The sequence below is a fragment of the Capsella rubella genome, unplaced genomic scaffold (assembly GCF_000375325.1).
Source record: "Capsella rubella cultivar Monte Gargano unplaced genomic scaffold, Caprub1_0 scaffold_4, whole genome shotgun sequence".
Lineage (NCBI taxonomy): Eukaryota > Viridiplantae > Streptophyta > Magnoliopsida > Brassicales > Brassicaceae > Capsella > Capsella rubella.
The window spans coordinates 515,500-649,341 of NW_006238920.1; the positions used below are offsets into that span (position 1 = coordinate 515,500).

Sequence of the window (133,842 nt, forward strand, 5' to 3'; positions counted from 1 at the left end):
AGACGCCATTGGAGAAATGGGTTGGTGAGAAAGAGAGATAAAGACTCGACCTTTGAGGTGGGAATTTGTATACGACAGAGGCGAAGACAAGAAGGTGGGAGGAGTTGGTGGGTGCGAAGTTAAGAAAATGAAATATAAATAAAAAACAAATTTTAAGTTAAATAAAAATGAGAAATTGCCACCAAACCCTTTATGAATCTGCAAACAAGAGTATCGAAAGCTAGTCGCCGGCGGCTGATGATGTCACCGGGAAATCGAACTAAACCGGAAATACACAGATATATTGGTTTGTTCAATCCGGTTTATTTCGATTTGAATTTTTTTCCTTTACCGTTTTTGCTTAGAATCAATCAGAATTGAAAAAGAAAAGATAAATTAGAGAGAGACATGACGAGTCCGCCGCATAACTCCACCGCCGATAACCAGGTTTGTTTTCCGGCCATTACTCAATGGTGATGTTTATGTTTCCCGTTCTGATTTATCCATTTTCCTCAGCCGTCCGATGGAACCGGCAAGGTACTCAGTGACGGTCAAATGACGGCTAATGAGGAAGCTGAATCGTTTAATGAGAAGTAACGATTTCGTCTCTTTCATAAATCATAATCTATGTTTATTTACTTGGGAAGAAGCAATCTTGAACCGGATTTGCCTGATTTTTAGGGTTTTGTCTGATTAGTGTGGTTCTTGAATGTTTATTATTACAGCAAGAACTGTTCAGGGCACAAGCTAGAAGAAATGACTGATAAAGATGATTCAAATTACAAGACAGGACTCCATTACCATCAAGATAAGGTACTTGTCTTATCCATTACTCCAATAGAATAAATTATATATGAGCTTTTAGAGATCCTCATGTTATGTTTTGTATGTTTGATGTGTAGGGGAGGATGAGTTTGACATCTATTGTGGCGGTGAAGTCTCCTTCATCTAGTGACGCTCCCATTAGGAGAACCATTGATCTTGGCCATGGAAGTGATCTCATATACATTCAGAGGTTTCTTCCCTTTCAACAATCTTGGACTTTCTTTGATTATCTCGACAAGCATATTCCTTGGACCAGGCCTACCATTCGCGTCTTTGGTCGATCTTGCCTCCAGGTTTTCCCCACTTCGTATGATCCTGCTGGATTCTATCTGTGTATAATTTTGGTTTGTGGCCTTTTGATCCATATGCATTTGCCCACCTGTAGCCTAGAGATACTTGTTATGTTGCAAGTAGCGGATTGACTGCGCTGGTGTACAGTGGATATCGACCTAATGCCTACTCGTGGGATGATTTTCCACCTCTTAAGGAGATTTTGGATGCTGTAAGATTGAAACCACTGTGATTTGTCCACTATGTTCTACTGGTTGTTGGAACTAAAAGTTTCTCTTTTGTTATGTCAGATTTTCAAAGCGCTTCCTGGAAGCAGATTCAACAGCTTGCTGTTAAATAGGTACAAAGGTGCCAGTGACTACGTTTCTTGGCATGCAGATGATGAGAAAATTTATGGCCCAACTCCCGAAATTGCTTCAGTCTCGTTTGGATGCGAACGTGATTTTGTGTTGAAGAAAAAGAAACATGAAGAATCTTCACAAGGTAATAATGGGACCTTTGAGTCAGGACATCAACAGAGTATTTATTTCTTGCAAACCAGGAACAGACATTTATTTATTTAGTACTGTGTGAACCTGCAGAGAAAAGAGGAGAAGGTGGACCGGCGTTGAAGAGGTTAAAGAAAAGCAGCAGAGAGAATCAACAAAGTTTGGCATTGAAGCATGGGTCGTTGCTAGTGATGAGGGGATACACTCAAAGGGACTGGATTCATTCCGTGCCAAAGCGTGCAAAGGCAGAAGGCACTCGTATCAACCTCACCTTCAGGCTGGTTTTGTAATTACGAGGTATCATAGACAAGAAGGTGGGCTTGTGTTAAATCTCCATTGACTAGGCTTCTCTCATTACTTATGTATAAAGACTAATCTGTGTAGACATTTCAAGAAGCTGTACAAAATTGAAGGGGGGGGAAAGAATGATAAAGAAGAGTGGCAAGATCTTGTCTTGTGCCTGCCCCTCTCTGTTAAGCAACATGACTGTTCAATATCTAAAGTAAGCCATGTCTCTGCCTTTATCTCCTTGTTATTTTCTTGAGGCGGGGCTAACAAGTCGGTTTTGTGTTTTTGCAAAGACATAACCATTTTTGGTCAAAAGGGAGACAAGGCTTGAGAATTCGCTATGTAAACTCCTTTGTGGAGTTACATCTATATGGATTAAACTCGTTTACTCTTGCATAATTGTCTCCGTTTGATACATTCGTTGTTAACAACATCAGGAGAGGCAAGTTGATTGGTCATAATAATGATTGTTATTCTGAGTCTGGTGTTTGCGTTGTTCTATCTTCTTCAATAGTCCTCTAATTTTATGGCAATTAGGTCTCTTGTGCCATGCACAAAGTTGTAACATATTTTTTGGTCTAAACCGAAACGTTTTGGATTAAACCATTGGTTCGGTCGGATATAACCGAGATGGTCTTCTATTACTCCCATGATCTCTCCCCGGCCCTATTTAAAACGTTTCAATTCCAATCTTTTTTACTAGATTGGACAACTTTGATTAGGGTTAGAGGTTAGGTTAAGTCGAATATTGGGATGCATTGTTCGTTTCTCTGAAACGTGTGTTTTCAAATTCTGTGATACAGAAGAAAGGACATGAAGGAAGATAGAATAAGCCAATTACCAGATGATTTGATCAGTCAGATACTTTCTCATCTACCCACAAAGGATGCTGTCCAGACAAGCGTTTTGTCCACCAGATGGACAAGTCTCTGGCTTTGGCTTCCTCGTTTGGAGTTGTCGTCTTGGAACATCCCAGATTACAATGCCATGAGAAGTTCTGGTGACAGATTTTTTGATTCCAATAGGGTTACATCCATAGACGTGCTCAAGTTAAGTATTGTTTCCGGTGAATATAGAAACATAGTTAACGATGTCTCTTATCTTACGTCATGGATTGCTGCTGCGATTAAGCGTAGGATCCAACATCTAGAAGTTAAGCGTGAACCATATAATTCTACGTATCTTTATGAGATCCCTTTAAGCCTTTATAATTGTGACAGACTGGTATCCTTGAAGCTTGAGAGAGCGGCATTGGCTAGTGCCGAGTTTGTTTCCTTACCTTGTTTGAAGACTATGCATTTACGCAACAATAGATTTCCTAATGAAACCACTTTCGAGGCACTTGTTTCATGTTGTCCTGTCTTAGAAGAGTTAGAGATTTTCGATTTTTTTGATCTTCTTAAAGTCTATCGGGTGCATTCTCAGTCACTGAAGAGGTTTGCTTTCAGACGGTTACGTTCAAAGAAGTTTTATTTTGTTCCTGGACTTGTCATTGATGCTCCTCGGCTATGCGGTTTGGAAATATTGGATAGAGTATCGAATATTTGGAATATCATTATAACAAACAGTCTTGGGTCCATTGCCAAGTTACATATTACTCTCAGCTTTGGATTGGGGGTTGACAACGAAGAAAGTGATTCATCGTGGAGTAGTCGCATCCGCAGTTTTTTGTCCAAGATCTCGAGGGTAATGGATATGACCATATCTGCAGAAACTTTCAAGGTATATATATTTACTGGATATGCACATTTAATCCCAATGAAAAGTTTGTAACCCACTAATCACTATACGTTTTTGTCTTGTTTCAGGTCATTCATCAGTATTCCAAATTAGAACCGCTGCCACCATTTGGTTACATGACACGCCTGTGCCTTCGTCTCCGTACATCCGAAGTGAAATGGTTGCCAACATTCCTTGAGAGCTGCCCGAATCTGAAATCTCTCGTCTTGGTAACTTATCTTTGTTGCCATTTTTCTCATCCCTATCAAGTTAGTATCATATTATGTCATTGTGTTTTCTCCTTTCCTTTTTTCCTCAGGAACGGGATGATAGTATGTTAAGGGGAAGTGAACATCTGCCATGCGAAGAGATGAATCAAATCAGTTTTGCATCTGTGCCGGAGTGTTTGCGATCATCTCTCGAGTTTGTTGTATTCGAATTCCTAGGAGCTGTTGCTGATTTTAAGCTAGGAAAGTACTTCCTAGAGAATTCGGCAGTCCTCAAGAAGCTCACTCTACTTTCGTATTCATATAATGCAACTAAAGCTGAACTCTTCAAGAAATTCCTCAGATTGCCAAGACGCTCTCATAAATGTGAAGTCGTCACAATTTGATTGGTAAAGGTTTTATGATATTTAGTGTAGAGATAACTAAAATATGAGTAGTACTTGCTATTTCCTAATAATTGGTTTCTAAATTTCAATGATCAAACTATACTTGTGAAGTTTCAATCATCAATCTAATTTACTACTCACACGATTGAAAATCATGTGAAACAGAAATAAAATTAGCACAAGAATTTGCTTAGTTCACGGTTCGATTTGAAGTGCTTCGTCTCGCCAGACGTAAGATCCCAAATCATATTCTAGAGAGTACTCAAAGAGTGAGAAACAAAGCATAGACACTTGATACACTAAAAAGTTTCACCAAACAGAGCATATTCTAAACAGAGGACACAACTTCCTCTGTTTACATAAAACAAAAGATGGATTTTATAACAGCAAATCTGACAAGAACTCTCAGACATAAGCTTCTCTAAGAATCAGATGTAAAACTACACAGAAAAAAAACTCATTGCACCAAATCATTTTAAACCAGTCAGAGAAGACTCGATTGTTGCACACAACTTCCTCTGTTTACATAACAAAGATGGATTGCATCGCGACAAACCTAACAAAATCTCTCAGACATAATCAGCTATAAACTACAAGAATCAGTGGTGTGAACACCAAATATAGTAAGACCTTCCAGAACAAAATTTAGCTGTCACGTAGTTTACCTACATGAGAACACTTCGAAAACACACAATACAATTATACTAATAACACTTGAATGTCACAAATAAATAATTCAATGCAGTTTTCTGATATTCAAAAGTTTACAATTTAAATGGAAGATGATGTTATACAAAGAATCACATCATGTGTAAGCATGCGTTGCAACAAGGCTTTTATTCTCACCACATCAGTCCTTCGTAGAACTTACAAACAAAACTAAACCCAAAACAATTTGTATCGCAAGCTAAACAAAAAACATTAAACTTAGCAATCTGCTCTAAATGATATGAGCACAAACATTAGAAACAGAGTCATAACACTCATAAAATGAGTTAAGACAAACATTATACATGATAACAACATCTAACATTTCATCCAACTGTGGCTGAATCCCAATAACATAGAACATAACAAGAATAGCAACAAGAAAGCATAAAACTATAAAAGTAACATGAAAAATATTGTAAAGAGGCCATAATATTTACAAAGTAATGAGAACTGATGTACATGCTAGTCAGCCTCAACAGTAAGAAGTGATCAGTTCTATATATACATATATAATAATCCATCATCAATCATATGAAACAATGTAAGAGGAAACAATATAACCATTTAAGAAAGAAAAAAAACATGTCATCAGTGAGAAATCTCAACAAACAAGGGGCATAAGTTTATAACAAGAATACAGAGAAGGGCATACAATATATTTCCAGAGAGAAGAGAACCGAGAAGTAACAAACAACAAGGTCTAGTCACCTTATTTTACTCTCACCAATTCACTCTCCACAGAACTTTGACGAAAACAAGATAAAGATACTATTAGAAACAAAGTCATAAGACTCAGAAACTGAGTAAATGCAAACTATATATGATCATGATCGTAACATGAATAATAACCGAAGGAAAGCCATAACAAGAATATCAAGAAGAAATAATATAACTACAAATGAAACAAACATATTCAAAATCAGATACAAAAGATTTAAAAAGCAAAGACATCCATGTGTTATTCAACTTCAACCGTAAAAAGTGGTCAATTTAATAGACCAAGTGTAACAAATCATCATCAATCATAGGAAAGAAAGTTAGAAGGAAATCATAAAATAAGTATTTAAACTGAAAGAAGCATCAAGCTGAATAGTATTTAAACTGAAAGAAGCATCAAGCACCAAGAAGCATCAAGCTGAATAACTTAAAACAGAATAGTTTGATTTGGATTAGAAATCAAACTTAACAGTAACAGCTTATAGGAATTCAATCTTCCTTCATGGAGAAAGTATGCTAATAAGGATATATACATACAAGAAAGAAAGAAACTTAAGCAGAGGCAATATGCATGATTTTGAAAGATATTCCAGTTCTTATAATGGAAATATGAGGAAGAGTAACCTGAAAGTCTTATGCTGATTTTTAAGAGCTGAAGAACAGCCACCTGCAAAGAATATGTGATGTTAGAAGATGTATGTAAGTAGTTCAATACTCCTAATGTTTACACAACATGAAATTATTAAACGACGAAAAACCAAAAAAGAAGAAGATTAAGCTTAAAAGCAATAGTACAATGAAACATAAGATATAGAAGAAATAGAACTTCACATACCTTATCTCTCATATGCAGAATATAAATTAAAAAATCCACATGCTCCATGTATGTCATACTTCTACATATTGATCCTGAAAAGATATTTTAAGCAAGTCAGAAGGTTAAGTAGTTACCTGGTTTACGTCAATAGAGTGCGTCAAGCTAATTACTTTTGGGTCAGATGACTAAACCCCGAAATCAATGGGAATCTCATTTGACATAAATTACTAGGAACCCAAGAATTTCAAAATCCGGGACTGTCTCATTTTTCTTCTTCCACCAGGGACATGGACATCGAGACGAGGCATTTATTTCAGCTCGGTATCAAGAAACCCGAGACTTGACAGAACAGGAACTGTCTCATTTTCATTCCAACTTCAGGGACATATAGAGAGGTAATTTAGATTACCTTAACCGAGACGAGGCATTTGTTTTCAGCTCGGGGACTAGAAACCCGAGACTTGACAGAATGGGAACTGTCTCATTTTCATTCCAACTTTAGGGACTGGGACATATAGAGAGGTAATTTAGATTACCTTGACCGAGGCATTTGTTTTCAGCTCAAGGACTAGAAACCCGAGACTTGAGAGAATGGGAACTGTCTCATTATCATTCCAACTTCAGGGATAGGGACATATAGAGAGGTAATTTAGATTACCTTGACCGAGGCATTTGTTTTCAGCTCGGGGACTAGAAACCCGAGCCTTGACTGAATGGAAATTGTCTCATTTTTTTTTCCAACTTCAGGGACAGGGAACTATAGAGAGGTAATTTAGATTACCTTGACCGAGGCATTTGTTTTCAGCTCGGGGACTAGAAACCCGAGCCTTGACAGAATGGGAACTGTATCATTTTCATTACAACTTCAGGGACATGGACATTAAGAGAGGTAATTTTGATTACCTCGAATGGGATGAGGCATTTGTTTTCAGCTCAAGGACTAGAAACCCGAGACTTGACAGAATGGGAACTGTCTCATTTTCTTTCCAACTTCAGGGACAGGGACATATAGAGAGGTAATTTAGATTACCTTGACCGAGGCATTTGTTTTCAGCTCGGGAACTAGAAACCCGAGCCTTAATAGAATGGGAACTGTCTCATTTTCATTCCAACTTCAGGGACAGGGACAAATAGAAAGGTAATTTAGATTACCTTGACCGAGGCATTTGTTTTTCAGCTCGGGGACTAGAAACCCGAGCCTTGACAGAATGGAAACTGTCTCATTTTCTTTCCAACTTCAGGGACAGGGACATATAGAGAGGTAATTTAGATTACCTCGAATGGGACGAGGCATTTGTTTTCAGCTCAAGGAGATAAGGACTAGAAACCCGAGACTTGACAGAATGGAAGCTGTATCATTTTCATTCCAACTTCAGGGACAGGGACATATAGAGAGGTAATTTAGATTACCTTGACCGAGGCATTTGTTTTTAGCTCGGGGACTAGAAACCCGAGCCTTGACAGAATGGGAACTGTCTCATTTTCTTTCCAACTTCAGGGAGAGGGACATATAGAGAGGTAATTTAGATTACCTTGACCGAGGCATTTGTTTTCAGCTCGGGGACTAGAAAACCGAGCCTTGACAGAATGGGAACTGTCTCATTTTCATTCCAACTTCAGGGACAGGGACATATAGAGAGGTAATTTAGATTACCTTGACCGAGGCATTTGTTTTCAGCTCAGGGACTAGAAACCCGAGACTTGACAGAATGGGAACTGTCTCATTTTCATTCTAACATCAGGGAAAGGGACATTCAGAGAGGTAATTTAGATTACCTCGAATGGGACGAGGCATTTGTTTATAACGAGATTACTATGAACTCAAATTGGGACTGTGATGTTTTCATTCAAAGGGACAAGGACAGTGAGACATGTAAGTTTTATTACCTCGAGACCATGCTTTTTCAGCTTGATGAATATGAGCGTCGAGAATTTAAAAATCTGGGCATCCTCACTTCTATTATACCAGTCTCACTTCCGTTATACCATCAGGAACATAGTCATTCCAAGCCAATTAACCAGCCTGATATAGAACATTAAGTGAAAATTCAGAATCCAAACTAAATTCAAGTAACATGTCCCAAATCAAAAGCATGATTTTAAGCTTTTTAAGGAATGGTTAAAACTATTGGTAATGAGATTCACCTCATAAACTTCAAATTCCACAGAAGAAGTCTCTGGTTTGTAGAATGTTCAAGCTGAGAGGTCCATAGTCTCTATCTTGAATGATCCTTTGCTTAAATTTCAGGAACTGGAACTGCATCCAAGAGAACTTAAAGTCACAAAGACGAAAAAATATTGTAATCTTTTGAAGACTAAATATTTTAAACAGAGAGATTACAAGCATCGCAAAAACAAAATTTAGAGATCTGAAACAAGCCGAGATTGTATTGAAAAACTCCCAAATCGACAATGTAAAAACAAAGAGAAATAATCGGTAAACGATGAAATTGAGGATCTGTAAACAAAAACCCTAAAAATTGATAATGCAATTCCTAAATCTAACACTTTGCTTCTCAGATCAGAGAATCAGTAAACCCTAAAACTATGTCTTCTTATGGAAATCCACGAATTTGAAATCAATTTCATAGACAGAATCTAAAATAAAACGATGAAATAATGGGAAGAAGAGTAAAGGAACCTACCGATTCAATCCAAAACTCCGCTCATCCTCCATCTCTCCGTTAATGAAGTCGAACCATCGCAATCGCTAAGAATCCATAAAAAAAGTCAACCATCATCCCCACAACACTACTGATTGATTCATCCAATATTGATTCCGCTACAGAACTAGCGGTGAACGTGAGCGAGAGAGAGAAGGAGAATGAAAATTAGGGTTTTGTCTCTTTGGTTCTTTCGATTAATAGAGAAAGAATATTGTGCATACTTGAAATTAGAATAAATAAGAAAAATATCACAACGGTCATAAAAATGTGTGTGTGCTTAAATGACGTGGCAGTCTAAAACGGTCCAAAAATATTTCATGTTTAAATGCGGTTAATCTTTTAAATTAATTAAAATTTTCATATGATTGCTTCGTAAGATATGAACATAATGTCCTTTTGTCGTCGTATTAGTTTAATTAAACTTCAAGTAATAATTTTATTTTTTACTTAATACTAATATTAACTAATTATTTCAGTTTGTAAAATAAGTATATAAACACCATTGTAAAACATCTCGAGAAGATAATTTATTTGTATACGTTTTATTCAATTCATCAATACACATTCAGTTTTTTTTTTAAAAAAAATTTACGATCTCAAAAATCATCTTAGAATTTTCCTAATTTTGTCGTTTTTGTAAACTAACTCTGTTTCAAAAGAAATTTAAAGATAGACGTTACGAAACAAAACAAAAAAAAAAAAGCAACGTCCACTAAAAAATTTAAAACGAAAATAAATTATTTGACAGAACATAAAGCGAATAAAATAGAAAATAAAAAGCTTTCTCACTCCCAAACGATATTTTCAGTTTCAGAATTTTGAAAAACTTTTTGATCAAATCAAAGAGTTATGGAAGAGGAGAGAAACAACAACGTCACGGCTTTGAACAATCCGCATCATTCCACCGCCGATCTTCTTTCTTGGTCTGAGATCCGCCGTCCTGACTATTCCACCGCCGCTAACCGCTCTAACCAGGTTTGTTTTTTTCCGGCGAGAAATAATTGTTTCGTGTGATTCCGTTTCCGTTTATGTTTCCGACGAGTGCGGTTTTTATTCTGATTGTTCCTTTTTTTTTTTTTGTTTCTCAGCCGTCTGATGGAATGAGCGAGGTACTTGGCGGCGGCGGTAGGATCACCAACGCGGAATCCGAATCGCTTAATAAGAAGTAATCGATTTCCACATGCAAATTGGTTCAATGTTTCTTCTCCATTTTGTTGAATTTATCAGATTTGTTTGATTTAGGGTTTTGGTTTGATTAGTTGATGAAATTAGGTTTTTAATCTGCTTATTGAGAAAATGGTTATAAAATCGGAGTTGTTGTTTAGTGTTTCGTATAGGAAGAACTGTTCTGGGCATAAGTTGAAAGAAATGACTGGTAGTGACATATTCTCTGATAATGGTAAAGATGATCCAAATCATCAGACAAGGATCCATTACCATCAGGATCAGGTACTTGTCTCATCCTCCTTTGTACTCGTTTTAACGATTCAGTTGATGGGGAAACTGGGAATGATGTAATGTGTAATTGGTTTTGTAGCAAAGCCAGATATCTTTCAGCGGTGAAGAGAATGTGACTCCTAAGAAACCAGTTACTTTAAACGAGGCTGCAAAGCAAAAGGAGTTGAGTAGGACTGTAGAGACGGAAGCTGATTCAAAGAGCAAGAAGAAGCAGGTATCAAACACCAAGAGCAGAGCAATGAGTGGTCACGACATCTTTGCATCTCCTGAAAAGCAACCTCGCCGCTTGTTAGCTGTGACGCAATCGGAAGTTAAAGGAAATAGGAACACGGAGGAATCTGCACCGAGGAGCTCGCGTGCATCTGTTAAAGTCTCTACCGTAAGTCTGTCCTTGACTCCTTGTACTGTGATGATATTAGGATGGCTTGAGAACTGACCTGCTTCATGTTCTTTTTGTTAACAAGGGGCAAAGCGGCAACAAAATGTTTAGTGAAGAACATGTTGTGAAGTCATCAAAGAAGATACATAACCAGAAGTTTCAAGAACTGACAAGCAATGGTATCTTCAAATGTGACAAAATCCCTCCTGGTTACTCTGAAAAGATGCAAAGCTCGGCTAAAAAGCGGGAAATGAGCGGCCACAATATATTTGCGGACGGGAAGTCGGAATATCGCGATTACTATGGTGGCGCAAGGAGACCTCCCGGTGGTGAAAGCAGTATTTCATTGGTCTAAATGAAACCTCAGACACTCTTACTAAGTTTATGTTTAGGATCTTAGGATTTTAGTTTTCTTAAGTTTGTCTACCCAAAAGTGGTTTGTGTTCGTGTGGTCTTCTCTTTTGTCTAATGCTCTTCATTCATAATAAATATTAACTTCAACACGGACTTGTGTGTTCTGTTATCTATCTTTTCATTTCTCTATCAATGAAGCGTGTGTACGACGTCGTTTCTCATGAGAGAAAGATTATATTAAAAAATAGTTAACAACGACTCCACCACTGGGGATCGAACCCAGAATCTCTGGTTTCGTAGACCAGCGCCTTATCCATTGGGCCATGGAGTCATCTTTGGTTTATAAGATTAAATTAAGTTGAAGAACAAACTATGATAAGTGAATGCTTCTGGATTGAGTTCTCTCAAGTGCCTATTTTTAACAGATAATGGAAAATCTATTGTGTAAACATAGTGTACATACAACTATATAACTCTATATTTATATAAACAATTGTCACTTGGCCGACAATTTATTAAAAAAATAATGTCACTTGTGGGTTATATAAAGGACAATGCTGTTTAGTGTGTTATCTTGTCTTGTTCAATCCAATCCAAAAGTTTCATATGTTTGGTTTTTAGATTTTTATAGATACGGATCCACTTGTCCTCAAATTTCCTTACAAATAATTTAGGTGGCATTTCAAAGAAGAGTTCACGTAAGTCTTTTTGTGGTGTATAAAACACGGTCATACATATATACCATGATGTGGTATTATTGACTTACACAAGCACAAAAGATAAATAACTTGTTATGTTAATTAGTTAATAGGTCCGGTCCATTAGCAAAAATAACGCAGTGCCGTGGAGGAGACTCGAGAGGCTTCGTTCTTGGTTCTTTTGGTGTCAACGGACGTGTATATAAATAGAGAAAAGGGATTAATATGGAGACATTTTCAGAAGCCGTCCTAGTCGTCGTCGTCGTCGTGCTAGGCGGTTTCTTTACTTTCCAAGAATAGGCTCTTCTTCTTCTCTCTATCGAATACGTTCAAACATTTTCTCCCAAGAATTCAAAGAAGAATAATGGCATCGGTGTCACCATTGGCGAAATATAAACTAGTGTTCTTAGGAGATCAATCTGTTGGTAAAACCAGCATCATCACTCGTTTCATGTATGATAAGTTCGACACAACCTACCAGGTACATCATATATCAACACGGTCATTGCATTGATTCTCTGTTCTATATGGTTCTGTCTTCTTTTTTTTTGTCATTGAAGTATTTGATTTGACTCAAATGTCAAATAAAGATTAAGAAATACTAATTAATTATCACATTACCATCTATTGTAATTAATCACGTATATATATAGGATCAATGTGATCATGTTCGTGTTGATACAATGCTGAATGTAAAATAATTTCATTGTTTCATTCGCAGGCTACTATTGGAATTGATTTCTTATCGAAGACTATGTAGCTTGAAGATAGAACTGTGCGTCTACAGCTAGCTATGGTAAATAAATTTGTAAAAAGATCGGTTTTTCGCAACGTAAAAGCTAATATATATTTTGTTATGTTTAATTAGGGATACTGCAGGACAAGAAAGATTCAGGAGTCTGATACCAAGTTACATTAGAGATTCTTCTGTTGCTGTAGTTGTTTATGATGTAGCTAATAGGCTCTCATTTCTCAACACATCCAAGTGGATCGAAGAAGTCCGCACCGAAAGAGCTGGTGATGTTATCATTGTTCTTGTTGGAAACAAGACCGATCTTGTTGAAAAAAGGTAAAGCATTACAACTTCTCTGTTTTCACTTGAACATATAATCATGTTTTGTAATTGTTATTGTGTGTGTGTCTCTCTCTTTGTGAAATTGGTTAGGCAAGTCTCAATTGAAGAAGGAGATAGCAAAGGTCGTGAATACGGAGTTATCTTTATTGAGACAAGCGCGAAAGCAGGATTCAATATTAAGCCTTTGTTTAGAAAAATAGCTGCGGCTTTACCGGGAATGGAATCGTATTCAAACACTAAAACTGATGATATGGTTGATGTGAACCTAAAACCGACTTCTAATTCATCCCAAGGCGATCAACAAGGAAGAGGTTGTTCGTGTTGATCATGATCAGAAGAAAGATATTATTAAGAGATATATATTTGATATGATGATCAAGAAGAACCTTAATTAGAGATCTCAGACTAGTTCCATCAAGTATCATTGTGATCTGTCCAAATTGCTATATTTGGCATGTTAGTTGTGAAATGTTAGTTTTTTGAGTTGTGTACCAAGACTCTCTCTACATGTGAGTGTATTTTCACTTCAATACACTTTTAATTTAGCTAAGATTTTCTCAAATGATTACAAATATCATCTCAACTGATTGTTCAATTAATATGTCGAGTTCATTCATATATCCAAAACCATGTAACGTTGTAACGCATGCTATATATACACATGTGGTTAAATTCGTATAAATTTGTCTTGGTAGTGTTCAATGCGTTCGAAGATACATGGCAACATCTCGTAGGGCAATGGACCACATGTCTTATCGTCTCAATGATCATGTTCAGCAATGATCATGATCATTGGTGGTTTTCTTATTATCAAATCAGGGGTGGGTTACATAGGTGGTCACAAGCTCTCTTAATAGGAGTTGTGTACTGAGACTCACGAAACTTAATCCTAAATAAAAGAAGATAAAACCAAACTGAAACAAAACATTACCCTATTTAAACTAGAAATCGAACAATAAAAACCAAACACCGACTCTATCTTGATGTGCACCAACCATAGGCTAATATGCATGGCTCACTTTTAATTGGCTCTATTATTTTATGCATACATGTTAGGCTTTTCTTGCGAAACTTCCACACCTAACTTCTCCATAAACTCCCATAAACTCTTATCCGATGATCCTCCAGGAGCCACCGCGGCTTCTGCCTTGGCCTTCCATTGCAAAGCATTCTTCCTCAACTCCTCGGCTTTCTCCCCAACTGTCGCTTCCAAAAGCTTCTCCGTCATTTCCTCCCTCAGGACAACCCTATCCTCCATCGCTCCACGACCAAGCCTAACTCCCATCTTGAAAACATCAATGAGATAAACCGCGTTGGTGACTTGATCTCCCCATTGCGGTAAACAAACCACCGGAACTCCAAAAGACAAAGCCTCCATTGTGGAGTTCCATCCACAATGAGTGACGAAGCACGATACTGAAAGATGAGCCAAGACTTGCTCTTGTGGACACCAATCCACAATCTTTCCTTTACCTCTTCTAGTCGCCTCTAGTAGTTCTTGAGGCAAGACATTAGTAGTGACATTTAGTGCTTTCACTGGAGGTCTAATCACCCACAAGAAGGATAAACCCGATTTCAAAACTCCGTGAACGAACTCTTCCATTTGTTCTTGCTTGAAGTATGCAATCGTCCCGAAAGAAATGTAGACAACAGATGATTTTGGTCTTGAGTCTAACCACTCGAGACATTGATCCGACGGCTTGCACATGTCAGCACTTACATCAGAGGTCACCTCCTTATAAGCGAATAGAGAAAGCGGTCCGATAGTTTTGATTGGACATAAATTAGACATGTACTCCAGCAATTCTTGTTCCAAGGCATCAAAGGAATTGATTAGAACACAAAAGGGCTTCTTCAAGTTCTTGAACTGTCCAAGAATCGCTTGTCGAAACCCGGAAAATTTAGAAGACGGATGGAGAAAGTTAGGGATCTCGTCGTGTTTCAAGATAGGAAGGCAAGGGAGCTTAACATCAAGCCGAGGCTCAGTTTCTGTCGGGAAAGAAACAGAACCATTTTGGTAATGGTAATAAGCAGAGAAACAAGCACAAGACTGAACCCAAAGAAGTGCACAAGGAATGTTTAACTCTTCGGCCGCATCACAGACCCATGGAATGAAAGGATGATTGATCAGACACGAGACAGGCTCCTTCTTTTCCTCGTATCTTGTCACGAGTTTGCACACTTCACTTTTCCCCATATCTTCTAGATGTGACATGTACAAAGAGAAATCACCTTTGCGGTCATCTTCCTCTTTCCATTTTTTGTCGAAAGACTCGAATCGGATTGCACCGGAACCAACCGGTTTAAGCTCACTGTCGACGATCTTGTTGGCTTGTCTCATTTTACTCGCCCAATACTCTGGAGTGACGAAGGTAACGAGTGTTCCCTTTGAAGCCATTAGCTTGCCAAGACAAAGAAGAGGAGAGACGCTGCCTTGTCCTATAAATGAAACGAGCATTACATGAACTGGACTTGAAGGTGAAGATGATTCAGAAGCCATCTTGTCTAAGTACAGTATATGATAACAAGAATGATATCTTTATTCACACTTCACTAACTCACTCACTCTCTCTAGCTAGTCTCTACCACACATTTTACTTGTTCACTCTCGTCATCTCTTCAATTATTATAAAGTTTTAATTAAGGTTAGGTAAGATCCAAATTTATTATTGTCGTGTCCCCAACTAAAAATAGTCCCAGATAATTTATTATTTGTCATATCCTTTGTCCCAATACAATACTCAATTCAACAAAATGTTTCCCACGTTTTGATATATCGTCGTCGGTTTAATTGTATGTATGTAAGTATGATATAATAAAAATAATTTCATTTTAAGTATTATTTTGCATATTGATGAAGTTATAGAAATGTGATAATTGTATATGTTTTTGAAGATGAAAAAGATATTTATATTTATAGCTTCTAAATATATACACAATGTTGCGTCGTTTGATATATATGTGAAAAAGCTGTGGAACATATTAATGTGGTCATTTGTTTCGCTTCACTCTCACCGTTAGGTCAAACATTTGATCATTGCCGCACTTGTTAACGAGTCTAATAAACCGTCGTGACGCGGTCTAAAAACCAAAAAAACCGCTGTAGATCAAGTGCAGTTTGTTTAATATACAAATAAAGTTGGACCATGGCGTTTTGTTATCCGCCCTAAAAATAGAGTGAACTAAATCGCTGACAGTCCATCTCTATCGCTGTAACCATTTATACCCAAATTCAATTGTGCTTGGTCCACGAGCTTCGTTTCAGATTGATGAAATCTAATTTAAGGTAGTTTTAATTATGTTCAGCAATAATCAATTTGAAATTAGAAGAGGAATTGAATTTTGGAAGAAAAAAAGAAGAAGGAAATCACATTAATAACAAATGTCATTTTTATTTCTTTGCTCAGTCTTACAAGTGTGAAAATTTTCATCACCTTTATATGCATAATTATAAATTTATGTTTATCTTTTTATTTTGGTGACAGTTTGTGCTTATCTCTCTATAAACAATAATTGTAACTATAACCATTTATAGTTAAATGTATTATAGATTTTACATTATTATATCTTTAGTTAAATTAAAAAATATTAAAGTTGAGTTCTAATTTTAACTATAATATTAATTAGTATAATTTTTATAATTAAGATGAAAAAATAATCTAATTTAATTTAATAAAATTAGAAAAGGATTTGATATTCCGTATTCCTAATTGGATGGATATATGTACTTTTTCATCCATAAAAGGGTTATTTTTAATTTTTTGAAAAGGGCTTCAAATTCTTAAAAGTTATTAGTAATATAAGATAACTTTTTGTTTTGATTGGTCAACAAAAATATAATAATTTCTTAATATATTGTTTTCTTATCCATAAAATATTTAAATCACATAAATACTTTACCTTACTAGGAAAAATTAATTTGCTAAGTTTAATAACTTAACATAATAACTTCATTGGAAAAGGTTGAAAATGATAGATTTCATAAGCTTTTTGTTCTATTATATATACATATACAAACTCATATGAAAACATCTCTTCTCATTTCTAACTTCACTCAAAAACTTAACAAGGTATTCTTATTATTATGGGTTACTCGGCAGGTGTAAATCAAATAAGCTTTTTCACAGATGTATGTGGCTTCTGCAAGAAAAAGATTTACCCAAAGCTTGATGACATCTACATGTACAAGTACGTTTTTTTTTCTTCTTCTTCTAAGCATTTGATTTAGTTTATTATATCGTGTAATAATATATCTAAATTGTATCCTCTTGTCGTCAAAATATAGTGACACTCCCTTTTGTTCGGAAGAATGTCGAGAAAAACAACAAGATGCTGACAAAGAGAAAACAAAAGTGGAGAACATGGAAGTGATAAAGAGAGATGAAGCTTGAAAAATCAGATTCATAACAATGTAGATGTGAAAAATTCATAAAATAACATCATCCTAGTTTATGTTCTTATCCAGAAATTAGGAATGACAGTAGTTTTCTTATATGTATTAATAATAGTCAGTATTTCCATTTTCAATAGTCAAAATTCATCATGTATTATTATCTACTATATTGTAAGAGATAAGATATGGTGAAAATTTATTGACATATGTACCAAATTCCTATATAGTAAAAAATCTCATATAATGTTTGGGTTAAGTGTCTTTGTTGCATGCATTTTTTATTTGTTGTGAAAATACTTATCTAAAGAATGATGCGTTGCATCAACAAATATGTCGATCGAACGAAAAAAAAGAAGAAGAAAGAGTTCTTATAATCGTCGTGAATCAGTACTATGCAAGGTTTGCTTTAAACGTAATCGTCTTGGCTCATAAAGATTCGGGTATGGTAAGTAATATACTTCTCAAGTGAATTTAACGTAGTGCCTATTGATAGGATTGGATTTCATATCTTGATGAAAAATATCTAAGCTCATTTTACGTGATAATCTTGATTCCAATATCTCATTATTCACACGTTGAAAGGAAATATCTTAAATATTCTAGTCTCTAAATGAGGAATATTGCTCGTATTCATGGATGTTTCGAAAGATCTTGAAACTTTGTCGTAAGCTTTCTCTCTTCTCAAAAACAGGATTGAGAATGGAGAAGAAACGTTCTTTGGTGGGATACATGGACTCCGTTTGGTCCACTAATCCACTTCTTGGATCCGCAAGGCCCAACAAATCTGGCATCCCTCTCTTCTCACTCTTTAAGTTATACCGTCTCTTCCTTCAGGTTGCTCTGACCTTGAACTGCAGCTGCTTTCCTACATTACAACTATTCCTATATCTTCTGCAAATGATGTTCCAATCTGGCAAGTTGGTGATTCTGAAAGCAGACTATTCGTTTCTAAAGATATTTGGAATAGCATTAGAGACCTCAAGCCAATAGTATCATGGCATCCATTGGTTTGGCACAAGGCTTTGATTCCTAAACACTTTACCACTTCGTGGTTGTTTACTTGTCTTATGTGTGGTACTTGCTTCATGGAGGTTAGATATTGAGAGTACTTGTATTATGTGTGGTAAATTTGAAGAATCTCGGAACCAACTCTTCTTCGAATGCATTTTCTTCTTAGAGATTTGGACTGGAATTACCTAAATGCTCCTTCTTGGTGGCAACAAATTCTCTCTTGGTTTCCTAATGCATCTTCTTCTCGTCATATTATCCATAACTTTGCTTCAAGGTTGGCGTGTTCACGATGGTGTCACTCTCCCTCCTCACCTTATTCTTCTAAGGATTCTAAGAGAGGTAAAGTACAAAGCCACGGCTTTGCATCTTGGTGCTGCACTTCTTACAATATGGTCTGTCTGATGACTCTCTTCTCCTTTCACCTTGTATTTCATTATGAGTTTGTGATTTTTCCCTTCTCTCCTCTTCACCTCTTCTTTTGCCTGCTTGTTATCTTTGTTTAGTTGTATCTAGTTCATTTTGTATCTCCCAGTATCTCTTTAATTAATGAAACCCCTTTAACAAAAACAAAAAAATCCAAAAACTATGTGAACCGAATTTGAATCGATTCTTAAAAATACTTAAATATGTACGTTTTAAACCCAAAAATATTGTTATCTCTTTAAACCGAAACATTCAGAACCAAAACCGAATCGAATCTGATATCCCCAACCGAATCGAATCTGATAACTCATATGTAAACCGAATTTATCTTAAATACAAATAAACATCTAAATATTTATATTTTCTACTCATAACTCAGATATCCAAATTTTATATTATAAATCCGAATATATTAGTTGCTTTTGAGTAATTCGTATATATTTGTGTTAAAAGTAACAAATTTTTTTCCTGATAATTTAGGTACTTTTTGTTTACATATGGGTAAAAAATAACCAATGTTTTTTTACGGATATTTTGAATATTTTCATATAAATTTAAGAAAATTTGAGTAAAAACCCAAACTCGACCTAAAACCAAAAAAAAATAGGGTATTTTCCGTTTTCAACGTAATTACCTGATTTGAACTGAGTTTTCTAAATACCCAAACGGATTTAGAACCCTCTACCCAAACATACCCTATATTCGAAAAATACCCAAAGCTAGAAATTTTTTGCATACCCTTTTTTTTTTTTTGAATGCAATGTTAAATTATATTCAAAAGAAAAAATAAACGTTTTTACATCAATTGCATCGTTTTTGGACTAAAAATCGAAAAGATTAAGAATAGACGACAAAATTATGTTCTAGTTTGAAGCCACAATTGGAAGCCCACTGCAAACCGGAGATCCCCCATTTTCCGAAGTGAAGAAAGTTGATCTCGAACTTGTTTATCAATCTTTTTCGTGAGCAGAGGTGGTGGTATTAGTGCGTTGCCATGTCTCCTACAATTCCGCTCTCTCCAAATTCCATAGACAACAGCTTGAAAAGCATACCGTAGCAGGAAAGTATGAACCCGATCTTGTTGAGGTGTAGAGATTAATGCGAGGAGTCTTGTCCAATCTGTTGTATAATGCGAAAGGAGGAGTCCCTTATCAGTTGAATGCCAAATTTCAGAAGCATATGAGCAAGCAAAAAACAAATGGTCCCTTGTTTCCACAGCTTGTTGACATAACTCACAAGTTCCCGAGAGACCCCGAGACCACTTAACCATCTTTTCACCCGTTGGTAGCCGGTCATGGACTGCCAGCCACACACAAAAGGTGAACTTCGGAGTAGCATGAGGAAAAATGAATAACTTCGGAGTTGCAGACCCTTTTATCAAACAAAAAAAAATGAATAACTTGGTAGATCATGTATGGAGGAGAAACAATGAATTTGAAAATCTTGGATGAAACAAAGACTATATATGAAGATGCTGCAACTAGTACATACCCTCCAAGCTATATATTGCCTTCAACCTAAGCTCTCACTGATATCAAGATTAAGTTGTCGGCCAATTGCTTCATAGAATAAGCAAAACACTTGAAATGCTTCTTACTTACCCGTTTGGACGGATCCTTACTTAGCTTGACTCGATACACTAACACGTGACGTACGTACGGACCAATTATTCTATATAAAACACTACGTCATTTCTATCTTTGAGAAAAAAAAGATTCATAACCTTCTCAATCTCATGCTCATGCTCTTAAAACATTAAGTGTTAGAGAATAATCAAAAACATCCTTTGTACTTTTGGAGACACAATCTCATTTATTTTCTTGACCACTCTTACGATCACATCTTCACAAAAATGATCCTAATTCTTTTTTTCTTTTTCAAGCAAGTCTTGTGGTCTGTTTTTTACTTTACAAATTTTAAATGTAAGAGAATTAATACTCACAAGTACTTTTCGGATTACCACATGTTTGTTTTGTTCTTGTAGAACACTTACCTCTAGTGGCTGAAGTGTTCATTCGTACATTAGCTTATTTTCTTTGTACCATATTGACGATACAAAACAAACCATTATGTTTCGACCGACGAACGAAACCACGACACATAGTTCGATAAGACTTATTCCATTAATCTGCAATAATTCATTCATAATCTATGAAAACAAAACCCAAATCTAGTGTATATAATTAAACCTTAGTCAAGAGACAAGAAGCTTCACAAAACTATACATATTACCAAATCAATATAATTTCCCTTGTGTTACCGTTTAAGTTTTCACTTTTTCTGTCATTTTTTATTGATAATTTATATAATTTTATGTTTATTTTTCATTCAAAAATTCAGAAATATTCGAAATATCAAGAACTTTTTTTTGGAAGTAAACTAGATCATGAAACGTTTTTTTTTCAATGAATATAAAATTTATTCAACCAAAAAAAAAAACATTTGTTTACAATATATCCATCTTATGCTTGAAAGGATTTTAAACAAAGAACAACTTAGAAGAATGAGAAAAAAAAACTGTGAAGAGTTTAAAAAAGTTACAAAATCATAAAATTAGATACTCTATAGTTACAAAAAGATTCCGTAAGCAAATCTAACACCAAATAAAAATTTCAAGTTTCATTTAGGAAAAAAAAAAACAGAAAAAACAATCATAAACAAGAAGAATATATTTGTCAACACGTGATAAAATAACCCAATTGATAATTTAATACTACAGAGTACAGAGAACCCAAAAAAACAATTAGATGATGATAAAATTAACAAAGATTGGGATTCCTTATTTCGATTTAAGAACATACGAATAGTTCCGCGAGAGTCCCGGAACTTGCGTCAGAAGAATTTGACTAAGAAAGAAAATAAATTCAATTACGACGGCCATTTTTATTTTCCTCACCGTACGGATTCATTCCTATCTCTCTCTCTCTCTCTTTCTCACTACTCAGATGCTTCCTTCTTCACTTTTCTCTTCTTGATTGATTGATTCATACCTCCTCTGTTTCACCCACACGACGAAGAAGAATAAGAAAGCTTTCACCTTTACTCTTAAAGCTTTCACTTTTTCTTTTTACTATCATATCCAGCTTTCATGTCTGCTTGGATGCTCTGAGATCGGAGAAACGAATCCATGGCGGAAGCAAGACGATTCAGCCCTGTTAGTGAATTAGGTGAAGTGAAAAGTTTTGTTCTTTTCTTTTTTATGTATTTGGTTTTGCTTTGGTCATATCTTTATCCGATTATATCTTTTTTTCGATCTATTTTGGTGTCACTCATAGTCATCAAAGTTTCAATCTTTATCTGTGTGGAGTCTATTCAATAAGAGCTTTTTTGTGAAAGATAAAGAAAAATCTATTATTGGTGTGAGTGATGATGATTTGTTCTTGTGGGAATCATATTTTATCTGAATATTCTTATAATTTGATTTGGTTAATTAAGTTCATCACTTACTTACTAATTAGTCTTTGACTGTGCTTATAATACTTAACTTAGTTGATAACGAATCTAATCTATATCTTTGTTTTGGTCTTGATCATCATTTTAACTAGTTTACTCTTTTATTCTATATGCATAATTTATGATATGTTTAGGCTGGTTTCAGTATGTTGTGTTGTGTTTTGTTGTACTTTAAATTAGCTGCTTCTTACTTAATAGGGAGTTGACTTTTTAGCTACTAGATCTGCACCTACTTACTGAGTGTACTGTAGAGTCTCTTAAAGGTTTCTTGTTGAAGGATACCTCAATTGTACTAAGTTTTGTGTCTTCTAATTTCAATGCTTTTGTCCACAGATGTTGGCCAAATACTCTCAGAAGCACGACATCGATGGCTTCGTCCACCTGAAATATGTGAAATTTTACAGAATTACCAAAGGTTTCAAATTTCTACCGAGCCACCTACTACACCATCAAGTAAGTTTCATTTATAAACATTCAGTGTAGTGGGAAACTCAGGAGTTTGAAGACTGATGTTCATGCTAAATATCTGTCTCATTTTCAGGTGGGTCTGTTTTTATGTTTGATCGAAAGGTGCTCAGATACTTCAGGAAAGACGGGCACAATTGGAGGAAGAAAAAAGATGGAAAGACAGTGAAAGAAGCTCATGAGAGGTTGAAGGTAGTAAATGAGACATGTTTCTTTTACGTCGTTGTTCTTTGAGATGTATGGTCAAAATGACCCAAAATGATTGATATATTAATATCATCAAGATTTTGGTAGGTGCTTATTAGTGATTTCTCTAGCTCATGACTATCCATGCAGGCGGGAAGTGTTGATGTTCTACATTGTTACTATGCGCATGGACAGGACAATGAAAACTTTCAAAGACGCAGTTATTGGTTGCTTCAAGAGTAAGCTTATTATTATAGCATTACAACTTTTGCATCATTTGCTTGTGATCTTAAACTATTTTCATAGATTCCCGCTCTCTCTTTCTCTCATCTTATATGTTATGCAACTTGAAGTATATTACCTGGAGGTTAATATGTCTTCGAAGTTAACGAGAATACAACACCTTTTCTAAGTTTCTTGTTGTTTTTTTGTTGGTGAATAATACAGAGAGCTTTCCCACATAGTTTTTGTTCACTATCTCGAAGTTAAGGTTTGACCCCATCCTGTTATTTGCTAATAACTCTACCTCATTTATTTTCTTTTCACGGAATTAGAGTATAGTTGAGCATGAGTGTGATATTTGTACGTGAATCAGGGTAGTAGAGTTTCTACTTCTGTTAACCGGATGCAAAGGAGTGGAGATGCTGCTCGGTCTCCTCAAGAAGCTGGGGAAGCCTTGACCAGTGAACACGATGGTTATGCTTCTTGCAGCTTCAATCAAAATGATCATAGCAATTTTTCACAAACTACTGACTCAGCAAGTGTCAATGGTTTTCACACTCCAGAACTTGAAGATGCTGAATCAGGTGCTTCTTCTTTCACACATGATGTCATATCTGCATTTTAAGGACTAGTTTCCGTTTTAGTCTCTTATCTTATGCATATTGCGTACGTGTATTTTGTAGCATACAATCAGCATGGAAGCTCCATAGTTTACTCTCATCAAAAACTTCAGCAGCCTGCAACTGGAGGAAACCTTACTGGTTATAATCCTTACTATCAAGTATCTTTGACGCGTAAGCTCCTGGTGACCTGGTTAATGCTCTTTTTCTATCATTAGAAGCATAAGTTCTAGTAACTACCATCTGATAATTAGGAATGACTTATTTAATTTTATTTAATAGCAGCCAGGGATAGTTATCAGAAAGAGTTTCGCACAATCCCCATAACAGATTCTTTGGTTATGGTAGACAAGAGCAAGAATATAAACAGTCCTGGAGTAACAAATGGGCTAAAAAACAGAAAATCCATTGATTCCCAAACGTGGGAAGAGATTCTGGGAAATTGTGGTTCTGGAGCTGAAGGCATACCTTTGCAGCCTAATAGTGAGCATGAAGTGCTGGACCAAATACTCCAAAGCTCTTCTTTTACTATGCAAGATTTTGCCTCTTTACAAGAGTCCATGATCAAAAGCCGGGTATACACATTTCTGATTGTATCTGGGTCAATTTCTACATTCCTCTTGCTCAGTTTGTATTGCTGTATGTTTGCTATGCTCCTTTGATAGGCTATGTAATCATTTGAGTGTCTGAATTTTACTTTCTTTTCTAAACGTCTACAGAATCAGCAGTTTAATTCAGGAGTTACATCTGCGAATGCTATGTGGTTCCAAGGACAAGGTTTACACTGCAATTAGCTTGTTGTTTTAATACATGGTTTGAATTTACTTTGTCTTTAAAAGCTAACCTTCAACATTTTTGTATCAACTGCAGATATAGAGCCAAATGCTATAAGCAATCTAGCTTCGAATGAAAAAGCTCCATATCTATCCACGATGAAACAGCATCTGTTAGACGGTGCGTTGGGCGAAGCAGGTCTGAAAAAGATGGACAGTTTCAATCGCTGGATGAGCAAAGAACTAGGTGATGTTGGTGTTATAGCTGATGCAAACGAGTCCTTTACGCAATCAAGTTCAAGAACTTACTGGGAAGAAGTTGAGAGTGAGGATGGGTCCAATGGTCACAACTCTAGGAGGGACTTGGATGGATATATTATGAGTCCTTCCCTCTCAAAGGAACAACTCTTTAGCATCAATGAATTCTCTCCAAGCTGGGCGTATGTGGGTTGTGAAGTGGTGGTAAGCACTATTGATCAATTTAACTTTTCGGGGAGTCATAAGATAGGTTTTTGCTTATTTTCTTTTGCAAAAATTTTAGGTTTTTGTCACTGGAAAATTCTTAAAGACTCGGGAGGAGGCTGAAATTGGCGAGTGGTCTTGCATGTTTGGACAAACAGAAGTTCCAGCAGATGTTATAGCTAATGGTGTTCTCCAATGTGTTGCTCCTATGCATGAGGCTGGAAGAGTTCCGTTTTATGTAACATGTTCCAACAGATTGGCATGCAGTGAAGTGCGTGAATTTGAGTACAAGGTTGTGGAGTCTCAAATATATGATAAAGAAACAGATGATGAGTCCACTATTGAAATTCTGGAGGCAAGATTTGTTAAACTATTGTGCTCAAAATCTGAAAGCTCAACCCCTGTTTCCGGGAATGACAGTGATTTGTCCCAAGTGAGCGAGAAGATTAGTTTACTACTTTTCGAGAATGATGACCAGTTGGATCAGATGCTCATGAATGAAATCTCCCAAGAAAATATGAAAAAAAGTCTTTTGCAGGACGTTCTGAAAGAAAGTTTACACTCATGGCTTTTACAAAAGATAGCAGAAGGTGGAAAAGGTCCCAGTGTTTTGGATGAAGGTGGCCAAGGTGTATTACACTTTGCAGCTTCTCTTGGTTACAACTGGGCCTTAGAACCAACAATACTTGCCGGTGTAAGCGTTGATTTTCGTGATGTAAATGGTTGGACTGCACTTCATTGGGCAGCTTTCTTTGGCAGGTGAGTTACTTCTAAAAATTTCACTATTTCATCTTCTCTTTCTATGATATTGTATTTGAAACAAGGGTAATTTCATATTCAGGGAGCGGATAATTGGTTCACTCATAGCTCTTGGTGCTGCTCCTGGAACTTTAACTGACCCAAATCCAGATTTCCCATCAGGAAGCACACCTTCTGATCTAGCCTATGCTAACGGTCACAAAGGAATTGCTGGTTATCTCTCAGAATATGCCTTAAGGGCCCATGTTTCTTTGCTCAGTCTGAATGATAAAAATGCGGAAACTGTTGAGAGTGCTCCTAGCCCATCCAGCTCATCATTAACAGACTCGTTGACAGCTGTACGTAACGCTACTCAGGCAGCAGCTCGGATTCATCAGGTTTTCAGGGCTCAGTCTTTCCAGAAGAAGCAATTAAAAGAATTTGGAGATAGAAAGCTTGGAATGTCGGAGGAGCGTGCTCTTTCAATGCTAGCTCCTAAAACACACAAATCAGGACGGGCCCATAGTGATGATTCTGTGCAAGCTGCTGCTATCCGGATTCAGAACAAGTTCCGTGGTTACAAGGGAAGAAAAGACTATTTGATTACAAGACAAAGAATCATCAAAATACAGGTTTGTAATGTTTTGATAAAACCAAGTCAAGTTCTTGATTCGTTTAATGTATATCTGAAATTCTTAACTGTTTTAACTGGCAATGGTGCAGGCTCATGTGAGAGGTTATCAGGTTAGGAAAAACTACAGAAAGATAATTTGGTCAGTGGGGATTTTAGAGAAGGTGATATTGCGTTGGAGAAGGAAAGGAGCTGGTTTGCGCGGGTTTAAGTCAGATGCACTTGTTGATAAGATGCAAGATGGAACAGAGAAAGAAGAAGATGACGATTTTTTCAAACAAGGAAGAAAGCAAACAGAGGAAAGGCTACAAAAGGCTCTTGCAAGAGTGAAATCAATGGTTCAATATCCTGAAGCTAGAGATCAATACCGTAGATTGCTAAATGTGGTCAACGATATCCAAGAAAGCAAGGTAACTTATAATTAGAAGAAGAAAAAGAAAACTTTACTCATATTCTTAGAAATCAAACAAACCTGAAAAATCTTGATTCTAAATCTATGGTTTTAGGTGGAGAAAGCTCTTGAAAATTCAGAAGGAGCAACATGTTTTGATGATGATCTGATAGATATCGAAGCATTGTTGGGAGACGATGACACATTGATGTTGCCTATGTCCTCATCTTTGTGGAGCAATTAAACCACTCTCAAGCTTTATGTCACAGTATTATTGACTCATTAAACTTGTATATTCTTATGTAATCCCCTTCTCATATTCTGTAACTGCATTCATTACTCTAATTTAAATGATAATATTTGAACATTAACTAAAACAGACTTATATAATAACTTAGATTGTAAACCTTCCTTGTCATTAAACTGTACATGGCTTGGTTTCCATTAGTATACAAACTTTGTGTCTTTCTGAGTTAAGAGAAAATTGAATTTGTAAGAGAGATAGAGAGAGATTATGTTCTTGTCAAATGACTAAAAAAGCTCTTTTCCTCTATCTTGTTCCGAGGCTCTCATATAACAAGATGTAGCCATGATCAGTATTGCTCGAGTACTCTTGTGATGAGCCAAAGAATGTCTGAACAGCAGATTCTTCAATCATTTCGACAGTTTCATCATCAAAGAAGAGCCAATGGTTATGAGATTTCACGAGGCTAACATAGTGACCATGGTTGGGTCCACTTCCGACATGAACCACAACTGCGAAGAGAGAGTACTCGATGTCCACATACTCTTCCACTGTGTTGCTGAGTTTCAGTTCCAGCGGGAAGACGACTCTGTAAGATAACTTCTTGTAGCGGCCCAATTGTTCGATGTATTTAAACCTTTTCAGATGTATAACTAAGATGTGTGGCGGTTTCTTGATCTTCATCCTCTTCTGCGCTTCTTGTAAGCTGCACAAGTAATCATAAAACTGTTTCAGTCATGAAATCAATTAAAAAACTTTTGGGAGTCTTGCACAGTGAAGAATGAACAACAAGGACTTGAGTTGTGTAACATTATTGAAACAGACTATATTCGAATACCTAACCAAAAAACTTAAGGGAGCAGTGAAGAACTAGTCATAACATTTTGGGTTGTGCTTTATAATATGATGCAGGTTATATAGTAAATGCAAGCCCAATGATCAAGGAACATGAGGCTGTAAGGAAGAGGATTTTTTACCTGCAGCACTTGTCACAGAAGAATTTGTCTTCAGCGTGTAGAGTCTCTGTGGAGCTGAAGTTTTTCAAACAGCTAGTTATCGAACTGTTCTGTTCAATATCAAGGCTCAGGTCTAGGAAAGTTTCATCTCTTGCTGTTACAGTCTCACACCGCAGACACCTTGTCTCGTTGGTAAGTATACCCTGTAACAGGTTTGCACATGCTTAATCACTTGAGATAACTGGAAAAGACTTTACAATATATGATGTTCACTTTAGTGATTGGGCTCGCTTTGGGGACTAGAGAGAATGCAGGAAATTACGTATTGCCCTGGAATGTTACTGATGCTTACTGCATCTATGCTGAAGGAAGCTATGTAGGTCTATGACTAAATACTTTTTTGCTTATGAAAATCCGGCATCTAAACAAAGTCGAAAATGAACTGATCCTACCGTAGAAGAAAGATATGCAATTTATTAAGAAGCACCTTACCTGAAAAATCTTGTGCACCCATGTAACAATAGGTTCTTTATGAACACCGTTTTCCTGAGGAGCTTTCGATCCATTTGAGATCTTTTCAGGAGATGATAAAGTTTCATGGTCTGTTTTTGTAACTTTTGCCTCTTTCTCTAAGATGTCAACAAGTTCATTTAGCAAATAATTCAAGAACTCATGTGCATCCTACATGAAAAGAGTAAACAAAATCTAATCAAACGCTGTGTTTATAGATTTAGATTGCTTCTCCCACAATTTAATTATCGTCACATAAAAGAAATATTGAGAAGATAGGCAGTTATGCAGAGTACCTGATGCATATAACTCCGGAAAAGCTCATTTTGTTTTTTCAGTCTCTGTACAAAACGCTTCGGAGCAATAACTCCTGTTTTCTTCTTTTGGGAAGTTATCTATGGGAAAAGGTTAATTAAGATAGCAGACTTAAAAGCAGTGATCACCACCACAATCATGAAAACAGTGAACACCACCACAATTATCTAAGTAAATGATGACAAGAAATATTAAAGGCTACACGAAGCAAACACATCAATACATCTGCAATGTGAACCTTTAAAAAAAAAAAAACCAGAAAGTGTACCAATAACCAAGCAGTATAGACTACTCAAACGAAAACTGTTAAGTGTTTCCACCAATCAAAACGTGTTTTGCAGTATTAGAAGAACATATCCATCAAAACATAAGTCAACTCAAGCAGTGATTGCTACACCAAAATGTTGACGAGCTGTAATAAACGAATCAATATTCAATTTACCTGCGAAAACAAGTCCTCCAAGCAGGTCAAGAGATTCTCCTCAGAATCAGCTCTACTATTTGCAGAGTGTTCAAGCAATTGTTCACGAAAGGGAGCACAAAAATAAAGCGCCTGCACAAATGAAAGGGTTCATATAACAAACGCTTAGTTCATGAACACAGACTCTGGCTCAGCCTTCTTCTAGTCTTGAAATTTGTGAACAAACATAGAATACAAACAGACCTAAAGAACTGATCCACATATCAACCAAACGTTTCTCAAACATATTCTCGAATTCGATGTGATTCGTAAGGTAATGATCATTCATTCTTCAGATACGCATCAGAAATTTCAAAATCCTAGATGAAATCTACCAAAAGCAAAAACGATTCGTACAGATGAAACTCAAAATGAGGAATCGATAGAGAGAGAGAGAGAAAGAGACCTGTAAGACACTGTTACAGTAACAAGTGTTGCCGAAATTTTCGAATCCGAAGTAGCGTTCTCCTTCAGGGAACTGGTCGCCGAGAGCTTTCTCGAGTTTGGACCCCGCGGCGCCCATCAGACCTAGCCTCCGACCTTCCGAAACACCGTGGTTTCGTTTTTCCTGAACTCGTTCTGATTTGACTCGGAGATCTCTACAAAGGAACAGAGTCGAATCAGTGACGGATGATGATGGTGATGATTCAGTGTGGAGATTTTTCAGATTTCGAAGATGTTAAAGAAGAGGGATCGAAATTGAAATTTTCTGTTTTACGCGACTATTATAATGTCAATTAAAAAAAATTAAAATCATTTATAAATTTGTTTGGAAACATTTATAAATTTCTATATTTTAGCCATTTTATTATTTTTATATCATAAAATCATATATTAAGTGTACTCACTTTCAGATTGTTGCATTTGACTTAAAATAAAGTAATATAAAAATAATTATGGTTTTCTTTTTTCCAACTTAAAATATGTGTGGCTTTTATGAATTTACTAAAATAAATTGAAATTGGAAGATATATAAAAGCTGCCTAATTGCCAAGTTAATTTTATTTCATTTAGCTCAAATTATTATTTATTATTTTCTGGTCAAAACCACAAATTTATATATTATGCAGATATGTGCTGAATATTGACAAGTCTTAAGATTGACTTTGACTGTACTAACCTTAGGGGGTTTTGGGATTGACATAATTTACACATGAAATCAGTTTCAGATTCACTCAAAGCTTTTCAAATGAAATCATTTGTGAAAATCCACCAAACTTGAATAACATAAGACTTTAGTTAATAATTGTAAGTATAAGAACCAATAACACTAGATTTTAAACTCTTTTAATGAAGATTTTGCAAATATAAGAATCAATAACACTACATTTTAAACTCTTTTAATGAAGATTTTGCAAATATAAGAACCAATAACACTTGATTTGAGTAAAGTATTTAAAATCATTGATTAAATAACATTAGACTTGGGTTAGAGTTAGACTCTATTAAAATCCATTATCCAATAACACCCACTTAGTTTATCTACATGTCTTTTTGAAAATCAGATATTTTTGTCTTTATGTGTTTTTGGATTGTAATGTTATGGAATAATAATAAACTTTTCCTAACCCACAGCTAAATAAAATTAGATAACAAAACAAATACCCACTAAAACTATAATTTAGTTACAAAGAATTTTAGAGGGGGCAAAAAGTCATGAATTAAACTTTTATGGTGTATAACATAGTATAAATGTAGATAATGTATGTGTACATTTCACATAATTGGAGGACAAAATTACAAATGTTTCTTTTTTGTTCTTTTTCATGCACATTTAACAGTTTTTTTTGCATGTGTAGTGTTCATTATATAATCGAGTGAGATCAATTTGTGTGTAATGTTGTTGATACAAATAGGTTAATAGATATCATCACTACGATGAGTAGATGACGAGGGCTATAGAAGATTAGTATTACTACACTTTCAAAATGCAAATGGTCTTCAACTTCGAGAGAGAGTATCACGAGAATGTTGTTGTTCATATTGTTTACGTTCAAAGTCTTTGATATTGCATTTTTCTTTCTTGTCAACCAAAGTATTTGACATTCATTTAAAATTCAATTCAAGTGGTTTAGTTTTAAAAATTATTTCACGTGATCTTTCAAGGGAGATACCCGCACGTCCATATATGCCTATATATAGTAAGTTCATTAGCCACACGTACGTACTCATCCTCAAACAAGACCAAGAAGTAGTACAACTCAAAAGCAAACTATACATTTTACTACTTTCTAGTTTCATATGGGTTCAATGGAGGCTTTAGCAATGGCAGGAGTGGATTATCAAGAATGGGGACTTAGTATTGATGAATGGGAGCTTCAAGAATCTTTAGTACCGCCCCATTTGCTTGCTGATGATTCTGACGAAGAAGAAGAAGAAGAAGATCATCGTCGATACAACGATGATTCTGAAGTAGAAGATCATCTTCGAGATGACGATGATGATAGAGTTTTAGATGGCTTGGCAGTTAAACAAGTTGTCCCTTGTGACATTAGAGCTTCGGTTGAGAAATTGATTGAGAAATCTGTCTCATCTATGATTGTTCCCTTCAAACAGCTTAAGTTCTTAACACTTCTTGTTGAGAACTTTTTATTTAATTCAGCCATGTTCTTTATTTTCTTTTGTAACATATCGTTTTAAGAGGTCTCTTTTTTTTTGGTCGACTATTTTTTAAAGGTTTTGTTTTCTTACAAGATTGAGTTATAGTGTACTAGTGACAAAAAGTGTATTAATTATAAGTACTTGTATTTAGTTTTGATAAGTTGAGTAGATTCAAGCTAAGTAAACCTAACTTATAAATCTTCTTTGACATTCTTTTTCTGTATATATATATTGTGAAAGCTCAAACTCAATACCAAAACAAAAGAAAACAAAATATCAATTCTGAAATGTCTTTCGATATATATGTATATATATATATATATATTGTGATAGAATAGTGATTCCCAAAACAGAAAGGTTTCCGAAACTATACAAAAAAAAATCAAACCAAAATCAATATAAGCCTTTGTTATATCGTTTTAACATATGTCGCACATTTTCTTTTATAATTATACCATTCTTTTCTAAGCAAAATATATCTAAGAACGAAATTTAAATTAATATGGAAAGAACATTGAACTCTGTTGAGGGTTTTGTTACCGGTGGTAGCTAGCTCCCCTCTCCTTTTGAGAACTCTGTTTGTATTTCAATCCTTTGGTTTAGTTCAAGGCATGTTCTTTGTTGTTACTCCCTGTTGTTCTGCTTTTGTTTGAAAATTGCGTTGCTTTGCGTTCTCGCCTCTTGCTTGCGTCTTCTTGTGCTGTAGAGGAGCTAGTAGGGCTAATGGCTTTTGGTGTGGTTGTAAAATGTGTTATTTTGCTCTGCTGACTTTGGGGAATGAACTTGGTAGAGGGAGCTTGCACCACTTGCTTAACTTGGCTTGTGAGGTTCCGTTTCTGAGAAAGCTCATGGATCGAAACAAAGAATTAATCTCACATGATGCAGAGAGAGTATGTGATCGATGATTTGGAGTTCTCACCGTTGACGGCTCGATCTCGGACCTCCTGCGAAAGGCTTCTACAGCAAATTTTTGTCGTATCAAGGTGTTTACAATTTGCAATTGCCCTTCTTCTTCTGCAACTCATCTGGGGAGGACAACAAAAAACGTCATCGCTTCATCTTGTTACCATAGCTTCATTGCTTGGTTAAGCAAATGGACCGAAATCTTGGTTTAATTACCGTCTTATGCTTGCATGTTTTTATTTTTTTTTTGCCATGGAACCATGTGTATAGGTTTCTAATCTTTTGATTGTAACCTAAACTATTTTCATTTTCAATGAAATATTTACCATTTAGCAAAAAAAAAAAAAAAAAAACATTGAACTTTCCTAAAATTGCAAGTATTTGGATGGATATGTTCTGAATCATATAGAATGGTACATACGTACGTGTGTAATATGCCTCCACGTTTAATTATTTCTGTTAATAGCACAAAAGGGGAAAGTCTCGTTGTCACGTTCCATCTTTCAAATGAAAGGAAAAGAAGAAAAAAAAACTTTGTATTATCTTTGAAAAAAATTCACGAGCATCTCGAACACACACCATGACGTTTGCATCAATGCGTAATATCTTACGCATATGAATTGGTGCCACTATACACTTGAAATCTCGTGTTTCCCACATATCGTTTTCTGATCGGATTCAAATTCATCATCTAGGACGATAGATCAATCTTTGACTTCAATTAATATATCTGTGATACAAGAGACTATATAAAAGTTACTCATCAAGTTGTATTCAATGTAAGCAAGTAATATCCCTACTATAGTAAAAGAGAAGTACACAAGGGATTTGAGTCGGTTTTTTTAAAGAATTCCGGGTTAAATTTTCAATCGGATACTTACCATTATTGCACTAAGAAAAAGACAGCTTATTTTAAGTAATTATGGTAAAATTTATCTAAAATAGATCTCAATCTTTAGAAAAATATTTAAATATGTAAATTATACCACAATCTTGTGATTTTATTGTTAATCGATTCAAAATTTTATTAAATATCATAACCATAAAATCTTAATAGTTACGATTTAGTTATTTAAATATAGAATATGAATTTTTGAAAAAATTTTAAATAGAATATGCATGATTCAAATAATAAAATTACATATTCGTTAAAAATAGGGTGGTGTATAAAAAATCTAAGTGTGAACATTTATTTACCTAAATATATGAAGATTTTAAAAATATATATATAACCAAAAAAGAGATTGCTATATATAAAAAAAAAACGTATTTACTATTTTAAAATTAAGTGTATATATAGCAAAATCTAACACCATTTTAAAGATGACAAAAAAAACTCTGCTTTACCGACTATATAACACCATTTTAACGCCATTTTAATATAGTTTCTAAATTATTTTTCGAATTTATAAGGAAAAACATTAATACATAAATGTAACCATAGATCCTAATTATTAAAAAAATCCATATACTAATTAATCAATTTTTATTCAACTCTAGGTTATTTTAATACACTTTGCCAAAAATTTGACACCAAATAAACAAAATAATAACAAATACTATATAACACGTTAAATAAAAACCCAAAATCATTCCCCCGCGCTATAGCGCGGATCCGATAATAAACCTATATTAATAATAGCTCGATAACTCTCCGCCACCCTATAGCGCGGGTTCGATAACAAAATTCTGATACACAAAATAACAAAAACCGACACTTTTCCTCCGCGTTGTAGCGCGGGTCCGGACCTAGTATCTCATAAAATAGCTGACAAAAAAAATTTCATTATAGTAAGAGCTTTGTGTAATTGTATTCAATCAACTTCTTCTACATCTATGATTCTATGAATGTGTTGTTGTGTTCTTCCTCGTCGACCATAAAGACCCTTGGCGTCTTGGCTAATCAATTGTTTCTTAATTAACCCAATTTACCCACAAGGCATTTCTAGTTGAAACGAGGCTAGCTAGCTCCATATCAGTTTTAAAGACTGACATTATTTTCCTCGTCAATCAATTTAGGTCTACAATTCTCTCGCCAAGCTATTTTCAAATTTTTGGGGGTTTAAATCTAGGCCCGACCATAGAAAAGCTGAGCTTAACTTTTCGATCTCATTGATGCATGCACTAACTAGTTAGTGAAACTAGTAAGATCACAAAAGAGAGTACTTTGTAGTCTTCCCGCAAATGAAAGAAACCGATTTTTCCAAGAACCAATGCGATCAAAGGCAGCCCCAAGTATATTAATGACAAAGTATGTACCAGTATCAAAGGACATCAGTTGATATATACCGCCATACCGGTCATGAACAATCTTGTTGTTTTCTCCAATATATTGTTGATAGATCGTATTTTTATTTTCATCTGCAAAGACCACTATGTTCTGAATCCTTAGTTATCATCTATATAACAAATTTCTCAAAATCATTCGCCTTTAATTAGTCCATTACTCGAAACTGCCACCAATGCGATCATGTGTCAGACTTTAGTATCCTCTAATCTTTTTTCTTTTTGTAATATAATAACCTTATATTTTCGTTTATTAAAATAGTTTTCAGATCTTGTAGAGCTGCCCTTATGGATGCGGTCAGTACATGAGTCTAAAACTGCATGTTTGAATCTAACTGCCAGCAACTGGTCATGGCTTTACGCACTCGGACAGTTCTCTCGGCTATTCACGACATTTTATCGGATATTTTTATTTGTATTAACCATTTCTCCTCTTTTTTTTTGTCGTTCTATCCCTAGATCAGCTAGTGGTGTAGTGGACTCGCTTGCAAAACATTGCTTTAGTTTGTATGGTCTGAATTTTTAATATAATTTATTTTACGGTGCACAAAAAAAAATAGTTTTCAAATAAATCTAGTTATCAAGAAAACAAAAAGAAACTAATCACGTGCCGTATCTTTGAACTTTGGTAGGTTGGCATTTGGTTGGTACGTAAAAAGACCTCGAATAAGCAACCATCTTATTTAATTTCCCATAATTTAATTAACTAATAATTAAATTTATTTTCTTTGCTTTTATAAACCTCTTTTTGCTGATTGCTCAATGTTTTTAAACGAAAGATATCGTGTTACAGTTTACAATAGTAATATTTGAATATATATATATATATATATATATATGGCAGATCAAAAATTTGTGACAGTGTACGTAGATGGGAACATCACAACAAAAGTTGTTGAAATTACTGAAATTAATATTAATAGACTTTATATTATATAATGTATATCTCAATTAATTCGGCCTACATATTATATATATATCAGATCAGTTGTTGTTTTATTTTTTAGAAGTCCTTTAGACTGATCAAAATTGTGTTTTATATTTTAAGTGATTGATTATCAAACTAGATTAGCAAGGCCGTTTAATTATATTAAGCCAATTCATAACATTCCTATTCGTTTTAATTTTTCTTACTTAAACATACACTCGCCAAGATTTTGCTTTTTAATACTAAACATGCACCACCAAATATTTAGGTATATATGTACGTAAGCATGCACATATGTATCATGTATGATGTATGGACCATGACATTTACTCGATTTTGGGTATTCTTCTACCAATGTATAGACAAGCATATATGCACGCATGAAGTTAGGTTTTTCTAATTGAAACGGTTTAGTATTTTTTTTTTTTTGCTTTTGTTTTTTTTTTTCTTTTTGTGCAAATTTAATTGCTGCAAAAAAAATAAAATAATAATAATTGCTACGGTTTGGTCAACGTAAAACTACCTTTAAAATAAGATAGTAACCCTAACTCACCAATCCTTCCAAAATTTTCATTTTCTCAATAGATATTGTATTAAAAATATATATTGTTTGCAAAAACAAGAAAAAAAAACACTTTATTCATGTATTACCTTGTACATCGATGTGCCCCTGGGATCATATATCGAAAACTAAAAAAAAAAAATAAGTATGATCGATATATATACATGCATGGGTTATTCACTTGCTTTGAAATAGGTTAAGTTGAAAGCTTACCAAATGATTTAAATGATAGAAATCTGAAAGAATATATATGATTAACATTGATAAGATATATATGTCGTTTGAGTTGAAAGATCACCAAAACATGTAACTTTTCTAAAGATTTCTGTTTTTCACTCTGAAAAACATAAATCTTAAGAGCATTTTTATCCATTGAGTATCTATAAACTAAATGAGTTGCTTTTTTTTTTTGTCATCAACTAAATGAGTTGTTTCACATTATAATATTAGTAATTAAAAAATAATTTTGTTATATAATTAATTTTAATTTTTTTTTAAAAAAAAATCGCTTGTGGAAAGCTGTCTGTAATTAGAATTTCTTATGAATATTTCAAAGTATCTGAAATGAGAGACTTATTTCACTAACTCTTTTTCTGTATTATTATTAATATATTGGGAAATTTTTCAAATAATTTTTTTTTTCAAATACCACTTTTCAAAAATAAATATTTTTCAAACTTTATCAAAAACTTATGTGAAAAACCTTGATGCATGGAAGAACTCTAAATTATATATAACAAAAATCATATAAACGTAATAACATTAGATGCATTTTTGTTTTAGGAAGACTTACAAAAATTATCCGAGTGATTATTAATTTATTATTTATTAACCACGTGAATCTCATGTTTTCTTCATGCATGATCTTTTTCGTATCCATGTCCGACCTTTTTACTGTCTAGCCGTCGCGTAAAGCCACTCTGACTCGGAGACTTCAAAACAACGACGTAGGCAAGACACATGTATATGGCCGATGACCACTATTACAATTTGACCAATGACAAAGTTAGTAACTTGCCTTCTCCAACGACCAAAACATCAATTCCACGAGGCATTTTGGCAGGTGAGGAGAGGTGAGCTATACCAATATTTTCCTTTACTAACCAGTTTTGTTTTAACTATTTCACTCAAGAGAATGATACGTAGCCAAAAAAAAAAAGAATGCCGCATATGTTTATATATATATATATATATATACATATTCGCATTATATATAGTTTACAAATTAAACAAAAAAATAAACATGAAATAACAAGAAGCATCGTATAACTTCATTTCATTCGTTCTATAGTTTTGTATACATCAATGTAACTAATTTTGATCATTTTCATGATTTTTTACAGCTTTTACGTTACCTCGGTTTTCAAAATTGACATACCAAAATAGACATTAGAAAAATTAGTCAACTATAAATATATATTGAGTTTGTATAGAAAAATACTGATATCTCTAGTGTCATATATATATATATATATATATATATATATATATATATATATATATATATATATATATAATTTCGATTTCACACATATTATATGACAATACGGATTATATTGATAAGAATTATAAGATATTTCTCCTACCAAAAAAAAAGAATCATAAGATATTTTCATATATATATTTGTTCACATCACGGAAAAAAACTAATCGACACATAAGAAACTCTTGTCTATAATTGCAAAAAGAGGAAGAGACATTTATTAATGCATGTTGTTCTCCAAAAAAAGACATCTATGGATGTTGATATTGAAAATGACATACTACAGATTATATAATCAAAAGACCTACCAAAAAAAATAATACATATATAATCACATTATAAGTATAGTTTTGTGCTTACAAATGATCATTTACGCTTATGTGAATCCCTCTTAACTTATAGCTAATGTTTTTTAAAAGATGCATTATATAAATTAGAATTTGGACGGTGACGACGTTGTGACAACAAACCTATATGACCTAGTTATCAACATAAAATTTTGAATCCCAAAATTGTGAAACTTGACGACTATATATTATATCTAAAGAATATGCAAGTAGAGAGAAACCACCGTTTACGGTAGAATAAAAACACTTACGTACACACAGTTTTGTTAGATTGGATCAGTGCATACAGCATATATAACACGAGGATTTTTGGCAGGTCACCAACAAAATCAATTTTAAAGTATGAATAAATTATTATAATACTGTTATCTTCTAACAATACTTTTTTCTTTTTTGGTGAATGTTCGTCCCTGAAAAATTCAATATTCAATATGGTGACACTCATTCTCAGTAGAGACCAAGTCGGTCCAAGTCTAGCTTTACCTTCCACACTGCTTCCTCTCAGCAACAAAAGGGATACTATCGTCATTTAATATGCACCTACCTATGTTTATACGTGACATTATAAATAACAAGGTGAAAGAAAGATCCATGCAGAAACAAACACATATTAAATGGATACTTCAGCTTCAAACTCCTCGGATCATCTCAAGATCAAGTCTAGTCCCGGATCGTTGTTTAGCATCAACATGTATCTCCTCACGACACTTCAAGTCCTTGTGGCCATTTCTGTCTTGATGATACTCAAGAAAGTAAAGTCATCTTCAAGAAACAAGAAGTTGCATCCTCTCCCACCAGGTCCTATGGGTTTCCCGATCGTCGGAATGATCCCGGCGATGCTCAAGAACCGTCCAGTTTTCCGGTGGATTCATAGCCTCATGAAAGAGCTTAACACGGAGATACTTTGTCTACGTCTAGGAAACACTCACGTGATCTCCGTTACGTGTCCTAAGATCGCACGTGAGATTTTCAAGCAACAAGACGCACTCTTCGCGTCAAGACCACTCACTTATGCTCAAAAGATCCTCTCCAACGGCTACAAGACCTGCGTGATCACACCGTTCGGCGAACAATTCAAGAAGATGAGGAAAGTGATCATGACGGAGATTGTTTGTCCCGCAAGACACCGATGGCTACACGACAACAGAGCCGAGGAAACAGATCACTTGACCGCTTGGCTTTACAACATGGTTAAAACCTCCGAGCCAGTCGATCTCCGGTTTGTCACGAGACATTACTGTGGTAATGCAATCAAGAGGCTTATGTTCGGGACGAGGACGTTCTCTGAGAAAACCGAAGCCAACGGTGGACCGACCGTGGAAGATATCGAGCATATGGATGCTATGTTCGAGGGTTTAGGGTTTACGTTTGCCTTTTGCGTATCGGATTACCTACCGATGCTTACGGGATTGGATCTAAACGGACATGAAAAGATCATGAGAGAAGCTAGTGCTATTATGGATAAATATCACGATCCTATTATTAAAGAGAGGATTAAGATGTGGAGAGAAGGTAAAAGAACTCAGATCCAAGATTTTCTCGACATTTTCATCTCTATTAAGGACGAAAGTGGCCAGCCGTTACTTACCGCTGATGAAATCAAACCAACCATTAAGGTAACTATCTATCTATTTTTCACATGCTTTTTCGTATATACAAATTAAAAATTTCAACTAGTTATTACTATAAAGTTTAAACAGATATTAATATTACATATTATATAATCTCGGCGAAACATGTAGTTAGATATTTCTTTAAGTTGAACGTGGAAATTTCAGTTCTTTAAAATAAAAATAAAATTGTTGAAAAAAAAAGTAATTGTTCCATGTTTTGGCACATAAAATGCCAAAATGTCTATTACAAAAGAAAAATATATATATATATATATATATATATATATATATATATTGTAATACATAAAGGTAATAATCATTTTGGTTATAAAATTAGAATTGTTTATTATTTGTCAACTTGCATAAATTTATAATAAAAAAATATATTAATTTTATAGGAACTTGTAATGGCGGCGCCGGACAACCCATCAAACGCCGTGGAATGGGCCATGGCGGAGATGATAAACAAACCGGAGATCCTCCACAAAGCTATGGAAGAGATTGACAGAGTCGTCGGCAAAGAAAGATTAGTACAAGAATCAGATATTTCAAAACTTAACTACGTCAAAGCTATTATCCGAGAAGCTTTCCGTCTTCATCCCGTCGCCGCCTTCAATCTCCCACACGTGGCACTCTCCGACACAACCGTCGCAGGTTACCATATACCTAAGGGAAGTCAAGTTTTACTAAGCCGTTACGGTCTTGGACGTAACCCAAAGGTTTGGTCTGATCCACTTAGCTTTAAACCGGAGAGGCATCTAAATGAGTGTTCGGAAGTGACATTGACGGAGAATGATCTCCGGTTTATCTCGTTTAGTACTGGAAAGAGAGGATGTGCTGCTCCGGCGTTAGGTACGGCTATAACCACCATGATGCTCGCGAGGCTTTTGCAAGGGTTTAGATGGAAACTAGCCGGGAGTGAGACACGTGTAGAGCTTATGGAATCGAGTCATGATATGTTTCTTTCGAAACCTTTGGTTATGGTCGGAGAATTAAGATTGTCGGAGGATCTTTACCCAAGAGTGAAGTGAGAACAAGTACGGTGACGTTCGGCGAGGAGATTTTTGTATGTATTATGAATAAGTTAATAACCAAAAGTGTTGTGAATCATGCATGCACCTTTGCTTTACCAAAATTTGTTCGGTTTTGGTCTTTTGGGGAACACTTAAACTGTGTTTCCTTTAGCGTTTTCTATATATTTTAAGTTTTGTATTGTTGCTTGATACCTCAGCAAAAATAGTTTCCAACACTTCTCTGCTGAGTAAAGATTCTATATGACAAGCGAACATTAACATTATCAGTATGTTTGTATCACTAAAATGGTTATTGACCATGCGAAAATGGTTACCTGCAAGCGTAAAGTGTAAAAGCATCTTTTCTTCAAAAACTTAGTTAGTACTTTAAAAAAATGATTGGTAAAAATACCATCTAGTTTAAAGGAACAACTCACAAACATGTTTTCTTAATTAATGTGGATTAGTTAATTAATTGGAAAGGTTACAAACAAAGATGAGACTCGTGTCATCGAGCACAAGACTATTAATCCCAAATCGTAAAAGCCTTTCTAATGGACTTGAATCACTTGATAAGCCAGAGAATTCAAACATTATTAAAAAAAACCGTATGTGCATGTCACGGTTAGATCAAAAAGTGATAGAATTAAAATATTTTTCTCCCAATATATATTCAATTTTTTTTAAAAAACTGTAACCAAAATCTATATTTAATGTATCAGTTTTAAATATTTTATACAAATAGCTAATAGTTTATCCAAGTAGAAAATAATAACAAGACAAATATTTATATTTCGATGCTGTTAAATTAAGTGTGATATATTGTGTTATACTAGAAATGATAACATTCGTTATAGCTTTAACTTTATAAATAAACTTCCATAAAATCCATTTGGAGTTATAACATTGCCACATTGGTATCATCTAATAAAATTTATATTTCATAAATGTATCTCTAAATTAGTTGCCATCAAAAAGTCTTTCACCATATTCCAAAGTTCATGCATGCAAATATGCTACTTTTGACTCAAAATAACAATATACACTGAATACTATAAATATAATTGTCATTCCAACTTTTCTAACATTAATTTCAAATTTGTTAATATATTGTATATATAATTAATGTCATATACAAAACTTCATATATAGGTCTTGATTGGTTGTGACTTTAGAATCTTTCCACAACCAAATTTTAGTCTACAACACTAAATTCAAAGCAATCAAACTTTAGAAAATCTTGATTTCTGTTTTTGATTTACAGTCAAAATATTTTCTTAATTATATTTTTTTGGCGGTACAAAACACTTTTTTCTAAAGCACATAATTTTCATCTTTCCAAAATTTTAAATTCTACAACCAAAACTAAAGCAATAGAACTTACAGTTACAGTAAAATAAATCTACAGTTTAAAATCTACAATAAAAAATCTAAAGTTACAACCGTAATGTATTACTAAATTTGTTATGAACAAAAAAAATCTTTGACCATATTCCAAAGCTAGATTAGGCATGCTACTTTTGACTCAAAAATATTTATTGATGAAAATCTTATCTCTTCACCATCGACCGTAAGAGTCACCTATAAATATAAAGCATTGCAGAGACTCCTTATTTTAACAACAAAATTTTACAATAAGAAATCAGAAATAACAAAAAATGAACATGACAAAAGCTTTTCTTGTTTTTGTTCTTGCAGTAGTACTAGCATCGTCGTTTTCAGACTCCAACGTTGTAGCCTCATCATCATCATGTATGTTGTTATATGTTTTTCTTCCTCTATCTTTGATCATTTTATAAAATCATTTTTGATTTTTTTTTTTGAAAAAAAGAATTAAGTAAAACCATTTTATAATATGTATATGTGTGCGTATATATTTCTTTTTCTTTTCTTATACTTTGTTGTGTTTATGAATTGCAGCTGTCAATGGATTTGGATATAATCATTGCATCAAACTATGTTTCCCAAACAGTTATACAGACGCTGACTGCAAGTTTGAGTGTACAAAGTTATTGGGTTACTCGGATGGAGGCTGTATGGGTTTAGCACCCAAATTTAAGTGTTGTTGTAAGAAATGATAGAAATCGATAAATTTTTATAAAAAACTGGTGATTTAATATCTTGTAATGCTCAAATTACTCTTATTGTACTTTGATAAGCTCTAAAGTCTTAGGGTCCGAATGGTAACTGCGGTTTTCACTGCGGGAGAAATGCGGTGCGGTTCAAATAGTAGCAAAAATATATAGATATATATGTATATGTAGATATTTTGACACTGTTACAGCACTGTTGCGGTGCGGTTTTGTAGTGCGGTATGGTTACCATTCGGAGCCTTAATAATTTCACAAACCTTAACAGAATATTCTAGAGATAAGAGAGAGTAAAATTCAGTGAGCCAAGCAATGCAATGTTGGGTTTTGCATCTATTTAGATAAAGAATAATATGTAGCTAACAATAGATGTCTAATGTCGTGTAAAAATCCATGAATCTCCATCGACTAAAGCATTGATAAGAACTTGGGAATCCGATTCAACATGGGGGGAGATATATCATATCCTCTTAGTTGGGCAGAGATCAATGATTCATATAGTGCCAAAGCTTCTCCTACTAAGGGGGATGAAACAAAATCATAGGTCTTTGTTTCCTTTTGTTTCCACTAAAGCTTTTGTGAGAACCTCAACTTCAAAGAAATAGTCGAAGACACGGTGAGACACTAACTCATTCCAGCCATCTAGCTAAAAGACTAGACCAACATGTCCGAAACAGAATTTCGTCAATTCAAGAACAAGGGGACGACAAGTTTAGTGGGTGTATGATCACTTGGTTTGCATCTAGATAACTTCGATGTCTATTTAGTCTACTATTATTTTTATTATAGACCGTTAAAGAAAACGTTGCACTAGATATACAAAAGTATTATTTTCGAATAAATTTTACATTTTATTCCAAAAAAAAACTTCAAAAAATTGCGATTAGCAAAAAAAAAAAAAAAATCATTTCTCGATGTCCATATATATTCGAAAGGATCCACGGATATAGGTACGTCACAAACAGTCTAGATAGCGGAAGGTTTACGTTTAGCTAGTGCTGCTTGCATAGTGACCGAGTGTTGGTCCCGTGGAGCGTGGCAATGTGACTTGTTTGTAAGTTGTTGTCAGTCGTTAGCTAGCTAGCTCTTCGAACTGCTTTCCAAAGTAAATGTTTATTAATGTTTGGAGAAGTTTTCGCGTTCCAATTAAACATTTGTATTTCAGTTGTAGAATTAACACATGTAAACATATTATCGATATATTTTGCATATGTCACGATAGTAGGCATGCAAAATATATATATGTCGCCAGTTTAAAAGAACAATTTTTTTTTTTTTTGTTATCGACTCAAAAGAACATATACTGTATACTCTCTCCGTTTTTGATTAGTTGTCGTTCTATTGTTTGAATTTTGTTTCAAAAAACTTGTCTTCAACTTTTCTAACTTTACTTTTTACAGTCAAATATTGCATTTAATCTATTAAAATTTGATGATATTTATTGTAACATTTATGTCTATTTAATGAGAATCTCATATCTTTACAAGTGTAAGCTGGATGCTCTATTTTTCTCATCTCCTTGACTTTAAAACCTTGGACAGTAGAGTCACTATAAATAAAGCAATTAGGAGACTTCTTATTTTAACAACAAAATAAACAACAGTAAGAAATAGAATAATGAACATGACAAAAGCTTTTCTTGTTTCTGTTCTTGCAGTACTACTAGCAACTTCGTTTTTAAACTCCAACGCTTTAGCCTCATCATGTATGTTGTTATTGTTCCTCTATCTTTAATCAATGTTAATTTTTAATATTTTATTTAAAAGATATATATTAGTAAAACCAATTTATATGTAATATGTGTGCGTATATAAATTCTTGTTCTTTAACTTGGTTGTATTTATGCAGCTGTCAATGGATTTGGATATGATCATTGCATCAAACTATGTTACCCAAACCATTATACAGACGCTGACTGCAAATTTGAGTGTACAAAGTTATTGGGTTACTCGGATGGAGGCTGTATGGGTTTAGCACCAAAGTTTAAGTGTTGTTGTAAGAAATGATAGAAATCGATAAATTTTTATAATAAACTGGTGATTTAATATCTTGTAATGCTCAAATTACTCTTATTATACTTTGATAAGCTCTAAAAGTCTTGATAATTTCACAAACCTTAGCAGAATATTCTATAGATAAGAGAGAGTAATGTTTAGTGAACCAAGCAATGCAATTTTGAGTTTTAGTTTCTTTTTAGATAAAGAAGAATATGTAGAAAACTCAAACTAAACAAAATCCAATTACATTGTGCATATTGCCTCATGCACATGTTATGCCACTACACTTTTTGGAGCTTTTTACAACTGCATTTCTTCTAATTACAATTTTTAATTAAAAAATATGTATTTTTTTTTTCTGTAAAAATCAAATGTTAGTTTTGAGAAAGTATGACAATATATAATTTCGATGACAAGAAGGAGATGAACTGGAAATGTGACAAGAAATGTTACATTTTTTTCTTTAAAATTTACATTTTTATTATATTTCTATCAGTTTTTAGGGATTTTTAGTCGAACAGTCCATAAACTTTTCGTGTACGACAATTTAACTTAATTTTGCCTTTTGCTAGGGTTTTCGATTCCCTATTGTTTCAAGATCTTCTGGTTTCCTGACTTGTTACGGAAGCTTCCACTCTCTATCACCATTGATTACAGTACATAAATCTCTGTGTTTCGCCTCTTCTCTATATCCCTCTCTGTTTTAGTTTGTTTTTGTGTCTCTTCTCTATATCTTGATTCATTTGGAGGGGTTTGATTTAGTCCTTATGATTAGTCTGCGTTGATGAGTATTACTTGGAAGAGTTATATATCTGAATCAGATAGCATTAAGAGGTTGTCCTTTTTCACAACTTAGCAGTTCCATGAACCAAGTAAATTGTTTGGGAGCTTCAAGGTCGAGTATGTTCTCACATGGGTCCTTGCCCTTCTTGTCCAGAAATATTCAGAGCCGCAGAGGATCTCGCTTCACTGTTAGAGCAGATGCAGTATGTGTTCTTGTTCTACATCCTTTGCAGAATGTGACTTATGCTTAGATCACTACTGTGTTAATGATCTTGATTGCTTATGGGTGGTTTTGTGCAATTCTAGGTTTATTCAACCTTATCTCAGATTAAAAGCGGTATGTTTTTTTCCTTTTTGTGAGAGAATCCATGTTTATAAATGGTTTTCATATCTTGACATTCATGATCAAACCTCGGATTTGGATGCTTTGTGCTTTTGTTGTGACTTGTACTTTTAGGAATGCTATTGATTCGCTCTTTTTTCTTCAGCATATCGGAGACTGGCTTTGAGTTACCATCCTGATGTGAATAAGTAAGTGAAAAACCTCATTCATCTTATAAAGATTGGTGTTGTATATGTATTATCTTGAGTAGGAGTGATGATTGTCATCTTCTTGTTTAAACTAACAGGAGTCCTGAAGCAGAAAAGAGATTCATAGAAATAAGTAATGCATATGAGGTGAAACTTGTTGACATACATACTTTTTTTATAAGCCTTTTTGGGGTTTCTCTTGACTAAAGAAGAAACGTTCTTTGTTCTGCAGGTCTTATCAGATGAGATGAAAGATAGGTGTGTTGAAGACTCTGGAATGGGAGACATGGGGACATGGTATCCAAACAAAGAGTTTGAGTTTCATTCTTTAAGGACTCTTAAAGCCAAATGTACCACGTGTGGCGGACTAGGTCAAGTGATTTCATCAGCAGAAGCTCCTCTTGACGTGAACCAACAAGTCATGATTTGCTCTTCCTGTAATGGCACTGGAGTGATGCGTGCTCTTGGATGATGACCGGGTGATCTGTTTGTTGTTATAACGTACCTGGTACCAATATAGCTTGCTAGATATCTCCTATATCGACAATGACAGTAGCAGGGACAGAACCTAGCACAAAACGCCTGGTGATGGCGAAAAAGGGTGTGTTGGTTTTGAACAAAGAGTGATATGAATGGATCAGTTGGTGAAAATGCAAGTGGATTTACCTAAGAGATTGAGCAAAGAGAAGAAACTTATTGAGGAGCTTGATGATATGAGAATGAACAAGACTGCTAAATTGCTAGTGTAGTACCAAAACATGATTAGCAAGAACAAGGTATTGACATTGGAAATGTGATCTAACAAAAAGACTACTAAAAGCTGTGGACACAATGCTCGCAAACCAAATCTACAAACCATTCAATCTTTGTACTATTGACAAAAATAAAACACAATGTATTACCTCAATGTTGTTGATGAGAGAAGAACAAAAGTCTTATGCAAGTTTTGATTTTTTCAACAATAATAATGATAAATTGATAATATGATAAAATAAGCAAAAAAAATTTAAAAAAAAATTTAAAATTAAAAATAAGAAAAGGAAAAAGGGAATACGTTCTTCTAGCGAACTCCTTTCATTCGTTTCTCTTCTTCTTCTAACTTCATCGTCATCAGCTTTCTTATCTCTCTCTCCTCTCCTCTTCTCTTCCTTCTTCCGTCGTCCTCCATTGATTACGGTAAGTTTCACCTTCTCCACTTGATAGAGAGAACTCATTCTCTGTCTTCTCATAGTTTCCTTTTGCTTTGGCCTGGAGTGGGCTAAATTGGCGGCGTGTGGAATTCGCCATAGAAACTTTCCGCCGCTTAATTACCCGACAAGTTTGTGTTTTTCGAACAACCCACATCGGATTTTGATTGAAATGTTTTGTCTTTCCTTATTATTTTTTGGTTTAGTCGATGAAGAATTCATATGTGTTCTCAACTTCTGATTAGTATTGCTGCTTTGTTTGAAGTCTGTGTCAAAGTGGAATTGATGTTTGTTTTTTGAATTTTTGAAATCTGTTTGTTTTGCTCAAGGGTTGGGTTTATCGTATTGATTAATACATGATTGTTTCTATAGTTTATAGAGTAAGAAAGCTTAGATTTTTGATACTGAAAGCTCTCTACCTAATTGTGTTGCAGGGAGTGTATTGAGCTAAATATGGCTTCAATACAATTTGGAAGTACTTGCGTTGCTCAGTGGAGTATTCGTCCTCAATTTGCAGTCAGAGCTTATTACCCCAGCAGAGTCCAATCAAGTCGCCAACAAAAGTATGCTTTTTGTTTTTGGTTCTGTTTTAAGTCTCTGGATTTGCATAGTAGTATTGAAACTAGTTTGGTTTAAAGATTTTTAAGGATTTTGCTTTGTTCACTTTGCAAATCTTAAGGTTAGTCTTGGTATAATTGTTATTAAAGCTAATGTTATGTGATATCTAGACTGAGAGTTTTACTGCTCTGATGAGTGTAAAAGGAGGGAACTTTTAGGAAGACATAACTGAAATAACATTAAAGGTTTTCCTTTTCACGACCTTGCAGTTCCATGAACCAAATAAATTGTTTGGGAGCTTCAAAGTCGAGTATGTTCTCACATGGGTCCTTGCCCTTCTTGTCAATGACGGGAATGTCCAGAAATATGCATCCTCGAAGAGGATCTCGTTTCACTGTTAGAGCTGATGCAGTATGTGTTCCTATTTTCTTCCCTTTGCAGACTTCATATATATCAGCTTCACTACTTACTATGATCTTGATTGCTTTTGGGTGACTGTGTGCTCTTTTAGGATTACTATTCGGTACTCGGAGTTTCGAAAAATGCAACCAAACCTGAGATTAAAAGTGGTATGTTTCGGTTTTTCTGAATGTGAGACATTCCCTTGTATATGGATGGTTTGCATATATATTTCAATGCATGATCAAACCCGTGATTATAATTCTTCTCTTTGTATATATATTAACTTGTACTATCCGGTTACACTCTGATTTTTCTTTCTTGTTTCAGCTTATCGGAAGCTGGCTAGGAATTACCATCCAGATGTGAACAAGTAAGTAAAAAACTTCATTTGATGAAGATTGGTGCTGTATATCTTGATAAAAAGAGGATAGGATCGATACTTAAGTACAAGATAAGAACCTTGACCTCTGTTAGCAAAATGTAAGATATGCCAAAAAATCAGAATTCAGGTTAAGCTGTTCCACAGATTGGGAAAACCAGCTACCTTCAAAAATCAAAACTCATAGGCATTAGTGAAATATAGACTGGGAAATATGAAATGTCAGAAATTGAAATATAGAAGTATCAGTCTTGTTTGCCTTCTTGACTAATGCTTCTAAGTTAGAAAACTGTTACCATCTTGTTTACATGTTTATTATGTGCTTACAGGGAGCCTGGCGCAGAAGAGAAATTCAAAGAGATAAGTAATGCATATGAGGTGAAATGAAACCCAACTTCTCCTTTGTTTCTGTTATGCAATTTCAGACTTCTAGATATGTTTTTTAAACTTTTTAGGTTTCTGTTGACTAAAGAATTTTTTTTTGTTCTGCAGGTTTTATCAGATGATGAAAAGAAATCTCTTTACGACAGATATGGTGAGGCCGGAGTTAAAGGCGCTGGTGGGATGGGAGGCATGGGGGTATGTTGTTCAAAATTTACTGATTTATCTTTAGACACTCGAATACAACGCTCTGATCACTTCTTGGTTTGGTTTTTGATATCAACATTCAATAGGATTTCAGTAATCCGTTCGATCTATTCGAATCTCTATTTGAAGGCATGGGAGGGATGGGAGGAGGTGGAATGGGTAGAGGTGCAAGAAGCAGAGCCGTGGATGGTCAAGACGAGTATTACTCGCTAATCTTGAACTTCAAAGAAGCGGTTTTCGGGATGGAGAAAGAGATAGAGATATCTCGGCTCGAGAGCTGTGGGACTTGTGATGGTTCAGGTGCAAAACCGGGAACCACACCAACCAAATGCACCACGTGTGGTGGACAAGGTCAAGTGGTTTCATCAGCAAGAACTCCTCTCGGTGTGTTCCAACAAGTCATGACTTGTTCTTCATGTAACGGTACTGGAGAGATCTCGACACCGTGTGGTACTTGTTCTGGAGACGGACGCGTGAGAAAGACGAAACGAATAAGTCTCAAAGTACCAGCCGGGGTTGATTCGGGTAGCCGGTTAAGAGTGAGAGGAGAAGGCAACGCAGGGAAGAAAGGCGGGTCACCGGGAGATCTGTTTGTTGTTATAGAAGTTATACCAGACCCGGTTTTGAAGCGGGACGATACAAATATTCTCTACACTTGCAAGATATCGTATATTGATGCGATTTTAGGGACAACACTGAAAGTGCCAACAGTGGATGGGACGGTAGATTTGAAAGTACCAGCAGGAACACAACCTAGCACCACGCTTGTGATGGCGAAAAAGGGAGTTCCAGTATTGAACAAGAGTAATATGAGAGGGGATCAGTTGGTGAGAGTTCAAGTGGAGATACCTAAGAGATTGAGCAAAGAGGAGAAGAAACTTATTGAAGAGCTTGCTGATATGAGTAAAAACAAGACTGCTAATAGCACCAGTAGATGATTAGAAACACAAATTTTTTGACATTTGACAATGTGAATCTCTATGTATAATTATATATACATTGTTCTACTACCCCTTGGCTTGTGATATTTGGAATGGCTCTTGAAGAAAAGGAAGCATTAAAGAAGCTGATTGTTGTTGTAGTACTAGTGAAGGGGAAAGGAAGAACTTTTTAGAATTCATTTTTTGTGGTTCGAATTTTTTCATTCTAGTGTATCAACAAAGCTGTTCGGGTTCAAAAGGCTTTTTAGTTGGAATTTATTAGTGATTGGATGATTAATGGGTTTCAGTTCCAAAAGTCGAAGAACTATGAATGAATTGTGACTGAGACATCAACAAAAATAATAGAATGGGGTGAGAGAGGCTCGAACTCTCGACCTCAGGATTACTCAGTAGCTATGAGACCTACGCGCTAGCCAACTGCGCCACCACCCCTGTTTGAAGAACCTTCAAAGCCAGTACCTCATGACAATGTTTTATAAAAACTAAACTTCTAAAGATTAAAATTAGCTAAAAGAATGATCAATATGGTTTGGTCTCACATTCATGAAAGACATTGATTCTAATCATGTTCGAAACTTCTACAAAATACACATATTGATAAGCCGGTGGACACAATACTCTGAAATACAAATTCTTAAGCTTTTGTCAAAAACACACATTTTGTTAAGCTTGTCGACACAATACTGTTGAAATTAAAGCTTCGAAATCTTTTAGTCTACTAACAACAATGGAAACATTTTGTTACCAAAAGGTTGAGAGAAGAACAAAAAATCTTCTGCAACTTGTCATTTTTAAAGATCCCTAACTCATCACATATTCAACTCTAAAATGATTCACAAGATTTCACAGCCATCGTGTGATCTGAAAGAAATTCGACTACAACAGACCTAAAGATCTAACAAGATAGAACACAAAGAGCCAACTGCTTACAATGTAGTACCTCCTCCATCCGACATAAGAGATGCGGCAGCTGCAGCAGCGGTTGGCACAACTCCCGTGGAGATAAATGGTTTCGACAAGTGAACAAGCCTGAAATAAAAGCATTGTATATCATTGTTGAATTAAATCATCAAAGATCAGACAATTTCAAAATATATTATATTTGTTAAATGACAAATGATCTTACGGGGCGAGAAATTCACAGAAAGATGAAACAGCAGCTGCGACTTCGCTGTAATTCTCAGGTGTTGCTGGAGCTGTTACATCAACAATCTGCATCCCATGCGTTACAGGGACAGCCTCATCTATAGCATGGACTTTGGGCATCTTATTAACCGAAGATACAGAGACACTTATGTGGGCAGTCCGTTGGAAATGAAAGGCGAACCCGACTTTGAGAAGCTCGTGATCAAGTTTATAACCGAGTGCGTAGAACATACGCAAAGAGTTCTTGCTTACTTTACTTTCAATCATAGTTCTTACCATCACTGAGATTTGATCAGCTCCAGCACCTCTCATTGCACCTCCAACATGTTTAACAGTCCTACAATTCATAAATTAGATTCCTTTGAACGAAGCAAGAACAAATAACAACGAGGAGAAGAAGTCCTAGGATTCAAGATTCATAAATGAGATTCCTTTGAACGAAGCAAGAACAAATAACATACAAGGAGAAGAAGTCCTAGGATTCAAGATTCATAAATGAGATTCCTTTGAAAGAAACAAGAACAAATAACAACAAGGAGAAGAAGTCCTAGGATTCAAGATTCATAAATGAGATTCCTTTGAACGAAGCAAGAACAAATAACAACAAGGAGAAGAAGTCCTAGGATTCAAGATTCATAAATGAGATTCCTTTGAACGAAGCAAGAACAAATAACATACAAGGAGAAGAAGTCCTAGGATTCAAGATTCATAAATTAGATTCCTTTGAATGAAACAAGAACAAATAACAACAAGGAGAAGAAGTTCTAGGATTCAAGATTCATAAATTAGATTCCTTTGAACGAAGCAAGAACAAATAACAACAAGGAGAAGAAGTCCTAGGATCCAAGATTCATAAAGTAGATTCCTTTGAATGAAACAAGAACATATAACAACAAGGAGATGAAGAAGAAGAAGCTGTACCATGTTGGGTCTGGTTGATCAAGATCACATAAAAGCCTAACATCTGAGGTTACAACTCCTGATAAAAGGGGAAGATTCACAATGTGGGTTATGTATGATTCATAAAAATGCTTCAATGTGGAGAATGTGAATATAAGGGTTTTACCAAGATTTGGGCCGCTTTTTAAACACAACTCATGAACTCTCAAACGTTCGCGTTGAACACCACAAAGACCTTGAAGAAGAATCTCAAGAGCTTCAACATGCTGCAAATATTGAGTTCAAAAATCTAATCAAATTCTAAATTTTGCAAACTAGGGTTTTTCAATTGCCATCAAAGAAGCTAAAAAAACTGCTTCTTGAACTCGAAAACTTCGATTTTTTCTAAAAACCCAGAAAAAATAAAATAATAGAAATGCACTTGTGTCTCAATGATTCCTTGAACTACACACTCCATTGAATTGTATTCTTCAGTTCAGACAAAAACCTTCTGCAAAAACCCAATAAACATTGATCGATCACAAAATCTCCGATTAAAAATCGAAAAATATGAAATTCTCAACAAGACCAAATCCGAAGACGAAATTGTATAAAAATGAACGAAAACTTACTGTAAAATCGATAATAATCGTCCTCGGAAACGAATCAAAACAGAATAAAAAAAAACTACAAATTTGAAATAATCATAAATAATTAACATACTCTAAATAAATGTTAAATAGTGTTAGAACAAGATGGCCTATTAGCTCAGTTGGTTAGAGCGTCGTGCTAATAACGCGAAGGTCACAGGTTCGATCCCTGTATAGGCCATTTCCTTTTCTTTTTTTACACATTTTTCTACTTAAAAAGATTTGTTTTTATATCTTCTCTTCTCTTATCATTGAGGTAAGTTAAAATACACACAGCTGAAATGATTCGTGGTCAAGGCATCTCGGGCCCATTTGTTCTTTGGCCATATTGTATTGTAGTGTAGTGACATTCTTGTTCTTTTTCTTTAAATAGGTACAGAGTTGTTACAAGTGTGTATTACAGAGGTGATGTTGGTGAAATGTTGGTTTACGACATGACAAAACGAGAAAGCTTTAAGCACATTCCTTGATGGTCGGTCAGAAGAACCGTGAGCACACACACCGACATGAACATTGTCATCATCCTGATTGGTAACAAGACGGATTTAGAAAATCAGATATTAGTTTCTGTGGAAGATGGCAAAGAATTTGCACTAAGAGCAACATGTGTTGCAGTCTTCTCCAGTGATTAGCATTACAGTTAAAAGAAGAAAATCAACTTTTTCGGATTCTCAAAATATATTTTCTTTGATTAAACATTCTTAACTAGCCTAGTTCTTTCAGATTCTGAATATATGGAAAGGTTTTAGAACAAAATATTTCGTTTTTGTATGTCTTTCCATCAAAAGTCATCATACGATAATGCTTATATGAAAAAGAATTTGAAGGCAGCAAGTAACTTATCAAAAAAAGGACAACAAAACAGGTACAACTGAACTTGGTTTTAAGCTGTTTCCATAGCTTGAGGACCGTCTGAATCACCATTGCTTCCATTTACTGAAGCACCTTCGGTTTTTGGTGTTTTCTCGGCAAGTCTCTCTAGCAGCTCCTGGCAATCTGCAGCAGTGGCCATAACAGCCAAACTAGCCTTCCCTCTCCAGCAACTTATGGCTATTGTTGACGCATTCACTTTCGCGGGTTCTTCACCTGACGTTACCAGCAAAACCATAAAAATCACACCCTACATGATCAAAAATATTAGCTACTAGAGAACCAATCAATACGCACCATCGTGGAGAATCACCACGCAGCTTCCCATGACAAGGTCAGTTGCTTTCTGGGCCAACTGTGGATTGACAAAATCCATAAACTTGATCGATTTGTCTTGCAAAAGAAGTTTGAAGTCTGCCATTGGAGTGTAAAGTGCTTGCTTGGTGATGTATGGAAGGATCACAGGTAGTCCCTCAGATGATATACGGAATGGGCACAGAGTGCTTGAACCTTCTTTTGCCGATTGTCTCTCCTGTGTTTCAATAAGTTGCAAATAATCTTAAGTTCCACTTCTGCAGCTTACACTTAATCAACCGAAATGACAAGTGGAGAAAAGAATGTTGTACTTACAAACATCTTGAGGCCAACAGAAGCGATCTTAAGCTGCTGTCCGACTGCAAAATTCAACTGAAGAACTTCCTTAACCGATTTTGAAACATAGTAAATCCTCTTAACACTGCTTGTGTCATTATTTCTTGCCACGAGATGACCATGCAACGGAAATGATTCATCTTTGATACCATAGAATTCCTTGATGCCATTGATTACTGTTTCATCTTTCACGAAAACAACTGGGTCAAAGCCTTTCCACTTCCCTTGCATCGGTACTTTTCGCTTGCCTCCCACATTACTCGAATTGGCTTCTTTCTCTTCTGTGATGCTTTCTCCTTCTGTTATATTCATCTCAGGCTCCAAATCATCTTTCTCATTGATTGGGTCTGCTTCAATAACTTTTTCCGCTGCACTCTCATCTGGTACAGTATCCACTGTAACAATAGCTTCTGTACTTGGAGAGTTTTCTGTAGAGTCCACAGGCTTAGTAGATGAGTTCCTTTTTGGATTTGGTTTTTCCTGAAATTCTGTGAGAAAACTATCGATAAGTTATACAGAACCATAGGTAACAAACCAGAAGTTCTTCAACAAAAGAGAAAGTTCACCTGGTAAGGGAGAAACTTTGTGAAGGACTGCGATAAAAAAGGCTCCAGTGTTCTGGTCATGAGGGATTATCCTCATGCAACGTTCAAGTGGAAGATCAGAGACTTCCTCGGCTACTTCATCAGGAGTAACATCCACCGCAGAACTATCTGTTTCTTTGCATCCATCAGTTGAGTCCTTGAGGTTTTTCCCAGAAGGAAACATGCTAACAAGAACTCCCCCTCTCCGGTTTTGTGGAACATCTTTGTAAGAAGTAAACCACACACCTTTATCACGCACCTGGATGAAACAAAGACAAAGCGAACAAAGAGAGTATCCCATTAGATTCTTGAGATGAGAGTTTGTTCAATTGTTAGTGAAGTAGAAACTGACCTTCCATTTCTTAAGACCTGGTCTTCGTATAAGACCAGGAAGCTTATCGGAAACATCTAAAAGCTCAACAGTCTCTCCACATCTCCTTAGAATCTGAATTCAAAGCAACGGTTATTATGAAGTCACAGCTATAACAGGATTATAATCAAACATAAAGAAGCTGTTTAAAATATTACCTCAGCAACAACAGCTTCATCCTCCACTGGGTTCATTGAGCAAGTTGAGTAAATCATCTTCCCACCAACTTTCAACAGAGATAAACCTGAACAATAACAAGCAGACATGTTTACAATAGGCTGGTCATTCTACAATCAATTCAATTAAAATTAGTTAAGACATGTAAAAAAATAAAACAATTACCTCTCATAGCAAGAATAATCTGAAGGCTGTGAAGTCCATTGCCCATTCCAGAGTTCCTGTACAGCAACCAAAAGCAATAAGAAATTCAAGAACCAATGCCACATATTGCTTCGTAACATTGCCATCGGCGAAGAAATGGCAAAGGTGAAGATACCATTTCCGCCAGATATCTGGAGCCTTGCGCAGTGTACCATCACCACTGCACGGAACATCACATAGAACACGGTCAAAGGCAAGTTGATTAATGGGCATATCTTCACTAATTCCTTTCTCGGAAGCTCGGGATTTGTTCAAACGGCAGCCAGGAAACTGTTGCCCTTCATGATTTGTCACCATCAAGTTGGCTGTGCACATCCTCTTTGTTTGGTGAATTAGAAGGTTAGATCTTTTAAAATCAACATCATTAGCCACCACCTGATTATTAAGGGAAGAACAATCAAATAATCTACCTAAAACCAGATATAGAAAATAAAAGATATGTTTAGCAACACAAACCAGTCCATTAGGTAGAGATCCTGGTTCTGATGCTTCATGTATAATCTCAAGCAGCTGAAATGTTTTGGAACCCGGTGCAGCACACACTGTTAAAGATCAAAATAATAGATCAGTAGCCATTGACTTCATACCTTCATGGTCATTTCTTCTTTTCCCAAGGCAGATACTTCTTTGACTCTTTCGAAAACTTTTAGGTCTCAAAACAATATCAAATGAAATTCACTCACTGTCAAGTACAAAATGATCTGGATGTACGTCTAGGAAAAGAGGAGGTACCTGCAAGATTAAAATTAAACAAAACTTTGTAAATATTTGTAACTAAAGAGCAATATTAATGGTAAAATAGAGTATTAAGCTATCTTACCATGCTAACAGCTTCCTGCCTAGTCATGTTACCAACTTCATTTTCTAACTTCAGAAATTCATGAAACCTGAAAAGACCACAATAAAGAACCCATCATGTATATGTGTATAGCAAAACAAACACACTAGTTCTTTCACCATAAACAAAGTAACTAGAATCTATTTTTTTTTTATAGTAACTAGAAGTAATCTTAAAAGGTCATTCTAATAATATCAAGTGACTAGAAGCATTCATATGTTAGTGACAACGTACCTCTCAAGTGTCTGATTTTTTCTAATCTCCTTTCGAGAAAAATTAGAATGCCAAGCAAGATTCTTTGGATACCACGGCAAGGGCTTAATAGCCTCCAATTCACCACCTTCTATGGCCTTAACAAGCAAAACCAATATGTGAGTTATTACGTTCTCGAGTATATCATAGATAAACAGTACAAATTGCCAATTACAAACACTCCATTTACCTCTGCCTGAAGTGATTTCATAAAGTCATTCTCCAAGATCGATATAATTTCATCGCGAAATTGGCTACTGCGATTCGTAAAAGTGGGAAACAAAGAAAAGAAGCATTTCGTTAGCAATTGCAATCGTGAACCAATCCAAGTCCCAGCTATAAACTTAACATTGGAAACTCAACCCTAAAACCCTAAACCTCACTGAGACTATGAACAGATAACAAAGTGAAGAGAAAAAGGATTACTTGGAGTTAACCCTAAACGCAGCAGGTAAAGGCTTACGAAGAATCTCCATGAACAAATCCCACTCTTCTTCTTTCACTATCCCTTGTTCCTACAACACAACACACAAGAGTTAAAAACCACAACAAAATCAAATACAGAATCGAGCGAATATGTTTGTTAAACCTTGTAATATTCCTCGAAATTAGGGTTAACAGTGACGATAGGTTCCCAAGTTGGTTTTTGTTCCGGCGCGGCGTTATCGGAGCCATCAACGGTAGCATCGGATTTAGAGCGTTTCCAAACATTCTCTCTGTTTTCTTTGAAATCTTTTCTCTGGGAACGACCTCTGTGTCTTCCTCCTCTTCCCATTGCCGCAGCTTCCGATGGAGAAAACAAAAAAAAAAGTTCGATTTCCGCCGCCGGATTCAAAAATAAAAATCTCCGAGAAAAAATCTACAAGAACTGAAGAAGAAGAGAAGTGTGTTTGATCCTTCTTATTTTTTCCCGGGCTTTGTTAATGGGCTTTAGGGTTTTAGTTTAAGGGCCCATATTATTCTTAAGATTTCGGTTCAGTTTCAGCTTAATTAATTTCGGTTCGGTTTTAGACAAAAAACAATTCGGTTCAGTAATTTTGCTTAGCAATTAGCAAATCTAAATTCTTCTGAAGCTTCTACCGGCGAAATCGCCGACGACAATTAACGGCGGATGAACATATCGAATGTGAGTAAAGCCAAGCTTCTTCTTCATCCTCTCATACCAAAACCTAGTCGTTCGTTATACTCTTATTCACAGCGTCGTACACGATCCCTTCCTCATCACAGAGAAAAACCCATAAACTGGAACTCCACTCACAGTTTCGTTCTCCACAACCCTCTTCTTTCATTGCTCGAAAAATGCAAACTTTTGTTCCATTTGAAGCAAATTCAAGCTCAGATGGTAATCACTGGCTTGATTCTAGACCCATTTGCTTCAAGCCGGTTAATTGCTTTCTGCGCGTTGTCAGAATCAAAGTTTCTCGATTACTGTGTGAAGCTTCTGAAAGGTGTTGAGAACCCTAACGCTTTCTCTTGGAATGTAACGATTCGAGGATTCTCTGAGAGCGAGGATCCTAAAGAATCGATTTTGGTATACAAGCAGATGCTGAGACATGGTTGCTGTGAGTGTGAGTCTAGACCTGATCATTTCACTTACCCTGTTTTATTTAAGGTTTGTTCTGATCTTGGGTTGAATAGTTTAGGCCACATGATTCTTGGGCATGTTCTTAAGCTTAGATTGGAATTGGTTAGTCATGTGCATAATGCGTCGATTCATATGTTTGCTTCTTGTGGTGAAATGGGAAATGCGAGGAAGGTGTTCGATGAAAGTCCTGTGAGGGATTTGGTTTCTTGGAATTGCTTGATTAATGGGTATAAGAAGATTGGGGAGGCAGAGAAGGCAATACAGGTTTATAAGAAAATGGAATCTGAAGGAGTTAAGCCGGATGATGTTACGATGATTGGGTTGGTTTCTTCGTGTGCAATGTTGGGGAATTTGAAACTTGGGAAAGAGTTTTACGAATACGTTAAAGAAAATGGACTGAGGATGACAATTCCTCTCGCAAATGCTCTGATGGATATGTTCTCAAAATGTGGAGATATTCACGAGGCGCGAAGAATATTTGATAACTTGGAAAAGAAAACAATTGTGTCGTGGACGACAATGGTTTCAGGCTATGCTAGATGTGGTTTGCTTGATGTTTCAAGGAAGCTTTTCGATGATATGGGAGAAAAAGATGTTGTGCTGTGGAATGCAATGATCGGTGGATCTGTCCAAGCCAAACGTGCTCAAGACGCTTTGGCATTGTTCCAGGAGATGCAAACAAGTAACACTAAGCCTGACGAAATCACCATGATCCATTGCCTCTCTGCGTGTTCGCAGCTTGGTGCTCTTGATGTAGGCATTTGGATTCATCGTTATATCGATAAACATAATCTTAGTCTTAACGTTGCACTAGGAACTTCACTGGTCGACATGTACACCAAATGTGGTAACATATCAGAAGCTCTCAAAGTTTTTCACAGAATCCAAACAAGAAACACACTTACATACACAGCGATAATCGGAGGTTTAGCACTTCATGGAGATGCATCCACTGCTATATCATACTTCAGTGAAATGATTGATGCAGGATTAGCCCCAGACGAGATCACTTTTATAGGGCTTCTGTCAACTTGTTGCCATGCTGGATTGATCCAAACAGGCCGTGATTATTTCTCTCAGATGAAGTCTAGATTCAACATAAATCCCCAATTGAAACATTACTCTATAATGGTAGATCTTCTAGGAAGAGCCGGGCTATTGGAAGAAGCAGACAAACTCATGGAAAGTATGCCAATGGAGGCGGATGCTGCAGTTTGGGGAGCTTTATTATTCGGTTGCAGGATGCACGGTAATGTTGCATTGGGGAAGAAAGCAGCTGAGAAACTTCTCGAACTTGATCCCACAGATAGCGGGATCTATGTGTTGATGGATGGCATGTATGGAGAGGCTAATATGTCTGAAGATGCAAAAGCAGCGAGGAGACTGATGAACGAAAGAGGTGTAGAGAAGATTCCCGGTTGTAGTTCTATCGTGGTTAACGGAGTTATCGCTGAGTTCATCGTTAGGGATAAATCTAGACCCGAATCTGAGAAGATATATGATTGCTTACATTGTCTTGGAAGACATATGGGGAGCTCGTTGAGTGTACTATATTCAAAAGTAGTATATGATCTCGGCTTTCAAATACACATGATACATTGAACATTGTCCTTAAAATTTACTTCTTCTGTTCTATCTTCGAAATTTTTCTCATTGCAATTTATTTGTACCATGTAACATTACTAACACATTTTAAAGGAAACCATATTAAATGGATTAAAATGTAGGTCAATATTTATTGATTAACCTCTCTTCTTTTTGTGGTGATGATGGGATTGGTTTGGTGAACCTCAAATACACAATGAACTCCATGTGCGTTCCACATTTCCCGATGTCAATGCGTATATGGCTTTTTCAGGAAACTAGATAAAGATACCTCCTCCGAGTCATATATCACGTGTGTGTGTGTATGTGTGGGTGTGTCTCCGTGTGTCTGTGTGCGGCCCTTATACTATAATAGATGGGGACAAACGTATCGGTGCCCACGAACACTAAAGTCATGATGACGACGACTACCAGTTTCCAGTGTCAGTCTCAGTCTCACTTTTTAGATAAACAACAAAAGAAAAAAAAGGGCAATTTGTTCGGTTGCAAACAAAAATATATGAACCAATGGCTCATATTGTTGCCTCCTTTGTTCACAACAATCTTCTTATCTCACGACACCCCCACAATCACTTAGTAAAGAGATAAGGGCATGATTAAAAAGTTAATCATCGTGTCTAAACTTTGTTAGTTTTGTTTAGTCTTGTAGTAATTATTGGTTTTTAGTTGCTTTGTGTTTTTGAGTATTACTTTAACGGATGTTGCCTCTGTCAATGTTAGGTGTGTTTCAAACACATGAGCACACTGTTTGTAATTTGTTAAAATTTGGAAAATTGTTTCAACCACTAGTTAAAGGACACTTTTCCGTTCCAAAAATAAATACTATCAGATTTTGATGTGTAATATAATTTTATACTACTAGAATTCTTATATAAAATGCACTTTTTCTATATTAAATTTACAAATATACTATTTTTTGCTAACTTTTATAGATTTGTCATTTTAAAAACTTAAAATATATATTTTTATTATTTCTTGAATTAAAATTCATACTTTATACCAAATACTAAATTCTAAAAAATAAAATCGACTAAAATCAAACATAACGGGTAAAAAGTATGTTTAACCGTTTCAAATATAGCGAGCTTCGTAAATGTCACTAAAAATGGCAAATTCATAATTGTTTTTTTTTTCATTTGAAACAATGTCCTTTTTTTATTGTATAACTAGGCCCGGACCCGCGCTACAGCGCGGAGGAAAAGTGTCGGGTTTTGTTTTTTCCGAATTATGTAAATTTTTAATTGTTAAAATGGATTGTTGGTATTGAATTTGGCAAGTATGAGAATAAGTACTATCGTGGATGTGTACTTTGTCACGTATGCTAGGTTCAGACCCGTGCTAGGTTCAGATCCGCGCTACAGCGTGGGAGAATATTTTCATGTTTATTTTATTTTAACGTGTTTTGTCGTATGTGTTATTATTTCGTTTATTTTAGTATCAACAATTATTATTTCGAAATGTATATTTGGTTTCAATTATTTGAGAAAAGTGTGTTTCGTAAATTAAATATAATATTTTAATAAACTAAACAAAAGAATGTTTATTAAACAAATTATATACTCACAATGTATGTGGTGACAAACCAATCAGCAAAAACCCGTGTATTTTAAAAAGAATCATGAAAATGTATAATATTAAACGAAATTTTGTATATACATGTATCACATAAGACATATGAGTTTGAAAAATTTGTATATACTTGTATCCTATAAAAATAAAATAGAAATATTAATATACATCATATTGAATAAGAGATCATAAACTAAAATAGTAAACGATAAAAAAGAAAAAATAGTAAACAATAAATCATAAGAAAAAACTCAAAATAAAATGTAAAAGTTGGAAAGAAAAAAATGATGTCTTTATTCAACAAATGTATGACAATATATTGTGAGGAGAGGGTATCGATTTTTTGGGCGATTATAGCTATTTTGAGTTTAAGTGATTCTGAATTCTTATAGAAAACACCTTTTCAGCTTTTAAAAAAATTTAAGTGATTTCCTTTAATTTAATCTATATGTTTAGAACATTTTAAGGAAAATTCAGAATTTAAGGTAATTTATTTAAACTAACTTATGGAATATATTATATATTCTTTATGACTGATTTTGTGTTAGTAGTGATTAATAATTACAAAGATAAAATATTGTTATGAAAGTCTTTTTTAGTTAATTATAATAATTATCCTAAATTTTGAATTATTTTTTTGTATCCAAAATATTTTCGTATTACTCATTGAAATATATTAATGATTGTCAAAATATTTTTTTTTTCAAATTTCAAATATAACCATTTCTAGATATATATGGATCTCTATAATTTTGCATTATTTATGCTACTGATAAAATATTATTCTTTTTTATAGGTAATTCAAATTAATAAAGATTGGAATAATTTTGAAACCTCTTTTCATATACTATTTTTTATTCTGATTAAAATCTTTTATTTAATATATTAGAAAATATAAAAAATAATAATAAAGATTTTATTCTGATTAAAATCATACACACTAATTTAATAACATCTTTCGTTTTTTATAGCCATATATATATAGATTCAAATTTTATTTTTTGAAACATTTAACTAATTCAAACTAATTAACATTTTTATTGATTATATTACCATTATTTATGTATTTTAGATGCATTTTTATATTTGTTATACCAAATATTTTTAAATTATTTTTTTCTATATATCAAAGATTTAAACGTATAAAAAATATAATTTTTTTTTGTTTTTTCATATAAGAAATTAATATACTAATTAGAATATTTTTAAAAGATTGAGATCTTTATATTCATAAACAAATTTTCCTTATAAGACATATTTTTTATTTAGCATTAAAATATTTTAACATTAATATAGTTTCCTAAATGATAGGAATCTGATGTATATTATTGAAATATTTGGAAAATATTTAACAAAAAATTTGGCAAATATCCGATTGGAAATTTAACCCGGAATTTTTTGAAAAACCCGACCCGAATCCCTTGTGTACTTCTCTTTTACTATAGTAGGGATATATAGTTTGAATTATTTGGCCAACCCAACGTAAATGTGAAGAAGATAAGGTTTATTTCGTTTTACAAAAGTCAAAAGTGCCTTGGACTATTCATTTTCTTGAAATCAAAAGTTGAAAAAATTCATTCAACTTCTTTCATGACCTTTAAAAGCTTATCAGTTAAATGTGTGTTACACTAGTTTTTTTGATAAAGAACCTGCCATAATATTCTAATGACCATTGACCAACATTAACTGCTCATTAGGACCAAAATCCATAATTAGAAAAAAATTCTTTAATTCATTGGAAAAGCCACCACCACACTCACTTACCCAAAAAAAAAAACCTTCTAAAAACCTCTTTATATAATCCAACAAACAAGTCTCTTCTTCTTCTTCATCATCACTGAAACACAACACCAAGAACAAGAAAGCAAGAAAAAAAAAACATGTCTCTTCTTCACCATCTCATCCTTTACCTAACACTCTTGACGGTGGTCAGAGGAGACATTCTCCGACCAAGATTCTACAGCCAGTCATGCCCTGAAGCTGAATCCATCGTAAGAAGAGAAATGAAGAAAGCTATGATGAAAGAAGCAAGAAGCGTCGCTTCAGTCATGCGTCTCCAATTTCATGACTGTTTCGTCAATGTAATAAAAACACAATCTCTCTCTTTCGCTGTCTCTCTCTGTTTCTTGATTTTATATTTATTTAAATTCTTTGAATTTCAACTCAGGGATGTGATGCATCTGTGTTGCTTGACGACACACCAAACATGCTTGGTGAGAAACTTGCACTTTCCAACATCAACTCTCTGAGATCTTTCGAAGTCGTTGACAACATTAAAGAAGCTTTAGAGAAAGCTTGTCCTGCTACTGTCTCTTGTGCCGACATCATTATCATGGCCTCTCGTGACGCCGTTGCTCTTGTAAGTTCAATTCAATCAATTTCCCGATTTAAAGATTTCGTTTTAGTGATCTTTTGGTCTTTGAAAAACCAGACAGGAGGACCAGATTGGGAGGTGAAGCTAGGGAGAAAAGACAGTTTAACAGCGAGTCAGAAAGATTCAGACGATGTAATGCCAAGTCCAAGAGCCAACGCTACTTACTTGATCGATCTCTTCAAAAGATTCAATCTTTCTACAAAAGACTTGGTGGCTTTATCCGCTTCACACTCAATTGGTCAAGCTAGGTGCTTTTCGATCATGTTCAGACTTTATAACCAGTCCGGTTCAGGTAAACCGGATCCAGCTCTTGAAACCGGTTACCGTACCAAGCTCAACAAGCTTTGTCCTTTGAGTGTAGACCAGAACGTGACAGGAGATCTAGACGCGACGGCTCATGTTTTTGATAATATGTACTTTAAAGACTTGGTCTCAGGGAGAGGGTTTCTAAACTCTGACCAGACTTTGTACACGACTCAAGAGACGAGAGAGTATGTGAAGATGTTTAGCGAGGACCAAGATGAGTTCTTTAGGGCTTTTCAAGAAGGGATGATCAAGATGGGTGATCTGCAATCTGGGAGGCCTGGTGAGATTAGGTATAATTGTAGGGTTGCTAATAGAAGGCCTATTGATGTATTGCTTGAGTCTTGAATTGGTAAAAGAGAGAAAAACTTATGACTGATAGTCTGATATTAGTAAATGCAAAATCTTTTACTATGCCAACGATTCTTGCTTGGTTCTTCTCCTAATGGGTGGTTAAAGCTGCAATTGTAACTTAGATCTGATCACACCTTTCTATCTGTAGAATTTGGAAACAATGTCTAATCAGTAAAGCTCTATAACAAACATAAGCATCCAATACAAGTGACGACTGTTTTCACAAGTTCCAAAAATGTAATTCTAAGGTACACAAAGAAGCTTAAATGCAGAATTTGCGATGCTTACACCTTGCAAGTTACAAGGATTAGAGGCTGCAGAGAACTTTAGTTTGGTATTGTCCTTCTTCAATCTAATCACCAAAGTCTTTTAGTACTTGTAACCGGTTAGAGCAATATCACAAAATTGAGATTTGAATTTGTCATTCCAATATAGTAGTAACTAGCAAATTTTGGTGGTAGATAACAATCCAACCTTACACTTATGGCATGAAGAGTCATCTGCTGAAGGCCCATTAACCAAGCTGAAAACGGAAAATATGTGAGATTCGATTCGAACTTTAGTTTGGTATATAACCAAGCTGAAAACGGATACAGCATAACGGGCGCATAGTTGCACAGACTAATTAAACGACTGTGAACTTCAGATTCGAATAATGGGGTCGACTGTTCCTATTTCGAGCAACTATTCACTTTGCAAGTATCACCGCATGTTTGGTTTGCGGAGGAATCTAAGTTCTTATCAAGCAAAAAGATCCCCCAATTCTTCTTGTAAACCTGAACGTGTACGTGTGGATTTCAACTCTCACAAATGCCATAAAACCAAAGAAACACATGTTATATAATAACGTAAGCTATGAAAAGTTTGCTATTCTATTTCAACGTATCTAAATTTGATATTTTTCCAAAATATTTTGTATGATGAAAATTTTTGGTTATAAGTCAAAATAATTGTAAAAACCCTTAAAACTTGAAGCTAGGGATGTCAAACCATTCCAACTCATGAAAATATGGGTATTAATGAGTTTAATGAGTTGAAGTGTATAATGACAAATTTAGTTAAAAAAATCAAAACAATTTACTTAAAACTTTTTATTAAAAAAGACCTTAAACAAAAGGACCACAAATGGAACATTTATATTTTTTTAAAAATAAAAACATTTTGTATAATGACGTTGTCGTTGAAAATCAAAACTTACTTAAAAATATTCATTATAAAAAAAGCCTTTAAACCTAAGCGTTAAATTTACATTACGTGAAAACATGTTGAACTTATACACCTCTGACGGACCACAAATGGACTGGATGTTCAGCCCATTTTGTTTTCAACGTAAGTAAATTTAACACTTAGATTTAACCCAAAAAAAAAACTATTTTGATTTATTCAAAATAAAAAACTGTTTACTTGAAATTTGATTAAAAAAATATTGATAGTTTAAAATCAGAAAAAAATAGGAATGGAATATATAAAATCTTTTTTTCTTTTATGTATATTTTAGAAGATATAAAAATATATCAAAATCTATTATTATTAATTAAAAAAAAACTTAGAAAAGTTATACCTTCAAGGCTATGATATCTCCCATATCTCAAGTATCCTGAGGCGGCTCAGACAGTGGCCGTTCCCGAATTTTGCTACACATAATACATAACAAACACATCAGAGATTTCATCATTTGACACTAATTCAATAAGCCACTGAAATTTTTATTCAAAATCTACAGAGAATCATTTACGGGAAAGCATATTAGATGGTATAATGCATTCACATTTCAAGGGTTAAGTAGAGCAATAAACACTTATGTAACTAACAATCGAATAAAACAGTATTAACACCTAAGTTTTCCAAACTTAAATGCTTACTAAATGCTAACCTTGAGCTCGTTTGACTTGGTCCATCTGTGCAGCTTCTGATTCCAGGATTACAGAACTTTTCTTATCATCAAGTCATCAACTCTGTTGATATGGGCTTACGTTCTCCTGTTAAAGTTAGTATAGCAGATTATGAGGAACAATTTAAGCAGGATTTATTGTGTTCTAATTGTAAATAAATTAAAAAAGAGAAATTGGTAGCTTTGATCAAGGAATGTAAACGAAATGAGCAGTAGCAGCCTAGCAGGCACATAGTTTCAATCCCAGAACATAAACTATCAAGGATACCTTCAGAATTTAGAATCTGGGCTCTCTTTCTACAGCTTCAGCTTGAATTTCCATAGCAACTCTCACTCCATTAGGAGGCATGATATCCCCTGGATATACATGTATTAGATACAAGGCCAAAAGGGTATCCAGCAAACACCAGTAAAGACTCAAAAGGAAATTAACTCACTGATCTCATAACGAAGGCACTGAAGACCCCAGTCTCTTTTGCAGCAACATTGATGGCTTCCAGTTTAGGTAACATATGTCTTTGCCAGACTTCTGGATGATCGAACAGATCCGAGCATGAGCGTAAAGAAGGTAAACGGCTGTATTTCCCTGCTCATGACATATGACCAAATATTTATTAAGTGTGTGTAGATATCTACATAAATGCATATATGTAGACTAGCTGCCAAATTCCAGTACCGTGTCACTAAGCATTTCATCATAGCTAAATCTATAATCAGTCGATATGTTTTTCTTCATGTCAGCATACTTTGGAAAAAAATTAGACAAAACACCAAGTTAGCTGTAGCATAAAAACAGAAGATATATAGTGCTCAATAGAAATTACTAATGTCAGTAGCAGTAGTATAGAGATGATACTTACTTCACCGCACCATATCCAATTGCCTCTGCTGTTTGGTCCAGCTCCTCGGGTGTCCATTCTTTGTCTTTAGCTAGAGCTGAGTGGACAACATATAAAGGAAGAATGAGAACACAAGAAGTTAATGGTTCAACGATTCAAAAACATAAAGAGTGATAACATAAAGTTAGATACCTCGCTCAATAAGGGCAGTTTTACTTCGAGTCTTGGCCTCATCTAGCAAATCAGCTAGATGGACTATTTCTCTGTCACGATTTCTAAACCACTTGCCATCTTCTCCCTTGACTACACCAAATTTAACGTGGCTAACTCTAGGGGAAGTTTCCATCATTTTCTGGAAGCCAACCTACTTGTCTGGCAGCCTGATTCAGAGTGACAAGACAAGCAAAGTTACGATTGACAGTCTAAACCAAGACAGAGCATTTCACAAGTGTAAAAATATTTATTCATCAAACATACTTTGAAGAACCTATCAAAGTGCTCCTGCTGGCCAGCATCTGTCACATAGATAATCCACTCAGCTTTCTCTTCATTAAGCCGATACCTAGGCCAAACAGATTCTTGCATCAGCATACAAACCCATTGAACAATATGCAAGTTTATATTAAGCCACACGCTTAAGAGATATTCAGACACCAGAGATAGAACATGACAGCCCACCAAGAACAAACATACCTCCTCCTATCAAGGGTCTGAAACTTTGTCTGCAAATCAATGGATTTGTAATAGTTAAGCAAAAGAGGAATTCCAACACTGAAATACACAAAACCATATAAGAAGGGAGAATCATAAGGCCAACAATACTTGAATCATAAGAATCACGAAAGCATTACAGAGCATCATATAAGGCCAACAATACAAGAATCATAAGACTGAGAATCACGAAAACTTATTACAAAACCAAAAAGAGGAATAATAATAAGTTAATAACAATACGTGAAGCATAAGGCCAACAACATGATTGATAAACTACGCCTCTGAGATTGAATTATGTATGTTGCAGACATGTGATTCTATTATGGCCGGGAGCCAATGAAACTCACAAATCAAATCAATAAAGCAATACAACAAAAGATTGTAATTCCAAAAGGCAAAAGGGATGATGATTGATAACATAATTAATAAAACCCTAAAATTGGATAAAAGGTTAACTAACGCTAAGACACCAGAGAGATCAATCAACAACAAGACCAAGAGGAAAATTCCAAGTCTGAGTAACAAGAAGAGATAGAGCGGTACCTAGAAGGGAAGAAGAAGAAGAAGAAGCAAGAGCACCGCCATGAGGAACCTGAAGAAGAGGAGCCAAAAGCCTCGATCTCCACCACGTCACTAACTCAGCACCGTTTTGATCGCCCTGTTACGTATCTCCCGATCATCGAGAATCCAAGGAGAAGATGGATCGGCTTTGTGGTTCGACAAGAGAACGAACTAAGGAGATTAGTTTATTTTTGGTTTAAGGGTTTAGAAGAAGAAGAAGTGAGAAATAGAGAATTTTGATTTTCTCGTACAAGGAAGAAAGAAGAAGAAGAAGCGTTAAGTTGAGAGAGAGAGAGAGAGAGAGAGAGAGAGAGAGAATTTTAATATAAAAGTAAATTAATAAAGAGGTTTTACAAGAAAAGGAAATATGAATCGCAACGGTCATATTAAAATTTGAGTTTTAAGGAAATCAATGAGAGATTTGTTACTGTTATCACAACGGTAACTAAACTGTCATCTTTTTCCGAAAACGAGATAACTCTCTTCTTCTTCTTCTTTTAGTTTAAAACAAGTGATTTGGAAATTAAACTAATACTAACCCATCTTAAACCGGTTAAGGAGAAATATAACCGTCATCAATTTCCCGGTATATGTTTAAACCGATTCCGTGGTCATAAACGTTAATACGTTATGTTAGACGCGTCTTGTTCAAGTGCGAGAGAGATCAGATCCTTGTGCTGTGGGAATTAGGGTTTCTCGATTCGGTACCAAAGCTTTCACAAACATCCAAATTCTCGTTTGATTTTGATTCGAATCGGAAATGGATTGGCAAGGACAGAAACGGGTGGAGCAGCTGATGCAGATCTTACTGGTGATCTCCGGCGTCGTCGCGGTGGTTGTTGGCTATACAACGGAATCGTTCAGGACGATGATGTTGATCTACGCCGGTGGTGTTGTTCTCACGACTCTTGTCACTGTACCTAATTGGCCTTTCTACAATCTTCATCCTCTCAAGTGGTTAGATCCGAGCGAGGCTGAGAAGCATCCTAAACCACAAGTTGTCGTTGCTCCGAAGAAGAAGTTTTCTAAGAAATAGGTCTGATTCTGTATCTCTCTATCTCTCTATCTCTGGGAATTGTATTGTTTCTCTGAGATATTTTTGGATCTGAATCTTAATTACGAATTGAATTTTCTGGGTTCGATTCTTATCATATCTCTGTTCTTTGCCAAATAATTTGCTTTTGTGAATCTGTGGTGGTACGTTGACGTAATCGGTTTGTTGTGTTGATAGAAACTTGAATGTATTAGGCTGTAATCTGGGGATTTTACTGAATTGTGTAGATAGATTATCATAAGACAGTTTAGATGAACTCTTTTGAATCACCAAATTCTCAATCTTTTTGAAGATGTCACATGACACTGTGAGCAAAAACCAATGCTAGCCTTGTGATTTGATCTTTTTGGTGTCATTGAGTCTTGAGTGTTGCCAAAGTAGAAATAGTTAGTTTTCTGGATAGATGATTTCATGAGTTTGGATTCCGGGAAACAGATAGGTAAGTACGGCCAGGGTTATGGTCCTCTGTCCCGTTAAAGGTAGTGAGCTCTAACTATTGTCTTTGCTTATGAGTTATGATGATGAGCATTGGTGATGGGTGGGTATAGTGCTTTGTTGGAAACGAGACCTGAGAATCAACCATCTCAAAGTCGATTGGGCATATAACCTCTGCCCCCAAACCAAATCCGATACTGCGGAGAAGGAAGATGCAAGTGTGAGTGTCAGGTCATAAACTTCTGCAAACGAAATGACAAGTCAGCTACTCTTTCTGGAAGTAGCCATAGCCAGAATCTCTACATGGGATCTCAACAAAACACATCATGTATATCAACAATAGAGGCGAATACAATATACTGTAACTATTCAAACTCTAGAGACAATCATATACAAGTTATGACAAAACTTATCTTCAACGCTTGGCTAGTGTCACTATCAATGATCGGGAAAATGAGGTTTCAGTACTTAAACTAGATTACCTTGCGAGGATTAATGGTTTTTGGAACCTGAAAACTACTTTCAGAATTATCTAATGGACATAACAAATTGACTCCATGAGATTCTTTTCGAGAGAACTAACTTGGTAGAACTTTCTCTGTCTGATTTGTCTTTTCTTGTCTGTCTTTTTATACTTGGACCTTAACTGAGTTAAGCAGCCCAAAAATTAAAATAAAAGGATCTGTTTAAAGCCCAAAATCATTGTTTTTTTCTAATTTAACTTCATCCATAGACATTTTTGGTGACAGCAACACAAACTTCTTTGGTTTTGTAAAGGTTTTGTCATTAGATAATTTACTAAATATGAGCATTTTGGGGATTACAAAAAGGTTTTGTAAAGAGTTTGACGTAGTCATTTTCTATTGTGCGTTGTGTTTATTTGCTCGGTTTGTTGCATGCATTGAGACATTGACCATCGTAGCATTTTTGGGGATTGACGCATATATAATGTTTTATCTAAAGTTTTGATGAGATCATTGTTGTATGTATGATAGTTAACTAAAAATATCTAAACAGAAATGAAAAAGAAACCATAATCAAACAAGTTACGTATACAAACGAGAGAAGACAATAATATATTTCACCAAATGAACAAAACAATCTTATTTCTCATTAATTAGAAAAGATGTACATGGAGCGGTTTATATACAGACTCAGACTGGGTAAACCGAAACCCTTAACCAAAATAGAAATGTAATCTACTAACTGGTTTATACAATACCAGTGTACAAACATACCAAATGAATCTATATACAATATAAAGACAGATACATTCAATAGTCCCCCTCAAGATGGGGAGAAGATATTAATGAGACCCATCTTGCTTACCAGTTTATGGAAATGTGCAGGATATAAAGCTTTGGTGAATGGATCTGCAAGCTGCTCAGCTGACGGGACATGAATCAGTTGAAACAAACCTGCAAGTAATCGCTCTCTAACACTATGGCAGTCACGTTCTATATGTTTTGTTCTTTCATGAAACACAGGGTTATTAGCAATATGTATTGCAGCCATGTTATCACAATAAAAGAGAGTTGGTTTTACCAAAGAGACCTGCAATTCCTTGAAGTAGTTGGTGAGCCAAAGCAATTCATCTGATGCAAAAGATAAACTCCTGTATTCTGCTTCAGCAGAAGATTTGGCAACAACCTGCTGTTTTTTAGACTTCCAAGAAAGGAGAGATGAGCCTAAGAAAAAACAGTAGCCATTAGTAGATCTGCGAGAATCTTTACAAGAGCCATGATCAGCATCAGCATAGCCAATAAGTTGTAACTCAGATTTGGCTGAGTAGAACAAGCCCTGTCCCACTGTGCCTTTGATGTAGGCGAGAACAGAATGAAGAGCCTGTTGATGAACTTTGCGTGGAGCGTCTGAATATTGACTGAGCTTATTCACAGCAAAAGTTATGTCAGGACGAGTTATTTGCAAATACATTAACCTGCCAATAAGACGACGATAGGCTTTTGCATCAACCAACTCATCATCAGTATCCTTGCGAAGTTGGAGATGAGGATCGAGAGGAACGGAAGTTGGTTTACAACCTAACATGCCTGTATCATCCAGCAGATCCAATGCATACTTACGCTGACAAACAGTAATGCCAGAGGCTGATCTTGCTATCTCTAATCCCAAAAAATACTTCAAAGGCCCTAAATCCCTGAGTTTAAAGAAGGACTGAAGTTGTTGCTTTAAAAGATTTACCTCAGAATCTGTGTTACTCACAATGAGGATATCGTCAACATATACCAGCACACATAAGAAGATTGTTGCTGTTATCTTGAAGAAGCATGTATGATCACAGTATGACTTAGAGAACCCCAGAGTAGTAAGTGTAGAAGAAAACTTGAGGAACCATTGTCGAGAAGCCTGTTTGAGACCATACAAGGATTTCTGAAGCTTGCAAACAGCATTAGGGGGAAGAGAGTCCCCCTTACTTGGTGCATATCCAGGAGGCAACTTCATGTAAATTTCTTCATCAAGGTCACCATTGAGAAAAGCATTTGAGACATCAAGTTGAGTAATGGAGAAACCATGAATAGCAGAGATAGCAAGTAAAAACTTGACAGATGTAAGCTTAGCAACAGGAGAGAAGGTTTCATGGAAATCAACACCTTCTTCTTGAGTATAACCCTTTGCAACCAGCCGCGCTTTGTATCTCTCAATACTACCATCAGCATTGAACTTGATCTTAAAGATCCATTTGCAACCAATAGGTTTTTTATTGGCTGGAAGACTGCAAATTTCCCATGTATGAGTTACCTCAAGAGCATCAATTTCAGCAGCCATGGCACCACACCAAACCTTGTGTTGCTTTGCCTCAGTATAGGTTCTGGGTTCAAGTTCTTTATCAATGGAAACAAGAAAAGAATAGTAAAGTGGAGAAACTTTACCATAAGAAAGATATTGAGCGATTTCATGAATGGTTGAGGAACCTACTGAATGACAGTAGTAATCCTGAAGATAAGCTGGCTGTTTTGTTCTCCTGTGAGATGTTTGAGCAGAAGGCTCAGAAACATCAGGTATAGGGTTAGCAGAAGGCTCAACCTCTACAGAAGGAGAAGATACAGAAGCATCTTCACCAGAGATGATAGATGGCACAGGAGAGTGTTGAATCAGATCAGGAAAAAAGTTGTGATTATCCTGTGGCAAATCTGATTTAACAAAAGGAAAGAGCTCTTCGTGGAAAACCACATGTCTTGAGATGCAAATGTCATTAGTCTCAAGATCAAGGAGCTTGTATCCTTTGTATCCAGATGGATAACCAAGGAAGACACAAGCTTTAGCTCTGGGATCAAACTTATGTCTGTTCTTGGGAGAGGTAGAAGCATAACAAAGACAACCAAAAGTTTTTAAAAGATTATAATCTGGCTGTTTAGTTGTAAGAACCTCAAAAGGACTTTTATCATTAAGGATAGGAGCAGGAGTACGATTTATTAAGTGAACTGCAGTTAAAATACAGTCACCCCAGTAAGGAAGAGGAATATGAGATTGAAATAACAAAGATCTGGCCACATTGAGGATGTGTTGATGTTTTCGCTCCACAACAGAATTTTGTTGTGGAGTTTCAGGACAGGAATGAAAAGATTGAATGCCTTTAGATTGGAATAAGTCTTTAAAAGATAATTCTGGAGCATTGTCAGATCTAACCCCCTTAAGTTTTGTGTCATATTGAGTTTCTATCATTGTCACAAAGGCTGGAAAAACTTGTAAAACATCTGATTTTTGTTTAAGTAAATAAACCCAAGTTGCTCTAGAACAATCATCAACAATGGTCAAAAAATATTTGAAACCATCATGAGTAGGAACAGAGAAAGGACCCCATGTGTCGATGTGAATAAGATCAAAAGGTTTATTACTAACATTGTTGTGAGAAACAAAAGGAATGTGTTTTTGTTTTGAAAGATGACAGACCTTACAATGTGTTTCTTTATTAAGCTTTTGTTTAGGAAAATCTAAGATGTTTTGCAGAGGTAAAATCTTAGACATAGATGGATGACCTAGCCTTTTATGCCACAAATCAGGACTAGAGACAACATTTGCAGAGATAGAAACATTATTAAGGGAATTACCTGGTGAGGAAAGAGACTCAATATCCAGAAAATAGAGGTTTGCCACTTCTCTACCTTTCCCAATCATCAGGTCCTGAGAAGGATCCTGAATTCCACAAGAAATATCATCAAACCAGATTTTGTAACCCATTTTCTTAGCTAGAGAACTGACACTAAGAAGGTTGAATTTGAACTGGGGAATAAAAAGAACTTGATGTAAAGTCAAAGAACTACCCAAAGGAACTGTTCCTATACCAACAATGCTCACAAGACCACCAGTAGGAAGAGAAACAGTGTTATTAGAAAGGGAAGTAAATTCAGAGAAAGAAGTTCTGTCATGACAGATATGATGTGAAGCTCCTGAGTCAATTACCCAAGCGTTAATAGCAATGATATTGCTATTAACAGAACAGACATAAGGCCTAGCATTTCCGGAAAAGAACAATGGATAGAGGGATAAACATTACCGGAAATGAGGCAAGCTGTGGATGAAGAAGGTGCAGAAGCTGAGACAGAGTGAACTTCAGGTTTGGTGATGGTGTTAGGAGACTGAAGTTTGGTGCTGAGATAAGACATAAGCTGTTGAATCTGTGTTGGAGTAAGATCATCAGAAGAAGCACTGAGAGAGTCTGAAGATTCACCAATTGCAACATTGGCCAATACAGGAGTAGATGGACCATTAGCTTTATGCTTAGACTTGAAATGAGCAGGATAGCCAACCTTCTTGTAACATCTCTCAGCAACATGTCCTACTTTACCACAGAAAGTGCAAACTGGTCTATTTTTTTGAGAAACAGGATCACTCACATATTGATGCCCTGAAGCAACAGCATTGGACTGAACTGAACCGGTAGAAGCTTGAAACGCAGAGGGAGTGATGTTACTATGAGAAGTGAGACGAGCAGATTTCTGACTATCTTCTTGATCAAGGAGATTATACACCTCAGAGAGAGATGGAAGTGTTTTCTTCATCAAAATCTGACTCCTCACAGTATCATAGTTGTCATTGAGGCCCATAAGAAAGTCTATAACACGATTAGTTTCCCTTTCGGCAATCAAGGCTTCTATGCTGCGAGCTGTAGCTTGAAGACTGCTCAATTCTGCCCAAAGAGCTTGAGTTTGTGTGTGATACAATGATAGGGACATTGTTCCCTGACGCATGGATTGAATCTGCTGCCTTAGTTTATATAATCTTGGAAGATTGGATTTGTGAAATCTAGTGTGAAGATCTTTCCAAATCTCTGCAGATGTAGGAATATATAGAATACTACTGTAGATCTCCTGATTAACACTATTGAGCAGCCAAGATTTAACCATGCTATTACATCTAGACCAGATTTTGCAATAAGGATCATCATCATCAGGTTTAGAGATAGAACCATCCAGAAAACCAAGCTTGTTCTTAGCCTCTATACTCGTAGTCATAGCAACAATCCAGGTTCCGTAATTAGTTCCGTCTAAGAGTGTGGAAGTGAGAACTAATCCAGGATGATCTGAGCTATGAAGATGATAGGGACTGTGAACATTATCAGGAGAATCGGATACCTCGAAGTGATGTGGAGAGCGCTTGGAGAACACCTCTCGAGTCCGTGAAGTTTCGTGAACATCGGAGTCACGGCGAGCTTGATGAGAACCAGACGGTGGCTCGCGAGATCTCGGCGATGTGTTATCTAGCAGATCCGGCGTGTTAGCTCTGTAAGTGGATTTGCAGTTTCGTTTCCCCATTGCTCCAAGCGTAGGTCAAATTCAGACGAAATCAACCAAACGGAGCTGCGATTTAGGAAGACGAAGCCGAAGAACAGAGTTAGCGATGGATTTGTGAAGAAGATGATGAAGAATCGAAGCAATTTTCTCGAGAATCGAAGATTTTCTGAGAAAACGAAATGAGAAAAAAAGTTTGTTAGGATCACTTGTGCTCTGATACCATTTCACCAAATGAACAAAACAATCTTATTTCTCATTAATTAGAAAAGATGTACATGGAGCGGTTTATATACAGACTCAGACTGGGTAAACCGAAACCCTTAACCAAAATAGAAATGTAATCTACTAACTGGTTTATACAATACCAGTGTACAAACATACCAAATGAATCTATATACAATATAAAGACAGATACATTCAATAATATATTCTACAAAAACACTCCATTTATAGAAAATCCGAACATTTGCTAATTAATTAAGTTTTGAATTTGGTAAAGATGAGCTCTAAATCATTTTACATTCCTTCACAAACATTTTTGTTAATTATTTTTTGACGTAAGTTAAGAAAAACAAAAACTCTTTTCTTTTTTTAAGAATGTAAAAAAAAAAAATGAGATAGATAGAAAAGTCAAAGAGAAATCGAAGGCTATGAAAAAGAAGGGTAATGGCGTGGCGTGTGGGAAGCGAGTACTGTGGATGGAGACAGCAACAAGCATTTGCCATTTGCATTGCTCTCTCAAACACGAGACGTCGCCGCTCACTGACAAATCCTCACCGGAGCGACAGCGACTCTTCTTTCTTCTTTCTTTTTAAACCCTTTTTTTTTTTATTTCGTAAACAATATTTCTAATTTTCTTTATAACTTTAGTTGCTAAAGACTAAACTCTAAAGTAGTTATTAATTTGGTAAATAATTATATGGTTGAGGTTTACTTGCAAAAGTTATACAGTGGAATTTATAAACTGTGATATAATTAAAAACAATTTATGCGTGATATTATATTTTAGTTCTTTACGAGTTTGTTACTGTGTTATTTAGTGGGTTTATTGTTAAAATGAAATGTGATGATTCTATCGTTTTATATCTCTGGAATAGTTAAGTATGTTATATACAGTTAATCTTTGTGTGTAAACTAACATTTGTTTATTTGAATTGATCTTATAAAATTGTTGACACATTTAAAAAAAAAGACTTTAGTAAATTAACAAAATGAAAAACACTTTTAAAGAACTAAACCCTAATCCAAATTTTGCTTTATCGCATTTTTAATGTATTCTTAAGATTTTATTTGTTTTTTAAAATAACAATACAAATTAAATTTGAAGTTGATATGTTTTGGGGAGTAAATATTACAAAAAAAATATCCATTGCTAAATTTTACTTTCTCCGTTCTTATACAGATGATCTTTTAGAATTTTATTTGTTTTTAACATAGATGGTTTTCTCACAAATATATGCAAAATTAAATCTTGTTTTATGGTTTTTATCGATTTATATTCTGCATATTGTTTTTTGAGAATTTTTGAGAAATACCCCTTTTGGTGTATCCCTTTTTAAAAATACCCTTCTTTTCTATCCATTTTCAAAAATACCCCTTTTCAAATATGAAAAATTATAAACTTTTATATGGTTGATAAGGTACATCAATATCATCTTTACTACTGCGTGACTAAATCCAAATATTTATAAGGTTTTAAAAGGTTCTAAACGGCATTTATAAGTTTTTATAAGGTTTTTAAAAAGTTTACAAAGTTTTTATAAGGTTTTTAAATGATTTTTAAAAGGTTTTAAAATGTATTTATGAAATATATATTTATAAATTTACACACATATAAAGATAGTTTGTGTCTATAAATATAAGCTTATACATATTTTTTTGATAAATTTTAAATTTTATAGTGATTTTTTGATAAAATTAGAAAGAGGGGTATTTTTAAAAAGTGTTATTGGAAAAGGGGTATTTTTGAAATTCCCCCTTGTTTTTTCATTGGTTTAGTTGTGTTTCAGTAGATATTAAATGATGTTTTTTAAAAAATTAAACAAAATTTAAATAATTTTTGAATCTATATGCATTTATTTAAAAGATCATCTATTATTGTAGAATGTAAGGAGTAATATTTTTGTACATATGATATGATACAAATGTAAACAATCTTGAAATGTGTTACAAAAAGAGAATTACAAGAATGTTTTGAAATATATACACATGAGCTCAAACTCTTTTTTTCTTTTCGTTCTAAAACTAAGATGATTAAAGTCTAGTACATTAAAAGTAACACCTTGTGTGCATATGTGAAGAAGACACACGCATATGATAAAAGTTTCTCCTTTTTAATTTTCTTTCATACAGCAAATAAAGTTTTCTTTTTAAGCAAAAAAATGTTTTTTTTTTCCTTTTTAAAATTAAAGGCCGAATTATTTGACTTTGAATATCTGCAAAAACAAGAAAATAAAAAAGAGTAGGTCCCATCAATTTGCTGACTCGAACTATTCCCTCTGGACCACTTGCATAAACCGACACGTATCTTTATACTTTTAGACAAGACAAAAGATAAATGAGAAAAATAATAATAATAAGCTAAGCCGATACGAGCCGTATTAGCCTGACTCCTTCAACGGGTTTTTTTAATTTTTGTATGCTTATTACATAATTTGGTGATTAATCATTTCTTTTTGTGTTTAATTTACATTGGATTGTGCCCATATTAGATAAACTTTATTATAAATTAAATTTTCGAACCAATGCTTTATTTTAGTTTTATATAATTTTAATTTTCAAATTATATTTTTTCGAGAAATTTAGCCTTTTAGGCATATCTGTTATAATTTAAAATGATATTATAAGTAATTTTAATAGGATTTTCTTTAGTTTATTATTCTTCATTTGGAAATGTTATTATGTGCCAAATGGGGGTTTTCATGCTTTCTTAAATTTTAAAATTATAAAACATCGTATTTTTCTCTAAATCTCATAATTTATAACGCATTTTTGGCATTTTGAGACTTATATAGTATCATACAAAAATTGAATCACAAAAAAAAAAAGTAATTTCGAAATTTATAAATTTCGATGAAAAACTTTTATTAACTCTTAAAATAACTTTTTGTGTTTGGTTTAAATTGAGTTGTGTCCAATGAATTATTAGATAAAATAAATTACTATAAGATAACTATAAGGAGAAAACTAGCAACAACTTTAAATTTCCAAAACAAGAATATTGAAAAAAAAAATTCAGAAGTTAAGTTGTGAAAGAGACAATTCTTGACGATCACATCTCAAATTTTCCTATTCAAAAATAAATGTGACTTCGAAGCTGTACATCTTTATTTTTGAAAATAAAATATACAACCATCTTTGAAAATTTGGGACAATATGCTTTAATATATTATATGATATTGGTAGTTTATATTGAAGTGAACACGTCTCACCATCAATGCCCATTGTTATACTATTTCTATGAACATTTGATTTTCTACATCCGGGACTTTCAATGTCTGAAAATCTTTTGGAAAATAATTACACTAAAATACAGTCAAATTGTGAATTAAACTTCTAAATTAGGTTATCCAAATTGTAATGATAATTTTTGTCAGCTGTTGTTTTGGTAAATAAGATTTACTGTTTGAGTATTTGGATTTCGCCAACCATAATAATGAGTAAACAATTCTCTCTTCTCGTGTTGGTTTCCTAGCAAGGATATATCGGTTAAAACATGAACTGATTCATTTAATTATGTAAACTCTATACATAATGTATTATTATGTTTCAGTTTTCAGAAAAATTTAGATATAGATATACATTGTTATATAATATGTCAACTAACTATATATATATTTTGGGTATATTTTAACATAATTCATTACATATATATAAGTACGACACGTGATATTTATTAGCATACGTAAACCTAACTTAAAAGTATATTATTATCATATTATATATTTAAAATACTTTGTCAGGTTTATATATAATATACACTGTTTTTTTTTGGTTGGGTGAAAAGTTAATATATACACTAGTAACAATAGCATACTATTTTATTTTAAGATATAACATGTAACAATAGCATAGAAATTCTTTTTTCTCTATATCAATATGATATTTGTTGTGAAAAGGAAATGATACTGTTTACATATATTTTATTAGTTTAAAAGATAATTGCAAGAAATAAAATAGGACTATTAAATAATAAGTTTAGGCCTCAATAGTCTTGCAATATAATAGACAACTAGGGAGGGTTGGAAAAAGTCTTCGTAGTAGCTATTTAACAACGTATTTTTTATTATTATATTGCTCTGATTTCATTTCATCAAATAAAGGTTTAGTTATATATAAACTTAGAAGGGAATTCTTATATCTTTAATTGTGCGTAATTTAGTTCCATATATGCTATTCAAAATATCGTAACTTTTACATCAAATATTTAGTGTAAAGAATTTAGGTTTCACATGTTGTAAAATCAAGGTTTAGGCTTTAGAACTTAAATTGTATAATTTAGGGTTTAATATTTAATGTGTAGGCTCAGAATTTAACCTATTTTGTTATTTTATTTCAAAAGAACTTATTATAGTTTTGGAATAATATTAATTAATTTCATAATTATGTATACATACGGCCTAAATTTAACTCCGGTTGCTATTACATTTATAAAATCGGAGTTATAATAAACATTGTGATTTAGTTAATAAAAAACTACTCATCTACTTTTAAAATGGAGAAGATAGATTATAGAATATAAGAATAGATACTATTGAGTGATTTACCAAGAAATCAAAGTATGAAACAACACATATCACGAGACCAAAGTTAAAACAATTTATGTGGAGAGTTTTACTAAAGGTTAAAAAAAAAAGATGAATTGTTAGAGATTTTTACATGTCAACACCTATGTTGGGCTCTGTATGCTGTTAAAATTTACAATGGGCTTTGCTTAATACAGAAATTTTGTCATGGTGGTAGTTAAATAAAAAGTTAAAAACCATGCAAAAGAAAAACATGAATCACGTCGAGATGCAAATGCAATTCACTTTATTGGTTCCTTTTAGGTACTTACTAATTAAACTATACATGAGACATCAAAACCTAAACAATATGATAATTATAGCTTTTGGTTAAATAATCAAATCTAAGATGATATGCTTTTCTTATTTAAATAATGAAAAAGTGATCATAAAGATCCTACGATTCTCAGTGTTTACTTGCCGAGAGAAAGTGAAACACATATCGCAAGTGTTCGCCACCAAAAACATTAAAATAATTTTACACCAGAAAATCAGCACCAAAAAAAACTAATAATAAAGTTTTGTAATAAATATTAAAATTCAGTTTAACATTTCTAATTTAGTCTAGTAACAAAAAAAAAAAAATTACACCCCAGTACTTTAAGTTTTTTTTTATTTATTTATAAAGATTATATATCCTAAATTTTCAATAGCTAATTGATTACAAAAATAATCATTAGCTGTTAACTTGAACAATTAAATATATATGCAATTTAGAATGTAGATTAGGCAGTAAACTTTTAATTAAGATAGTTTAGTGGATCTCATTATATAAAGTTATATAACTTGATCCAACTTTTTAACAAATAAAAAACTTGGATCCAACTTGTTCTACGAACCATGCCACCTATGAGGGGTTTATTTTCATTTTTCTTTTTAGTGAGACAAGTAGAAATATATCACCAAAACTTAAGAGTTTACATGAGACAGTTTATTTTTTGGTTGGCCAAAGAGGAGCCTACACTATAAGTAGAAAGAAAGACAAATGCGATCGACTTACCCAAATGCTTCAGCGAGAATCATTTCTTTTCAAATACAAAAAACTATGCAACAATAAAAATGCCATGAAATATAAAGCATATGAGCTTTAAGAGCTAATGATTCAAATATATTATTTGAGTCGAAATGTGATATTTTTGTGTGACAACAACATGAAGTAGTATTAATTCTCATGTATGACATAAAAACAGAGTAAGTATCTAAATTCTTAATAATTTCGACTTAAAAATAATTTCTTTATAATTGGAGTCAATTATGATTTTCCATTTGTTTGATGATTTTAAATTTTAATATTTGAGTTATATTCTTTGTATAAATATTGATTATGGTTTCCATCTTTCGATCGGTAATAATATACCCTTTTAACGATTACTAATCATAATATTTCTATAATATTTTGGTATCGCTTATTATTATTTTTATCCACTAAAAAATTTACAGTGTTGATTTACTAACTAGATTCTATTATGTATGTCATTCATTGATAATAACTTGTTATGTACCCTTTTTATATCATCCAAACTTATAATATACGTAGAAAAACAAAATCTTTGTATAAATCAATTTCCTACCCAATCCAAATATATATATATAGAATAACCTAAAATCAAATATTATTGAACTATTAAATTCTCTTTCATAAACTATTACACATCATTTTCTAACAAAAATAAAATTTTTTAAAAAGAAAGTAATATAATATACATACAAGGAGTATACGTACAAAGTAAATAGATGTACGTCAACACTCAAACAGTGGTATCTTTTTCTTTGTATTGCCAAATAGAAACGACGACGTGTCGAGTTAAGAGTGGATAAATAAAGTGGTGAATATCGACGGCTGTGAATAGTTTAGATCAGTCGAGTTGTCGATCATCCAATATCACAACAGTTGGATACCGTACACGTGTCCTTCATCCGAGCGACTACGCTGGTTTTATATTTTAAATGAATAAAAAAAAGACAAAAGTGAAAGTGACAAATGGCAATGGAGAGAAAAAGACATCTTCTTGATGCGTTTTAGGTCCCACGTCACATGGGTATGTGGGCCCCTCTCTTTTTTTCTTCTTCTTAGTTTTCGTATAAAGAAAGAAGGCTACAGTGTGGGCCCTACCCTATTTTAGCAATTTGTCAGTACATTATAAAAATGGAAACTATCGTATTTATTATTATTATTATTATTTTATTATTATATATGCTGTATACTATATCATAAATTTTGGAATCACATCTTCTCTCTTAACTTTTTTTTTAAGTTTTAAAAATATATAGGTTCAACACTATACTACTAAACCCCACTTTAAAATTTATAAACATTAGCAAAAAAAACTATGTTTACAATTACATAAAAAATCATAACTACGATAGATGAAAAATCCGAATATTAGGATAATTTATGTATTTTTTATCAATTATAAATTAATTTATGTATTTTTTAACTACGGAAAAGTTAGTATATTTTTCTAATAAATATTAAATAAATCATGTTTACGAACATTGAATCATCATTAATTTTTTTTTTTTGAGAAAATATTGAATCATCATCATGAAATTGATCTTATATATACAGCATATTTAATAATTGATAACATGCCTTGTTTGGTTTTAATTTTCTTTTTTAAAGTATTATTGTATGAAAAGATTATAACATGTATAATAATCCAAAACACATTAATTTTTGTGTCACACCATTCATTTTAGTTAAGACAAGCCTTCTTGAATTGGACACACAGCATTGTATTTCAGTCAAGTCAACTTCTTTTATACTTACTTCACTATATATGTATGTTTATTACTCGTAATTTTACTGTATTCATTTAGAAAAAACACAACAAATCTACTTTGGGTATAATTAAAACTTGAGCTTATAAAGAGGAATCAATGAATATCACCATTTATAAGATAATTTGCCATTATATTATTCATATGAGTGAGTTAGAGATCTATAATGTAATTGCTTTTTGTTGTTGTCCCTTGTCTATAACTCAAATGTTTTTGGTTATGATACAGTTACAAATCCTTGTAAGTTGTTTATGCAGTTCCAAATTTGTATATATATTAGGCTAAATAAGTAACCCTAAAATATGAAGAAGATAAAGAGAAAAAACAAATAAAAGTAGTACTAGAGACTAGAGAGAATAGTGAATAAGATACAGTGTGAAATAGGTAAGATCTGATTGCCTCAAATTCAGATGCTATTCATTGACATGAGTAAAGCTTTCTGAACGTGTCAGAAGTGTTTCATCATCTTTTTTTTTTCTTCTGCAACGTCCTAAAGAGAGATGATTCAGTAAATTAAAATGATGCTTCATGCTTCCACTTCTCACGTACGCGCACAATCACGACTGACCACCTTTTTCTTCTCTATCTATAAAAGCACCTTCATCATTTTGTTGCCTGCCTGCCTCATCCTTTTTACTATTTTTTTTTATTCCTTCCATTTTATCCATGGCAAAATATATATTATGTATATTTTAAAGAAAGAATTACTCATTTTGGAGTTCTTATAATTTTATTTTACCAAATGGAAGTAAGGTTTTTCTTTTGAGTTTTAAAGTTTTTGAGTTTTGTAGTTTGTATTACGTTTTATTATTTTTCGTAATTTAGCGTTTCGTTGTCCACTTATGGATTTGAAAACTCCGGAAATATTAATTATTAATTATTTTCGCCGACATATATATCTCAACAACGTATTATTCAAAACAAATGACACAAAAATCGTTTAGTTTAGAGTTTTTGACACTGTTTTTGAGTTTTTTCCTTTTCTTCTATAAAGTTGTAAAAATTTTAACTGTTATTTTCATGTCTTTGTGATAAAAATGTGGAATATTATCAATTGTGCGATATCATTGTAAAATTTAATTAATTCAAGATTTTTTAGGGTTAAATTTTGGATCCAAATCCTAACATTATATATCAATACTATCTTACATCATGCAAAAAAATAATATGAAAGTGACTAAAGGATGGCTTAACTCTAGTAGTATGTTTAGCTGTACTATAATTGGAATGACAAAACTTAATTGATTCCTGTTTGTCATTGATAATTGTCAAATGACTAAACCTATATTTCAATTTGGCAAAAAATTATGAATGGTAAAGCCATCAATACATATCATTATGGTTATTTGACCTTCCCGTCATAAATCATGGTTTCAGTTTTATGTGTGAGTGTGATTCAACGTTTTAGCCTTATGTAACAATACATACATAGTTGTTGTCCCTTCATTATTTATTTAAAGACTTGTTCATATTTTTCTTAAAATGGAAAAATTACTTTAGATGCTTTCTATAAACGAAGAGAAGAAAATATATAGAAGAGAGATATATGTCGTGGTCGTGGTGGGATTAGGAAGGAAAAGATGTATTTGATGTCCAATCACGTGTTCCCTTTCTCTTCTTCTCTCTTTTGTCCTATTACTTAACTTTTTTTTTTATCTCCCAATGTTTTCTAAATTCAACACTTACTTTAACCAAATTTCACTTTTCTTTGGCCGCAATATCGATAGGGCTATATCATGATCTGATCTATAGAGTTGTTGTATGTAGTCATTTCTATTTGGACCAGTGCTTGCATTTGCCATATAGACAATGTGCATCACTTGTATTATGAAACATGTTTATGAACATAGTTCCGAGTTAGGATTAGGCACAAACTCTTGTTATACGTTTAGTTTATACAAATCGTTGTGAAGTTTGAATGCTCTACTTACATGACCTTTGTTGATCATTCGAAGTTGAATTAGATGTTTTCTTGGTTAATTAAAAAAAAAAAAAAAAAAAAATTTTGTGGAACGTGTAATATATCCAAATCACATGGTCTTTTAATATATGAAAACAGTGAAATACCTAACTCAAAATATCATAATGCTGATTTGTGTTATAAAAATATCTAAGAAGTCAATTTAAAAATAGTTTAATATGTACCTAAATATCTGAGTCATAATACATATCTTAGCTATATAAAAAATTGGGATCAGATAGCTATTAATTTTTGATATTATTTTTTAAATTGGATAATAGTTAGTTTCTTTAGTGAATTATATTTTAAAGTACGCGCCGAAACATGTTTATTAACGAAATTACAATTTCTGTCTTGAGTATGAATTTAATGTAATGTTGATTGTTGAATCTGAATTTTAACAATTAGATATCTAAGTTTTTGTTGGATAGTTGTTCATACATACATATACATATGGATTCCTATAGATTTCATTGATACTGTTTTCTACTTAAAAGATGTGTCTATGTTCTTCTTCTACTCCTAGATTCTATTATCTACCATAGACTCTACCTCTAATATATATAGGGCTAACGATATTCACAACATAAATTTGTCTTTTAAGTCTTTAACCCAACCACTACAAAATTTGCCGTCCATGGTGAATGGTACTACGTTAAAGATTCATTGTTATCTCTTACGATGAAGATGACATTGACTTACTTAACTTTGACTTTAAATATTACAAAAAAAAAGCTCTAAAACCATGTTTAATGATAGGCTCTTAGTCTCAAGATTTTGTTAAAAAAAGCTCTTAGATCATGCTCTAACAAAGTTAATATACAACACATCAAATATGATATACATTTACGTACTGTTAAATCTAACACACTGTAGTAAGATTTGATAAACGACATGGTTTAATTAATTTAACAGTAAAAAAGATATAAAGGATCAAAGATGCATTTAGAAAATTTTAATTAAATTAGAAGATTCTCGTATAATATTATAATGATCTTATTAGAATTGGTCCACAACTTTGCCGGTTAACCTTTAAACATGTATATATTTTTATTTTTTAACAATACACTGTTGGTTCCACAAACCGAGACAACTCGAATTCGAATCAAATCAAATCCCAACAGCATCACTAATGATAGTGTTTAAATAATAACATTATACAATACAATTTCGAATAATTTGAACTCGACACCAAATGACTATTCTAGCAAAGTTTACTAAAAACGCCAATGTGTTACTAGAAGTAACTATATATGAATGTCTGTTTATAAAATAAAAATAAATAAAGAAAACACTTACCAACGATAAAATGTTAAGATGTATATAGCCAAATACATTATTAATCACTGTCACAGTAAATAATGTTCCTATTAAATTTGTTATAGATTACTTCGAATGAAAACGGAATCGCACAATTGTTATTATTAAAATTAAACCACATTTTTCTATTAAAAATTTACATTCTACTTATGAAAATCATAAAAAAAAAAGTTAAATATTTTAGATATTTTCTAACTTTTAGATGAATGTAATCATCACCATCTCTTGTTATAAGTCATTTTTATCATCATATTTTACCATCTCTAATTATATTCTTCATCTTTTATCGTTATGATTACCACTAACATCTTTCCGCGCTTTATATCACTAATCGAACCCTAGGTTACTTATTATAAATTGATAGAACATGGCAATAAACGTTTTATGCTAAATAAAAATTTCGATTCAAACATACAAAATGGAATAAAAATTAGTAATTGAAACTAAATAAAAATTTAATGGTTGGAATTTTTTTAAATTGATGTATTCTAAAGTTTTTTGTTTGAATCCCAAAAGCCAATAGGACTTGTAGAAATTTCTACTAAGACCTTTAACTTCGTAGTCCCACTCAACATCAAAACTTGAACCTGCCACTTTGAGACGCATACTCACTAGTCACTAGTCATCACATCTAATTTTGGTGCTTCAAGAATTTTTTAATTAAGGGTTAAAAGTTGTATAATTCAAGATTAAGAGGGTCGATTTTAGTAAACTAAAAGATTTTGAGTTCTGCTACTTTGAACCCTTCTCAATTTCTCATGATCCGATGATGATCCCTTTAATTACAAGAAGTGCACGAAAACACCAGAGAGAGAAAAAAGCATTAATTACAAATTCACCCTAAATATTTATTCCCGCCCAGGTTTAACCCTTGCTTAATTTTTTTTCCCTTCATTTTTAAACCATTATTCCCATTTTGCCCTCCTCTGTTTTTTTCCCGAGCATCTAAATTCCAATCCAAAATCTCTTCCGGTGGTGATTTTGACAGCTTCAATTCCAGTGATCAACGGTGGAGTACCAGTGCAGAGACGGCGGTTGTTCATCGGAAAAGAATTCGCAAGCTTCTTCTCCACTCAAAAAGTCATCATGATCCTCCGTCTGCTCCATTTTCACAAACTTGAAGAAGTTACCAACGGGAACCGTCACCGGAGCAGCCACCGTGACGTTAGAGCTGCTTTCCTCGTTCAGAAGAGCGCTTGAGTCGCTACTGTCTGAAGATCCAGCTGCGGCGAACGAAGAAGCCGCCGCCTTTAATGGAAGAAGTTCACGTAGATCCGTGAAACTTCGGTAATTGAGCCCATCTGAATGTTCTAGAAACTGCGGTGGAGACGACGGCGGCTCTGTGATCTTCTCCGGCAACGAAACCTCTTCCTCCTTGACGGAAATATCACTCTCTGTTGCCTCCGCCGCCTCGTTGTTCTCTTCTTCTTCTTCTTCTCCTCCTCCGTAAAGCTTAGTCTTCAGTTTACTAATCTGCATCAAACAAAAACACAAGATTTGTAAAAAAGTTTCAATTTTTAAACTTGGGATCAACAAAAGTTTTAAAATTTCTTCAAAACTTCAAGTGATCTCAACCAACAAAGGCCAATTATAATTGAAATGAACAGAAAAGGTTCGATCTTTAACATAAAGTTGGAATTTTTATACCTCTTGAAGAAGAGATTCATTGTCACGGCGGAGGGAATCAAAGTTATGACGGAGAGAATCGAATTGGGTTTTAAGAACACCGTAATCTTTCTCAAGCTGTTTTGTCTTCCAACGAGCACGACGGTTCTGAAACCAAACAGCAACTTGACGAGGTTGAAGACCAAGTTCTTGAGCCAACTTAACTTTCCTCTCAGGCTCAAGCTTATTCTCTAACTCAAAATTCTTCTCCAAGGCTTTAACTTGGTTAATGCTTAACCTTCTCTTCTTCTCAGACAAACCAACGTGTCCTCTCTCTTCAACTATAGCTTCTTCTTCTTCCTCGTAACCTTCAAGCATCGACTGAAACTCTCTCCCACCGTATCTCCTCGGACTCTGCTCATCTGTATTTTTCATTTAAAAATTCAAAATTAGTAATAATAATAACACAAAGATGAAGGGACTCTTGTTTATATGATGATGATTTTAGCTTTATTTGTAAGAACCTGTGGAAGTGGTAGGACATAAAGAGATGAGACCACCCACTGAATCTGAACTACTACTACTTAGTCTCTTCATCACCAAAACACAATTCTTTTAAAAATTCTCTGCAATTTTAATTGCCTCAAAATGTTTTTAGTACTTGATGATGATGATGATCTCTCAAACCAGCAACAAAAAAAAAAGAGAAAAGCTAGAAATTATAAAAGACAATGGGAGATTCTTCTATTTACAGGGGAGAGGAGAGAGAGAGAGAGATGGTGCGTTTTCCATATGAACAAGGCTTTGGTTTCACATTTTCTCTCAGTTTAAATAAACTCAAAGCTTGGGTTAGATTGTAACCATGGTTAAGTAGATATTGTTGGGTGTTTTTTTGGTAAATGAAAATATTTGATTTTTTAATAATTAAATAAATAAGAGGGTCCACCGGCTATACCCAGTTACCTCCAGGTTTCTTTCCGGTATCACTGGAACTCGTCTGTGAGAGACTGAGAGATAAAAAGAAAATTAATAAATAATAAATAACATGGCTCGGCTTACACTAATCGGCTCGGCTAAAAGGAATCTTATACGACATCGTATTAATCTCGTTTCCATTTTTTAAAAGTTTGTGAACTGGTTAGAAAAAAACAATTTACAAAAATGAAAATAATCCATGTTTGGATTGTCATAGTATTCGCATGGTAATCTAATCATCACCTTTCTTAAAAGCTGTGATAATTGAATTATAGTATGCTTTTTTATATCTTAATTTTATCATAATGAGCACTTTAAGAAAATTATAATTAAGGTATTGGGGTGATGACTTTCGTGGCAATGCAAAATGAGACAAAGAGCTGTTGGCCCTCGGTGACAGCAACAAGAGTGAAGTTTTTATTTATTTTATTTATTTAATTAGGTTAGGTTTTATAATTTATATTTTAAATATTCGGCAAATTTTTGTGTTAGGTTCTTTGATTTTTTTCACCTTATCACTTTCTATATATGGTATAATCCATTGATGTTAGAATTTGTGTTTTTTACTTTATAAAATGTAAATTCTATTTTTGTTAGGTTAACAATTACAAACAAGATAGTATTTTCTAGTCGTATTAAACTAACATCATAAATTCTTAAAATAAAAACATATATCTTGAAAATGAAGATCATTAAGATTAAAAGTGAAAACATATATTTCAAATATTATAACGTTAAAAAAATCTATAAGCTTCAGTTCATCCTCTATAGTATAAAGATTAATTTTGTTCAATTGTACTCGATATTAAAATCTTTGTCACAATTTACAATCAAATGTGTTAGCAAGATCTCACTTGACTTCAAAAGAATAAAATCGTACTAATATTTAAGAGGCATATTATGTTACAAAAAAACTACAACTTTTTAAATTTTGTATTAAAATGAACAATCAAAAAGACAATACAAATGACTCAATTTTTCTATTTTTGATAGAATGCTCTATATTTTTATTATAGCAAAAAATCGAAAATAGGAAAGTAGGGTTTAGATTTGGTGAAGAAAAAAATCATAATGATCCAATCAAAAATGTTTTGTGAAATAGAAACGTAAATAAGACGAGTGAGTCAAGCAAGCAAAGAGCCTCTCAAGGCAACTTATATGTATATATGGTCACCACCGACACATGACGATCTCAATGGGGATTTGTGTTTCCACCTAATACGACATCGTATTCAATTCTCCAGAAACGACGCCGTCTCTCCCCTCGTGCTTATCCATAAATGGTAAAAATATCTACGCACCTGCCACGTCAGCGTAAAATTAAAAGATCATCACCGGCGAACAAAAAAACAGAGTGATTGAGATTCTACGGCGGTGGTGGTTCGTACTTCGTCGTCTCCTCTCACTCTCTTCAACTCCATGAACATGGCGTCGCTTACTCTCCGCTGCGACGCGACGCAACTCTTTCCTTTACGGTATGCAAATCGGAATTCGAAATTAGGTTTAGCTATGGTTTCCAATTTTTTGGGTAAATCGCGATTAAGTTGAATCCTTCTTTCGTAGAGGTTTTGGATTCAATTGGAACACAGTCTCTATGGATTTAGCTGTGTTGCTTATGTTTCTTCAATCGAAGTGTGTGTTAGGCTTAGGCATTGATGATTATGTTGTCTCAATGATTCTTGTTTCAGTGATGTTGTGAAGGGAACAAAGCTATCTAGAACGAGCTGGGTGTTTCCTAGGATTATATCGAAGAAGTTCAATTTTAGAATGAGAGTGATATCTGAGGAAGGAGATGTGTTCTCTTCCTCTAAGAGTAATGGATCATCATCAATGGGGATCGAGTTGCAGCCGGATTTGGTTTCGTTTGGGACATTAGCTGCTGAAATGATTCCCACAACTATGGATTCTTCTGATGTTGAGGATGAAGAGTTCGATCTTGATCGACCTACTGCTGGATTTGCGTCTATTCCTCAAGCTATTGAGGATATTCGACAGGGCAAGGTTTGTGATTGTAGTAATTTTGTTGGGGTTTTGCTGTCTTTGAAGGAGAGGATCTTGTGTGAAAGCTTTGAATTTTTATGTTTGGCAGATGGTAGTTGTTGTAGATGATGAGGACAGAGAAAACGAAGGAGATCTGATAATGGCGGCGTCGTTGGTAACACCTGAAGCTATGGCTTTTGTGGTTAAGCATGGGACTGGAATCGTGTGTGTGAGCATGAAAGGTGAAGACTTGGAGAGGTTAGACCTTCCTTTAATGGTGACGCGAAAGGATAATGAGGAAAAACTCCGCACGGCCTTCACGGTTTCAGTGGTGAGTACACTCTAATAGTATCTTTTGGTGCTGAAAATCTACAGGATTCTTAGTGTTGGTATGAAATGAATGTTGAAAATCTTGGTTAGGACGCAAAAAAAGGAACATCCACAGGTGTCTCAGCTCGTGATAGGGCACAAACTATATTAGCCCTTGCATCAAAAGATTCAAAACCACAAGATTTCAATCGTCCTGGTCATATCTTTCCTTTGAGATATAGAGAAGGCGGTGTTCTCAAAAGAGCAGGGCATACAGAAGCCTCTGTTGACTTGACTGTGTTGGCCGGTTTGGAACCAGTATCTGTTTTATGTGAGATTGTAGATGATGATGGTTCCATGGCTAGATTACCAAGACTCCGCCAATTCGCTCAAGAGAACAACTTGAAAGTAATCTCAATCGCCGATTTAATCAGGTACAAACACTTTTTAAGGAAATAAGTCTCACCTAACTAAACTCTCATTTACTGAAACTTTCACTATTACACTTGATTTCAACCGCAAAATTTTTCTCGCAGATACCGAAGGAAAAGAGAGAGACTGGTAGAGTTCACTGCAGTTGCGCCAATACCGACAATGTGGGGGCCATTCAAAGCACATTGCTTCAAGTCATTGCTTGATGGAGTTGAGCACATTGCAATGGTCAAAGTAAAAAACCCTATCTAACACTCATCTTTTGTATCCTTGATCATTCTTTTCTTATAACCCAGATTTTGATATGAAATCAGGGAGAAGTAGGAGATGGGAAGGATATCCTTGTGAGAGTTCACGCGGAGTGTATCACGGATGATATATTCGGAAACAGCTCTGGTGGAAAACAATTAGCGATTGCAATGAGACTGATTGAAGAAACTGGGAGAGGTGTTTTTGTCTACTTGCGTGGTCCAGAAAGTAAAGGCATTGACCTAAGCCACAAGCCTCGTACTTACGACAACAATCCAGATCAAGCCGTTGCTTCACGGGAATACGGCATTGGAGCACAAGTAACAACAAAAACGTTGAATCTTACAAGTTTTACTGTTTTTTTCAATTTTAAAAGAAGCAAAAGATTGATCAAAGAATTGGTGATGCAGATACTGAGGGATCTTGGAGTAAGAGAGATGAAGGTGATGACTAATAATCCGGCACATTACGTTGGTCTTAAAGGCTATGGTTTATCAATTTCTGGCAAGGTTCCTCTCATTAGTCCTTGAGTGTTTTTTTTTTATGATTGATTAGTTTGTGACCGTTAAAGAGATACCACATGTGTCCGAGTTTGTGAGTGACTTAGTTTGTTGTTAGTTGTTGTTTTTGCGCCTAAACCATGTTTTTTTTGTTTCTTCTTACCTCCATAATTGTCATTAGAATCATTTTAAATGGTATATTCTCTGCAAATTAGTATATATATATATATATGTTGTCACTTGCGTTTGGGTTTTATCAATCACGAAATGAATAATTGATAGTCATACTTTTTGTTTTATCCTCTTTTTTTTGGTTCAACTACTTTTCATTTTATCCTATTAAGTACATTAAGAACATATGTAATTATGTATCTACATATTTTTGAGGAGTTATTCTCAATTTTGTCTTTGGACAAGACGATTATTAATGTAATACAGATGATGGCAACAAAAGAGAAAAAATTAAAATTCGAATCAATGTAACTGTCGAAATTGGTGGTATGTAAGATTACATACAAAGCCGAAGCTAAAGCCAAAAGCTTTGAGCACGACTCAAAAACAAGTTCATTTCTCTCGAACAAAAGGAAAAAAAAAAAAAAAACAGAACACTTATGTACGATCATCTTTCACCGGTAATAGAATCAGACCGATGATGGGACGAAAAAGATACTGAGTTCTTGTCCGATGTTTCCAGCTGGATCAATCAAATGAAAAGCTTCAGATTCTTTCGAGCCACTATTAACTCGTCTAAAGCTAGCTCTCAGATACATCAACTCATCATCAAACCGACCAAGCTCTTTCCCAGTCACAACTCCAGCTCCAACCACAACCTTACTCAAAGCATCCAACGCCGCCATGTCATCTTTAGACGGACATCGTTTTCTCGCGTACCCTACTCTTTTCCCGTTACAATACATGTTCCAAAACGGCGTCGAGTCGTCTTCGTCTCTCTCGTTGTTGCGTTCCAACACTATACGCAACGCTCCTCCTCTCATCTCTCGTGCTAAAACCGTGGTCGGAACGGCTAGCTCGAGGAGAAGATCGAGGTTTGTCGATTTTCTCGGTGTTTGGATACAGAAATTGATTTTTCCTTTACGGTACCCGAAGATTGTTCCAGTGACTGTGGAAGAAGATAAGGAAGAAGAGGAACGGAAAGAAGACGTGCGTGATTTAATGTCGTTGTAGAGTTTCTTGCCTCTCAAGTTAACGTTGTCTTGTTCGAGTTCTTGAACTAAAGTGCAGTTGCAAGTTGGGATGAGAAGCTGAATGAATGAGCGGAGGAGACGCCATGACCGAACTTGTTTCTGGCAGTCTACTGTGGTTACCACCGTCGATTGAAACTCCATTGGAGCTCTGACTTTGGTCGTTGACATTTCTGATGAAGCAAAAAAAGAAGAAGAGGAAGAAGAAGCTTGAGGAGAGGTTTGGTGTTGAAGATGTGTTATAGGGTTTAAATAGGGAGACAGAGGAAGAGGGTTTACGTACAAAGTACCTTTATTTTTAGTTGTTATAAAAATTCGATTTTGGTTTTTTACTTTTAAAAATGTTTTATGTTTGGGTGATGAGAGGCAATTTATGAGCTATGATTTGTAAAGTGTGATTCGTGTTGGGGTTTTTGTCACTCACCCTAAAAGATTCTTTCGGAATAGGTGGAACTACTATTCACTATTTTGTATTTGTTATTATTGCAATATTAAAACCATATAAAATAAAATAAAAACTTATATATGTTAAATAATTGGGGTTTCTGACCTTTGAATAATTGTTTTACATCTTTTTGCAGGAATTGTTTTTTTCATTCGTATAATTCACTTTCTAGGAGGAGTTTTTTTTTTACTTTAAATCAACTATACAAAGACTTACTTTAGTCAGACCATAATATAATACCATAAATCTATGAATCTATCAACAAAAACTGATGAGACTTGACCAAGTATATAAGGGTAACTTACTTTAGTCTTTCATATCTACAAATTATGGTGAAATCAAAATCCAAATTTAATATATACTATAGGAGAGAATATATTTTAACGTGTGATAAGATTGGTAATTCAAGATACGATCATGAGATAGTTCTTGAATGTTCCCAACATTAAAAGTGATACTATACGAAACTTTTATATTAAGGGTTCAACTCATTTTAAGCATAGGAGGATGGTTTTTAAGTGTGAGAGCTAGCTTGCAAGATTTTGAATTTAGTGTTATGTTATCAACAAATTTGTATTGGAAAGCTATATGGTCTTTTTCATCCCACAGTCACTCGCCACCACCATAAAAGGAAGAACAAAAAAAGTTGTGGTTTGAATGGAACGATTTTTAAACTGTTTACGAAACAATTGGAGTCAGATGAGTGGAAAACACCACAGTAGTACCACACCAGTCTACATTATGCTACATAGTGTTTGGAGATGACTGCCCATTAATGGATTTGATTGGTAACATTGTTTATTGTTTGTGGAGAAACTAAATCATATGTAAAACTAAAACATATATAATCATTGTCGTTAAGATGATGCACACGCGGTATCCTTAAACTTTATGATATAGTTAATTCAGAGTTAAATAATGGTAATTAGTTATCTGTATACACACACGTATGAATGTTCATATACTAAATTATTATTATGATAGAAACGTATATTTCGACCACATGTATCGAACTAAGGGTGACGACGACTCTCGGAGTATAATTTTAATATTAAAAATAGAAAAGAGCACAAATTGGTATAATTTTAATCTTTAAAAAAATTAGAAAAGAGAACAAATTGAGTAATCCAAAAAAATACAGATTGGATGAAAAATTATTCTTGAAAAATAATACAACATTTCCGCCTTTTGCCTTTTCACCTGCTAAAAAATCATTCAAAGAAAACAAACTTTGCATAGACAATAATAATTAAAGAAAAGAACGAACTAGAATATTATATGTAGTTAGTTATATAGTATAACTTATATTATATATACCCGTACGACAAAAAGAGTTGTATAATTGCATAAATGATTAGACCATTAGATTTCCACCACTTCCATTACAGTCCAAACCTTAAAAAAGGATATATTGGAGAAATTAACATTGAGCACTTCACAAAACAAATTTTAAAAATATTCTCCATTCTATCTTATATTTATGAGATTCAATCGTTATAGCTCGTGCATGTCATTTCACTAATCTTTTATTCCTAAAATATCTAATGATTTTAATTAGACTAATCTTGTTTTTTTTTTTCTAAAAATATCTAAGAATCTTTAGTTAGGGTCATGAATTGTGAAGTTTGTTGATTCTAAAACAAAAAGAAGAGAGAAGAAACAAAACAAAGCATGAACTATGATGGCCCTAGATATTACTTTTTCTTTTCTTTTGGCCCTCTTCGTTTCTCTTGTTATGTTTATAAAGTTATAGTAAAAAGTTAACAAAAACAAAAGAAGAAAAAAGCAAGAAATGAGCTTTTTATAAATCCTTTTGTCCAAAAAAAAGAAAAGAAAAAGAGCTTTTTTATATATTAAAAATTACAACAACAACCGAAAAAGTGCATTTAGGTCCAAAATCTAACAAAAGAGAAAACTAGTTTATTATGGTGTCTAAGGCTAGCCTGGTTTCTCCACTCATGTCTTTTTGGCATTTTTCCTCCACTTTTAGTTTGTTCTTCTATGCATATATGTGCTCCATGTTAGGCATATTCAAAACCCTTTTCGTGTAACTAATAGTCTAATACTATAATTAATAGCTAGATTGATATAGCAATTTCTTATAAATATCTTAACAATCCACTAAAAGGAAACTATGGTCTATGTAAACACCACGAAATCGAAGAATTTCTAACTAAACACTAAATTCAACTCTAAATATTTCTAATGTTTCAAACCTCAACCACATGTTTCTATGATAAGATATATATATATATATGTAACTTCAAAGTTATATCTATGGTGAAAATGAATCTTTATTCGTTATATATCCATTTCTTTGGTTTCATTAGTTGGTTCTTTGCTTCTATGATTCCTTAGAGAGATTGATATAAAGAGAGAGAGAAAAATGGAAGTGTGACATCCCATTGTCTGAACTTTTGGTCGGTGATTCAATTGGCAAACTTAGCTGTTCTTGTTCCTATACCTTTTCACTCATATCAATCATCTCTAGGCTTTTGTTACAATTATATTCCCTTTTCAAACTAATCATATACATCCCAAATTATTCTATATGGTGTGCATTTGAGGAAGATTCGATCAAGGAGCTTATAAAACTTGCATAACATCTTAGTTTAATAAATTGATTCAACATTAATAATTCATATAGTTTTTGTAACTAAATATCTTTTGTCCTGGCTAAAAGAGTTTGGCATCCGAGTTATACTAGTTTCGCATTGACCATGTTGCGTTATGTAATTTCATTAGAGAAAATGATATCGAACTACAAAAGTTTCATATATATGAAAAGAATGTTTTCTAAATACTTATGAAACTTTTTCTAAACCTGTAAAACTTAGGGAAGATCTATAGAAGTTAGTGAAGGTGACTAAAACTAAGTTATAATATAATTCTGGAAAACGTTTTTTTGAGGTCCTATTTTGGATTCAGTTACTCTATTATCTTCTATGATGTGGACGTTGATAAAAGAGATACATAATTGAGATATGTGTCGCCTTTTCCTTAAAAGTGTGTGTGAGGACCCAACTGTTTAATGAAGAAGTGAAAAGTGAGAATAACAAAAGATTGGAAATAGAAACACTTTAGATCCAAAACATGTATATATGCATAATGAATCACAGTTTAATTAGAGAGAGAGCGCAACGGGTCCTCTCGGACAAGCCCACTACTACTAGTACATGTACACATAAATGGGCTATTTACAAACGAGCTTATGTTGGATTGGATGCATCGAGACAAATTGTGATTTTCAGTTTAGATTTCATCATAGAGTATGTAGAATAGGAGAAGCTTATATAACACCAAGATTATGCATGGTTGACAAAGAAAGATATTCAAACAAGAATTGGGTTGGGGACAAACTCTAGTTTGGTTGGTAATAGTATATCCATGTTAGCTATCAACCCAAATGTGAAACTTAGGAATTTGAATTGAATTCAGGAGACGATATACAAGATAATCCTGACTTTATTTGAAAACCTAGTATTATATCATACAATGAGTTTGATTTTTATTATATTTTTCTTACTTTTTACATTTTACTAGAGAATATAAAGATATGTTATTTTAAAATTACATTTCGTTTACTGCTGCCTTGAAACATATGTTTAGTTTAATCTTGCACAAATATAAACATGACAACCGAGATAATCTTGCCTTGACCCGACCCAAACTCTGTAGTGCACGCTCGTATATCTTTAGAACGAGAGACCCAACTTGTCTTAGGATAAAGTCTCTAAACCCAAATCTTGTTTTCAAAGTTGGATTGGTCGATCGAATCCAACCTTGTCTTAGGACATGTTTACATGGAATGGAAGGACCGGCATGGATACAACGACTCATCGATGCTCTTATAATTTTGTTTTTAACTCATAACAAAAAAAGCCTAAGTGTTTGTCAAAGAAAAATAATAGCCAAAGAATATTTCAAAGAATTATTTTAATTTATATATAAAAAAAGAATAGATATTACACCATATCGTCTCTCTATGTTCATCCTCAGCCCCAACGAATTATACATGTCCCACGTCAAAATAATAACAATAGTAAAAGAAAAAAAAATAAAACAAAGACAAATATGAACGAGAAGAAGTAATTAAAAATAAAACAGTAATAGAAAGCAGAGGATATATATCCAAATCCATCAAGAGCTCTCTAAGCCAAAACGACAGCGTATAAAGCTCCGGCAACAGCTGTTCCCACAAGGAAAGCTTTGTTAGCCCACGCGGCACTTGGTGCATCAGCGGCACCGTCTGGTCCTGGAGCTGGAGCTGGAGTTGGAGTTAATCCAGCGGATGGACCAGGAGCAGGGGCATCGGTCTGAGGAGGAGAAGCAACGGGAGATGTTGTTGGAGAAGTGGTTGGTGCGGTGGTTGGTGCTGGAGTTGGCTCGTTGACTGGAACCGGAGGTGAAGCAACTGGTGAAGGTGTTTCAGCAGTCACGGGAGGAAGAGCCGTAGGTGGAGGAGTAACGGTGGTTGGTGCTGGAGCCGGAGCTTGAGCGAGACATGAAGTGGCCAAGAAACCAAGAAAGATCAAAGCTTGCATTGCCTTAGAATTCATCTTTACTTCTTCTTTTGTCTAAAACTTGAAACTCTTCTTCTTCTTCTTGTCTTTGTTATGTCTTTGTGTAATTTGTTGATGGTGTGGAAACAATGAGAGAAGAGAGCTCTATATATATACCCGATGGTTGGTATAATTAATTATATTGTATAGTTACCCACTAATCATCATGCAAACCACATACCAAAAGAAAAATACAACATGGCTTAGCTTGACAATGTCGGTTTGAAAATAATATATTTTCTTTGTTTTTGTTTTTTTACAACTTGACGTGTTTGAGTTCTTGAAGTTTTCTTGAAGAATCATCTACGTTGAGGAGCACCAAATCGGATGCACAGAGATCTGCCACGTGTTATTTCTTTTCCTTACATCAGTTAGTATGACACGTGTCGTGTGTAGATTGGTTATTAGTTATTATTTGATTAACCGCGTTAACAATGCCAGCTTAACTATTAACACAAGTTTGACTAAATATGGTTTCACTGAAATGACGCGCGACTAGTAGATAATAAATATACATTAGTTATCCAAAAAATGTATAATTGTTTTGAACTGTTAAAAGTTTAGTATTATAATCGTTTCAGTTGGAAAAAATTATATTTTATAAAATTTATATAGTATGTTATCTGGACTTGTATATAATACGAGTGGGATGCTGGCAAAAAGCTGTCAAATATTTATGCTAATTTAATTAATTAATGTTATAAAATTAATATAATTTGTAATATTAATTCTTAGTGACAGATTGATTAACTTGGTTGGTTCCGATTATTGGTTAGAAACGTTACAATAAAACAGTCAAGCAACAACGCGCATTCGCATATTCTACAGCTATCTATCATATTATTTATTATTACGGTGTGAATTATCATTTTCAATAAGAGTCCTACCTAACTGTTATTTTATATCCTTTGAATAAAAAATGGTTAGACTTTTGTTTTGACTTTTATGCATTTGTATCTTTCTTCGTAAGAAAAATTATAATTTTCGTTTTTGATCTAATAATATTATTTTGATTTGTAGAAGCAGCTTGGACGAGGCCTTGGTTGGGTACTTGGGTAGGCCTCTTTTTCTAGTTTTTCGTGGGTCAAATTCGAAAAACCAAACATTTTGGGGCAAATTCGTAAATATCAAACGTTCTGACGCGCATTCGTAAATACCAAATGTTGTGGGCCAAATTCGTTAATACCAAACATTGTGGGGAAATTTCGTAAATATCGAAAGTGTTGGGATAAAATCATAAATATTTAAAATTCTGGGGCAATTCATAAATATCTAAACTTTGTGGGCCAAATAGATAATTATCTAAAGTCGTGGGGCAAATTCATAAGTATATAAAGTTTTTGGCCAAATTGATAAGTACCAAAAGTATCAAGGTAAATTCGTAAATATTAAAAGTTATGAATCAACTTAAGATAAACAAAAATTGTGGGACCTTTTGCAAATATGAGTTGGGAAAAAAATGACTAATTTAAGAATTGTGATGTTATAAAGTCAAATATACGACTCTTCTATGACTTTCTTCGAACAATTAGAATCATAATCAATTTTTTTTTTTTTTTCTCTATCAGAATCAAATTTTAATTATTCTTATCATCGAATCAGATTCAAATATCAGAGGGTTTATTCCCACTTTCGAAAAAAAATATGAGAAATTATAATGAAAAAAATCAGTTTTTGATTTAAACATATTCGCTGGAATGAAAATATTTGCATACAAATTTTTGTTTAAGATTTTGTTTCGTACTTCTTCATTGACCCAAAGAGCCAAAGTACTGTAAACAGATCTAAACACTGTTGCTGTTGTTGTGTTGTGTTGTGTTCTGTTTTTTTTTTTTTTGTAAAATTGTCGAAAACTCCCTCCAAAAAAAGGAAAAATAAAACAAAGTTGACTGAGAAAACTAAGCAAATTGAAAAAAAAGAAAAGATCTGATCGGAATCTTTTACGCCATGGACGCAGTTTCTCAGGCGATCACTTTCGGGATCTCCGTTGCTTACAAGAACAATTCTTCTACTCTTGTTCCTTGTCATGGACTCACCTCTTTGATCCTCCGGAGAGCGAGATCTCCGGCGAAGCCCTCATCTCGAATCTCTCATACCTCGTTGGTGCGAGCTTCAGCGATTCAGAATACAAAAACCTCAGCTTCATCGATCGATCTCAGCGATCCTGAGTGGAAATCAAAGTACGAGAGAGATTTCGAGCAACGATTCAGTATTCCTCACATCACTGATGTCTTACCAGATGCTGAAGCTATTCGTTCCACGTTTTGTCTCAAGATGAGGTTAGATTAGTACAAGTACTACTTTGATCCACTTTAGAGACTCTTCAGGGGTTTTTTGGAAATCTCAAATTCGAAAGTTTTGATTTTTTTTAGGTCTCCGACGGAAGATTTCGTTGGTGGTTACCCTTCTGATGAAGAATGGCATGGATACATTAATAACAATGATAGAGTTCTTCTAAAGGTTCGATTTTTATATATACTGAAATTAGAGTGAGATTGATTTTTTTTATATTGAGTTGTGAATTGGGTTGTTTGGAAATGATAGGTTATTAGTTACTCTTCACCAACTTCTGCTGGAGCAGAGTGCATTGATCCCGACTGTTCTTGGGTTGAGCAATGGTAACATTTTAGAATTTGTTTTTTGAGTTTTTGGTTTTTGGTTATAATTGTGTGATGGGATCATTAGGATTCACCGAGCCGGGCCGAGGGAGAAGATATACTTCAAACCGGAAGAAGTGAAGGCTGCAATTATCACTTGTGGTGGGCTTTGTCCTGGTCTCAATGATGTCATTAGACATGTGAGTTTTGTTGTCTGGAAACTTGGAATTATAGAGACAGTGTCTATGTGTGTGTCAAGTCCTACTAAAGCCCTTTCGTTGTTGTTTGGATACATTGCAGATTGTCATCACTCTTGAGATTTATGGTGTTAAGAACATTGTGGGGATTCCTTTTGGTTATCGAGGTTTCTCCGATAAAGATCTAACTGAAATGCCGGTACTGTTTGGTTTTGAACCTGAAAAAAGAACTCTTGTTATTTTATTTTTCTGTTTTTTTCCGTTTTAAGTTTAGATCTTTTGCTCTTGATCATCAGCTATCAAGGAAAGTGGTTCAGAATATTCATCTATCTGGAGGAAGCTTGCTTGGAGTTTCACGTGGAGGCCCGAGTGTGAGCGAAATTGTTGACAGCTTGGAGGTATCAATTTGGTTTTCCAATCCTTAGGAATATTCTTAGTACAAAAGTTTGTAACTTTCTGAGTTCATAGATTCTGAATTCTGAATTCTGAATATTGACTTTACTTAGGAGAGAGGAATCAACATGCTTTTCGTGCTGGGAGGAAACGGAACTCACGCTGGCGCCAATGCTATACATGATGAGGTTTGTTACTTAACACTTGATGTTTAAGTGTTACGAGTATAGCATCTTCATTTTGTATGAAATAGTTTGTCCATTTTAGTTGACTGTTTCTTGCTTTCGATTTTAGTGCCGCAAAAGAAAGATTAAGGTAGCTGTAGTTGGTGTGCCAAAAACCATTGACAATGATATTCTACATATGGATAAAACTTTTGGGTTTGATACTGCTGTTGAAGAAGCACAACGAGCAATAAACTCTGCCTACATTGAGGTAACTTTCATGTACTCGTATTTACGATATTCACTAACATGTCTTTTTGCTTTAAGTACTTAAGCATTAATATTTGGGTTTTTTTCCAATATGGTCTTTGTATTAGGCACATAGTGCTTATCATGGCATTGGTGTTGTAAAACTGATGGGTCGTAACAGTGGTTTCATTGCAATGCAAGCCTCTTTAGCTAGTGGACAAGTTGACATTTGTTTGATTCCTGAGGTACTTCGAAACTTTTGTTATTATTTTCATTTTCAAACTCATGATTGATGATGAGCTTGCTCTAAGACATATGCATCTCATTTATTCAAGGTTCCCTTCCATCTTCATGGGCCTAATGGTGTACTGAAGCATTTAAAGTACCTTATTGAAACAAAAGGCTCCGCTGTGATATGTGTAGCAGAAGGAGCAGGACAGGTAACTATGATTATACAAATCGCAATGAAGGAGTTTTTTAAACCCACCTGAGCTCTGCTTACGTTTCTTGGCATTTTGTTTCAGAATTTCCTTGAGAAAACTAATGCCAAAGATGCATCTGGAAACACAGTACTTGGTGATTTCGGTGTGTACATTCAACAAGAGGTTAGATATAAGAAAAGATTGGTTCAGATATCTCATAAAGAGTGTTGGGTAGTTGTTAAATCTTTTTACTTGCACTCTTATATTTTTCTTGTTTTAATAGACAAAGAAGTATTTCAAAGAAAAAAGTATCCCAATAGATGTGAAGTACATTGATCCAACATACATGATTCGCGCTGTCCGTGCAAATGCCTCAGATGGTATCCTCTGCACCGTTCTTGGACAAAATGCTGTAAGTCACTCTCTCATGAAAAATGTTCCAATCTGTTAAGTCCATTGAAGTTGTCACGCTTATGAATTTTCACAAACCAGGTTCATGGTGCATTTGCTGGATACAGCGGAATCACAGTAGGCATAATCAACACTCACTATGCTTATTTGCCAATCCCTGAGGTAATTGCATATCCAAAATCAGTCGATCCCAATAGTCGAATGTGGCATCGTTGCTTGACATCAACGGGTCAACCCGATTTCCTCTAGAACAATCGCATTCAATCACGAATCGGACTGATAAAAATAAGCCTCGAAATGTATATACAGCATTCTTGGTCCCTTAATATGATGTATCAAATCATATATTTATTTACTTTTTGAGTAGGAAAGATATTGAATCAGTTGAAGTTAGTTAAGAGCATTGGTTTAGTAATCTAATTTATCATTTACCAAACTTGTAGAGTTTACTTTGGACCACCTTTGTTACCTTTTTTACTTGTTCTTTGTCTCTTCCTTCAGCTTTCTCTCCTGAATCTCTCTGTTCACTTCTCTCTTTACTTCAGATAAAAACTAAAAACTGCAGTATTGCATTGTGGTCCTTCAACTTCTATGATCTTTCAATTTTTACCTGTTTAAAGTAATTGGTCCATTTTCAGTAATAACATAGAAACAGTGATGATGACGTACATAATTTATTGGAGTTTAAATTCTTATAAATTTTTACTACTCGAAATGTTTGGGTTTGTGTGTATACAAGATTAAAGATTGAATTTATATAATTTATAATTATTTTCCCCATAATACTGAAATTCTCAATATCTGAATTATCATTTCACACTTTTTTCTTTTATCTTTTTCATATAATTAAATTCAAATAATTATCTTTGTTGAATGCTAAATTAAACATTCCAACAAAAAGAATAATAATTACTGAGAACTTTTTTTTGTTTGGACAAAAATAATTACCGAGACTATAGAGTAAACAAGAGAATATGAAAATCTATGAAGTTTGCAGTAAGTTCAAAAGGTCCCCACACTTTTCACTTTTTAGATTTTGACCCTTGTTCTTTTCTTTTTACTCTTTTCCCCCATTTTACTTTTGTCTCCTTTTCATGTTTGGCATATAATTTTAAAATTTAAGAATAGTGTACATCATTTACATAGAAAAATCTCAAATCCCCAAAGTGTGGTTGATCAAAAGTTGATGAGATATACGAATAGAATAATACCCAAAGAAAGAGAGAATAAAATTACACTAAAAACTAATGACCATTACGTGTGTAATTAATGTTCGCGAGAACCAAAATCCTTCTGGTAAACATTAATTAGAGTTAGAGATCTAATCTAAACAAATGGTAAAGTTCCTATGTAATTTTATAAAAACCGTATGGCTTAAACGTGTAATTTATATCTTATCTTATAATGATAAATCAAAACATCATAAGTTATCATGGATTCGATTTCCATAATATAAGCTGACGAAAATTCGACATTAGATAAATGATAAGACCAAAGTACACTGTGTACAGTGTCTTATATGTGTTTGAGAATATTTAACAAAATAAAAAAAAAACACATAATCAGAAAATAGTTAGTTAATTTTTATAATGCGAAAGAAGAGGCATGCCGCATGCAACAACTTACATTATACAGTTGAACTTTATAATATTGGATTATACTTTATATATAGTTTATAGATATTACTGAAAATGTATAATTATTCTGAACACTAAAGTTAAAAGTTGTGTCTGAAAATCACGATGTCAAAAACTAGATTCGATTCCGTTACTGGAATCAATCCAAAAAATAACAAATTATTGTGCTGAGTATTTTGTTTTGAAATTATATGTTAAAAGATATATTTGTTTTGACACACACACAAAAAAAAAAAAATCAGTATTATTATTTCACTTCAATACCATATTAAAATTTTATATAAGAGATCTAAAACCAGTTTATATACTGTTGGAATCTCGAAACTAAACCAACTTTCCATTATGCCTATAACTCAAGCCCGCACGGATTTGTTGGGTTTCTTCCCAAAAGGCCTCGTACTAATTGGAATTGGACTTGACTTAGAAATTTCTCTTTCTAATTTTCCGATGTGGGATATTGGTTTGTATTCCAATACTCCCCTCAAACCAATATCTACTCCCCTAGGTCCACAATCTTAACATGGCTCTGATACTAATTATTGGGATCTCGAAACCAAGCCAACTTTCCATTAGTATGATATTGTACGCTTTGGGCCTATAACTCAAGCCTTTTTTCCAAAAAGTTTCATACTAATTCGAATTGGATTTGATTTATATATTAGAAACTTTTTTTTCTAATCTTCCGATGTGGGATATTGGTTTGTATTCCAATATATACGTATATAAATATATATACATCAGTAGACAAACTTCTATGCACTGAAATATTTTGTTATCATAAAATTTATAGCCGAAGTCAATGTAAGAAGATAATGTTCAGATCCAAAAATATAGAACCATGATATAAACATGCTGTCGCCAATTATATAGCCTGTACAAACACAATCCTGCATTTGGGAAGAGAATCTTATGCACTTTTATTTTGGTAGAACATTTTAAAACAACCAAACTAGTTGGTTGATCCTATTAGTTCTTCTTTATTTTAATAAAAAATGATACTATAAATTCATCATTTTTTGTGATGGTATTTATGAATTATGCTATTTTGCCTAAAATTTTATAAATTTATCAGTTTTAGGTTACGAAAAATGCGATTACGTTTAGCCAATTATATTTGAGTTTAGTATGTACTATTTGTTTTTAGTTTTTTAGTATTTGTTATAAAATGTATATATATACTAACCAAAAAAATAATAACTATGAACATTTTGAAGTGTTCAAATATGATAACTCTATAAAAGTTTAACAAAATAGCATATTCATGCCTTAAAAATGACTTCCATAAGAATTCTTATAACTTATTTAGTTATTTAAAAACAAAATATAGTGATGACTATCTCAAAACATGTAGACTACGTCATAAAACGAAATGGCGATGATGTCATTTTGTATTGTTATTAGTTAGAGGTTGTTTGATGCCACTTAAGTTTTTTTTTTAATCGACTATTGCAAACATAAACAACTTACACTAAGTTTTAGCTCAGAAATCGTATTAACAACATCAAGAAATAAAATTAGATTGGTAGAGTAAAATCTACAACAACAAACAAAAAAACCTAATCTTTCATAATATGTGCTATAGGTTTATCTCGAAAGATTGGATACTCCGTATTTGTCACATGTATAGAAAAGATAACCGCTTTGTGGATGGGTTAGCAAACAATGTTTTTTATTTATCTTTAAGGTATCATCTTTTAATTAAAAATCCGGAGTGTATTCAGACAATTTTGTTTGAGGATGTTATTGGTTGTTTCCGTCCATAGACGGTTTGTTTGTAGTTTCGTAATATTTTAATAAAAAAGGAGACATTGTCTCCCTACTCTTACAAAAAAAAAACAAACAAAAAACCTAGTTCCAAATATGGTGAGGGACAGTTCTGAAGTTATCGAAATCATACAAAACAAGAACAGTATAAACTTAAAAAAATTATTTTAATAAAATCATATTGGAAAATAACAACAGAACAAGAACACAATACACTAAAAAAAAGCCTCTGTTGGTAAAAAAGAAAAAGAAAAAAAAAACTCTAAAACCGTAAAATTTATGGTTGTTGAAAGTTGAACTCTCATAAATCTTGATGTTATTTTTGAATACTAGTATGGTAATTTTCCTTTTATCATACAATTCGTATTCAATGAAACTTAATACTATGATTAATTAGGTCATGAAAATAGAGTGCTCACACATATCTTTCATAGTTGGCTCTAACTATTATTACATGTAGCAATTAGCAAGTAGCAGCAAGCTAATAAGTGGAAGAAACGATCTAGCAAATATGATAAACTATAAACACGATTAACCTTTTTTTTAACAGTATAATATAATCTTGTAAAAGGTTAGAGTAAGTGGCACAAAGTTGTCATAATGGAAGTAAGGGAAGAAATTAAATTTTGCACACAAACATGCATTACATATATACGTTTTGAAACCCCCAAGAAGATGCTCGTCTCGTTTTACACATCACGATCTCGTTTGACAACCCACTAAAAGATTCAAATTGTTAGTATACTGATGATTTCTTCTTCTTTGTTTCATAATTAAAAAAAAAAACTCTCAACTCATCATTTTGTTAACCCAAAGTTCTTACGACGGACGTAAAGTTTTGCAAAAATCATTCGTCAAAACGTATTAATTAAAATAAATAAAAATGTCGGTATGTTATTAGTTGCTTATTATACAGTAGAGTAGTACTACATATATACATGTGTCCTTTAGTACATTGGAGTGACTTGTATATGCCTGCCTTGGGTGGTAATCACGTTTTTGATAATTTATATAACACACTATAATATATTACTAACCTAACTGCAAAAGAACATGTAAATAATATAAAAAAGAGTAATGAAATGGAAGAGAAGGCAGTAGATTCCCATCAAGGTTTCTTATGCTCAGAGATTTTTTTTATTACTTTTTTTCTTCTGAGTCTCAGACTCAGACACGAGGAGAGTGCAGCAGCCAGCAGCAGCAGAAGATGAGAGAGATGTTGACCGGTCGCATAGTCAAAACAAAACTTTGGCTGTGCCCACTAAATACCTCTTTTCAGGGCCCATTATGGTTTTTCTCTTCTCCAATCTCTATGCAAACCAATTCTCTTTTTCAAAAACCAGTATTATTGAAATCTCTTGCCTAGTAATTTAATTTTTTTAGGTTTAATTCTTGATAATGCAATTTCTTGCAGTTTATCATTTTTTTCATTATCAAAAGTTACAATTTTTAATTTTTTTGATAATTAAATGGTATACTATCAAATTTTTAATTACAATTTTTTTTATCAGTTACAAATTTTTAAATTTTTATCAGTTTTTTTTATATAATTACTAATCAATATCTTATTACGAATAAATATTATTTTGCGTCAGATAAGATTTTATACTTTACGAAAAAACTCAATTTACTATTTTCGGGTCACCTTTGAATACACAAAAAATTAACATAAAATTTTAATTTTCTTTCTATTTCTTATATATATATATATATCATATCTCTGACATTATGTAGCAACAAATAAATAAAAAGGTCCCTTGGGAGCAAGAACATGAACCTTAAGGATCATCATCATCAACAATGACTTATTAATTTTGCCGCCTTCAATGGAGCTATCTCTCTCTTTTTTTTCTTTTTCTTTTCTCTCTCACAAAACTCTCATTTCCAATCCAAATTCTTCTGATTGAAAAATGAGAAATTAAAGAAAGAAAAATAAAATTTTAATGTAAAGAAGAAGAAGGAATATAAACCAAAAATTAAAAAGGAACCTCAAATGTCATGACTCTTTTATGGATTGGAGTTGGAAAAAGCAATGTATATGACTTGACTCCTTTTATTCTCTCTCTCTCTCTCATTGTTTTCTCCTCCTCTTGTTGCTATTATTGTTGTTGTCTGGACTACTCTGTGAGGAATTTGTACATGACTCAACTGTTCTCTCTTCACTCTTATAGCTCAAACATGTTGCTTCCAACACTCCTATCGGACTCTGCGGCACCACTCTTCTCGGCTGCTCCTGCGATATACTAGTCCCAGGTGCATTCTCCCCTGTGAGATTTCTCATCAGATTCAAACATTTCCTCACTCTCTCCTGCTAAATAAAGACAATGATCAAATTCTGATGAAATGTGTGTTCTTGCAAAAATAACTATTTCGTTTCTATTCCCGCGAATCAACAATTTGGTCATGCGGGTATGTTAATATAGCCGAAGCTACAAAGCTTGAGTATTTACAACCAAACCGAAAGCTAATATATTTGATGAGTATTACCTGTTTTACATGTATGAGTTTAGACATGGCCTTCTCGTCATCAATGCAATCTGTTTCTCCTGAAATGGAAACAGACACTGCTGCTGCTGCAGCTATCTCAGAAGGCCTGAAGTCTAAGAATTCAATTTCTGCATTCAATTTTTATACACAGAAACTTATTAAAAGCCTTCTTCCCCCTTTAAACAAAGCAAAGCTAGTTTCAAAAATTGACGCACCTTTGGTGGTGTTCAAAATGAATCTTGATGATCTATAGATCGAATTCTCTGTTACTTGATTGCTGATCTTGTCGACGAAGTAATCAATGAAAGAAAATGGAGTTATAGCTTGCAATCTCCAATTCAATTTGTTGAGTACCAAAAGTTCCATCCTTTTTATTGTTTTGGCCTCAAAAACAAACTTAGGATCTCCCACCTGCTCATCAAAACCATTAAGAACATGTCAAAGATTAGTTCAGACTACACCGCGATTTTCTCGGTTGTTCCAAGACTGAGAGAAGAGGACTAAAATGTGTGTTGCACCTGTAAATCAACAATTTGAGGCACATCTGTTTCCTCCATTTTGGCTGCTAATGATAAGCAAGAGACAGCTAACAACTGAACAGCCCAAGCCTTGTCTTTCTACACAATCAAAAACACACACACGATCAGAGAATGTCTCCAAGGAAACTAGAAAAAAAAAAAAAACGGAGAAATTGATTCAACTTACTGGCAATTCATAGGATGTTAAGAACCGATCCAAGTAGTTCATGGATAGACATATGCACAGAGGTCCAAAATGGTAATGAGCACAAGCCTGTTTCAGACAAGAACAATTGGCATTAAAGACAGAACTCAATTAACTCGAAAACTCAAGTCTACTGAGAAGATCCAATTAATCTCACAAGTAGATTTTTTTTTCTTTTTCTTTTCCATTTCATCAATCTAATAAATACATCAGAAGCCTTTATTAAAACCTTAAATACGAATGATCTATCAAACTGATCAAAGAACAACACTTTAAAAAACACACACACAACAAGAAAAGTAAAAAGAGACCAATCCAGATTTGAGTGTTCTTAAAAAAAACACAGATCAACGCAATCAGAAAAGAAGAAAATCTCAAACCTTTAAAATCCAATCCAAAGCTTGGTTTCGAACACACAAATCCAAATCCCCAGAACGCAATCTCTTAACATAATCAGCTCCAGGGCAAAACTCAATCTCTCTCTCCAACATCTCTTTGATTCTGTCTTGTCTCGACGAAAACGAAGAACCCATCACCGGAATTGATCCGTCGCCGTCAAAGTTACCGTCTTTAATGAAAAGTTGATGATTATAACCAATCTTGTTCGTAAACCCGCCGCCGTAGTTGATTTCATCGTCGTTGTCAGTGATCCATGACTCGCTGGTTTCACCACAAGCGAGATTCTCGGCCATGGGGATTGATTGATTGATTGTTCTTTGTGTATTTAATAGTCTCTTTAATCGTTTATTTGGGTTCTTTCAGAGCGTTCGGACAATAAAGTTGAAACTAAGGAAGCAAAAGTCATCAAAGATGGGAGATTTCTTAGGAGGTTCTGTCTCTAAGGAACTGTGATTTTTTCATGGAGGAGAGAGAGAGAGATGAGAGAGATGAGAGGAGAGAGAGAGGTTTATACAGAGGAAGTGGGTGAGTGTGTTTTAGGGTAGAGAGGGGAGAGACCACTCCACAGAGTCGAATTGGGGGATACACAGAATATACACTAAGGGAAAGAAAAAAAATACATGTTGAATAATAAAATGAAATTATAATTATACTGTATCAGTAATATTTAATGCTATTTATTAAAATTATACTGGTAAAGAAATACTATAATTCTTAAAAATTTAGAGAAAAAAAAGAAGACAAATATTGCCAAAACTATGCTTACTACTTAGACAAATAACTTGGTAACATGCATAGTATCACTTAAACAAACCACTCTTTATATGTTCTGTTTTAAGTTAGACGGATGGTTCGTGATTTTCGCGTTGTATTGCAGAACTATTTAAAATAAGCTTAAAAAATTCAAATTTTAATAAAATACAATAGGCATCGTTCAACATAGAAAAATTGTTTTGAAATTAGATACATCAATTCGGTTGAATACTTGAAATTCAAGAAATTTATAAATGATTAGGGTTTTAAAAGAAAAAGTTTTCTCTATGCAAACGAATTATCATCTAAAATCGATTATTTAATAAACCTTAGTAGAACAAAACAATTCGAATATGGCATGTGTGATGAAGAAAAAAATGTTTTAGATAGATCAATTCATGAGAACTATTAATGAATAGGGATCTGAGTATTTTGAAATAGGTTTTCTTCATACAAAATTGATCATATTCTTTAGTCGATCATCTAAAATATATGTGTAGTAAAAGTTGAATACGGTAACAAAATCATCTTACATTTAATATGTACTATAGAAAAATGTACGGTATCTAAAATAAAAAATTAATATACAAGAAATTTACCTATATTTAATTAAAGTTATATTAACTATAATTTTGGGTCATATTTAAATGTTATTTTTTAGTAGTAACGTATTGCATGTAATATATTAAATCGAGATGGACAAATGGCACAATATAAGAAAAAGTGAAACGTTACTTTTATATTTACAATGTTAAGATTAAATCATATGCGTTACAAGATATACCATGTTTTTTAATCAACTATCTTTTAAAAACTGAAAATGAATTCCTCATGACCAATAATATTTTTATTAATTAATCAATCAAATAAATTTCAAAATGAACAAAATTCCAAGTTATTATTTTATAAAATGCGAACAATTAGAGTTTATATTTTAAATGTCTTCTTGTCTAAGGCCATGAATGTTTTGTAGTTTTTAAATGGGTTTTAGCTTTTGGTTTTTGGTTTTTGGCTTTTGGTTTTTGATTTTTTAGTTTTTGATTTTTGCTGTAGATTTTATTGTTAGAAAGCTGAAAAAAATAGTTTTTAGTTTTTATGAAGGAATTGAGCAAATTTCACAAAATCTGGTTTCCCTAAATTTAAGGAAATCTACTTTTATAAGAATCGTGAATGGCAATTTTTCTGGTTTTTTATAATCAAAAGCCAAAAACCAATCAAAAAACTGCAGCCATTCAAGGCCTAAAACTACAATCACAATTCCTTCCTCAACCATCACTACATGTGTCTGATTTTACAAAGATGGACTTGACCACTAGATCAGGATGGATGGATCGAACAAATTATTAAAGTATCTTATAAATTGCTTTACCACTTGACTACAAAATATGTGACTTTACTTTGGGTGAGACTCACGCTTATTCCACATAACCAGAAAAAAATAGTTTATAATTATAGGTTTTATATAAAAACACCAAAAGGTCCAAAAAAACAAATTCTGGCACATTTTGGTAACTCTATGGTTTTGAAAGTTGTAAGCTATTCCATATTGGGCGTAAGCCTTTGGATTTTTGTGATCCAAGCATATAGTACGATTTATTGAGAGCAATGATGATTTTAATTGTCAATACTAATCTCTTAGCTGGCTATTACCTAAACTATTTTTACGTTTTCCATGTACCATTCTCGCAGCCACCGGTAAAAGCCTTGTCGAGCATCATTTTCTTATGAACAAAGCTAACCACAAAGGAGCATCGTCGGAAAGGGCTCGTTGGCGAAAACCGGTTTCTTCGAATTTTCGATGTTACCACGAAGCCATAGAATCTTGAATTCGTTGGATTTAATGTGTCGTGCAAAGTTTTCGATTTCCCCTTTGTTACTGGATTGTTGTAAGGTCTCGGTTCAACTCATTTGGGACGTTTTAGTATATATATTTGTTTGATAAAACAAGCTAACCAAATGGTCACGATTGAGCATGTTTCTTATGAGAACCCATCATCAATCGCCAAATCCATCCAAGAAACAAGAAGTGTCAAAACTGACACTTTTCTTACTAGCTTGTCACAAAAATTGAAGTAAAAATTAAATAGATCATTCTTTTTTGGTCGGATTAAGTAGATCATTCCATTACATAAAATAAATATATCCTATAATGTAATATTGAAAATTTTGTTTATTTACCCAATCCATCATATATTCGAATTGATTGATCAATATAAATCAGTCCAGTCAAAGCCCATAAATAAAATCTGAGGCCTTAAAAGCCTAATAAGTTAAATAACTTAGCAGAGCCCATTAGCTAAAACCCTAAAGACTTCCTCTATAAGTACCTCATCTTGTTGAAAAACAGAGAAACCCTAAATTATCACTCCGCTTCTTGCTTTATATCTCCACTACTCAAGTTTTCTTCTACGATATGCTGTTTTTGAAATCCTAAACACTATAAGTAGTATAGGTAATGGTAATCTATAGATGTTTCTGGCTCTGTCTCGATCTTATAGGGGAATGTTAAGTTAGTCCTGCTTAGTGTTTTAGTCTCGTGTTCTGTATTTCCAGATGTTGTAGCGATTTATGTGAATTTTCTTACTTATGGTTGCAATGATGAGATCTTATTTGATTAATCGAAAGTGTTTACACTTAATGAACGGTCGACAAAAATGTCGAACCTGAGCGGTTAGCTGAGCAACCATTTATTAAATTTCAAGACTTTGCTTAGAGTTCTTGTTTATATTTTCTTGGTTTGTTTTGTTGTTGCCATGATGAGGAAAAATATGATTTGAAAGCATTGTGCTTTATGAGTCAGCGAGCGACTATAATGTCGACCTGAGCGGTTAACTGAGCAACTACAAAACATCATCACTCGATTCTTTGAAATTCAGATTTTACATTTTGTTTTTTTTTGTGAATCTTGTCTTTGTTGTGTGTTCTTGAAGTGACTATTCCTGGTCTACTGGTTGGCTCCAATTACGTTTTAATAGCTTCATGGAAACTATAATCAATTGTATTCTTAGTATAATATAATGGCTTAACTCTTGTATGTATTGTCACATTGAAATACTTGTGTTAGTGATTGTTTAAGACAGGATTCAACCAAGTTCATTGAATCGGTTAAGGCATAGTCTTTAAAGGACAAGGAGAAAGATAAACTAGTTCAAGACTATAATAGAGCCAATCTAAATCTTGATGGCCGTTGTGTGGGGCAGAGCAATAGATGTCCACTAGTAAAATGATGTCGGCATTTTGTATTGGACAAGTACTCTCCAGTGTCAACATCTGATTTCGTACCAAGTTATTTTGCTAAGTGACTACTTGTTTGGTTTTTTATTGATATTGGTTTGTAAAGTGTGGATGATATCAAGAGAAGTAAATATCAAACAAAATTTGACTGCTAATAGCATCTTTTAGTGAAAGATGAGTTGGGTTTATAGGTCGGTTCAATTACATAAACACCACACTTATGGTAACGGAATAGTTTTGTAAGCTCTATGTTGTTTGGTATGATGTTTTGTAAAGCGGTTTTGTATCCTATTCGAAAAGTGAAACATTCTCTTCTTATGGACAAAAGAGATTCTCCATACAAAGCTGAGAAAAGGGTCACCGAGAAGATCAGGAAACTCTTAAAACAAAAGAGTTTTGAAAGAACCTCTCTTTGTCTATAAGAAGAGAACAATCTATATCAACGCAGCGAATGATATGAACGTATCAGATTCTTCTAGTTCTTGATGACTTAAAAAGAGAATAACGTTTGAGTCGGTAAACGTGTGGAAAGTGTTCGACGCGTTTTCATATATAAGTTTATGATGTTGTTGTAGTGAGATTCCCACATGGTAACGTATGTGTTAAACTAAAGCCATCTCAAATCTCATACACGTGGGTGCTTGTTACTGATTCTTGGTCTTGTCTTTTTATGAACTCTTCTGGTTGTTTGACTTGTTGTAATCTTAACGTTTTTGCTTGCGATGTTTCATTGTCATCAACTTGTTGTTTTATACATTGAATTATATTGATATCTTATCATAGGAATGGTTCTTCAGAAACTAATTTTACAGAACTATTTGAACATGTCCAAAAGTTATACTCATTTAAAAACTAAATAAAATATACATCACTGATATTGTTAGTCTATATAATATAAAACTATCACAGCTAATGATATGTTTTGTGTATATGCAAGCAATGATCAAGAAATTAGAGTATAGCTGGCGTTGGGCGTAATCCGACACCTAAGGATTTTGAGGGTGTTGATTGTTTAAACTTTTAGTTCATACCTATTTCAATTTGGTGGTTTTATAGTGGAGGTTATGAGTAAAAACTTGATATTTACGGAGTGCTAATAGCTCAATTAGTAAAGATTTCCGGCAAAAGCTTAGAGGTCGCCGGTTCGAGTAGCGCTTAACACAAAACCATATAACATGCTTTGGTTTCGGGTCTGATGGAATGTATAGGTTTCGGCCTGAAAGTTTGTGCATACCATTTGTATTGGTTTGATTTGTTTGGATTTGAGTTTTAGTCAAAAATACATATTTACGGGGATATTATTCTATTTTAACAGAATTGAAATCTTATCACAATTAATTTTATTCAACTCATGTTAAATCATATTTTAAAATATGGGGTTATTAAATCTTATCTTAGATTTGTAAATTATGTTAATAGATTTTAAAATCTGTGTGTTATTTAATTAGGATTTTAAAGTTCAAATATTTATTTGATACTATTTTTTTTTTTTTGTAAAATTAAGTAGTCTTTTTCCAAAGAAAAAACGTCTAGTCTAGTCATGTGCGTTCGAGTATTCGGTTTGGCTTTGCATATTTTTCGTAGAGGAATTTTATGATCTATTCGGATATTTTAGTGTAGTCCATTCTTGAAAATTTATTACTTTAGGATCTTTGTAAAGATTCATCTTTGAATAATAAACAATTTCCTTGAAACAAAGAAAGAATATTACATGGTTCAAAACTAACATAAATGAACCTAAATAATTGAATTGAGCAAGAAAACTTGCTTTTGAAAAATTAGGTGATGCACTGCTTTCTTGAACATTGATTACTACAAAGATTGGAAAATCTTAGTGGAAAAAAAATCTTTTTAACGAATCATCTTTTTTTGACTAATAAAAGGTTTACGACGAAAAGAAAAGAATATTACATAGTTCAAAAATAAACATAAACGAATCTAATTATTCGATAGAGACTCAGTAAATGCCTCCCTTGAATAATGAATCAAATATAACTGTTTCTTTTCTTTCTTTCTCATATCATGAGAACAAGTTTCATATCAAAGACATAGATCTCTCTGTTCGAACAAATGTAAAAACAAAAATAATACTTTTTAATATCAAAACTACTAAAAATTAATTTAAAGAACATATAAGAATTTATTCGCCACCATCATCAGAATTTTCAACTTTTTCATCAAAAGTCAAAGTCTTGGAACACCTTGCGAACTTGTTCAAGCGTAACAAACAGAACCACCGTGAACGGTGCTTGTCTCGAAACCGTCGGCACAAACCCTTTATATAAAGCCATAATCCCCTCCGCCTTCACCGTCTTCAAAGCACAATCAATCGCTCCTTTATACGGCGGCGCAACTCCAGCCACCACCTTCATGTTCATCACTCTCGTCTTGATCACATCGACAGGGTTCGAAGCAACACTAGCCACGAACCCTGCAGCAGTACTAGCCAACACATGAGTCAGAAGCCCATCAGGCACCCACCCTTTCTCCAAAATCGTCTCTTTAACCGAATCATACGAAGCTAACTGCGACGAAGTCACAAGCATTGCTCTGTTTATAGTCAAAGACGAACCTCTCCACAACGATGTAACTCCTTCGCTGCGGATCATTTGCGTGATTGCGTCTAAAACGCTTTTGTAGTTTCTCCTCTGAGCCAAAGGTAAACGACCGTCGGCTTGCATTCTCACCATGGCTACATCCGCCGGATTCCCAACTGCCGCACCGATAGCTCCGGCGATGAATCCGGCACCGAGTTTTCTAGTTAAAGGCATGGTTTTTGTTTCTGGGTCGGTCCATTTGCCTTTGAGGATATCGTATAAACCCATACGAGTTGTCGAATAAAGACATTGACGAAGCATTGTGGCGGAGACGCCGGAGAACAGAGCACGTACGCCTTCTTCTCGGATTAAACGAGATCCGACTCCGATTACACCAACGCGGAGAGGAGGCGCGGTGGCGACGGTGGTTGAGGATTGAAAAGCGAGAGCTGGTCGGAGATTGGTTTGGACAGAACCTGATTCGCCTTGGAGTTGCATTCGGACCTTGATCAGATCAAGCGGGTGGGTTGAACAACCCGCTACGATCGATGCGATTCCTCCTTCAGCGAAACCCTTAACACCCATTTCGGAGAAATCGAAGAAAAATCAAAACTTTGAAAAAACAAAAACAGAGAGGGAGAGAGAGAGCTTTTGGTGTTTTCCGGGAAAACAGGCGAGAAAATTGAAAAAAAAAGGTTAGATTTTTATTTGGTTTTCTTTTAGAGAGACCAGTTAGAATTAGAGCTGATCTCACTGGAGATAAAGAGATGAGAATGGAGACAAAAAGCTATAGTTGAAGAATGAGGAATCAGAGGTCTTTGAGACATAAGCTGTTCAAAAACAGAGGTTTTTTTTTAGGTTTGTGTAATAATGTCTCTGAGAGAGGTTGAGAGAATGTGTTTTGAGGTTGAAGACGAAAGTGTTTAAATAAGGGAAGAGAGAAAAAGAGGAAACGCGGAGACTTGTTGCTATTTTGCGCCGAAAGAAAGAGAAACTCTTTTTCCTATCAAATTTGTGTTTATTTTTCTTTTACTTTCCTTTTTCTTCTTTTTTATAAATATTTACATCTTTTTTTTGACTAAATAATGTCAATTCTTATTTATTAGCCTAATTGTTCAAGGAAATTTTGATTAATGAAAAAATATGAAAATAGGCAAAGAATATATATAGGATCCAATTGGTGATATAAAAAGCAACATTTCCTTTTTCTACAAAAAAAAAAACATTTCTTTTTGCTGTTGAATCTAATTGACGTTGAAAAAATTTTAATCGCAAAAATATAGCATTTTCCGCAACATCAACCTGCAACAATCGAACGAACAAGGATACAAGAATTTGCTGCTAGAATAGTAAAAAAGAGAGCCATCACACAAGACTACTAAAGAGTTCTCCACTCTTGAAGATGGGTTTGATATGTATCCCTTCTTCACATGCAATTTCTGGTATATGATATGATATGATATACCCAAATAACATATTTTTGATTGGTAATTATTAAAGTGGTAAACCGTATTAAAGATCATTTGTATCGATAAATCCGTAAATCCTTAAAAGAGAACCTCTCAATACTTTTTTTTCCAAATTCGTAAGCTTTTTGTGCATAGAAAACCATCACCCAAGAGGCCAAGACTATGAGTTCTCCACGCTTCAAGAGGAGTTTGATATGTATCCTTCTTCACATGCAACATGCATGTACCATAAATTCATTTCTCTTTAACTATTAGGTTTTTCTTAATGAGAAGACTTCACTTTCAATTTCTTCTACTAACATAATTGACATTACGAATACACAATGTTAATGAAAATGAAAAATCAACTTTGACGCCAAAGAAAAACACAAACAGTGGTATAATAATTGGTTATGGCATCATTGTCACTTCTTGTTGTGAATTCGTACAAGATTGACAGTGTTATCATTCTATTCATTGGTATTTTTTCATTGGTATACATAGAGATTTTAAAGGATACTTTTTCCCTCAGTTGAATTATTTTGCCACACCCCACCACATGGGATGCTTCTTTCTTTGTTCTTCTTAGCTTCCATGTTTGATTATTCCTTGATGAATAATAGATTCCTTTTCTCATCAACTGTTTAAAATTTTATTTCATAAGATTGTGATCTTCTTTGTGTCTAATAATGGAATGCGATGGTTTAAACAAAGATGGTTTAGTTTTGTGGCTTGATTTATTTTCTTAAATCTAATGGTTGAATCACAACTATTTTATTCGCATAATATAAACGGTTCACTTGTTAAAAAAAAATTAAAGCTTTTCGTTGTTATATAAAATACATAAACTTATGCGGAACACTCGGAAAAAAGAACTTGTTCTCTCTTTTTATCTCCCCAATTCATTTTCAAACATTAATTGAAAAAAATATATAAATTTACTTTTTTCTTGGTCAATCAGTTTCATAATGGAAATTTTAATTTGGATGGTGAACCAACAACAATAATTACATAAATTCGTAGACTACAAATCTCAATCAAATTAATAGTTTTATTAAAAAAATGAGTTTTTCCAAGAAATTAGTTGTTGCTTTTATATAAGATAACAGAGGACTTTAACTAAATTTTCATTTAGTTTCATTAAAATATATAAATTCCTGAAAATGCTTTATTTACATATACTTTTTCATTGTTGTCTAAATTATTTTTATTTTATTTTATGTCATATAAAATACCAAATCGGATAGTTTTTTTTTAAATTAACTAATAGCTGATGAATAACTAATTTCTTACATACACTTCTTAATAGGTTTTATATTATGGCATTTGTTGTTTGTTTTTTTTTTTTTTGGACAAAGGCATTTGCTGTTATGTAGTTAAACGTGCAACCAGACTATTAACTAACGAATTATTCCGTTATTTAGTAAAAAGATATAGAGAATAATGGAATCAGAAACTATACTGTAAAATTTGTGTCAGAGGTCTTAGAACCATCAAAATGGTGACCATATAGTATAAAAGCTCTCTGCTTAAAATAAAATAAAAGTTCAAAGATTCTTCTTCTTACAGCCTCAGCCCTCAGCTACCTACCTTTCCTCACTAGGCGATCGATGGCTCTGCTTCTTACTGCAGCATCTCATGAAAAATATATTCCACGTTTGTTTTATTTTTATCATTTCTGCACTCGAATACAAAACTCATGCATGGTTGTTGTCGACAAAACCATGAAACAATTAAAAAAAAAAAACCTTTATCACTTTTGTTTGGTCGCTTTAATCATCTTCACTTGACTCGCTAGCTGTTTGATTATTCAACATATCTTTGATTTAGGATTATTTCGTTCATCGAAACTAAAAAAAAAAAAAAAGTTATGTATGTATTTTACCAAAAACAAAAAAAAGGTTATGCAATTCTTTTTTTTTTTTTTTTTTGTTATGTAATTCTTGATCCAATCAGAAAACATATGATCTTTATTTTCTTGCCTCAATAATATCAATTGTGTACCAACGTATTTATTTATCTTTGCGGTGAACCACGAGTTTGGTCACATGACAAAACATCTTTGCTCAATTTGTCTAGTGTCTACCACGTCTCTGATTTTTATAAAAGAAATCGATATTTTCACATGACAAATCGTTTTTAACTTTATTTTGTTTTTGTCCATAAATAGTTAGATGAGATTTATTATCCATAAATATAACGTTGTTGACGTTTTTACCATTTTCTATAACAAACAATTCAACCTTGTGTAAAGTCGTAACTCGGAGATGGTTGCGCAATGTTGGCGTGCGGAAGCCACGCGCAAGGGCATGGTCTTAACTCTTAAGTCTAAACCAGACAGTCCTATTATAAATTTTCAAATAAGCTTCTGACTTTTCCCATTTATACATAATTTTTGTTTTTTAATTACAATTTTAAATTAGCCATCGTCAACTAATAAAATAAAAAACTTTTTCACTAGAGATAAAGATTCAGAAAAGAAAAAAAGTTCCAGCTATGTATATGTTTGTCTAGTCTAATACTCTAACAAGCTTTGTCAAATCATTAAATTACAATTAGACATTATAAAAGACTAATATGATTATCATCAGGGTGACTTTCGAACGTACTCTTAACTTATTGTATATATTTTAAATTTGTTTTCCAACTGTTGTGGATAGATTGGTGCAAGATTACAATTATAAACTTTATCTAGTTTTGGTTATATATACCTTTGGATTAAAGAAGTTTATAATCCACATATATTGTTATCTCCTACTATCAAGAAAAAGTATTTCAATATAATTTCGCAACAAATGGGATCACTTTGTTATTTAAAACATTGCTTTCACCATTAAAATAAAAATCTAAATTAATCGCAGAAATAAATAATGATTGTGATGTTAAAATGTAATCACATTTTTTTCGTCCGGTCTTGTACCGGCACGAACTGAGTTATACCATCATTGACTTTGTATGAAGAAACATTAGCCCTGGGCAAAATATTCGTTAGATTCGCTTCGTTTCGATATTCGTTAGATTCGATTCGCTTTGATATTCGTTTCGATTCGATTCGAAAAATTCAAATATCTATAAGATATTGAACCGAAGCAAATATGAAAATCTAATATTCGTAAAAATCGAAGCAAATAACAAATATTGATTTTTTTAGTACCGAATATCCGCTTCGCTTCGTATATTTATATATATGTATAAATATAAGTTATTATATAATACATATAATATATATAATATGTGTATTTATAGATTTGGGTATATATCTGATAAGTCTATTATCAAATTATTATATTTTGGCTCGTTGGGTTTTTTTTTTTGCTAAATGATGTTTTTAAGCAAATAAAACTTTACTAGAAAAATCATTATTAAAAATAAAATGTGAGAATTCTATGGACGGTGGTTATATTTCCTTCTTATTTTGAAAATATGTCAAATAAAAACCTCTAATATTTCATATTTTGCACTTTATATTTATGTATTATATGTTTTTTGTTTCAAAAAGAAATTAGATGGGTCGAAGCAAAGCGAAACAAGTAATTCGCAAATATTACGAAAAATATTCGAATATTCGAAGTTCCGAATACTCGTAAATTTACGAATCGAAGCAAATAGCAAAATCAACTATTCGGTCGAGGCGAAGCAAATAACAAATATCACAAATTTTCCAAATATTCGCTTCGTGCGCAGGGCTAAGAAACATAATTACGCAACAAAGAAAGGAAGAAGAAGAAGAAACAACAAAATTAAAATATAAATTTTTAATTTAATTAAGCAAATAAAGCACGATTTATTAGTGAATACTGCGTGTGGCCCGAAGAAGACATTTGGGCCAAATATAGTCTAAAAGAGTTGACTATTGACTTTTTTGTTTACCTCTCCCGCCAAACTAAAAGCCGTTTCCAAGATCTTCTTACCAAAACTCACACGTGTCACCTAAGATGTCGGAGGAGTGGCCTAGAGCTGTTGACTCTTGACCTTAAGAAGAAGAAACACATGTATATATGTTCGTAGTGAAATCTTGTGGAGCTTACAACAACCGAAGTGCAAAAGTTAAGGAGGATACTGTATCGTCTTCGAAACCAGATACTAGTTAAGTGAATTCTACTATTCTAGAGCCGTGATGATGCATATGCGCGCGGATGGGTCAAAAAGGTTCTTCAAATACCACAATCTACAATACATCATTTGACAGAGGATCACATAAGAGGATGGATCCAAGAAAGTTTTTTTCCAATTTACAAAAGTCGTGGCCAGACCCAATCTCTAAAAAGTCGTAGCTACCTATACGGCCCATTATATGAAAACATTTGGTCTTCGGTTTTGGCCTTTTGGGTAAATTGCTACTGCTCATTGAGAATACTTTATGGATTATATATATCATCACATAGATTAGGCTAAGTTCTGGGCCTGGGCTTTCATCGTAAGGGACAAGTCGTATTATTCATATCATTCAGGTTTCTTCTAAAATTGTTGGTGGTGATCCTTGAATTGTTCATGTTATTAGTCTCTCTCTCACGTAAGCTTGTTGGAGCTATTAATCGTTGATTAATATGTGATTTTTGAGAATCTCTCATGGGATATTAGTTGCTTATGCAAACATTTCAGGGAATTATAGTTCTTTCTTCTATTATTATTTTGTTGCACCGAGAGATCAATCAAAGCAAGTAGTGATTAGAATATGAATAAGCTGTAAATATTACAAAGGAAACTAAAACATGGCAGAAACAGAAACAACAAGAAAAACAAGGACAACATCAAACAACATCATAGCTAATATAATAAGAAAACATGACAACCACTTGCTAACAAAGTGTGTAAGATAAAAAAAAAAGATGGTAATATTGTGTTGTGTGGCAGTAGCTAGCTAGCTAAAGAGAGCTTAGCTTCTCATTTGGAAGGTGGTGGAGTGAAGAATGGGAAGGTTGGTATGCTGGTGGGAAGATTGAATGGGAAGTTGCTTGGGATAGAAACTGGGAAGTTAGGGATATTGATCTGTGGGAAGTTTGGGATATTAATGGGTTGTGCTGGATTAGTCAAAGGAGGTATCTGTGAGCCTTGTAGTGGTGGAAACGCCGTGGGCTGAGGAAGAGAAGTAGAAGGAGGAAATGGTGGGAACGTTGTTGCAGCCGGTGGTGGAAGCGCCGCTGGTGTTGATTGAAGAAGATGGCGACTAGCTGAGAGACCAGTGAAAAAGCTTGTGAATGTCAGTGCAATGACAAGGGATGATAACCAGTACTGAGCCATTTTTGGGGATTGTATGGTTTTGTTGTTGTCACTAGAGAGAGGTTTGAGAGTGTGAGTGGTGATGGAGAGATTATGGAGTTTGGTATGTATTTATAGAGGGTTTGAGGTTTGATGAGAAGTAGGTTTGAAGAGGATTATTGTTGTTGCAACTTATTAACACATTTCCGTGTTCTACAACCACAAGTAAGATGCAATATGGGTCACTTCTAACTAGAAACAACCATGACACAAAGGCACTTTTAGGTAAATCCGGTTTAATGTTTTTGTATTATGTTTTATTTAAATAAAATATAACTTCACAAACGAGAGAATTGCTGGAAAATTTTATTATATTTGATATAAAAATTAAAAATTATCAAACCAATATTTTTAATTTTAAGTATACAAAAGCGAATATATATTGTTCAATTTATATCGGAAGAGATTAGGTAAAAAGCAAAAAGAAAAAAAAGGAAAATCAGTTTAATTGGATGGATGTTTTACAATTGAATATAGGAATTACTTTGTTTACAACTAATATTATGTTTGGTCAACCAACCAAAAAGAGATTTGATTAAATATGGGTTGAGAGCGTTTATTCTTGGGATAGCCTACATGAAAAAAATAGTTACGACAGAATTTAAAAGTTTTAGACGGTTGTGACTGAATATCATACCCTAGTAATTATGTAATTTTGATAAATAATAATAAAAAATTATGTAATTTTGATAAATAATAATAAAAATATTATGTAGTTTTGCAAGTTAGATCTAAATCGCGTACCAAGAAAAATAGGAAATTCACAACAAGAAGTCAAGAACACGTACATAATTATATCATAACTTGACGGATAATTTTATCTCTTATCAGTAATCAAAAAAGTTAAAGATTTAGATTATGCGAAATGCTAATTAAGTAAACCAAAATCTAAAATCTATTTAATTTTTTTTTACATTGTCATATGTCTGTCTATGCCGTTCAATTTCTTACAAAACACGGGAACTAGATTCTACTTAAGACCGCCTTAAACCGTGAAATCACAATCTAAACCGAATCCGGTTAAAGAGAATCAAACAGTAAATCAAGAGATCGTTTGGTGGTTCGTTAGCAAATGAGTGCTGCCCCGTTACCGAGACACATGCCAAATTGCCAATTCCAAATTTTCGAAGGAAAACAAAAAAAAAAGTTAACTAAGCATATACATATTGTTAAGTTAAGTCATACAAAAAGAAAAAAAGGGAAACATATCACATATTTTCCTTTTTGCTTAATTCCAATTCCTATTTAGAGTTTTAAAGAACTCAACGTAATGATGATTATAAATAAACCTCTAACATATTCATTATTTCTCACAATTCAATCTATCAAAGCTAATCTCCTTCGTCTAAACTAAACACGAAGAAGAATACTCTACTGTTCTTGAATAATCGACCATAAAAAAATCTCACTTGAACATGTCGATTACGTTGGTACACCGTTACCTTGTCCGAGACTTTTTCGCTGTTCCGTTTCTTACACCACAAGGAATCGGTTACCACCACTTTTGTCGTAACTCCTTCTTACATGTTCCTCAAAGAGTTGTTCCTCTCTTGGGTTTGAAGAAGCGTTCACAAAAGCCTTACTTCAAACCTTCTACTACCGGAAAGCCGCAACAATCTAACCCCGATCCTGTTCATGATGAGAAGCCTAAGCCTGTTCAAGCTGAAGCACCACCACCACCACCACCGACTAAAGAACCAGAATATTTTGATGGTTCGGTCACCATGGGTGCTGCTCCTTCGCCAAGACACGTACCGATTCCGATGTTTTATGTTAGAGAGAAGATCAAAGAGTCCTCCAAGCTAACCAAGACTTGAATGAGATAATTCAAGAGACCAATCTTTTTTATTTTTTAGAGTTTCTTTGTTAATTGCTATTATCACCTTTGTATGTGGCAATTTTTCTGTTCAGTAACCAAATTGTGACCAATGTTTACTGTACTAGAGTCACAAGTTGTAAAGCTGTTCTATTTTACAATTGTTATAAATAAAAAGAAATTCTAGTTGATCAGAATGGTGAAATCAAACAAGTAGATTCAGAGTATCTTCTACATTCAAATCTCAGGATCACTGTATCTAGCTATATTAACCTCTCTCTCCTCCTACATATAATAACTACGAGTTGTCGTGTCTAGATCTATTGCTTCTACGGACAAAGAAAGCGTAAGTTACAGTAACAGCTACGATACAACAATCTCCGATGGCACAGAGAGGTTGCAGTAGGTACCTGTTTCCCATTGTTCACCAACACAATCAAACAACAATTAACACCACTAAATAAAAAGAAAAAAAGAACTAAAGGATGATGATTTTTGGAGACAGAAGCAAAGACTTACTTGGGAGAGAAGACACTCTACACAAAGAGGTGATTCCTCATGAGTAGCGTTAAGAGTACTGAGTTCATGTAGAGCGGAACAAGACAAGGGAACCCGAGCTTTAGCTTCAAAATTTGTCCAAGAATTGTTTCCGGATGAGTTGATATTGTCAAATGTGATTGGTTTCTTAGTTTTGCACCAACGTACTGTACATGACAAGGGATAAAAGGAACAGCATGGGAGATGCATATATACGTGATCATGAACATATCAAGATCCCAGACAGATAGTATTGTAGAATGACTAGAGATTCTCTACGAAATAGGGTTTTTGAATGTGAGTGTACATACGGAAGAAACCGAAAACAAAAATCGAGAGACCAACGATCTGAAGGAATATTCCGGCCACTATTGTGTTTTTCGATTTAAAATATTCTTAATATTTATGTTTATTTTTGAATAAAAGACTTTGGTTAATTATTGCTAGAAATAAAATTAGCTTAATCATATCTTCAAATAAAATAATATAATGTGTAATATTATTTTAATCAAATAAAAGAATATATGATTAACATAATTTTATTTGAAGATATAAAGAATACAATGTGAAAAATTAGGAGTATATTATTTTAACGTAAATAATTAATACAAATAGTGTTTGTCGGCAAAAACGTTTCTTTTAAAACCGCTAAAACCGTGAAATCACAATCTCTTAATCGAACATTAAATTAGGAGATCTATTTGTTGGTTCGGTCACTATGAATGCTGCTCCGTCATCGAGACACGTGCCAGTTCCAAATTTTTGAAGGAAAAAAAAAGGTAACATATCAGATTTTTCCTTTTTGCTTAACTCCAAATTTCCAATTCCTAGTAAAGTTTTGATGAACTCAACGTAACGATGATTATAAATAAACCACTAACCCTCTCAATTATTTCACACAATTCAATCGATCAAAAGCTCTCTCCTTCGTTTTAAAAGCTAAAGACTAAGAAGAGTACTCTGCTATTCTCACTTGAACATGTCGATTACGTTGATACACCGTTACCTTGTCCGAGACTTTTTCGCTGTTCCGTTTCTTACACCATACGGAATCGGTTACCACCACTTTTGTCGTAACTCCTTCTTACATGTTCCTCAAAGAGTTGTTCCTCCTCTCTTGGGTTTGAAGAAACGTCCACAAAAGCCTTACTTCAAACCTTCTACTACCGAGAAGCCGCAATCTAACCCCGATCCTGTTCATGATGAGAAGCCTAAGCCTGTTCAAGCTAAAGCACCACCGACTCAAGAAGCGGAATTTTTTGATGGTTTGGTCACCATGGGTGCTGCTCCTTCACCAAGACACGTACCGATCCCGATGTTTTATGTTCGAGAGAAGATCAAAGAGTCCTCCAAGCTAACCAAGACTTGAATGAGATAATTCAAGAGACCAATCTTTTTTAGTTGCAATTATTACCTTTTGTTTGTGGCAATTTTTTTGTTCAGTAATCACTTTCACCAATGTTTACTGTACTAGAGTAGAGTCACAAGTTGTAAAGGTGTTTTTTTTTTTTACATTAGAAAAAAAAAATACTAGTTTATCAGATTCATGTGAAATCAAACAAGTGGATTCAAAGTTTCTCCTACATTCAAGTCTCAGAATCACGGTATCTATAGTTCTCTACTAATCTCTCTCTCCCCCTACATAATAACTACGAGTTGTCTTGTCTAGATCTATTGCTTCTACAGAAGGTAGTGACAAAGAAAGCGTAAGTTACAGTAACAGCTAAGATACAAACTCCGATGTATGTGCACAGAGTGGTTGCACACACATATAGGTACCTGTTTCCCATTGTTCACCAACACAATCAAACAACAATTAAATAACTGAAGAAGAATAAAAAAAGAACAATGCAATGGTGAGCAAAGACTTACTTGGGAGAGAAGACGCTCCACACAAAGAGGTGATTCCTCATGAGTAGCAAGACCACAGTGTATGCGGTCAAGAGTATTGAGTTGATGCAGAGCGGAACAAGACAAGGGAACCCGAGATTTAGCTTCAAAATATGTCCAAGACTTGTTTCCGGTTGAGTTGATATTGTTGAATGTGATTGGTTTCTTAGTTTCGCACCAATGTACATGACAAGGGATAAAAGGAACAGCATGGGAGATGCATACGTGATCATGAACATCAAGATCCCAGATAGTATTGTAGAATGACTAGAGATTCCCTACGAAAAAGGGTTTGGTGAATGTGTTAGTGTTATGATAAATGTAAATACGGAAGATGAATCAGAAAAAAAAAAAAAAAGAGGAAGTAGGCTTACGATAAAAGCACCAGCAACATCGATGGTTGCTAAAGTATTGCTGTTTCCAAGAGCAAAGTGACCTGCCATTCCCATGTAATACAGTGCAGCAATCTACAAAGAGAAACATCAAAACTTTGAGCTTTTTGAGGTAGAAATCCCAGACAAAGAACAAAAAGAAAAACTAACCTCGACCCATTCATTCACTTGAAAACCATGAGAAGAAAGACAAGAAACTGCTAAAGTTTGGATAAGAAGCAAAAGCATAGGCCCCGAGTTGATCGGTTGTTGGAGAAGTAGCTGTAGAAGACACCAACATAGTATGTATGCAGAGCCAATCAAATACAAGCAGTCACCTGCTTCAGCTAGAAAGGACTTGTCTTTTTTTAGGATAGACCATGGCAAAACTAAAGCAGATCCAATCGCAGATATAAATAGAAGCAAATAGATAATTTTTACTATGACAGTGGCTCCAAATTCAGTTGACACTTCAAACATTTCATCCTGATATCTCCCAGCATGCAGCAAGATTAGGAACCCACAAGTTAGGAAGCTCAAAGCTAGGACGCAGACACTCTTTCTCTTTGATCCTGTGCGAGAGACGGTAAACAGTCCTAGACCAATAACAAGGACGATTGAGATCAGGTGAATCCATTTCACATAACCACTGCCAACTTGCTCTAGCCACTTAGAAATATCAGTAACGTAAGTCCAGTTCACGCCCCCTTGACGCCAACCTCTTAGTAGTCTACCAGATATAAGAAGCAAGAAGATAGAACCGACTTTGTAGTCCCCGAGTATGTTCCTCCCCTTGGAAAAATCAAATATCTTCGCTGTCTTGAAGAGTAACAGAAGATGGAATGTGGATGCCATGAAATGCCATATATAGTGCTCTTCTTCCACCATTGAACTTGATCCCATGCTTATAACAAGGATCACAAGAACAGCAAAAATGAACACCTCTTCTAAATTTAACCAATAACTTAAACTGCAGACTTGATCCTTGGGTTCTTGGTAAACCTCTTTCAATAAGGACAGAAAAAGAGTTACACAGACGAAGCATGAAAGAAGCATGGCACTCAACCCAAGACCGAGTAAGAAAACTGGTTTCTGCAAACATAAAAGAGTTTTGTTATGATTAAACTAGATTTTTACTGGACTTGTGAACTATTGACAATTGACAATCGTCATTTTTCTTAAATACTTTCATGGAACTCTAAGAAAAGATGCCAAACATACTTCAGTGGTTTTGCTTGCTAACCACTCACTTGCAGTTTTCAAGAAGGTGTCATATGCATCTAAAGCTCGGCTGAAATCTTCCATGGCACTAGAAGACCTATCAAACATGAAAGCATCCTTGAAATTAGTTATATCAAATTCAAACTCAGGAGGAGCACGGTATGTGGAAGTCTCATACAAATCACGCACTCTGTCAATTTCTTGGCCTTCCAAATGTTGTGAAGAACAGCGGCGTTCCTAAACAAGCAAATAAGCTGTTTCTCTTTATCCCCAGAGCACTCGCTAATATCCAAACCAAGGCCCTCACAAATTCCATCAACAAAGCAATTGCAGGAAAAACCTTCAAACAAGGAACTTGGTATCTGTGCTTGCATTAGTCTGAGTAACTGCCATGAATTCAATTCTAGTGCCCGTAGTTGCTCATAATCTGAAACGAGAAGACACAGTAAAGTAAAAATGCATCCCCACACGTTTGACGAAAAATTCGAGAGGCCAATAGCGCTTAACCTCGTAAAGAATTGAGAATTCCTGGGACAACCACTCCAACATTGTTCTTTGGGATCGGCACACCAAACAGAAGAGCTAAAGTTGGTGTCAAATCTACCTACAATACAAGGTTTCATATCATGTATAGCTCATTATTATGAACAGTCTGTCCAGAAAAAGCAAATGCTTGCTTGACTGACAGGAAAAGAGATCAAAGAGATCTCACGAAAATTGCAGTGACTGTTCTACCTGGAAAGCTAAATTATTGGTTGCTGCACCATAATCAGAAACATTGCTTCTCAACCCAATGAAGAGCATTAAGGAGTCAGTTTCTTCATATGATGATCCTCCATGATTTCCATTATCGGTCATGCCATGATCACTGACAACTATCTGTATATGAAACCCAAATAAGATTACTCTTGACATATGAAATTCATGGACCTTATAACACGGAAAATACTCACCAAAAGAGTTTGTCCTTGGTCATGGTCACGATCCATCATCCCCCTTAAATGCATTGTTCTAACTATGTCATCCATTTCTTTAAGTTTTGCAGCCATCAAAGGGCTAGAATAAAGAAACATCTAATAAGATGATTCAGCCATACAACTAGTAACCTTAACGATTCTACTCACAAATGGGTTAGGTAACTAACTACCTGTTACGGCCTCCAGTATGTCCAACATGATCCAAACCAAGGTAATGAAGGATCTGATAAGGGATAGATCTAGTAAGAATAAAGCACAGAAAATCTCAAGTGTTATCCAAGAGGAAATTGTGAACAATCATCAAGGGGCAAAACACCAATGCTGGGGAAAAAAGCAAAAACTAACCAAGAAATTCCAGTCATCACGGTTTAGCTCATGCAGTATGTGTCGAGAAACATTTCTGTCGACCTGTACTGTATCTTTGACCTGTCCAAAAAACATTATTTTTTTTCGTATGACCATTATAGAAAGCAATCAGTAAAGCCAAACATCACATTAAAACTCACAAAGAAACTGCTAACACCATCTTGTCTCATAAATAGCCCTGGGAATAACTTGAGCCACGTCTCATCACCAAGCATCACCATTTTCCAACCAATCCTAAAGAATTGACCTGGTAAATTTGGACCACTGTTACAACGGTTTTTCTTTCAATATTTGGAAGTATGAAAACATTTCTCATTCACAAGACTAATAGCTACCAAGAAGGTTGTCCTCTAAGAAAGCTTGTGTATTAAAATTGAAAGCCACATCCAAGAAACCACCAATCGCACCAGAAACCATTGCCTGAAAACAATAAAATCCGTAACTCAACAAGCAAAACAATTCATCTTAAACTGTGATCATTTACTTAACAACCACGATAAACGCACCTTCAACCTCGGCATTGTGACAGTCGGAGGAGCTGCTTTAGCATGGTAACCAATGGCATCTCCTTTAGCCAACAGTGACTGAGTGTAAGGCATAGACTCTTTCCATACATTCCTTGGAGGTTGACCATCTCTCCCTAAAACGAACTCTGCAGGAAGCCCATCAATAACCTAAACTAGCATCGTTTTAGAACCAATTCTCTCACAAAGAAAAAGAAGCAAAATCCAAATTTGAACAACTGCATCATCATACCATCAAAATCAGTCGATCATATTTCAAAGAGATGCCAGATAACTCCTACAACACAAAATACAACACTCCCAAACTTCAGAACAACCAAAACGAAGCTATAAATTTGTGTTTGTATTCAAAAAAAAAAAAAAAACCTGGTGGAGCAATCTCAGTTTCTCAGAATGAAGCTCAGATTCGTTCGAATTCGGAGAAGAATCACAGAAAGGATCACGATAGCTCTCTGAACCACTGAAATTTCAACATTAATAAACAAAGAATGAGTAAGCAGCTTCTTCTTCGTCGCTCTCAAAATGTTATGAATAGTACCTGACGCCGGAGAGAGTCGGCTTGACGGGGAAGAAACCGAAAACAAAAATCGAAAGACCAACGATCTGAAGGAATATTCCGGCCACCGTAAAAGCCGTCAGTCGCGTACAAGTCATCGCCGTCGTCATTTCAAGATCCAGCGAGAGAGCTGAACCAAAAACAAAAAAAATTCAAACGCTCAAAAAAAAAAAAAAAAAAAAAAAAAAAACTCGCAAGAAAGGGGAAAAGGCAACTATAAGCCCAGTTAAAAGCCCATTAGTACTATAAAAGGCCCATTAGTAGTATAAAAGGCCCATAATGAGAATTGAGGTAAATTGTACTGTATATAACTGTCACTGTAGTTTTTGAATCATGTTTTTGTGTTGTGTCAGAGTTGTTTCGTAGTCTCGTAGAAGCCTAAAATGGCTAAAAGGTTAGGTGCAATGTTACTTTAGGACTAGAGAGAGAGAGAGAGGCACGAGGACGTGAAGGTGAAGAAGGTCACGAGTGAAGAAGAGTCGAGTCAAAAAATAAAAATGATATTGTCAGAGACACTTTGACCCAAAGAAGAAGATCAGAACACACACACAGTGGTGTCACGTGCGGCCTAAAGCTTCTCTAACTAATATAGAAACTATTCAATTTCTTTATAATCAGAGAAAGTAACGATTATCATTTGTTTCAATAAATCGTTTCAAACGAAATAAACAGTTCGCAGAAACGTTTCAATTGTTTTTTTTTGTATTTTTATGGCACTGAGAGATGTTGAACTAATTCTACTTTTTACCAAACCAAACCAAAACAAATATCAATGGATTAAATGTAATTCAATAAATTAAACTATTTATACTAGGGTTTGATTACTGATATTTTCCAATATGATGTGATGCGTTTTTCTTTATTAAGAAAAATTGGTTTTAATTATTTTTAAGCTACATACACATACACGGGGGTGTATTCAAAGTAAAATTTCAAGTGATTTGAGTTTTATTGAGTTTTTAAATGATTTTGATGATTTTAGGGAAGTTTATATGACTTTTGTAAAAAAATTTCAAATCTCACCAAAAACCATGAGATTTGAATTTCTGTATTTTTAACTAAAGAAATCTTCTCAAATCCTCTGAAATCTTTCAAAATCATTAAAAGCCAAATACACAAATTGTTTTCAATAACAGTGGATTTTAATGTGGATTTTGAAATCATTAGTTGAATAGCAGTGGATTTCATGAGACTTTATAAAATTCATGTTTGAATAACAGTGAATTTGTAAACTTTTTACAAATCACTTGAAATTTCACTTTGAATACACACATGTTTTAAGCTAATAATTAGTTTGTTGAAAGAAAAAAAACTTCCATGTACTTTACCAGAAAAAAAAAACTTTAATTATGAATAATTGCTTCCTAATCCTATATAAGTTAATTACTCGTAGAACACTTGCTTTTTATTTCTAGTAAACAGAATTTTAATAAAGTAACATCAAACATCGGTACTTAGAGAATTTATCAAGTAACATATATATATATATATATATATATATATATTTATAAAATTAGGATCAATAATCTATGCATGGTCAATTGGTTTTAAGTTAAAATTCCATGATAAATTCAAATTTAATACAAATCAAGTTTGTAATAGTTTGATAATATTTAATAAATTCA

At 34.0% G+C, this 133,842-nt stretch overlaps 31 protein-coding genes, 2 long non-coding RNA genes and 5 other non-coding genes across 53 annotated transcripts in view; 22 read left to right on the plus strand and 16 right to left on the minus strand.

Annotated features, from left to right (window-relative positions):
• The window catches only part of LOC17887943 (bifunctional aspartate aminotransferase and glutamate/aspartate-prephenate aminotransferase), a 2,678-nt gene extending 2,573 nt beyond the window's left edge, over positions 1-105 (minus strand). For both annotated transcript variants that reach the window (XM_023783698.1, XM_023783697.1), the window contains exon 1: positions 1-105. This exon is cut by the window's left edge. In XM_023783698.1, coding sequence (XP_023639466.1) covers positions 1-9 — 9 coding nt within the window. In that variant the 5' untranslated portion in view covers positions 10-105.
• A 104-nt stretch (positions 106-209) lies between these two features.
• LOC17889028 (DNA oxidative demethylase ALKBH2) lies at positions 210-2,353 on the plus strand. Of its 3 annotated transcripts, none has more exons than XM_023783701.1 (8): positions 210-426; positions 496-572; positions 705-792; positions 882-1,097; positions 1,190-1,306; positions 1,386-1,578; positions 1,677-1,897; positions 1,968-2,353. In XM_023783701.1, exons 1-7 carry the CDS (start codon positions 388-390, stop codon positions 1,871-1,873), a joined length of 927 nt encoding a protein of 308 aa, XP_023639469.1. In that variant the 5' UTR covers positions 210-387; the 3' UTR covers positions 1,874-1,897; positions 1,968-2,353. The 3 variants fall into 3 exon arrangements, with proteins under 3 accessions (XP_023639469.1, XP_023639468.1, XP_006295426.1); XM_023783700.1 differs by having other exon boundaries at positions 211-426; positions 1,677-1,880; positions 1,954-2,353; XM_006295364.2 differs by having other exon boundaries at positions 215-426; positions 1,677-1,880.
• On the plus strand, positions 1,990-4,286 carry LOC17887775 (putative FBD-associated F-box protein At5g53635). 2 transcript variants are annotated; one of them, XM_023783699.1, is made up of 4 exons: positions 1,990-2,085; positions 2,675-3,593; positions 3,680-3,820; positions 3,910-4,286. In XM_023783699.1, the coding sequence occupies exons 1-4, from the start codon at positions 2,009-2,011 to the stop codon at positions 4,201-4,203; spliced, it is 1,431 nt and encodes a 476-aa protein (XP_023639467.1). In that variant the 5' UTR covers positions 1,990-2,008; the 3' UTR covers positions 4,204-4,286. The 2 variants fall into 2 exon arrangements, with proteins under 2 accessions (XP_023639467.1, XP_006296270.1); XM_006296208.2 differs by lacking the exon at positions 1,990-2,085 and adding an exon at positions 2,230-2,313.
• A 1,768-nt stretch (positions 4,287-6,054) lies between these two features.
• LOC17889739 lies at positions 6,055-9,294 on the minus strand. The gene is made up of 5 exons (XR_002834201.1): positions 9,094-9,294; positions 8,594-8,705; positions 8,336-8,471; positions 6,467-6,540; positions 6,055-6,298 (listed from the first exon to the last, which is right to left on the minus strand). It is a non-coding gene; the product is annotated as an uncharacterized LOC17889739 (long non-coding RNA).
• A 621-nt stretch (positions 9,295-9,915) lies between these two features.
• Positions 9,916-11,498, plus strand: LOC17889284. The gene is made up of 5 exons (XM_006294642.2): positions 9,916-10,089; positions 10,203-10,279; positions 10,440-10,563; positions 10,652-10,951; positions 11,037-11,498. The coding sequence occupies exons 1-5, from the start codon at positions 9,964-9,966 to the stop codon at positions 11,304-11,306; spliced, it is 897 nt and encodes a 298-aa protein (XP_006294704.1). The 5' UTR covers positions 9,916-9,963; the 3' UTR covers positions 11,307-11,498.
• Positions 11,499-11,560: 62 nt separating this feature from the next.
• TRNAR-ACG lies at positions 11,561-11,636 on the minus strand. The gene has a single exon. It is a non-coding gene; the product is annotated as a tRNA-Arg (tRNA).
• A 669-nt stretch (positions 11,637-12,305) lies between these two features.
• On the plus strand, positions 12,306-13,523 carry LOC17890483 (ras-related protein RABH1d). Its single transcript, XM_023785005.1, is given in 5 exon segments — positions 12,306-12,484; positions 12,725-12,790; positions 12,792-12,799; positions 12,872-13,072; positions 13,169-13,523. Coding segments are annotated over 5 exon segments (627 nt in total). The 5' UTR covers positions 12,306-12,367; the 3' UTR covers positions 13,404-13,523.
• Positions 13,524-13,858: 335 nt separating this feature from the next.
• LOC17888232 (UDP-glycosyltransferase 84A1) lies at positions 13,859-15,648 on the minus strand. The gene has a single exon (XM_006295800.2). The coding sequence runs from the start codon at positions 15,576-15,578 to the stop codon at positions 14,118-14,120; it is 1,461 nt and encodes a 486-aa protein (XP_006295862.1). The 5' UTR covers positions 15,579-15,648; the 3' UTR covers positions 13,859-14,117.
• Positions 15,649-21,820: 6,172 nt separating this feature from the next.
• On the plus strand, positions 21,821-27,399 carry LOC17888533 (calmodulin-binding transcription activator 3). 2 transcript variants are annotated; one of them, XM_023783568.1, is made up of 14 exons: positions 21,821-22,072; positions 22,692-22,811; positions 22,900-23,015; positions 23,160-23,248; positions 23,457-23,499; positions 23,605-23,815; positions 23,915-24,025; positions 24,134-24,426; positions 24,571-24,628; positions 24,722-25,086; positions 25,166-25,845; positions 25,928-26,456; positions 26,548-26,865; positions 26,962-27,399. In XM_023783568.1, exons 1-14 carry the CDS (start codon positions 22,033-22,035, stop codon positions 27,088-27,090), a joined length of 3,102 nt encoding a protein of 1,033 aa, XP_023639336.1. In that variant the 5' UTR covers positions 21,821-22,032; the 3' UTR covers positions 27,091-27,399. The 2 variants fall into 2 exon arrangements, with proteins under 2 accessions (XP_023639336.1, XP_006295625.1); XM_006295563.2 differs by having other exon boundaries at positions 24,137-24,426.
• Positions 27,234-30,015, minus strand: LOC17889429 (ubiquitin carboxyl-terminal hydrolase 4). The gene is made up of 6 exons (XM_006294409.2): positions 29,738-30,015; positions 29,314-29,424; positions 28,853-28,951; positions 28,539-28,727; positions 28,068-28,249; positions 27,234-27,796 (listed from the first exon to the last, which is right to left on the minus strand). Exons 1-6 carry the CDS (start codon positions 29,852-29,854, stop codon positions 27,397-27,399), a joined length of 1,098 nt encoding a protein of 365 aa, XP_006294471.1. The 5' UTR covers positions 29,855-30,015; the 3' UTR covers positions 27,234-27,396.
• A 1,566-nt stretch (positions 30,016-31,581) lies between these two features.
• LOC17889280 lies at positions 31,582-31,971 on the plus strand. The gene has a single exon (XM_006295662.2). The coding sequence runs from the start codon at positions 31,582-31,584 to the stop codon at positions 31,969-31,971; it is 390 nt and encodes a 129-aa protein (XP_006295724.2).
• A 7,084-nt stretch (positions 31,972-39,055) lies between these two features.
• LOC17889834 (tryptophan N-monooxygenase 2) lies at positions 39,056-41,141 on the plus strand. Its single transcript, XM_006296161.2, has 2 exons — positions 39,056-40,057; positions 40,453-41,141. Exons 1-2 carry the CDS (start codon positions 39,056-39,058, stop codon positions 41,083-41,085), a joined length of 1,635 nt encoding a protein of 544 aa, XP_006296223.1. The 3' UTR covers positions 41,086-41,141.
• A 1,548-nt stretch (positions 41,142-42,689) lies between these two features.
• LOC17889390 (defensin-like protein 71) lies at positions 42,690-43,233 on the plus strand. The gene is made up of 2 exons (XM_006295380.2): positions 42,690-42,819; positions 42,988-43,233. Exons 1-2 carry the CDS (start codon positions 42,726-42,728, stop codon positions 43,143-43,145), a joined length of 252 nt encoding a protein of 83 aa, XP_006295442.1. The 5' UTR covers positions 42,690-42,725; the 3' UTR covers positions 43,146-43,233.
• A 1,491-nt stretch (positions 43,234-44,724) lies between these two features.
• On the plus strand, positions 44,725-45,204 carry LOC111831034 (defensin-like protein 71). Its single transcript, XM_023784543.1, has 2 exons — positions 44,725-44,862; positions 45,006-45,204. The coding sequence occupies exons 1-2, from the start codon at positions 44,775-44,777 to the stop codon at positions 45,161-45,163; spliced, it is 246 nt and encodes an 81-aa protein (XP_023640311.1). The 5' UTR covers positions 44,725-44,774; the 3' UTR covers positions 45,164-45,204.
• A 112-nt stretch (positions 45,205-45,316) lies between these two features.
• LOC111831033 (chaperone protein dnaJ A6, chloroplastic-like) lies at positions 45,317-47,411 on the plus strand. 2 transcript variants are annotated; one of them, XM_023784542.1, is made up of 6 exons: positions 45,317-45,809; positions 46,014-46,140; positions 46,244-46,274; positions 46,426-46,468; positions 46,567-46,615; positions 46,701-47,411. In XM_023784542.1, the coding sequence occupies exons 2-6, from the start codon at positions 46,018-46,020 to the stop codon at positions 46,938-46,940; spliced, it is 486 nt and encodes a 161-aa protein (XP_023640310.1). In that variant the 5' UTR covers positions 45,317-45,809; positions 46,014-46,017; the 3' UTR covers positions 46,941-47,411. The 2 variants fall into 2 exon arrangements, 1 of the variants encoding a protein (XP_023640310.1); XR_002834344.1 differs by lacking the exon at positions 45,317-45,809 and having other exon boundaries at positions 45,829-46,140; positions 46,395-46,468.
• A 142-nt stretch (positions 47,412-47,553) lies between these two features.
• On the plus strand, positions 47,554-50,761 carry LOC17888164 (chaperone protein dnaJ A6, chloroplastic). Its single transcript, XM_006294134.2, has 8 exons — positions 47,554-47,644; positions 48,090-48,218; positions 48,483-48,624; positions 48,725-48,782; positions 48,943-48,985; positions 49,324-49,372; positions 49,487-49,573; positions 49,669-50,761. Exons 2-8 carry the CDS (start codon positions 48,109-48,111, stop codon positions 50,518-50,520), a joined length of 1,341 nt encoding a protein of 446 aa, XP_006294196.2. The 5' UTR covers positions 47,554-47,644; positions 48,090-48,108; the 3' UTR covers positions 50,521-50,761.
• Positions 50,762-50,870: 109 nt separating this feature from the next.
• On the minus strand, positions 50,871-50,955 carry TRNAM-CAU. The gene is given in 2 exon segments: positions 50,871-50,906; positions 50,918-50,955. It is a non-coding gene; the product is annotated as a tRNA-Met (tRNA).
• Positions 50,956-51,209: 254 nt separating this feature from the next.
• On the minus strand, positions 51,210-53,215 carry LOC17888978 (mediator of RNA polymerase II transcription subunit 18). Its single transcript, XM_006293459.2, has 6 exons — positions 53,181-53,215; positions 52,991-53,059; positions 52,736-52,835; positions 52,591-52,648; positions 51,650-52,006; positions 51,210-51,552 (listed from the first exon to the last, which is right to left on the minus strand). The coding sequence occupies exons 2-6, from the start codon at positions 53,024-53,026 to the stop codon at positions 51,450-51,452; spliced, it is 654 nt and encodes a 217-aa protein (XP_006293521.1). The 5' UTR covers positions 53,027-53,059; positions 53,181-53,215; the 3' UTR covers positions 51,210-51,449.
• A 90-nt stretch (positions 53,216-53,305) lies between these two features.
• On the plus strand, positions 53,306-53,379 carry TRNAI-AAU. Its single transcript has one exon. It is a non-coding gene; the product is annotated as a tRNA-Ile (tRNA).
• Positions 53,380-53,912: 533 nt separating this feature from the next.
• On the minus strand, positions 53,913-57,976 carry LOC17888772 (tRNA (cytosine(34)-C(5))-methyltransferase). The gene is made up of 15 exons (XM_006295605.2): positions 57,734-57,976; positions 57,571-57,659; positions 57,335-57,401; positions 57,127-57,242; positions 56,875-56,941; positions 56,738-56,786; positions 56,511-56,596; positions 56,170-56,429; positions 56,016-56,071; positions 55,832-55,917; positions 55,656-55,748; positions 55,286-55,562; positions 54,699-55,207; positions 54,366-54,600; positions 53,913-54,284 (listed from the first exon to the last, which is right to left on the minus strand). Exons 1-15 carry the CDS (start codon positions 57,917-57,919, stop codon positions 54,082-54,084), a joined length of 2,379 nt encoding a protein of 792 aa, XP_006295667.1. The 5' UTR covers positions 57,920-57,976; the 3' UTR covers positions 53,913-54,081.
• Positions 57,977-58,196: 220 nt separating this feature from the next.
• Positions 58,197-60,388, plus strand: LOC17890498 (pentatricopeptide repeat-containing protein At2g22410, mitochondrial). The gene has a single exon (XM_006293725.2). The coding sequence runs from the start codon at positions 58,256-58,258 to the stop codon at positions 60,329-60,331; it is 2,076 nt and encodes a 691-aa protein (XP_006293787.1). The 5' UTR covers positions 58,197-58,255; the 3' UTR covers positions 60,332-60,388.
• A 3,239-nt stretch (positions 60,389-63,627) lies between these two features.
• Positions 63,628-65,000, plus strand: LOC17887663 (peroxidase 17). Its single transcript, XM_006295435.2, has 3 exons — positions 63,628-63,984; positions 64,071-64,262; positions 64,335-65,000. Exons 1-3 carry the CDS (start codon positions 63,784-63,786, stop codon positions 64,926-64,928), a joined length of 987 nt encoding a protein of 328 aa, XP_006295497.1. The 5' UTR covers positions 63,628-63,783; the 3' UTR covers positions 64,929-65,000.
• LOC17888100 lies at positions 64,930-69,191 on the minus strand. 8 transcript variants are annotated; one of them, XR_002834368.1, is made up of 13 exons: positions 68,922-69,191; positions 68,358-68,435; positions 68,142-68,226; positions 67,857-68,044; positions 67,686-67,761; positions 67,502-67,570; positions 67,263-67,411; positions 67,094-67,182; positions 66,808-66,913; positions 66,496-66,568; positions 65,409-65,457; positions 65,225-65,286; positions 64,930-65,076 (listed from the first exon to the last, which is right to left on the minus strand). It is a non-coding gene; the product is annotated as an uncharacterized LOC17888100 (long non-coding RNA). The 8 variants fall into 8 exon arrangements; XR_002834364.1 differs by having other exon boundaries at positions 65,409-65,710; XR_002834369.1 differs by having other exon boundaries at positions 65,225-65,710; positions 68,358-68,386.
• A 382-nt stretch (positions 69,192-69,573) lies between these two features.
• LOC17890346 (probable signal peptidase complex subunit 1) lies at positions 69,574-70,847 on the plus strand. Its single transcript, XM_006295262.2, has one exon. The coding sequence runs from the start codon at positions 69,700-69,702 to the stop codon at positions 69,973-69,975; it is 276 nt and encodes a 91-aa protein (XP_006295324.1). The 5' UTR covers positions 69,574-69,699; the 3' UTR covers positions 69,976-70,847.
• A 4,515-nt stretch (positions 70,848-75,362) lies between these two features.
• On the plus strand, positions 75,363-76,996 carry LOC111830926. Its single transcript, XM_023783775.1, has 2 exons — positions 75,363-75,438; positions 76,812-76,996. Exons 1-2 carry the CDS (start codon positions 75,363-75,365, stop codon positions 76,994-76,996), a joined length of 261 nt encoding a protein of 86 aa, XP_023639543.1.
• A 10,750-nt stretch (positions 76,997-87,746) lies between these two features.
• Positions 87,747-89,438, minus strand: LOC17889296 (homeobox-leucine zipper protein ATHB-6). Its single transcript, XM_006294583.2, has 3 exons — positions 89,156-89,438; positions 88,674-89,053; positions 87,747-88,499 (listed from the first exon to the last, which is right to left on the minus strand). Exons 1-3 carry the CDS (start codon positions 89,226-89,228, stop codon positions 88,017-88,019), a joined length of 936 nt encoding a protein of 311 aa, XP_006294645.1. The 5' UTR covers positions 89,229-89,438; the 3' UTR covers positions 87,747-88,016.
• Positions 89,439-90,936: 1,498 nt separating this feature from the next.
• LOC17889653 (monofunctional riboflavin biosynthesis protein RIBA 2, chloroplastic) lies at positions 90,937-93,321 on the plus strand. The gene is made up of 7 exons (XM_006294073.2): positions 90,937-91,081; positions 91,295-91,607; positions 91,696-91,917; positions 92,007-92,329; positions 92,432-92,561; positions 92,642-92,896; positions 92,987-93,321. The coding sequence occupies exons 1-7, from the start codon at positions 91,026-91,028 to the stop codon at positions 93,104-93,106; spliced, it is 1,419 nt and encodes a 472-aa protein (XP_006294135.1). The 5' UTR covers positions 90,937-91,025; the 3' UTR covers positions 93,107-93,321.
• A 396-nt stretch (positions 93,322-93,717) lies between these two features.
• On the minus strand, positions 93,718-94,449 carry LOC17889036 (protein MIZU-KUSSEI 1). The gene has a single exon (XM_006293348.1). It carries the CDS (start codon positions 94,447-94,449, stop codon positions 93,718-93,720), a length of 732 nt encoding a protein of 243 aa, XP_006293410.1.
• A 4,193-nt stretch (positions 94,450-98,642) lies between these two features.
• On the minus strand, positions 98,643-99,375 carry LOC17887603 (classical arabinogalactan protein 2). Its single transcript, XM_006295153.2, has one exon. It carries the CDS (start codon positions 99,280-99,282, stop codon positions 98,875-98,877), a length of 408 nt encoding a protein of 135 aa, XP_006295215.1. The 5' UTR covers positions 99,283-99,375; the 3' UTR covers positions 98,643-98,874.
• A 1,766-nt stretch (positions 99,376-101,141) lies between these two features.
• LOC17890192 (ATP-dependent 6-phosphofructokinase 5, chloroplastic) lies at positions 101,142-104,210 on the plus strand. The gene is made up of 13 exons (XM_006293894.2): positions 101,142-101,564; positions 101,658-101,745; positions 101,830-101,903; positions 101,971-102,082; positions 102,183-102,278; positions 102,376-102,477; positions 102,586-102,660; positions 102,767-102,907; positions 103,014-103,130; positions 103,221-103,325; positions 103,410-103,490; positions 103,591-103,719; positions 103,800-104,210. The coding sequence occupies exons 1-13, from the start codon at positions 101,233-101,235 to the stop codon at positions 103,965-103,967; spliced, it is 1,620 nt and encodes a 539-aa protein (XP_006293956.1). The 5' UTR covers positions 101,142-101,232; the 3' UTR covers positions 103,968-104,210.
• A 4,827-nt stretch (positions 104,211-109,037) lies between these two features.
• Positions 109,038-111,305, minus strand: LOC17889940 (cyclin-D2-1). 2 transcript variants are annotated; one of them, XM_023784896.1, is made up of 6 exons: positions 110,710-111,305; positions 110,312-110,398; positions 110,125-110,223; positions 109,822-110,017; positions 109,607-109,734; positions 109,038-109,430 (listed from the first exon to the last, which is right to left on the minus strand). In XM_023784896.1, the coding sequence occupies exons 1-6, from the start codon at positions 111,019-111,021 to the stop codon at positions 109,191-109,193; spliced, it is 1,062 nt and encodes a 353-aa protein (XP_023640664.1). In that variant the 5' UTR covers positions 111,022-111,305; the 3' UTR covers positions 109,038-109,190. The 2 variants fall into 2 exon arrangements, with proteins under 2 accessions (XP_023640664.1, XP_006294496.1); XM_006294434.2 differs by having other exon boundaries at positions 109,038-109,427; positions 110,710-111,303.
• Positions 111,306-114,071: 2,766 nt separating this feature from the next.
• On the plus strand, positions 114,072-114,164 carry LOC111831306. Its single transcript, XR_002834562.1, has one exon. It is a non-coding gene; the product is annotated as a small nucleolar RNA snoR128 (small nucleolar RNA).
• Positions 114,165-114,229: 65 nt separating this feature from the next.
• Positions 114,230-114,321, plus strand: LOC111831307. Its single transcript, XR_002834563.1, has one exon. It is a non-coding gene; the product is annotated as a small nucleolar RNA snoR128 (small nucleolar RNA).
• A 2,367-nt stretch (positions 114,322-116,688) lies between these two features.
• On the minus strand, positions 116,689-118,164 carry LOC17888512 (mitochondrial uncoupling protein 5). Its single transcript, XM_006296036.2, has one exon. The coding sequence runs from the start codon at positions 117,835-117,837 to the stop codon at positions 116,893-116,895; it is 945 nt and encodes a 314-aa protein (XP_006296098.1). The 5' UTR covers positions 117,838-118,164; the 3' UTR covers positions 116,689-116,892.
• A 5,184-nt stretch (positions 118,165-123,348) lies between these two features.
• On the minus strand, positions 123,349-123,996 carry LOC17888476 (proline-rich receptor-like protein kinase PERK2). Its single transcript, XM_006296131.2, has one exon. The coding sequence runs from the start codon at positions 123,939-123,941 to the stop codon at positions 123,585-123,587; it is 357 nt and encodes a 118-aa protein (XP_006296193.1). The 5' UTR covers positions 123,942-123,996; the 3' UTR covers positions 123,349-123,584.
• Positions 123,997-125,374: 1,378 nt separating this feature from the next.
• On the plus strand, positions 125,375-125,776 carry LOC17888080. The gene has a single exon (XM_006296258.1). The coding sequence runs from the start codon at positions 125,375-125,377 to the stop codon at positions 125,774-125,776; it is 402 nt and encodes a 133-aa protein (XP_006296320.1).
• A 1,423-nt stretch (positions 125,777-127,199) lies between these two features.
• Positions 127,200-127,703, plus strand: LOC17889512. The gene has a single exon (XM_006296210.2). The coding sequence runs from the start codon at positions 127,292-127,294 to the stop codon at positions 127,679-127,681; it is 390 nt and encodes a 129-aa protein (XP_006296272.1). The 5' UTR covers positions 127,200-127,291; the 3' UTR covers positions 127,682-127,703.
• A 97-nt stretch (positions 127,704-127,800) lies between these two features.
• Positions 127,801-132,375, minus strand: LOC17889742 (GPI ethanolamine phosphate transferase 2). 2 transcript variants are annotated; one of them, XM_006293562.2, is made up of 17 exons: positions 132,200-132,375; positions 132,028-132,121; positions 131,894-131,938; positions 131,644-131,811; positions 131,473-131,557; positions 131,278-131,384; positions 131,117-131,197; positions 130,942-130,994; positions 130,748-130,850; positions 130,530-130,673; positions 130,302-130,398; positions 129,984-130,221; positions 129,795-129,891; positions 128,745-129,665; positions 128,577-128,669; positions 128,185-128,480; positions 127,801-128,091 (listed from the first exon to the last, which is right to left on the minus strand). In XM_006293562.2, the coding sequence occupies exons 1-17, from the start codon at positions 132,325-132,327 to the stop codon at positions 127,962-127,964; spliced, it is 2,880 nt and encodes a 959-aa protein (XP_006293624.2). In that variant the 5' UTR covers positions 132,328-132,375; the 3' UTR covers positions 127,801-127,961. The 2 variants fall into 2 exon arrangements, with proteins under 2 accessions (XP_006293624.2, XP_023640667.1); XM_023784899.1 differs by lacking the exons at positions 132,028-132,121; positions 132,200-132,375 and having other exon boundaries at positions 131,644-131,789.
• Positions 132,376-133,842: the final 1,467 nt, after the last annotated feature.

Excerpts from the sequence above, each read along its gene's own strand:
- LOC17888164 (XM_006294134.2), top strand. The coding sequence starts at position 48,109 with ATGGCTTCAATACAATTTGGAAGTACTTGCGTTGCTCAGTGGAGTATT. Across the intron at positions 48,986-49,323 it reads TACCATCCAGATGTGAACAA|GGAGCCTGGCGCAGAAGAGA; the intron begins GTAAGTAAAAAA and ends ATGTGCTTACAG. Across the intron at positions 49,373-49,486 it reads AGATAAGTAATGCATATGAG|GTTTTATCAGATGATGAAAA; the intron begins GTGAAATGAAAC and ends TTTGTTCTGCAG.
- LOC17889028 (XM_023783701.1), top strand. The coding sequence starts at position 388 with ATGACGAGTCCGCCGCATAACTCCACCGCCGATAACCAG. Across the intron at positions 793-881 it reads TCCATTACCATCAAGATAAG|GGGAGGATGAGTTTGACATC; the intron begins GTACTTGTCTTA and ends TTTGATGTGTAG. Across the intron at positions 1,098-1,189 it reads TTGGTCGATCTTGCCTCCAG|CCTAGAGATACTTGTTATGT; the intron begins GTTTTCCCCACT and ends GCCCACCTGTAG.
- LOC17888978 (XM_006293459.2), bottom strand. The coding sequence starts at position 53,026 with ATGGAGTGTGTAGTTCAAGGAATCATTGAGACACAA. Across the intron at positions 52,007-52,590 it reads GATCAACCAGACCCAACATG|GACTGTTAAACATGTTGGAG; the intron begins GTACAGCTTCTT and ends TATGAATTGTAG. Across the intron at positions 51,553-51,649 it reads TTCTGTGAATTTCTCGCCCC|GCTTGTTCACTTGTCGAAAC; the intron begins GTAAGATCATTT and ends CTTTTATTTCAG.
- LOC17889429 (XM_006294409.2), bottom strand. The coding sequence starts at position 29,854 with ATGGGCGCCGCGGGGTCCAAACTCGAGAAAGCTCTCGGCGACCAGTTC. Across the intron at positions 29,425-29,737 it reads ACTGTAACAGTGTCTTACAG|GCGCTTTATTTTTGTGCTCC; the intron begins GTCTCTTTCTCT and ends TCATTTGTGCAG. Across the intron at positions 28,728-28,852 it reads TCCGGAGTTATATGCATCAG|GATGCACATGAGTTCTTGAA; the intron begins GTACTCTGCATA and ends CTTTTCATGTAG.
- LOC17889834 (XM_006296161.2), top strand. The coding sequence starts at position 39,056 with ATGGATACTTCAGCTTCAAACTCCTCGGATCATCTCAAGATCAAGTCT. Across the intron at positions 40,058-40,452 it reads AAATCAAACCAACCATTAAG|GAACTTGTAATGGCGGCGCC; the intron begins GTAACTATCTAT and ends TTAATTTTATAG.
- LOC17890346 (XM_006295262.2), top strand. The coding sequence starts at position 69,700 with ATGGATTGGCAAGGACAGAAACGGGTGGAGCAGCTGATGCAGATCTTA.
- LOC17888232 (XM_006295800.2), bottom strand. The coding sequence starts at position 15,578 with ATGGCTTCTGAATCATCTTCACCTTCAAGTCCAGTTCATGTAATGCTC.
- LOC17889284 (XM_006294642.2), top strand. The coding sequence starts at position 9,964 with ATGGAAGAGGAGAGAAACAACAACGTCACGGCTTTGAACAATCCGCAT. Across the intron at positions 10,280-10,439 it reads TCCGAATCGCTTAATAAGAA|TGTTTCGTATAGGAAGAACT; the intron begins GTAATCGATTTC and ends GTTGTTGTTTAG. Across the intron at positions 10,564-10,651 it reads TCCATTACCATCAGGATCAG|CAAAGCCAGATATCTTTCAG; the intron begins GTACTTGTCTCA and ends TTGGTTTTGTAG.
- LOC17888533 (XM_023783568.1), top strand. The coding sequence starts at position 22,033 with ATGGCGGAAGCAAGACGATTCAGCCCTGTTAGTGAATTAG. Across the intron at positions 22,073-22,691 it reads CAGCCCTGTTAGTGAATTAG|ATGTTGGCCAAATACTCTCA; the intron begins GTGAAGTGAAAA and ends TTTTGTCCACAG. Across the intron at positions 24,026-24,133 it reads CTATCAAGTATCTTTGACGC|CAGCCAGGGATAGTTATCAG; the intron begins GTAAGCTCCTGG and ends TTTATTTAATAG.
- LOC17889296 (XM_006294583.2), bottom strand. The coding sequence starts at position 89,228 with ATGAAGAGACTAAGTAGTAGTAGTTCAGATTCAGTGGGTGGTCTCATC. Across the intron at positions 89,054-89,155 it reads ATGTCCTACCACTTCCACAG|ATGAGCAGAGTCCGAGGAGA; the intron begins GTTCTTACAAAT and ends TGAAAAATACAG. Across the intron at positions 88,500-88,673 it reads ATGAATCTCTTCTTCAAGAG|ATTAGTAAACTGAAGACTAA; the intron begins GTATAAAAATTC and ends TGTTTGATGCAG.
- LOC17890192 (XM_006293894.2), top strand. The coding sequence starts at position 101,233 with ATGGACGCAGTTTCTCAGGCGATCACTTTCGGGATCTCCGTTGCTTAC. Across the intron at positions 102,083-102,182 it reads TCAATGATGTCATTAGACAT|ATTGTCATCACTCTTGAGAT; the intron begins GTGAGTTTTGTT and ends GATACATTGCAG. Across the intron at positions 102,478-102,585 it reads AAATTGTTGACAGCTTGGAG|GAGAGAGGAATCAACATGCT; the intron begins GTATCAATTTGG and ends GACTTTACTTAG.
- LOC17888476 (XM_006296131.2), bottom strand. The coding sequence starts at position 123,941 with ATGGCTCAGTACTGGTTATCATCCCTTGTCATTGCACTGACATTCACA.
- LOC17887775 (XM_023783699.1), top strand. The coding sequence starts at position 2,009 with ATGATAAAGAAGAGTGGCAAGATCTTGTCTTGTGCCTGCCCCTCTCTG. Across the intron at positions 2,086-2,674 it reads ATGACTGTTCAATATCTAAA|AAGAAAGGACATGAAGGAAG; the intron begins GTAAGCCATGTC and ends TCTGTGATACAG. Across the intron at positions 3,821-3,909 it reads ATCTGAAATCTCTCGTCTTG|GAACGGGATGATAGTATGTT; the intron begins GTAACTTATCTT and ends TTTTTTCCTCAG.
- LOC17889280 (XM_006295662.2), top strand. The coding sequence starts at position 31,582 with ATGGAGGCTTTAGCAATGGCAGGAGTGGATTATCAAGAATGGGGACTT.
- LOC17888772 (XM_006295605.2), bottom strand. The coding sequence starts at position 57,919 with ATGGGAAGAGGAGGAAGACACAGAGGTCGTTCCCAGAGAAAAGATTTC. Across the intron at positions 56,787-56,874 it reads GGCAGGAAGCTGTTAGCATG|GTACCTCCTCTTTTCCTAGA; the intron begins GTAAGATAGCTT and ends TTAATCTTGCAG. Across the intron at positions 55,208-55,285 it reads CAAAGTTTCTCCCTTACCAG|AATTTCAGGAAAAACCAAAT; the intron begins GTGAACTTTCTC and ends GTTTTCTCACAG.
- LOC17887603 (XM_006295153.2), bottom strand. The coding sequence starts at position 99,282 with ATGAATTCTAAGGCAATGCAAGCTTTGATCTTTCTTGGTTTCTTGGCC.
- LOC17889036 (XM_006293348.1), bottom strand. The coding sequence starts at position 94,449 with ATGTCAACGACCAAAGTCAGAGCTCCAATGGAGTTTCAATCGACGGTG.
- LOC17889390 (XM_006295380.2), top strand. The coding sequence starts at position 42,726 with ATGAACATGACAAAAGCTTTTCTTGTTTTTGTTCTTGCAGTAGTACTA. Across the intron at positions 42,820-42,987 it reads TGTAGCCTCATCATCATCAT|CTGTCAATGGATTTGGATAT; the intron begins GTATGTTGTTAT and ends TATGAATTGCAG.
- LOC17889512 (XM_006296210.2), top strand. The coding sequence starts at position 127,292 with ATGTCGATTACGTTGATACACCGTTACCTTGTCCGAGACTTTTTCGCT.
- LOC111831033 (XM_023784542.1), top strand. The coding sequence starts at position 46,018 with ATGAACCAAGTAAATTGTTTGGGAGCTTCAAGGTCGAGTATGTTCTCA. Across the intron at positions 46,275-46,425 it reads CTTATCTCAGATTAAAAGCG|CATATCGGAGACTGGCTTTG; the intron begins GTATGTTTTTTT and ends TTTTTTCTTCAG. Across the intron at positions 46,469-46,566 it reads TACCATCCTGATGTGAATAA|GAGTCCTGAAGCAGAAAAGA; the intron begins GTAAGTGAAAAA and ends TTAAACTAACAG.
- LOC17889940 (XM_023784896.1), bottom strand. The coding sequence starts at position 111,021 with ATGGCCGAGAATCTCGCTTGTGGTGAAACCAGCGAGTCATGGATCACT. Across the intron at positions 110,018-110,124 it reads CTCAAATTGTTGATTTACAG|GTGGGAGATCCTAAGTTTGT; the intron begins GTGCAACACACA and ends TTTGATGAGCAG. Across the intron at positions 109,735-109,821 it reads CATTTTGAACACCACCAAAG|AAATTGAATTCTTAGACTTC; the intron begins GTGCGTCAATTT and ends AATTGAATGCAG.
- LOC17887663 (XM_006295435.2), top strand. The coding sequence starts at position 63,784 with ATGTCTCTTCTTCACCATCTCATCCTTTACCTAACACTCTTGACGGTG. Across the intron at positions 63,985-64,070 it reads TTCATGACTGTTTCGTCAAT|GGATGTGATGCATCTGTGTT; the intron begins GTAATAAAAACA and ends ATTTCAACTCAG. Across the intron at positions 64,263-64,334 it reads CTCGTGACGCCGTTGCTCTT|ACAGGAGGACCAGATTGGGA; the intron begins GTAAGTTCAATT and ends TTGAAAAACCAG.
- LOC111830926 (XM_023783775.1), top strand. The coding sequence starts at position 75,363 with ATGAGAAGTGAGACGAGCAGATTTCTGACTATCTTCTTGATCAAGGAG. Across the intron at positions 75,439-76,811 it reads CCTCAGAGAGAGATGGAAGT|TCAAAGAGAAATCGAAGGCT; the intron begins GTTTTCTTCATC and ends TAGATAGAAAAG.
- LOC17889653 (XM_006294073.2), top strand. The coding sequence starts at position 91,026 with ATGAACATGGCGTCGCTTACTCTCCGCTGCGACGCGACGCAACTCTTT. Across the intron at positions 92,562-92,641 it reads AGCACATTGCAATGGTCAAA|GGAGAAGTAGGAGATGGGAA; the intron begins GTAAAAAACCCT and ends ATATGAAATCAG. Across the intron at positions 92,897-92,986 it reads AATACGGCATTGGAGCACAA|ATACTGAGGGATCTTGGAGT; the intron begins GTAACAACAAAA and ends TTGGTGATGCAG.
- LOC17890498 (XM_006293725.2), top strand. The coding sequence starts at position 58,256 with ATGAACATATCGAATGTGAGTAAAGCCAAGCTTCTTCTTCATCCTCTC.
- LOC17888512 (XM_006296036.2), bottom strand. The coding sequence starts at position 117,837 with ATGGGTGTTAAGGGTTTCGCTGAAGGAGGAATCGCATCGATCGTAGCG.
- LOC111831034 (XM_023784543.1), top strand. The coding sequence starts at position 44,775 with ATGAACATGACAAAAGCTTTTCTTGTTTCTGTTCTTGCAGTACTACTA. Across the intron at positions 44,863-45,005 it reads CAACGCTTTAGCCTCATCAT|CTGTCAATGGATTTGGATAT; the intron begins GTATGTTGTTAT and ends GTATTTATGCAG.
- LOC17889742 (XM_006293562.2), bottom strand. The coding sequence starts at position 132,327 with ATGACGACGGCGATGACTTGTACGCGACTGACGGCTTTTACGGTGGCC. Across the intron at positions 131,198-131,277 it reads ATGGTGTTAGCAGTTTCTTT|GTCAAAGATACAGTACAGGT; the intron begins GTGAGTTTTAAT and ends TTTTTTGGACAG. Across the intron at positions 130,222-130,301 it reads AATTCTCAATTCTTTACGAG|ATTATGAGCAACTACGGGCA; the intron begins GTTAAGCGCTAT and ends TTCTCGTTTCAG.
- LOC17888080 (XM_006296258.1), top strand. The coding sequence starts at position 125,375 with ATGTCGATTACGTTGGTACACCGTTACCTTGTCCGAGACTTTTTCGCT.